Source organism: Chenopodium quinoa, unplaced genomic scaffold (genome assembly GCF_001683475.1).
Source record: "Chenopodium quinoa cultivar QQ74 unplaced genomic scaffold, ASM168347v1, whole genome shotgun sequence".
Lineage (NCBI taxonomy): Eukaryota > Viridiplantae > Streptophyta > Magnoliopsida > Caryophyllales > Amaranthaceae > Chenopodium > Chenopodium quinoa.
The window spans coordinates 207,658-316,175 of record NW_018744790.1 but is presented as its reverse complement, the minus strand read 5'-3'; the positions used below and the strand labels follow the sequence as shown (position 1 = coordinate 316,175).

The 108,518-nt window shown below is 36.6% G+C and overlaps 7 protein-coding genes across 19 annotated transcripts; 4 read left to right on the top strand and 3 right to left on the bottom strand.

The window, feature by feature from the left end:
- Nucleotides 1-4,827: 4,827 nt before the first annotated feature.
- Nucleotides 4,828-9,521, top strand: LOC110703902 (serine carboxypeptidase-like 45). The gene is made up of 10 exons (XM_021881696.1): nt 4,828-5,630; nt 5,802-5,903; nt 6,377-6,472; nt 6,628-6,720; nt 6,833-6,912; nt 7,598-7,882; nt 8,002-8,126; nt 8,233-8,325; nt 8,802-8,919; nt 9,033-9,521. The coding sequence occupies exons 1-10, from the start codon at nt 5,318-5,320 to the stop codon at nt 9,180-9,182; spliced, it is 1,455 nt and encodes a 484-aa protein (XP_021737388.1). The 5' UTR covers nt 4,828-5,317; the 3' UTR covers nt 9,183-9,521.
- Nucleotides 9,522-10,170: 649 nt separating this feature from the next.
- On the top strand, nt 10,171-18,667 carry LOC110703899 (dual specificity protein phosphatase PHS1-like). The gene is made up of 11 exons (XM_021881693.1): nt 10,171-10,548; nt 10,741-10,830; nt 10,963-11,108; nt 12,496-12,700; nt 13,190-13,363; nt 13,445-13,605; nt 13,969-15,022; nt 16,393-16,539; nt 16,646-16,873; nt 17,676-17,833; nt 18,087-18,667. Exons 1-11 carry the CDS (start codon nt 10,498-10,500, stop codon nt 18,442-18,444), a joined length of 2,772 nt encoding a protein of 923 aa, XP_021737385.1. The 5' UTR covers nt 10,171-10,497; the 3' UTR covers nt 18,445-18,667.
- A 447-nt stretch (nt 18,668-19,114) lies between these two features.
- LOC110703900 (phosphoribosylglycinamide formyltransferase, chloroplastic-like) lies at nt 19,115-24,241 on the bottom strand. Of its 2 annotated transcripts, XM_021881695.1 has the most exons (8): nt 24,118-24,241; nt 23,541-23,659; nt 22,499-22,931; nt 22,033-22,144; nt 20,326-20,502; nt 19,709-19,835; nt 19,392-19,505; nt 19,115-19,308 (listed from the first exon to the last, which is right to left on the bottom strand). In XM_021881695.1, the coding sequence occupies exons 3-7, from the start codon at nt 22,875-22,877 to the stop codon at nt 19,392-19,394; spliced, it is 909 nt and encodes a 302-aa protein (XP_021737387.1). In that variant the 5' UTR covers nt 22,878-22,931; nt 23,541-23,659; nt 24,118-24,241; the 3' UTR covers nt 19,115-19,308. The 2 variants fall into 2 exon arrangements, with proteins under 2 accessions (XP_021737387.1, XP_021737386.1); XM_021881694.1 differs by lacking the exon at nt 24,118-24,241 and adding an exon at nt 23,995-24,088 and having other exon boundaries at nt 19,115-19,505.
- A 7,578-nt stretch (nt 24,242-31,819) lies between these two features.
- LOC110703898 (ATP-dependent Clp protease ATP-binding subunit ClpA homolog CD4B, chloroplastic) lies at nt 31,820-38,429 on the bottom strand. The gene is made up of 10 exons (XM_021881692.1): nt 38,245-38,429; nt 36,456-37,030; nt 35,796-35,911; nt 35,580-35,702; nt 35,268-35,453; nt 34,911-35,126; nt 34,583-34,800; nt 34,155-34,230; nt 33,981-34,070; nt 31,820-33,324 (listed from the first exon to the last, which is right to left on the bottom strand). The coding sequence occupies exons 2-10, from the start codon at nt 37,012-37,014 to the stop codon at nt 32,143-32,145; spliced, it is 2,766 nt and encodes a 921-aa protein (XP_021737384.1). The 5' UTR covers nt 37,015-37,030; nt 38,245-38,429; the 3' UTR covers nt 31,820-32,142.
- Nucleotides 38,430-51,741: 13,312 nt separating this feature from the next.
- LOC110703852 lies at nt 51,742-53,067 on the top strand. The gene is made up of 2 exons (XM_021881629.1): nt 51,742-52,436; nt 52,563-53,067. The coding sequence occupies exons 1-2, from the start codon at nt 51,742-51,744 to the stop codon at nt 53,065-53,067; spliced, it is 1,200 nt and encodes a 399-aa protein (XP_021737321.1).
- Nucleotides 53,068-71,156: 18,089 nt separating this feature from the next.
- Nucleotides 71,157-77,886, top strand: LOC110703897 (laccase-7). Its single transcript, XM_021881691.1, has 6 exons — nt 71,157-71,375; nt 73,073-73,224; nt 74,262-74,506; nt 76,183-76,311; nt 76,423-77,373; nt 77,502-77,886. The coding sequence occupies exons 1-6, from the start codon at nt 71,286-71,288 to the stop codon at nt 77,630-77,632; spliced, it is 1,698 nt and encodes a 565-aa protein (XP_021737383.1). The 5' UTR covers nt 71,157-71,285; the 3' UTR covers nt 77,633-77,886.
- Nucleotides 77,887-86,036: 8,150 nt separating this feature from the next.
- LOC110703896 (putative protein TPRXL) lies at nt 86,037-95,787 on the bottom strand. Of its 12 annotated transcripts, none has more exons than XM_021881679.1 (14): nt 95,429-95,734; nt 95,199-95,283; nt 94,297-94,378; nt 91,471-93,162; nt 91,064-91,363; nt 90,868-90,982; nt 89,044-89,950; nt 88,692-88,932; nt 88,376-88,591; nt 88,048-88,140; nt 87,824-87,928; nt 87,294-87,734; nt 86,511-86,604; nt 86,038-86,371 (listed from the first exon to the last, which is right to left on the bottom strand). In XM_021881679.1, exons 7-8 carry the CDS (start codon nt 89,891-89,893, stop codon nt 88,694-88,696), a joined length of 1,089 nt encoding a protein of 362 aa, XP_021737371.1. In that variant the 5' UTR covers nt 89,894-89,950; nt 90,868-90,982; nt 91,064-91,363; nt 91,471-93,162; nt 94,297-94,378; nt 95,199-95,283; nt 95,429-95,734; the 3' UTR covers nt 86,038-86,371; nt 86,511-86,604; nt 87,294-87,734; nt 87,824-87,928; nt 88,048-88,140; nt 88,376-88,591; nt 88,692-88,693. The 12 variants fall into 12 exon arrangements, with proteins under 12 accessions (XP_021737380.1, XP_021737371.1, XP_021737372.1 ...); XM_021881680.1 differs by having other exon boundaries at nt 95,199-95,266; XM_021881684.1 differs by having other exon boundaries at nt 95,241-95,266.
- Nucleotides 95,788-108,518: the final 12,731 nt, after the last annotated feature.

The following is a 108,518-nucleotide window of genomic DNA, read 5'->3' as shown; positions in this document are numbered from 1 at the left end:
GAAAAATTTTCGACAGAATTTCCCTTAGAAAATGTTAAATTTCCAACGAAGAGAGAACTTTCCAACGGAATAGCCTATTTTTCCGACGGAATTTTTCATTGTAAAATTGTTGTTTTATTGTAATGACCTAGATATCATAAATAAAAAAAATAAAGAACGTAATCAACTATTAAAAGTTGTTTAGCCAACAAGAGCTACTCCATGAGATAAGCACACTATTTTCTCACTAAGGGCTTGTTCTAATTGACTGAACTGAATTGAATATTTTATGAGAGAAGGAAATTAAGAACTAAACTGTCAATAATTTGAAGAGAACATGCCTTAACTTTCAAGAAGGATAAAAGAAGTGATAAAATGAATGAGATACAACAATCTCCCCCACATTAACTCTCTCTAAAAATGAAGTTACGTTACATCTTGTCTGAATTGGCTTGACAACTTTTCACTACAAACACGAACTTTGTACTCCAACCAATGGCTTTTGTTACAACATAATGAAGCCCTAAATTATTCTTCAATGAAGAATTTTAAATATCATTAGTAGCACAACTATCGTGAGCAAGCCAAAATAGGAAACAAACACAAAATCAGAATTTAGAAGTGGGCTAGAGTTAGAGCAAACTTCCTAAAACCGTTAAAATTAAATCTTTTTGGCATAAGCTTTCTAATGTGACCAAGACGCTGATATGAACATAATTTTTTAGTTTCTTATTATAAACGGGTTGATGAGTTGATGACTACTTATTAAAAAGCTATTAAAACAAGCTATTACTTCTAACTTGAATTACCTTAAGATCATTTAATTTCTAGATTGAAATATACGTGCTTTGCCATTTCTCGTCGATTTCACGTCCTAAGTACCATATTTTCATTGATGAGCGATTGGGGTTGAGTGATTATTTTCATTTATTTGCTCGTATTGTCGTATTTAGAGCTCGATTCTTTAAACTTGAATGAAAGTTAAGAACTTGTTCTAGTGAACAAAATACACATTAAGTGGGAATGGTATGGACATATGGTAACTTGGTAAGTGCTCCCGATGTGATGAATCTCTAATCAACTACATCAAACATTACTTGAACCAAATTTTTAGCTATTTTCATACAACCAAATAAACTTAAATCCGAATCAAATAATCTCATCACTAGCACACCACAAATTAAATCAATCCAAATCAAATTCAATCCAATCCGAACCAATCTTTAGAACAATCAAATACGGATTACTTCAATTGTAGGACCTGGCTTTCCACCCAGTTTATCCAACTTATGTACTATGATGTATAGTACAAAATGAATTACTTGTATAATATAGAGTATATATACTTTATAGTTGTTCCATCTTGTCCTTATATTTGGCAGTTAATATATTAATATAAAGTGGGTTACAACACCCAAAAAAAACCCAGAAAAGAAAGCCAACTTTTGAAAAAAAGATGAATCCAACAGTTTCATCTACCAAAAATTCTGAATATTTGGAGGGACCATTGTAAGAGAGCTATGATGAAGGTTTGTGGTAGTGTGTAAAATTAACCATTCATAATTGAGGGTGTCTCATAATAATTATTATTATTAGGTCCTACCTTTAATTTTATTTTTCACAAAGGTCAAAGACAACAAACCTTAATCCCACATAAATACATAAAGATAATCTCAACCAAAGCATGCCATATGAACAAGATGATACCCCCCTATATTACCTATACTACGATGTTATCCACTTTCACACTATTTGTATAGTTTTTGGACTATTGAGGCCTTTGAGGGTTTTTTTTAAAAAAAATATACATATTTTTGGAGCGTTTTCTTCGTTACTCGGACTTATTTGAACTTATGTATTATAATATATCCCTTAAACTTTTTTTTAGGTGAACAATAAACGGTCTTAACAACAAATATTGTGGGCCTGTGTAAAATAGCTCACAAGTTTGAATTTATCCTCTATCATTTGCAATTTATAATGCCTTTGTGGTTTATTTGAAAAAATAAAAAATTCTCTAACTTTAATATATTTGTATTAAATGTTAAATTTATGTGTTTCTAATATAATAAGACGCTCCTCTAACTGCTCACTAAAAAGTGCTTACTTAGGCTCTTGCCTCCTTGTTTAGGCATGTGATTTTGCTAATCTCGCTACCAAATTTGATTAAACTAAATTTATTGGATAAAAGATTAATTTCAATCTCCAACGTTTAGGGTTAATCACTTGAGTTTTGGTTTCTTAAAAGGGAAGAATGGACAAGTGAAGGGACTTGTTAATTTTGGATTTATGTCATAATGAAGGGCTTCTAATTAGTGGTTTCATCTCACCGAAAAAAAAAAATGTTATATATGCTCCTTACTATTAAACCTACATGGATGATGTCACAATAATAAACAAAGTATCACTATATCTTATTTGTAATAATATGGAAAAATAACTTGAAAAATAAGTACGGATGCACTCATCACATATTCACATATAGAATCTGCTATAGTGAAAATGAATTCAAATAATACTTCGTATAAATTTAGTTCTTACAAAACCTAACTAAAATCCGCTATTGTATCCAATTATTTTTCCATGCTAGGATTATAGTCGAACGAAAATCATATAAGGGTCTGTTCTCATTGGCTGAATTGAGCTGGACTGAACTGAACTGAACTTATTAGAGCTGAACTGAGCTGAACTGAACTTATTAGAGATGAGTTGAACTGAAATGAATATTTTATAAGAGAAGGAAATTAAAAGCTGAATTGAATTGAACTTATTAGAGTTGAACTGAGCTGAGCTGAACTAAATTGAACTGAAATTAATCGTATCAGAAGAGGACCTAAGTACAAGTAATTAAAAATAACATAATGATAGATTCTTTTTACACCCATAACAAAAAAAGGATTCTTTTTACTTAATAAAAAAGGTTTAAGCTTGAAAGATGGCATAATTTGGGCTGAAATTTAGTACATCATCATAATATAATAACTCCCATGTATTAAGGTTAGGTCTATTGTAAAATTGAGTAGTGGTTAGAAGCTTAATTTCTTTTTGGTAGATTGACTTGACGAAATAGGCTTTTATGATGCATGCATATACCCTACGACAAGAATTGGAGCAGATATATTATGAAATATCCGATTCTGACATACATGAATATTGCAAATCTACAAGGCTCAACCAAGAAGAATAACATCTAAAAGTGAAATTTGACAACTAAAAGTGACTCACTTCTACAAGTCATCATCATCATACATCTTCTCATATAAGCTATCTAAAGCAAATACTCCATTTGCATGCTGTCAAATTATTTACTGTTTTTGTACATCATTTTCTTTGTTCAAAACACGCATATATAAATCATATATATTGACCTAATAATAGATTTTGGGTTAAGGTGGGTGTTTTATACACTCTCTTGGTCTCTTAAATATTATATTGTTTCATTTATATTGTGCCATGAGTAGTAAATAGAGTGGAAAGACTATGGGCCATGCCCCCATGCCTAGGGTGACATCCTTCTAGCCAATCGGGTTGGGTAGTGCAAGGTCATGTGTTGTGCCAGTGAGTTTTGTGCTTTAAGAAAATTAAAAAAAAGTTGTGTCGTGTTGAGCTCATGTCAATCTTCAATTACGTGTTGTGTCAAAAAGTTTCTTTAATAATATCTGATTAGTTCATCATGCTCGTGTCAAGCTCGTGCCAAACTGTAGGCATAACCCATCACCATTTCTCCCTTGTTGTGCTAGACTTACGACAGGCTTCTGCCTTAGTTAGACCAATTTTGTATCAAAGCCTAAACAACTAACCTTCGAACCTACATTGGCTACACATTGGCATGGCCCATGTCAAATTATAAATCCTCCCTAAACAGCAATGAGCATGCCAGTGATTATATGCAAGATCCTTCTTTGGCTAATTGTTTCTCATAATCATAAATTATGCTATTAATTACACAAGAATTAGCCCAAACACAGTAAAAAAAAATGATGACATTTCCAAAGCAACAACAAGCACACTCTCCTTTAGTTTTTATCAAAACAAATAATATGTGACCCCACATGTATGCTTACTCAAAAATCCCAGATAAGCACAAGCCCCACAATTTTTTAGTTTTCTCATCTACCCAATAGTATTTCTTTACTTTAACCACCCCTGCTCATGTAAAAGTAAGACTTGATTTGCTTAGTAAAACTCTTAGGCATCGTTTACTTGATATGAACATTCTATTTCTATAAGAAATTATAATTTTTAAAAGGTATATTTTAATGAAAATTTTAAGAAGTTTCTAAATTTATTTAGTTGGTAATATGAATTTTAATTGACTAAGGGCATTTTCTATCATTTTAATTTCAGTTCAGTTCAGCTCCAATTCAGTTCCTAATTTCCTTCTCTCTTAAAAAATTTACTTCATCTCTAATCAATTCATTTCAGTTCAGTTTCTAAATCCTAATTTATTTCAGTTAAGTTCATTTTAGCTCTAATCAATTTAGTTCGGCCCAGTTCAGTAAATCAGAACATGACCTAAGGGGGTGGATAATTCATTTAGTTCTTTGTTTTTGTTTTTAAAGGTCTATCAGACGACTATCTAATTTATAAATTCCTACGAATTTCTACTTTACACATTTTATGTTGTTAATCAAGTCTATTCTTTATATGTTTGATGTATGGAGTTCAAATCTTACCAATTGAGGTTCTTGGACATCAGGAGTCTTATATCTTTCTTTTATTATTTAACATAAAAATTGAAGCCTTATTTAGTTGACGACATGAAATGGGGGAAGTTAAAATTCATGAAAATCGATAAGTTGGATAATTGTTTGATTTGCACCTAATTGGAAAAATGGAGAAAGTGAGATTTCATGGAAATTTCAACTTTCACAAAAAATGAAAAGTAATTACCAAGTCTCCTAATCAATCAAAATTCATAAGAATTTTAAATTCTATTCTTAATAACCAAACAAATTAAGAAAATTCTAGACAAGTTCTTTCAGAAAATAACTTTTCATAAATTATAACTTCATACTATGTAAAATTGTGAATTTAACTCATGTGTCAACTAAACAAGACCTAAAAGTTAAGATCTATCAGGATCCCTACCTACCATTAAAAATAAAAATAAAAAAAAATTGAAAAAAAAACCTTTTTATTATGTTAGCCCTTTACCACACTCACAAAATAAAAAAGCTAAAAATGTAATCATAACAAAAGACAACCCAACTAGCCTATTTTAACTTCTTTCCCACAACACACCCACATCACACCACAACCCCAAACAAACACAAATCCCACCTCCATTTTCCTCCTTTTCTCTCTCCTAAAAACACCCCCACCAAAAACAAATTCAATGTCTTCTTCTTCTTCTTCTTCTTTTCTTGTTACAAGAATTGCTATTTGTACTACAATTCTTTTTCTTGCACAAATTTGCTTGTTTCACAAGAATGTAAGTGGAAATCAACTTCCACACCATCACCATCATTTTTCAAGCTCAAATTCAAGTGATTTGATAGTAAATTTACCTGGTCAACCCAAAGTCAATTTCAAACAATTTGCTGGGTATGTTACTGTTGATCAAAAGAAGCATAAATCACTGTTTTACTACTTTGTTGAAGCTGAGATTGATCCTTCTTCTAAACCTTTAGTTCTCTGGCTCAATGGAGGTTGGTTTCCTTCAATTTTTATTTTTTTTACTCAAAAGCTGTACAGTTTAATTTATTGAAAAATATAAAATTTTTAAAAGCTGAATTTCAGACAAATATTCCTTTTTGTACATTTTGTGAATTTACCTTTTTTTTTTTTTGTTGTTGTTATTTTAATTGTTGTGGGTGTAGGACCCGGTTGTTCTTCCCTCGGGGTTGGTGCATTTTCTGAAAATGGACCTTTCAGGCCTAAAGGGAATATCCTGGTGAAAAATGAGCACAGCTGGAACAGAGGTAAATTAATTGTCACGTTCTGTTCATAGTGTTATTGTTCGATAACCTGTCCGAAATTAATAGTCACGTAATAGTGTTAGTTAAACTGCCAGTTTCGAATTAATAGTCAAGATGATAGTGTAATGATTGTAGTTTATCAGTTCAGAATTAATAGTCACGTTGATAATTGTTTGTTAAGTTGCCAGTATCAAATTAATAGTCACGGTGACAGTGTAGTGATTGTTAGTTTATCAGTTCAGAACTCGGAAGTAATAGTCGCGTTGATAGTGTTCGCTAAACTGCCAGTTTCAAATTAGTAGTCACGGTGACAGTGTAGTGATTGTAAGTTTATCAGTTCGGAATTAATAGTCACGTTGACAGTTTTTGTTAGACTGACAAGTAATGTAACAACTAAATCCCGAGTAGTGTATTCAAATTATTGTAACAACTAATAGTTTTTTTTTTTTTTTTTTGGGTATAATGTGGTTTTGCAGAAGCTAATATGTTGTATTTGGAGACACCTGTGGGAGTTGGGTATTCCTACTCAGTTGACATTACTGGATACGATGCAGTTAGTGATGCTGTTACAGGTATTTTTGCTGCAGAAAACAGAATTATGTAAATATTTGAACATTTTAATATATACCCATTATATTATAAAGTTTCTATTTTTTAGATGAGATTAAATTTGTATGCTTTCCTTTTATAAATGTTCTAAATTTGTTTATGAATTTTGTGTGTTAAGCCAGGGACAACTTAGTTTTTCTGAGAAGATGGTTTAACAAATTTCCACAGTATAAACACAGGGATCTGTTCATAACAGGAGAAAGTTATGCAGGTATAAATTTTCTTATATTAAAAATAAAATTGTATATGAAATAAAACTTAGATTAAAATTTTGTTTGGTGCATATCACATGGTTTTCTGAGTTATTATATTAAATGATGTAGGCCATTATATTCCTCAACTTGCAAATCTGATGGTCCAATTCAACAAAAAGGAGAAAGTGTTTAACTTGAAAGGAGTTGCGGTATGTGTCAAATTCATGCTTATTTTCATACTATTTGAAAAGGGTTTAATTAAAGTAATATTTTTATAAGAAGAATATTATGATTAATGTCAGGTTTTAGCCAATCATTCTTCTTGTTTATCTAATCTGAACTTTTGATTATCTCACAAAAATAACAATTTTTGGATTATTCTCATAAATGGGTTGTATAACTTATATTGTCTATATTTGTTTATCTAAATCAAAACTTATTTTGTTTGAAAACTTGCTTGTGTATAAAATTGTCGGAAAAAAAATTATTTTGTCTGAAATAGTGTATGAAATATTAAACCAGTCAAAATAAGCTGAATAGATTGGAACCTTAGTCCAAAGTATCTTTCACCTTGTTGTTGGGTAAATATTTTTACCTATGTAAGAGAATTGTGTCACTTCGGCTTTTTGAGAAGACACCCAGAAATTGAGATGGTAATATTTGGGTTTATTTATGTCAAACTATCCTTTTTTTTTTCTTTCATGATTGCTAAAATTAGAATGTGGCCATTGTACACAAACTTCCTAGTTCGCACACTCCCACGACACATCGTAAAGTACTGGTAATAATTGACCTTATTAGCAAAACTACAGGGCAACAAATGATAATCATTTTTATGTCTTTTAAGAGAAAAAAGTTTCCTAAACATGGGTGTTATGGAATGATATAATGCAGCTTGGAAACCCGGTTTTGGAGTTTGCTACGGATTTCAACTCGAGGGCAGAGTATTTCTGGTCACATGGATTAATATCGGATTCAACCTACAAAATTTTTACCAAAGCCTGCAATTATTCAAGATATGTGAGTGAGTATTATCGAGGATATGTTTCGCCAGTATGTTCCAAGGTGATGAGGCAAGTTGGTATGGAAACAAGCAAATTTGTGGACAAGTATGATGTTACCCTCGACGTTTGTATATCTTCTGTGCTATCTCAATCTAAGATCATTAGTCCTCAGGAGGTAACATGATCCTCCAATCTTTTATAATTTCTTCAAACAAAAAAGGGTTCTAATTTTCCAGTAAATTGCACTCATTTGGTACATTAAAGCAATTTGCATTTTGTGGTCATAACTTTCAGTCAAACGGTGAGAGCATAGATGTCTGTATTGAGGATGAGACCGTGAGCTACTTGAACCGGAAAGATGTTCAAAAGGCTCTTCATGCCCGACTAGTTAATGTTCGTCAATGGACTGTGTGCAGCAAGTAAAGTTCTCTTTTCTACAAGTTTTTTTTTTCGGTCTAAGTTGTAGACATTTAAACATGCAATTAAGTAACAGTCTTTTTTTTTTTTTTTTTTTTTTGATGGCAGCATATTGGATTATCAGCTCCTTGATGTAGAGATACCCACAATAACCATTGTAGGATCACTTGTCAAGAATGGAATCCCTGTCTTAGTTTACAGGTATAAAGTTTTTTTAAGCATTTTATGCTCTTTAAAAGTTTAAAAGTTCCATACAAGTTATTAGTGTCAAAAGGGAAATGATGTTAGTACTTGAAAAGTCATACTTTACATTAGAGTGTTCATTATGGGTGGGACCGTGACAAAAAAAAAAAGTCAGCCAAATTTGGCCCTGGCTCCTGGGATCAGGCAGGCCAAAGACCAATCATGGTCTACAATACATTTGGCCCAATCCTGATTAATTACCCGAGCAATCTGGTCTAGCTTATTAGAGTTATTTCAATCCGCCCTACTTTGCATTCCAAATTTGTGAGTCGAGTATCAAACTGTGTTCTAACAAAGAGGATCCTAGAAATTAGAGTACACTACGGTGTTGCAAGTGTAAAACTGATTTCTCATATTTAAGTCTCATGGCTAACATGCGCGGTAGAGAATTGGTGAATACTGACTTTGTTGTTAAACTTGGATGATCATAACAGCGGGGATCAAGATTCAGTTATTCCACTAACTGGAAGCCGCACACTTGTGCATCAACTAGCTGGGAAACTACGGCTGAACACAACCACTCCATACCGAGTTTGGTTTGCTGGTGAACAGGTTAGAATATAAAGCTGTTTATACATATCCTTATGATGTTTTCCATTTCGTAATCCATTCAATTAATGACCAAGTCTGATATCTAATCAACCTAATGTGCATTGATAATGCAGGTGGGTGGATGGACTGAATCATATGGGAATATATTATCATTTGCTACCGTTCGAGGGGCAGCACATGAAGTTCCTTACTCTCAGCCGGCGAGATCACTTGTGTTGTTCAAGTCCTTTCTTGAAAGCAGGCCCCTTCCTCAGATGCTTTAAACTTATCTCATTCTATAAATTTAAAATCTTTAAGATGGCAAAAAGGGATAGTGATTATTTTTTTTTTCAAAATTTAATTAGATTAAGTTGGAAATTGTAAAGTAAAATTGCTTCTTTGTGTTATGTTAGTTGAAACAGAAGGAAAAAAATAAAAATAAAAATGAGTGGCCTTTTCTGACCTAGCAAAAAAGGTCAAATAGGGAAAAGGGAATTTCGAGTATTTAGTTTAAGGAAGTGAGTGCCTGTCTCCTGTGTGTGTGGTTTGAGTGTTGATTGCTCAAGTTTTGTACAAAAGGAATCCAAGAGAAAAGAATGAATAAAACTCCTTTTTTCTACATCTATGACTTCTTTCATTATGTTCACTTTATTTATTTATTTATTTTTTGTTTTAGAATTGTCATATTCTCAATCTCATGTTGACTTACTGTCTTCTATGTCAATTAAGATAATAATTTTATGAGTAAAAGCTAAGTTCATTACTTCATTAGAAATTGTCATTTTGCATTTATTACTATTAGTGCCAAATCCACAATTACAGTTATTAAGCATCTAATATGTGAACTACATATATGAGCATAAAAAATTGGCTAACTTTAACTTTCAAGTGAGTTAAGGATTGTTAGAAGTTTCATGTAAAAATTCCAAGGCTCGAAAATCAGATAAGCTCGGTTTTGAACTAAGGTTATGAGAAGAGAAAATGTTTAATATTTATGGATTTGGGTAACTTTAAAAGGTTAAAGAAAATGATAAAATAAATAATATTGATCAATTATACAATGGGTATCATATATGTTCCATCATTGATTTTATTTTAAGCAGATACATTTTAGTCTCTACAATACTATGGAGTATCAACTTTTAAATTTTATTTACCAACAATTTATTACTCCGTATATTTTAGATAAAACTTGTGTCAAATTTGATTATGTCGTAGGGTCTAATTAAATTTATAAAATGAGATTTTAAGATATTAAGTCAGTTTACGTCCTATTTTTAGCGAGTGAGGTTTAAGTCCAAATCAGATCCAGTTAGATCAAAGTTGGACAAGACCTAAATTTCTGTGAGTGTTCCCCGCCATTTTTGGTAGTATCTATAGAAGATCTGAAAACCTGCAAAACCCCTCTTCCTTAAACTCCCAACTTCAGCAACACCAAAACTTGATCACCATTTTTTCCCAAAAAAAGCGGGAAAATGTTCAAAAACTGCTATCTTTCAAAAACAAACTACCAACACTCAACATCTGTCTGAATATCAGTTGCCCATTTCATTTAGATCCATCAACTCCCAAAAAAATTAAAAAAATAAATAAATAAAAATGACAGATGAAGAACAAAAGCAGGATCCAATCATCATTTCCATGCTCCAGGTTTATTTTTCTCTCTCCTATAAATATTCTCGTACTCTCTGATGAGTATTAGTATGAAAAGTTACAATCTTTCTAGAAATTAAGGTTTGAAATTTCTGAAATTTGATTAGGTTTAAACTAGAATGGAGTTGATTTGATTTGATTTTGATTGGGTATTTTGTATTTTGAATTGTATGTATGTCGAATTTGCAGGATAGAGAAGAGGAAGATCAAAGAAGCAAGGAATTTGAATTTGGATTTGATGAGCCTGAAACCCCTCTACCGCTTACTGTTACTTCTAGGGTTTGTTTCTTGAAATTCTTGATTTGGGTTTTTGTTTTATTTTAAAATTTGATTTTAGTATTGGGTTTGATTTGTTGATCGGTGGAATGGGAGTTTGATGTGATTGAATAAATGGAATGGAATGGAATGCAGGTGTTGTATATGTTGGGTGACTTGACTGCTGGCCCGGCTTATAGGTTCACACAATGGTTGGAATTGGTTCGTAAGCGAACCGCTCAGTATCGGTCTTCCGGCTTCCCTCACCGCCCCCCGAGTTTGGATCTTGATAAGTCCTTGAGGTATTCCCTTTGTCCAATCTCATAACCTTGTTTGTTTTGCTAGTTTTATCAGACATTGTATTACCAAAATAATCAAACATCTTTGTGTTGTCAAAAACTGTTATTTGCTTCCTCATCCTCATCAACGGAGCCAAAATGCCCTTTTTTGTTAAACATAGTTGGCAAAACTATCGTTGACAACATGCCAACATAGTATATCTTGCTGAAATCTGACAAGGGAAATGATAGAGTTAGACAACACACAACATATACAAATCCTTTGAAGTGATCTTGAGAGAATACATATTGCTACTTATTTTGACCTCACTCAATATAACCAAATGTGGGCGGATGGAAAGAGTACAAGTGATCAACATGTTGTAGAAAAATAATAGGCAAATTTTTGATCTCAGAATTTTATCCTGTTAAGGGTACTATAGATAAAAATTTATCACTGTGAATGTAGACAATATCCTTATTGTATACTGGGTATTTTATTACTTGAGAGGTCTTGGGTACAATCTTGACTGATTACAGTAGCAGTTGTGTGTTTTCCCCCCTTTATATTAATTTTGAAATTTCATAAAACAGCCAATTTGATAGCTGTATCATTGTAGTAAAGTTCCTAGATGTATAAGCTTAAGCTCTGCTTTTGTGCTTACTTCTAATCTGTGTTCAGATAAACAATATATCCACAATTATCTCCTTGTAGTGATGAGGGGTTGCTTTGTGAGGCACTTTATATAATTGAAAGCTGAATACTTGGCACAATTTGCCAAGTCGAATAGCTGCTATTCAGAATCCTGGCTTAGTGACCACAAGTCCACAACCCATCTTTTTATAGTTGGTTAAGGCTGTTAGATGCTAGTCATATAATTGTAGCACAGAAGCATCATGTTATTCATCAATGAGAAATAATAATGATCAGAATTTGTATTGATGTGTCCAGGATTGCTGAGCAGATAGCACACCTATGGTGCTAATATTGTTGCTTTACTTTAATACTTTTGTCAACATGAACATGATTTAGGATTAATTATTAGGCAACATTCTTGGAAATTTGATTATCATGATCTATTTTTGCTACATGGTGACTGAAGATTCTATCTGTTGTAAACTATAGTTATAGATCTGAAGCTTCCATTTCACAACTGATGCAGCTACTTGATAAATGAGATTTCTAATCCATTGGCAATGCGTGTCCTTTTCACTGTGTAGTCCTTTTAGTGACCATGTTATGAATAGTGATATTTTGAAGAGAGTTCTTACATTTGGAAAATGTTTCCTTCATTCTTATCAATTGGCATAGAATATTAGGTGAAATCATTTCTAGAGGCAATTTGTGACAAAAATCTTTAACCTTGTATGTTTAATACTTTAATTTAATGTCAATTTTCTATTTTCACAGAGCAGGTGAATCAGCTACTGGCCAAATAGACTCTTCACCCTCCGAACAAGCTACTGAAATCAATCTTTGGGAAAGGCTTGGCAAAGCAGCTATGTTGGACATTGAATCAAGCACCTTTTGTTGGGACAACCTCTCTTCACTTCATCACACAGAGCACAGTGGCAGCACTGACCAATCTGATGATGATATGAGTAAAGCCCTGGAGGTAACAAATCATTTACTTCGTATTTATTTATTTTTATCGAGGAAACATTGGTGACACATATTTTAAAATAGAATCAAGGAGTCATTGAAGTTTAGAAGAGTTTAATAATTTTTTCTTAATGAGCTTCTCGTTGGATGCAACTTTTATTTTTAATCTTTTGTCTACTTTCGTGTGGGATTCAGTTACAAAACCATTTGAAATTGTTCTATGTGTAGTGGCTATCATATGACTTTCATGGACAACTCTGAGTCTCCCTTCTTTTTGTTGGCTAAATTTTATTTAAATGGTTGTGTACAATATTTTGAATGAGTTATTAACACTGCATATCTATCTCTTCTCATTGTTAACATATGGTCCATTTCAGAGTCTGGATTGTTTTGCGACCTAAGTAGCTGGTCTCTTACTTTGGGTGGGGGTTACAGCTTATATGTCTTTGTTAGCTTTTGAATTGAAAATAATCCATAATGTTTCCTAACATCCTCACTATAGGTGACTGTCAACTCTGGTGGAGTTGTCTTCTTTGCTTTGTTTAAAACTGTTAATGATGATTGCAAAGTACGAGAAACTGCTGCTGTGATAAAGTTTTCTTCATCAAGAATGGCCACACAATCAGAACGCTTTGGCTATGAATTAGCAAAGTGGCTTGGAGTTCGAATACCTCAGGTTGTTTTCTCTTACATTTGAATATCTGACTCTATAGCTGGCTGTATGAGATTGCTTCATGATAAGCTTTGTTCATTTTAGGCAAGAGTCATTCATAACACCAGCTCAGAGTGGCTTCGCATAAAAGAGGCTGCTGAAAAAGCCAGAGAAGTAGCTGTTTCAGAGAGAGATGAAGTTGGCGAAGTGACATGCTCTGAGCTTCTTGAAGCTCTTGAACTTAGCCGATGCCTTTTCTTAATGAAGTATGCCCCTCTATGTGTGTGTTTGTGGACATAGTTTGTAATGCTTGAAGCAGGAATTTTATGCAGATCTAAAACTTTACATTTCTTTCTCTTTAGAAGCTTGCTTATGATAATCTTATAAATCCAACAAACAAGAAAAGGGTGGAGAGTTTACCTTGGCTACTGTAGCTATATTAGACTTAGATTTTGGGCTATAATGAGACGGAATCTCTCGAACCACACCTGACATAGTCTGTAGGGACTATAGTGGGAACATTGGGATGGGAATTTCTGAAATTATGTTAACACGCTGCAAATCAATATTTTTTTTAGAGCTTTGAATCCCATCTTCTCAGTGACACACATTTATTTTTGTTTTTGCAGTTATGTACATGGTTCCCCCTTGTTGGAGAATCAAATTGCGTTCAATTCCAGAGATGCTGCAGAGAAGATAGCATCAGCTCTTGGCAGGATATTGATGCTAGACCTTGTTATCAGGAATGAAGATAGATTGCCTTGTAAGCAGCTAGGCTGGCGTGGCAATTTTGCTAATTTGTTGTTTGCTGACAAAAATGTCTCTGCAAATAAGGACTTGTTGGAGGATGCATATGATTCTGCAATGAAACGTTTCAGACCAAGAGTGGTCAGGGCTCTGCAGAAAGAGAGAAGGGCAAATTCTGTTGATAGCAGATTGGACCCTAATAATACTAAAATGAAGTCACAAAAGTCTGATCTTACTGATGTCATGAAATCGCCAATATCCAGCAGAGTACTTGTGGAAGATCAACATTTGGATGAAGTGGGTGATACGGATTTTAATATTGTAGCCATTGACTCTGGTGTTCCTCGAAGACCTCCAGCTGGGAAACGTGCTAATGACCAGGAAAACTATCCAAGGTTAGTGGAGCTGCTTCTGAATAGCTCCACATATTCTTCACATCTGCTATATGAAATATCAGGAGGTAAATTAGGGTATCCTGAAGCTGATAACATAAATGATTGTTCTACTGAGATGAAGTCCATTGTCCAAGCATTCCGGATTGGGTTTCGTGCTGCTCTAAGGGACATGCAGGGTTTTCATATGTTCCTGCTTACTCTGAACCAAAAGCTGGATACAGTTTTACGCACTTTTATGAGTATAGTTAACCGAAATTCTGCTGGGGAATCAGATAAAGAGGATTTTATGGTCCCTGAGTCACCGAAATCTGCCGGAGTCCATTTCTCTTCACCCGCTTCGCATACAAAGGAACACACAGCACACGATAGTACTCCAGTCTCAAATGACAAGCAATCATCTTCAGGACCTAAGGATCATTCCGACTCTATTTCTCCGAGCTCGCGAGAAAGCTCCCAGGGAAAGTATGCAAAATGGAGTGGTGAGGCTGTTCGTTGCTTGCGCTTGACAACAAAGCTCCGAGACTTCCATAAATATGCAAAGGTGTGTTTCACGTTTCTCAAATATCTAGGGTGACAGTTGACAACTTGCATACCAGTCCAAAAAGTTTTGAATAGACCTGTGTGTTTCACGTTTCTCTCAATTATATATTCTGTTAAGAACAGGCAAATTCTGGGTGTAGATGATTTCATTGAGTCTGGCAAGGGTGGTAACATGCCCTTTTGTAGTTTATACTTTATAGGTGGCTAGTTTCTGGAAAGGCATTTATCAATAAAAAAATACGGAGTATAAAAATCTATTTAGAAGAGCTGCAGAGTATACTTTTGTAATGATAAACGGATAGGTTAGTAATTTATACGTGGATGACTCGTTTGAGTTCTAAAGTGTGGGAAGTAACTTTGCAAAAAGGCTTATACAAATGAAAGAAATTCTTGATTTTAGAATTCTTTTTAACTATAGAATGCTACTAGCTGTTAAGCCCGTGCATTGTCCATCTTGTTAGTATTGCATGAGTTTGTAAAATGTTGTTTATAATATGATCGGGAATTATAAACCCTCCTATAGATTTTTCATCTAAAAGTCATACTATAAGTCTTCTTGTTCAACATGAATAAGATTTGTTTAGCTCACATATTCTATCTTATTTCACTAGTCTCTACTATCACACATGAATTAAAATAAATCTAGATTTAATGTTTTAGGTGTCACTTCTTACGCCCCATTATAGTTCCCATTGTGCACAAATTAATTGAATGAAACTGTACTGTTGATACGCACATAATGACATAAGTAGGATCAAACCAAAAGTCTAATTTTTAACTTTTAATTATATAATAATTGGCTCTTGTTTAAAATATTTTCAAGCATTTTCTAATTTGTATAAAACGATGTATTCAATTTACTTTGCTTAATTATTGAAAATTAAACTCTATGTTTCTCTATTTTCAGTTCTTTTTTTTTTTCTAAAATCAAACTCATTTTTTGCCTTATAAATTTACTTTTGTAAATGATAATTTGTGATCTGGCATGGTTGTGTAGCACTCTATATGTTCTTGAAAAGTTCCTGTCTCATGCATTGATTATTTGCAAATGGAAGTCTTCTGAATCTAGGCTATAGGTATTTGAACTTCTAGCTGAAAGAGTTGGATTTAAATATCCATGAAGTGTATAGCTGAATATAAGAAATTTTGCTACCAATGGCTTACTTTTGCTCTGACTTCACTAGTTATCATTATGTTTATATATATATTTTCCTCAATTTTGTGTAGATACTTTATCATATGTATATCTCCAAGAAGTTTCTTTTGCAAGTTGTATGGTTGTACCCAAACCTCTAGCTGTTTAGATTGTAGATTTTTGACGAACAAGCTTCTTATTCATGCAAATTTGAAAGTTCTCTGTAATATTTTCAGGTTGATGCTGAACTGAGTAAGGAACTGGAACTGTGGAATGATACGCTACGCAATGATGTAGTCAAATTATGTTATGAAAATAATTTTAATTCTGGTTTTTTTGAGGGGAGTGATAATAACACGGTGGTTGATGCTTATGAGTTAAAGGTGTGAACCAATTTGTCCACTTGTATATTTATATTATTGGTCACTGAATATTCGTTTTAAAGTTGATGGTATAAATTTTTTGCTGTGAATCTATGTAAACTTGCAGGTTAGGCTGGAGCATATCCTTGAGAGGATCTCACTGATATCTGATGCTGCCAACACAGAAAAGCCATCATTAATTACAGATAATTTGTTCATAAGCGGAGCACTGGCTGCAAGATCTGTGTTCACACTCCAGCATCTAGGAATCACACATGTACTCTGCCTTTGCTCAAATGAAATTGGACAATCAGACTCACAGTTCCTCGACCTGTTTAAATATCAAAACTTTTCAGTAAGTAACATCCCAACCTCCCTCCCGTTATATATACTTCCTCTGTTCCATTTTACTCGCAACAGTCGAACATTTGACATTATTCACATAGTTCTATTTGACTTTCTTTATTGATTGATATGTAAGGCAATAAATAGACATTTAGTCAAGTGTTATCTTATTAGATTTGTCTCAATATATACTGTTATAATGTCAACTTTTGATAATTTTTACTTAATCATAATTGAAGATATCAATGGTCAAGTTATGCATTGGTAAACGTGAAAGTGAAATTATGACACGACACCTAAATACTACTGCAGTACTACCTTATATAAAATTTTATAAAATCTGGAGTGTTGGAGGATCTGGCACCATGTTGGACACGACACCCAAATCCGAGGCTGTGCAACATAGGTTGGAACTTGGAAGTAAATTGGAACAGAGGAGTTATATTACTTTAGCTTAATTGAATAATAACTCAAAAGAGACTGTGATCATAGAGCATATTTACTGTAAAGAATTCTAAGTAGATAAGTCCATATTTTCAGTTCTTAACAAAACCTGCATGATCATTAAATTGAAGATGTGAAGGTATCAGCTTTAGTTTATATATGGTAAAAGAACTTAAACAAGACGTTTACTGCATTGCAAATCATAACTACCTTCTTTGTAAGTTCCCTCTTAGATGAAAATATGTTGATGGTGCATCAATACACCCATTATGAATTACGAAGTATTTGTCAAGTACACTGAAGCTAGTTATTGTTTGGAAATGCTTATTTTTTTTCTGCTTTTCATGCTGTATCACTTAATGGGATAGATTAGTGATGAGGAAGATTCAAACATCAGTATTATTTTCAACGAAGCCTGTGACTTCATAGACAATGTTGAGAAAACAAATGGGAAGGTTTTGGTTCATTGCTTTGAAGGAAGAAGTAGAAGCGCGACAGTGGTTCTTGCCTATCTCATGCAGAAGAAGTAAGTTGAATTGATACTATTGTGTCCTATAAATTTAAGATTTGTAACTGTAATTCCTGTCATGACTCACGAAAGTAGTTACCACCCTTGATTACTTTGTCGCCACTACTTTTCCTGACTGATTGCCTGAAATTCATGTCTATTGCCCTGCTTCGTCCTGCGCACAATTAAAAGGACAAGAAAACTGACGACACTAGTGATTATAAACTTATGTGGGTTTCTGAGAATAACCTACAGGTTTATTTTGATACAGGAACTTGACTTTGTTAGAAGCATGGAATAGGCTGAAGAAAGCTCACCGGCGAGCCCAGCCAAACGATGGGTTTGCTAAGATTTTACAGGATTGGGATAAATCACTGCATGGGAAGGTTTCAATGGAGTGGCAACAGAGGAAACCTTCCATGAAAGTTTGCCCTATATGTGGGAAGAATGTTGGGCTGAGCAGTAGTTCACTAAAACTTCATTTGCAAAAATCACATAAGAAACTGTCATCAGGTAGTGTAGACAGTGCTATGACGATGGAAATACAGAAAGCAATAAGAGCACTCAAGATTAGTCGAGGAGGTAGTGTTAGTCCTACTCAAAGAGAATCACCCTCGATGTTGGAATAGTATATTTAACATTTTGTTGTACTATTACTAGCAACCAGTGTAAGCAATTGTACCACTATTTTAGGTTTAGTATCTGTAGTAAAGATGGAGCAGGATAATGTAAAATTCCCCATTGTAACATCCGCTTTCAAGGTTCCATCAGTTGGGTAACATACAATATATACGGGGTTGCATAAACAGAATATATTTAATTTTGAGTTATGGCAGGGTAACCCAGGCTTCACATACGGTGTATCAGAAGTTTTCGTGCAGTTCATCATAAATTAACATCAGTTTATTATGAAACAACATGGGTAATTTTGCCCAGCTATGGGTAGAGTAAGGGTATAGTTGTAATGTACGAAATGAAAGTAACTATTAGTGACTTTTGTTGTGGATCTTAGTAGTGAAAGAAATTATCTGGAGTATACAAGTAATACAAAGTATCAAGTAGTTTTTTAGAGGAAAGTGTTGAGCTACTTCATTTTTTCCATAGTAGTTCAGTAGCATATGTGATGAGTAATACATTTGTAGAGAAAATGTACCTTTGCATTTGCCATTTGCAATAATATAGCAAGTAAAACCAAAACTCAGCTGCTAATTTATCATTGTAGGAACCTTACAGTGTTCAATGGCTATCTCAAAAATGGTCAGTGTGTTGTCATTCCTCGTTCCACAATCCCAAAATAGATTGGAATAATACAGCTTCAAGATACATTAATGATAGGTGATACCAGGTATACATAATCTTATTGGTACAATTCTCATTTGGTCAGTAATAGAAATTTCTATATCGAATCCTAGAAGCTCTATCCTGATATAGAAGGGCACCAATAGTCCAATACCATAGTCTAGTGCCAAAATTTTGTCAGTCTCTGAATGTGCCTGAAAAAATAAGAAAGGCTCATTTTTATAGAGCAATATGTGATCTGCCCTGAGGTTGATCTCCTACACAGCCAAAAGCTAACCTAATTGTATTGCTGTGGATCTTCTTTACTTTGGATAAGTGGAACACCATCATCCCTCCAAATTATCCGGTCTTCACATACTGCTGCAACTACGTCCACATATAATAGATGCTCCTGTAAATAAAATAAAATAAAAACAGATTTACTTGAGCAGTACATATTTTTCTGGAGAAATCAAGAGACTTGAAAATCGACTATGCAAGTTCATAGATGTAGACACGCAAACTTTGGCAATTTGGATATAATCACTCGCAATTACACAGCATTAACCTTATTGCAGACTTATTTTGTAACAAAGTCCCTCAAGTTAACATTACCTCATGCAGAACCCGAGCTGCCAACTCCTCTGGAGTGTCAAAAGCACACACAGGCACAACTCGTTGGGCAAGGATCCGGCCAGTGTCATATTCCTCGTCAACAAAATGGATAGTGGGACCAGAGTATCTGGACAAGAAAAGAGTATTTAAGAGGATAGTAAGCTTAAACAAATTCCTAAGATAAATAAAACACCTGCACTCCCATTTAGAGCTATGCTAAAAAACAACTGGTTAAAATCAAGCCGCGATGATTCACTATTGCCACATATCTGAGTAATGTATGCCTGTATGGACATATTGTGAACCAAACATAATCAAGGGCAAATTTAATGTAGAAATCAAGGGATAAAAGGTATTGTCTTGACACAACCATTTCACATCACACATCTAATAAAAGGACCATTCTCATAAACTTTTGATATATTTGAGCACCCATCCAAAAAAGCATTGCCGCCGAAAGTTTAGTACAAGATTCCTCTTTCACGATGATCTAATGTGTTATTTGAATGTGCTAAAAGCCAACAAATGCAATCTAATTCTACACTTTTTGCAATATAAGTAATATAAATCACGACTTCACGAGTAACCTACAATATAATTCCGAACGACAACATTACCTTGCTCCAGAAGCAATAACTGCTTTATGAACCGTGAGCCCATAATAGCCTTTGCCACCAAAAGCTGGTAGAAGTGAAGGATGTATATTTAGTATACGCTTAGGAAAATGTTGAACTAATTCAACTGGTATAAGCTTTAAATATCCAGCAAGAAGTATGAAGTCCACTTCAAGTTCCCTACATAAAATTCAAAACTGATTCACTAAGTACGTTCACAAAGAAACAAGATCTTCAAACCAAAATTCTATTGCGGAAATAGCCTCAGAAACGTGGATGGGGCACATCAAGTATTTTACATTCAAAGTCAGAATTAATATGGCATGAACCATTTGGGAAAAGTAACATCAAAAGTTATAGGTGGACTTATAGTGCCCAGATTTATTACATTTTGAAAGCAAATTTGGTGATATTGTCAGAGGTATTCTAGACATTTCCAGAAGACTTAATATAACTAACAACTCTTAAGATAAAATTTTGACCTCAAAGTGGATGATCAAAGTATCAAACACACACACACACACATGGATGGTATTATACTTCATCTTTTCTTGTCTCTTCGGAGACAAGGTCTGATACTACATCTTTTCCTTTTCTTTTTTTAATCAGTTTGCGTTTATGTTCTACACAATTACTTGATTTCATTTTTGGTTCTTTTCCATAGTACCCCTCTTTCCCCATTTATTTGCACATTTCCATACTCTCTCGCTCACTTTATCTTACACCCAACCACTCACCTTTTTACACTCTCACTTACATTTTACAACTTATTTTTTGTGAAAAAAAAATCTATAATTTAGAACTAAACGTGAAGTGTCCAAAAAGACATTTTAGTACTAGTGTAGAAATACATAATGGGGCAATTTACAAAACCCTTGGGAGAGGGGGATGGGTGTAGAGATATTTGGGTTGAGCCGAAACTACAAAGGGGATATAGAAATGTTCGAAAATCAACTAAATAACATAAATGGTAGACATGAGCATTGTTTACCTTTACTTTACTTGTTTACCCCATAGCAAACGACCCCTTATGTCTTTTCCCCCAAAAGACATATTTTAGTACTAGTGCCAGACTAACCAAGCGTTCGAAGTTTTTATTCTTCATGCCAATATCTCATACAATAAATATTTTAAAAAGAAGGATTGACTCAATGTAAAAAACTACATTTTGCAATCACATACTCTGCTGGTGCAAACTCATTCTCCCACTCAATAAAATTTTACACTCAAAATGGATCATGTATTGTCATCACTAAGTATTGATGCCCAAGATGCTAATAATCAAAGCTTCAACAATCAGTTAGAGTTCCCTCTTTTTTAGTTGCTCTAGTTTGATTTTTGCAGTTTTTACATACCCTACTTAAACCATACATTTCACTACTATATAAAATACAAATGTAATTATATATGTGACTCAATATGTACTTTTAAAATATCAACTTTTTACATGTTTCACTAAAATATAGTTGTAAAGTCAAAGTTGTACATTGTCACACTTAAAAGTCAAAGTGGAAGAACTAAAAATATGGAGGAGGTACATATACATGTTTATTAAGCAACCTGAAAAAAAAAAATAACAAGTTTTATGCAACAAGAAATAAACTTTACACGACTCTTGGTTAAGGAATTACTCTAGTCTGCTATTTGGAATTAGGAAGAGAATAATGATCCCGGGTAGTAAAGCAAATAAAGTGTTATCAAGAAACTAACCTAAGAGTAGTTACAAGGTCACTGGATAAGAATTGCTGTGATTCTTCTTTTGTTCTTGGAAACAAAACAACTGGAATACCATTTTCTTTTGCATAGGCTGCACCTCCGCAGCCTGTCATTCACATACGGTGCATCCGACAGCGCAAGTTATTTATAACCAAATCAAATGATGAAATTTTCACAGCTAGTTATTTATAACCAAATGAATGAGTAAGCTAGCAAGTAAGTTAGTGATATATAGCTACACACATAAAGAAAATATGAAACACATCAAATGGAAGCATGAACACTAAAGAATGTTAAACAGAATTCTAAACTTCTTAAGAAGCAGATGATATCTAAATGAAACGCATACATACAAAAAACATAGATCAGAAAAAAGGTGAGAGTGAACTCTAGGGAAAAACGATCTTCTACCGGAGTTCACATTCTTGTCAATGCAAAAATAAAAGATGCTATATTTTACCTTCTTTGTTGGTAACCAACACAACTACATCTCCAAGTACTGATCCATTGAGTGTTGCTTCATGAATTGCCTTGAAATTAGAACCTCCACCGGACACAAAAACTGCCAACCTTTTCCTGCTAGGCTTCGAACTGCATTGTGCTAAATTGTCAGAAGTATCTTCTACTTTACGGGAGCTGACTGAACATAAGAATTGTCTTCTACTAGTCCTAATTCTACAAGTTGATAAACCATATTTTTGATCGGCTGGCATAGAACTCCATTTGGTTGGTAGAAGAAAACAAGGGATTGCTGTATCAGACAACGAGCCTTGAAAGTCCTTGAAAGATGGCACAAAAGCACTTGTTGAAAGTCTTGTAAGCAAACTTTGAGCACCCATCAACTCTTAAAATGCGGAATATATTTCTTGCAACCTTAGAGAGTCAAAAGAGAACTGATGGACAAGAAAAGTTGAATTCATAAGGCACTACGTAGTTAAGCATTCAATGAGACCAAAATGATCTCGTAGATATTTGTATGAAAATGTGTGTATAAATATTGATTACAGCAACCAGTGGCAGATCCAGGAATTGAACCTAGGGGGTTCGAACTTTATCAAACACTCGATATCCAAATACAAGGATATAAATCGGGTATTCAAGTATAAAATAAAGTGTTCATGGTCACACACTAGTACACTACAATAATTTTAAATAAAAATTAATTAGTACTACATCTACTGTCCATCTTTCATAATTCATTTAACAGTAACAAACTAACATGTCTAACAATACAACAAATGAACAAAAGTTACAAAATAATTAACAATCATTCAATCAACATAATAACAATTAAGAAATTGAAAAACTCAAAATTCAAAAACAAATTGAAAAAAACAGATTAACACTTAAATACTTAATAGAAAACAAACTAACAATCTACATTCTACAATAGTACAATTTATAATTATAAACAAGTACAAATAACCCAATTACAAAACAAATTAAACTAACTATTTAAGAAATTGGAAAAAAAAAACAGCGACAGAATTACATAAACTTACCTCGCAGAGTCGCAGGCTGGCAGCAGGCCGTCGGACCCGTCGGTCACAACCACGGAACCACCGCACCCAGTCTACTCACCGACGAGGTCACGAGGCGGCGGCTAGAGCAGTGAGAAGAGCTAGAGATAGAGAAAGAAAGTTAGGGTTTGAGCTTTTTAATTTGTGTATGAAAATTGAGAAAAGAAATTAAGAAATTATTCTTTATCCTCTTTTCATTTCTTTTAACACCCCATTATCATCAATCAAACAAATAATAATTCATCACCAAACACAATAGAAAAATTACAAATATTCTGGCATTATGTTGGAACCAATTTACAGTTGCATTAAGACTTAAATTGAAGAAAAATTCAAATGCTCGTCAACTAACAATGTTATACATAAGAAATTGTGTTGATAGATATACATTAAACCTCTAATTCAAGCTTTAAAAATACAGAAGAGAGTAGATTACTAAGCAAGCAGTGAACCAGATTGGTTGCTTCATTTCATAGAGAGTAGAGAAGAGGGAAAACGATAAACCCTAGATTGTGAAATTAAAATTCGATTAATAAAAAAAAAATAAAAAAAAAATTACCTCAGAAGCCTCTTCAATGAAGGAGAAAAAGCTCAGAACTTCAGAACCGCTTCAATGGAATAATACCAACGGAATTATTGAAACGGAATAATACACTTTTTTCCAGTTTTGTGCATGTGCAATGCCCGGGTTGTTTAATGAATTTAAAGATAAATTTTTAATCTAAATGTCAAATTTTAAAATATACCATTGATAGTAGGCATGTAATGACTAATACTTATATTGGTGGAAATGTTCGATTTAATACATTAAAAAAAATAAACACATAATAAATTAAATAATTTAAATGTTCAAAGCCTGTTGGGTTGACCCGAACCCTAATAAAATTCTATTAGTTGTGAAGTATATTATTTTAACCGATTAGTATATAATATAAATAGATGTTTTACACTTTAAACTAATTCCTTCGCTCCAAAAAATATATTATGACATAAAAAATTAAATTTATATGATGATTTATGAGAATTATAATCTAATTATTTTTTGAATAAAATTATAATTCAATTTGTACCTATGAAATATTGGTACTTTATCAAAAATAAAACTCTAAATTAACAACTTTATCCTAAAATTCTATCCAAATTTGATTGAAAATAAAATTCTAAACTAACTTTTTTATCCTACAAATTGAATTTTATATAACTCTATCCTACGTGGCACGACACTTGGCGAAAAGTTAGAACGCTAAGTGTCACTGTCTCGTCGCCTGGCTAAAAGTTTAGCTATATATATATATATATATATATATATATATATATATATATATATATATATATATATATATATATATATATATATATATATATATTGAGGAGAAACGCTCAAAGAGCGCTAATTTTCATTCATAGGGAAATCAATGTTCAAAGAACTAACAATACAAGACGGAAAATTCGAAAGCCAAATATAGCTACCTTCACTCCATGGCAAGCAATGAGCTAAGCATGAGCTACTTTATTACCCTCCCTACGAATAAAGGACCAAGACACCGACTCAAGCAAACTACTAACATGAAGAATGTCATCCAAAATTAAGAAAAAATCATTTCTTCCTGCTTCTTGAGATACGATCGCATTGATGAGTCCTAGACAGTCACTCTCAACCACCACCCTTCGGAACCCGGAGTTAACTGCTGCTTGTAAGCCAAAGAATAAGGCTTTCGCTTCTGCAATTTGTGGCAGCCACCGATCAGATGACATATGCACCGCTGCCAGTTGCACCTCACCCCTACAATCCCGAACCACCGCCCTAGCACAAGACCACAGCCCATCACACACACCACCATCCACGTTGAGCTTCACCCATCCCTCTCTGGGAGGTTTCCAGCGTGTCTTCACCCCACAACTTGCTGCCCCTTCAACCTCCTTCCCCTTGCTAATCTCGCCCATCAATTTCGACACATACTCCATCGATAGTTGAGGGTTGCAAGCTTCTCCTTCGAAAATCCATTTGTTCCTTGCATTCCAAATTGACCTACATATCGTCATAAAAAGGCCATGCTCCCTTTGTGGCAACCTCTCGAAACACGTCGATGCGAACTCAATAAAGGAGCCAAATCGACCCTGCACATCACCTCCAATCCCACTCGAATCCCACAACAGCCGAGCAATGACACACTCCTTAAGACAATGAATTTCCGACTCTTCCTTTACCCCATACAAAGAGCACAACGAGTCCCTTTCCGGCAGCCGCTTACTCAGTCCCAGCAAGGTTGGTAAAGCACCTTTGCAAGCCCTCCAAAAGAACACCTTTATTCTAGGAAGAGTAGTGGCACTCCACACCTTACTCCAAAAATTAACAGGAGCTGAAGATGAAGCCACATTCTCCACATCCCACTCCCCATATATCGCCCTATAAGCCGAGTGTACCGAGTACTCACCATTCTTCTCAAGGTCCCAACACAACAAGTCTTCCGGAAGCCGCATACTAATGGGAATGCTCAACACACGATCACGTTCAAAAGGAAGAAAAATTCCAGTCACCTTCTCTACATCCCAAGAGGCCGTTGTGAGATGAATTAAATCACATACTTTCATGTCAATCGGAGCATTACCCCTAGGAGAAATCACTTTTCTCGATTGAGTCCCCGGGATCCAAGGACTATGCCAAACCGAGATGTTTAAGCCATCTCCTACTCTCCACCGCATTCCTTTTTGGACCGCCCATTTGGCGCCTTAAATCCCACGCCAAGTATAACTTGGTGTGTTACCAAGCTCGGAACTCAAATAATCACCATCAGAAAAATATTTAGCTTTCAAAACCCGAGCCACCAAACTAGTAGGAAACTGCAAGAGACGCCAAGCTTGCTTACCTAGTAATGCCGAATTAAAAGCCTTCATGTCTCGAAATCCGAGACCTCCCGCCGCTTTAGGATCACACAATTTCTTCCAAGCAACCCAATGAATTTTTCTTTCACCCTTTTTCTGGCCCCACCAAAAGTTAGCAACCAACGATCGTAACTCATCACAAAAAGTAGAGGGAAATCTGAACACACTCATCGCGTAGGTCGGGATAGATTGGGCCACTGCCTTAATCAAAACCTCCCTTCCCGCCTTAGATAAAAATCCCCCCTTCCACCCTTGAAGTCTATTCCACACCTTCTCTCTAACCCCTTTAGTAAGCACCTTTTTTGATCGACCTATCACCGTAGGCAAACCAAGATACTTATCATGCACATCCACCACTCTCACCCCTAGCAAATCCGCCAACTCACCACCCTTCTCCGGTGATACACCCTTACTAAAAGTCACATTAGTCTTCCCAAAATTCACCATTTGACCAGATGCAACTTCATAAATGTGGAGAACATGTCGAATGGTATTCACCTCATCAACATTAGCCTTAGAAAAAATCACATTATCATCCGCAAACAACAAATGTGAAATAGATGGAGCCGATGGGGTTACCCTAATACCATGCAAACTACCAATCTCCACCGCTCTAGCCAACAAACCAGACAAAGCCTCAGCACACAAAATAAAAAGATATGGAGAAAGAGGATCACCTTGCCGTAAACCCCTAGTTGGAGTAAACTCCCCCGAAGGTGCTCCATTTATCAGAACAGAAAAAGAGACCGTTGACACACAATGCATCACACGATCCACCCACTGACCAGCAAACCCCATTCTATCCATCACCGCTCTCAGAAACCCCCACTCCACCCTGCCATATCCAATTTCAACGCCAGAAACCCATTTTCACTATTATAGTTCTTCATATGATGAAATAATTCAAAAGCCACCAAAATATTATTAGTAATTAACCTCCCCGGCACAAACGCACTCTGATTAATAGAGGTAATTTCTGATAAGAATAATTTAAGACGATTGGCAAGAACTTTAGTAATCAGCTTATAAACCACATTACACAAACTTATCGACCTAAATTCAGTCATTTTATCAGGGTCCTTCTTTTTCAGGATCAACACAATAAAAGTATCATTCACCTTCTCAGGAATCACAGCACCATTAAGCACACCAATTACTAAACCACACACCGCAGGACCAACAATATGCCAATAAGTCTGAAAAAATAGAGGACACATACCATCCGGGCCCGGAGCTTTCAATGGGTGCATTTGTTTAAGCGCTGCGAAGACTTCCTCACCAGTATAAGGGGCGCATAGACCCTCATTCATCTCCTCGGAAACTCTATGATCAATCCCAACTAGAGCATCCTCATAACTCGAAGGGGCCGATGAGGTAAATAAATTTTGAAAATACCCCACCACCACCTGTTGAATCTTCTCTAGATCATCATGTCTAGTCCCATCGTCCTCTACCAAGTGAGTAATGCGATTATTAGAACGACGATGTGATGCTTTCCCATGAAAATAGCTTGTGTTCCGATCCCCCGCTTCAAGCCATAATGATCTCGATCTCTGTCTCCAGTATATTTCCTCCTTATGAAGTAAATCATTAATCTCCTTCACTACTCTTTTTCTCTCCTGCACCCGAGCATTAGACCGATCCCCCTTATTAAGCAAGCTCAATTTCTTCCTTTTTTTTTTCGAATTTCTCTAAAATTTTTGCCAAATTCCTTGTCACTCCATCTCCTCAGATCAGCCGCACATAGAGCCAATTTGTTCTCCACCAAACAACCACCTAGCCACGCATTTCCCACCACTCCTTCACACCCCTCGTGCTCAATCCATATTTGCTCGAATCGAAAAAAAATTTCCTTCTCCCTATTCCTCACGCATCCTGTATCCTCCAAAATTAATTTAATTGGTGCATGATCCGAATTCTCACGATCCAAATTAATTACTTTAACATTCGGGTAGACATCAAACCACCTTTGAGTGGCAAGTGCACGATCAAGGAGACACTGAACGTTGTCATCACCACATTGGCCATTATCAAAAGTGAACTCATACCCCGAGAAGGGTACATCTCTCAAGTTATGAACATCAACCACCTCCTTGAAATTGTCCATTTGCCATAAAGCTCTATCACATCCTCCTTTTTTCTCCGAATCGGAGTGAATTTCATTAAAATCACCCATACACACCCATGGAGCATCACTCCCCATGGCTAATTCGGACAATAGCTTCCAAGAAAGATGACGATTATGCACTTCTGGCCACCCATAAAACCCCGTTAACCTCCAACCATCCACCCCTAGACCCTTCATTATCATAACATCAATATGGTGTATCGACATAGACCGAAGCACCACCTCAATACCCTTAGACCAAAACATAGCTACACCTCCCGACCTCCCCCGACTATCCACTGCCATCCCCTCATAACCAACCAATTTCGCACGAATTTTTGTCATCTCACCACTACTCAGTTTCGTCTCCATAAGAAAGACAAGAGACGGGGCCTTTCTCCGTACTAAGTTCCGGAGATTATTAACTGCATCGGTATTGCCCAGACTCTGCAGTTAATACTAAGAATACTCATTGGGCTTGGCGGGGTAGCTCCACTGCTACCTTCACCTCTCGCCATCCACTAGAAAACATCATCAAGCATTAACCTCTTTGCATGAGTTTCCACATCCATCATACTATCATTCCCCTCCCTATTTCTTTTACCAAGAAGAACCTCCCCATCATAGTCCATCCTAATCACATCACCCCTTCCCTTCTCATGCCCACTCTTTTTAATTTTCTTAGGCCCCTTCCCAAGAATCTTCCCTGCTTTCTCCCCCTCCCCTGCCTTAAACATCAAATGCATATCCCCTCCCCTCATTACTCCAGCACTCCCACCCCTTGCCTCCCTCGAATCAATTCCCCTCCCACCCTCCTCTCCTCCTGCCCCGCCAGCTGCGCTCACAAGACCTTGCCCTTGACTACCACCGTCCTCCAAGCTCAGGATAGAGGATTCATGGATGTTTTCTCCTAATGACCCCATTCCACCACTCTGGTCAACCCCTTTCTTCCCCTTCTGACTTTCAGCCCTTGACTTATGAGTAAACACCAACCCCTTCCTAGTAGCAAATTGAATGCAAACAACTTCTTCAATTATTTTTGCTCGGCCCTTGCGAGGCGACGCTCTAAGCCAAAGGCCCCATTGTTTCTCAGCTTGCTCGTCATCCTCTTCCACATTTGAGCAGTCACGTTCCGTGTGCCCAATCACTCCACACATGAAGCAGAATGTCGGCAAATGTTCATATTTAAGTTGAACAATTGTCACTGTCCCCTGTTTATTCCTTATTTTCTGTACACGCCGCAAGGGTTTCGACGTGTCCAGCATAATTCGTACTCTTCGAGATCTGTCCCAACCCAAATCATCACTCTCTACCGCCATGACAACCCTAATCTTCTCTGCAATTACACGAACATCAGCATCCGTTCTACTGTCAAGGGGCAGATTATAAAATCGCACCCAAAAAGGGCAAAATTTCAGTTCAATCGATTCCGGTTGTTCATTCCCAACAATTTCTTTAAGCAATAGCAATTGGTTATCAAAATTCCATGGTGCGCCATCAAGAACTTTCTCCTTATCCCGCCAATGGAAGAATTGAATTATGAATAGGTTATTCTCAATTTTACGAAACACCACATCTCTCCTCAATGTCCAAGTCTGTTTCAATGTTCTTTGCATAGCATCGAAGTTATACGATCTCACAGTCACAAGTTTTCCAACCACCGATAGGGCTATCTTGCTCTCTTGGGAATCCGAATTAGAAATCCCCAAATCCGCAATTTCATCCTCCTCAGCAGTGATTTTCAAGTTCGACCACTTTTCTACAATGTCATCCGCCATTACGCCGCCAGCCAAACCCCAAGAACAGGGTAGCAAACCTTGAACGCGCAAGAGCAACCCCCTCTGACCTCCGCAAAATAGAAGACCTATTCTCCAGAGCTAGACTCGTACTTTTATTGTGTTTAGCTTTATATATTAGTTATATGATATGATAAAATAAATAAAAATAAAATAAAATCCCTTATACTTGTCAAAAAAAATAAAAATAAAAATAAAATCCCTTATACGTAACAGGCTAACAGCTTCTCTGTGTTATCCATCCAAAAAAAAATAGCTTGTGTTATACCAACAACATTGTCTCTTTCATTCAAATAAAAATAACAACATTGTCTATTTTATATACGGAATAAGTATTACAGTTTGACCGGCACATAGCCACATAGTGATAATTTTAGGTAATTTAATAAATAAAAAAGTAGTAGTGAATTTGGGTGATGACTATAAGAGGAGAGAGATATATAATACGAAGTATTTAAATATAGCTTTTTGCCAAAAAATAAATAAAGTGTAACACTTATTAAAACACAGAGGGGTAATAAAGATGACTCTACCTGTCAAAATAACAAAATAACTACTTTAAAAAAAACTAAAAAAAGGCCATGTCAAGTAGTGCCTGCCTGACCCATGGCTCGGTCCACAAGTTTCATATCATGCCGTGATGAGGCGAAATTTTTAAAAGGTTGGCCCGTGTACGGCCTAGGCCACGTGCCATCGCGCTAGGCCATGCCGAGCTTACGTGCTTAATTTTAGCATGCTTTGTCGTGTCGAGTTCGGTCGTGCCGTGCCTTATCGTGCTACTCCCATATAAAGACGACCAAGGCTCAGCCTACACGCACAATACTATGCCTTGTCGTGTTTTTTTTGTGCTTGTCGTGCCATGTTTTTTTCGTGTCGGGCTGTGCCGGGCTTCAGGCTGACCCAGTGCCATATGTACTCTATAATGTAATGATGACTTGATGAGTCAAGAATTCGACACTAAACTCTAGACCTGATCAATGATCATGAGCAAGATTTGGCTAAGGCTAAATATATGGCCCAGGTTTCAAACCATTTTCAGATTAGGTTAAAATTTTAAATAAAAATAATTATTTAAGTTGCCCAAATCCAAAACTTTTTATCATAAAAAGAGGAAAACACTAGTTTAGATACTTCAAAGTTTAAGGGCCTAGACTAAACACATACTTATTCTTTGTGAAAAAAAAAATATATATATCTCCAAGTTTGTACCCTTAAACCCACAAAACTTATGTCTCATAGAGCCATAGGCCCATAGCAAACCTTTTGGTATCAATTATTAAATTAACGATTAACATGAGAAACGATCCTTGACAAAACCCCACACTTGGTGTAAAAACCAAGTTCCTCTAAAAGTTTCATAAAGGATGAACCATTAAATCCAAACTCATACCACCTTATGAAAGACCCCTAGTCACTTACCACCACTCTTGTCAATCAAATCATCGAATCGAAAGGCAACTTTTGGCATGCAAGAGTTTCACAAAGGATGAACCATTAATTACTTGAACAGGATAACAGACTATACTAGAATAAGAATTTCATTATCCTTAAGCTACATCATTCTAACTCCTACAAAAGCCAAAAGTTTACCTACCATCATACTTCTTAGAGAAAAATTGATACAACTTTCTGAATCTGTGTTATGACATGTGATTAATGTCACAAATGGCCACTGCAAACCAATTGGTCCTGCTTTAAAATCTCTACATTCATAACAAAGACCATATGTATACGGAGTTCAGAAGGCAAATCCAAGTACAAATAAACATACGAAGTATCAGTAGGAGTGTTTTGATCTCTACACAGTGATGACCTCTGGTAAACTCTCAGGAGGTGCACCACTGCTACCATTGAGGACCATAACATTTCCGTCAGAATCAACATCTACAATCACTGAATCGCCCTCTTTGATTTCTCTTGAAAGCATCTTCTCAGCCATGCTGTCCTCCAGAAGTCTCATTATGGCTCTTCTCAGTGGCCTAGCACCGTAGCTAGGGTTGTAGCCTTCATCCACCACCCTATCTCTGAATCTCTCTGTTACTTGAAGCTCAATTTCCTTGTTCTTCAACCTCTCAAATACTTCCTTCAACATAATATCGGCAATCTCCTTGACCTCCAGCTTTGTAAGTTGCCTAAACACAATCATCTCATCTAATCTGTTCAAGAACTCAGGCCTGAAGTACTGTTTCAGCTCCTCAGTGACAAGGCTCTTGATTCGGTTGTAACTGCTGTCCTTCTCATCATAGTCTAGGTCAAAACCTATCCTGCGCCCACCTTTTTCGATTACACTGCTTCCAACATTCGATGTCATGATCAGGAGTGTGTTTTTAAAATCGACGGTCCTTCCCTTGCTGTCTGTCAGCCTGCCGTCTTCAAGGATTTGCAACATCATGTTGAAGACGTCAGGATGAGCCTTCTCAATTTCATCAAAAAGCACGACTGTGTAAGGGCGGCGTCTAACAGCCTCAGTTAGCTGGCCACCCTCAGTGTAACCCACATAACCAGGGGGTGAACCAATAAGTTTGGATACAGTGTGCCTTTCCATGAACTCACTCATATCAAGCCGTATCATGGCTTCTTCAGAACCGAAGTAGTAAGCAGCCAAAGCTTTAGCAAGTTCGGACTTTCCAACACCAGTTGGCCCTGAGAAGATGAAGCTTGCAATTGGACGGTTGGGGTTCTTAAGGCCTACACGAGCACGACGGATGGCACGGCTAATGGCTTTAACAGCTTCATCTTGACCAATAACTCTAGTATGAAGTGTTTCCTCCATCTTGAGAAGACGGTCAGATTCATCTGTAGACACTTTCTCAACTGGAATACCAGTCCAGGAAGAGACTATGTGCTGAATATCAGTTTCTGTGACAGTAGGACCAACATCCCCAGCTTCTGTCTCTGCCTTGCTCATTTCCTTGTTCTTTTCTATAAGAGCATTAATTTGGGCCTTGAGGTCCATTTCTCTGTCACGCAACTCACCAGCCTACACATAATCATTGCACATGGTTAATACTTGACATGAGCGTGAAAATGGAAGTGCAAAGAAGGTAAGAACATACAAAATTTTAGTCAGTTGCTAAGTTTCAATTCTGAGCATACTTTGAAAGTGGCAATAAGAAGAAAAATAAAAGAATAAAGAGCTTCCAATAATCTATGAACAAAAAAATTAAAGCAAGAATCTACTTTTTAAGCAAGAATCTACATCTATCATCAACAATATACATGTTTAAAAGACAAGCTTATAAGAAGGGGGTTATAAGCATCCATGCATCTATGAGCACAGAAAGCCCATCAGGTAGATATTACAGCATACTGATCAGGAATTTTTTTTTTAAAAAAAAAGAAGCCAAAAAAGACTATAAAATTGCTTTAGTATAGGAGGTTAACTAGATGAATAATTTTTAAATATTATGCCAATACTGTAGTAGAAACTTCTTAGCTGTTTGCTTTAAAAAAAATTATAACCATATTGTCAATCCTTTATTGAGAGATCTTCTGGTCCCACCTCTGAAATTCATTTCATGCTCTCTTTTTTTTTTTCCCCCATGGGATGCACTAAATTCAAAATCCAAAGGTATAAAATACAAACCTGCTGAATCAGTATAGTACCACATATAAGTTCACAATAAGGCAGCATACCTTTTCAAAGTCTTGGCCTCGAACAGCTTCATTCTTCTCTTTTGTGAGCTGCCTAAGTTCTTTCTCAAGCTCTCTAGCTTCTTCAGGGAGCTGCAGAAATCAGAAATTATTAAACTAGAGGAAATCAGAAAGCATAAAAATTGAAGAATGCAAAACTATATAAAAAAAATTTGCCTGTGCATGGCGCAACCGAACTCGGGAACCAGCTTCATCAATAAGGTCAATAGCTTTATCCGGAAGGAAACGGTCACTGCAACATATTGAGGAATTTGAGAATATCAGAATCGTGGCAGAAGATTCATACATAAAGATGAGATGAACCTACCAAAAATTAAATGGCACAACTACTTATGTGATTATGGTCATCATTTACCAGTTACAACTTATTACTTGGGCTAAACCCATATGATTAGCCCAACATAAAAGAAACAAGTATGCCTTGTATATGATGTTTTACAAACTGGCATTCAAGAACCCAATGCAATGTCCAATGAACAGGGGAAATATGAGACATGCAACTTTAGTAAAAACCGTAAATTTAATTACAAATTAGCACCTCTATGGTTCATGAAAATTTACAGTAGAAACACCAGAAGACAAACCTGATATACTGGTATGACAGTTGTGCTGCAGCCACCAGTGCTTCATCCGTGTAACGAAGTTTGTGATGAATCTCATAGCGTTCACGCAGGCCCTTCAATATCTGTATAGTTTCATCTACAGTTGGCTCGGGCACTTTAACAGGCTGAAACCTTCTTTCCAATGCTGGGTCTTTCTCAATGTGCTTTCTGTATTCGTCAAGGGTGGTAGCTCCAATACACTACAAACAAACACAAAAAAAAACGACCTAAAAATCTCCAACTTTCACATATGGATCAATATATGCGCAAGTACCAGCACATTGACAGCAAAGTGAAAGTCTTAGCTTACCTGTAATTCCCCCCTTGCAAGAGCAGGCTTTAAGATGTTTGCAGCATCAATGGCTCCTTCTGCTGCCCCGGCTCCAATCAAAGTATGTACTTCATCAATAAAAAGAATTATTTCATCACTTTGTTTTATTTCCTCCATCAACTTCTTCAACCTTTCTTCAAACTCTCCACGATATTTAGTTCCAGCAACCAGAAGACCCATATCAAGAGTTATAACCTGGTGTCAATTATATGAAACAAGAAAATATTAATATCAACATAATTTGCAGTAGGGATATGTAGATCATGAGTATATTTTAGCCTTGTAGGGATTTCACAACACATTATAGTAAATATGAGCATACAAATTTTCATATACCTTCTTTCCCTCAATTGTTTCTGGAACATCACCATTAGCAATTCTTTGAGCAAGGCCCTCTGCTATTGCTGTTTTACCAACACCGGGCTCACCAATAAGACAAGGATTGTTTTTTGTTCGCCTACCCAGAATTTGGGTAACACGTTCAATCTGTGGCTGTCTTCCAACAACAGGATCCAATTTTCCCTGTGAAAATAAATTAATTCAGCATAATGCTTCTCAGCTGAAGCTGAACTACTGATGGATGATACATTGTGCATATTCCTTCTCAAAGCATGTTTTAGTGGGTGAAGGATAGAGTATAAGACCTACCTCTTCAGCCAACTTTGTCAAGTTTGTTCCATACTCCTCCAAGGTTGGCATCTTGTTCCCTGTAGTGCCCCCTCCAACACCAGCACCAACAGCTTCTGTGTTTTCACCCACCATACGAATAACCTATTGATTCCCAGGTTAAATTTTACAGCGTTAAATAGGATAATATAGTTAACAGAAAAACATCAACCATCAAAGAAGGGCTTTTATTCTAACCTGAGTACGAATGTTACTAGGATCAGCACCCAGGTTCTCTAAAACACGAGCAGCTACACCCTCACCCTCACGAAGAAGACCCAGAAGCAAGTGCTCAGATCCAATGTAGTTGTGGCCTATCACAGTTTAAAAACCATGTAATAATCAAACACAGAACAATACCATGTGTCTATTGTGCAGAGCTAATCAAAGTAATAAGTTAATTTTAAATTTTCTTTTCAGTGGGTAGCTTAGCTGAACAGCAGGCTTAGGATCCAGCATCCACAAATCACAATCTTTAGGCCAGATATAATGTGGTCATCACAACAAGAAGATATGCACCATTTAACCAATCAAAGACATCTTGCAGGGCTTACATGTTATTACCAAATAGGCAACTGGGCATAGATACATTACACTAAGCAATGATGACTTTAGCAGACATCATGTTTTAATAAGGATGAAAGACCTGCACAAATGTATATCTTACACACAAAAGATGTGAATTCCATGTGATCCACTGATAAAAGTATGAACTTGTTAAGAGGAAGAGAATAAGATTAAAAAGCATGCCTAACAAAAAGATAAGATTCACATGAAAAAATTAGCAATCCATCTTGTACTTAGTACACTACAGAGCAACAGTCTTCAGTTGGAAGCTTAAGGATCCCATTGACTTACCAAGTTGACGGGCTTCCTCCAATGAAAGCTCCAAAACACGCTTGGCACGAGGAGTAAATGGAATTTCAACAGCAACAAATCCACTGCCTCTTCCAATTATCTTCTCAACTTCTACACGAGCATCCTTCAGATTAATTCCCATGGACTTCAGAACCTTAGCAGCAATTCCAGTGCCTTCACCAATAAGACCCAGCAAAATCTGCTCAGTGCCAACAAAGTTGTGACCTAGCCGTCTCGCCTCTTCTTGAGCAAGCATTATAACTTTAATTGCTTTCTCAGTAAAACGTTCAAACATAGCTCTAACTACACCCCGGCTGGCTGTCCCTTTACGTACAGAGAGCACTGCTCTCATCTTGGAATAGAAACATTCACTAGTAGTACCCAAAGTATCCAAAGCATTTCCTCCACGCAACCCTGAGAAACTTCGCACTCTATATCCGGGGGCTTGAAGGCTGGCCATCATCTTTACAGCCTTCTTACCCTTACCAGATCTTTGAAATTGGCCATTTAATGCAAATGAAGCAGGGATGTTAGTTGATTGAATTAATGCCCCAGCCATGATTTCCACAAGAAATCTGCATTTGATGAGAGTAATTGGTAAGCAAAAATTATCAATAGCAAAGCTCGGGATTGTAGAAGATAATTACAATCAAAAACCAAGTTCCAGAAACACATTTTTTTCTACCAAAAAATTATGCAAGGTAAGCTTTATAATACTTAGACCATGATTGCCACTTTTAGCACACATTAACCACCATAACAAATATTACATAAAGAAGACACGAAAGGCTTGCAAAGTGTTTGAAAGAAGATAAAAAGCTTAAAATTCACATTGCAAAGAGTAACCATTTGTCATAACTTCTAAAAGTAAAAGAAAAAAAGTCATTAACAAACAGAAATATACTATATGGAATCATGAAAACCATTCTTAAACGACTGTCACAACAATTGAAAGAGCAATTGAACTTAAAAACTACACACATAACACAAAGATAAGATAACAAAATTTGAAACCAAGAACACGTCATGCAACAAGATAACACAAATCAAAACTCAATCATCACTACCTTGCCAACCATACAAAGATAAGATTCCACAATTCGAAACCACGGAAACATTATGTAATAAGATAACACAGTTCGAAACTCAATCATCACCACTTTCCCAAGCTGAGAAATCCTATATTATTACACAGCCCCTCCTCAGTGCCTAACCCAGGACGAATCATACCCGAACCAAACAAACATCTTAAATTAGATACTGGATAAATATCATAATTCTTACACTAACTCAATCATTCACAGAAGCTTTCACTAACTAAAACTTATCCAAATAACAATAACTTTCAAGATTTACATGTTTAATATGCCTCTCAATCATTCGCCAATAAACTCAAAATCCATGCCCAAAACAACCCCAGATTATAACTTCATTTTGAGAAAATAATTGGCATGAATTATACTACAAAATGGGAATCCACAGAAATAAATTAATAAAAATTAAAAAAAATAAACAAGAAAATGAAAAAATAAGAACCCAGAAAACCGACATCTACAATTGCAATAACACAATTAAACAAAGTAATAAGATAAACCCGTTTCATATTACACACCCAGAAAGAGATCCCAGAAAGGATTAAACAAACAAATGATAACAGAAAGAAATTAAGCAGAAATTCACAAAACCCTAACTTACAAAAACAAAGCTAAAGCACCCCAACAATAAACAATACCAATTAAAGATAATAAAAAAGTAAAAAGAAAAGTGTAGAAGTTGCAGAAAAGTTTACCAGAAGAAAAATGGAGGAGAGAGAAAGTGAGAGAAGAGAAGATGAAATGGTGGGTGAGAGAAAGAGAAGAAGATGAAGAGACTTTTCCTTCCAGCTGAGAGGAAGGAACGGCTGAGATGAGGTTGTGCGCAAGGAAGAGATGTGTAGAGTGAGAAGTGGATAATATATTGTGGTCTATGATAATTGGGGCGGTGTGTACATAATTATACCACGATAATATCTTCGTTTCTCATTACATGTAATAATTCGGTGAAATACGTTTGTTAGAATAATATATTGAGATTAAATCAACAAATTATGTCTTATTTTAGAGGTTAAGACGTATAGCAAAATATCATATGTACATAGTTATACCACGTTATTTTCTTCGTTTCTCAATACATGTAATATTTTGGTGAAATACGTTTGTTAGAATAATACATTGAGATTAAATCAACAAATTATGTCATCTTATTTTAGTGGTTAAGACGTATAGAAAAATATCATATGTACATAGTTATACCACGTTATTTTCTTCGTTTCTCAATACATGTAATATTTTGCAGAAACACGTTAGTCCTTATACTCTATATTACATTAACAACTACGGGTAATGTCTTATCTTAGTAGTTATGATGAATAGATTGTTTACAATAGGTAACGGGGTTCAATTTGAGATGGATGTGATAATTTTTTTTTTAACAGATCAGAATAAAGATTAATGTGATGATAATTACATTAATTAAACTTGTTCTATATTAGACCTGATCAAGTATGGCCCGGCCCGTTGGCCCGCCCCGATTTTGGGCAGAAATTTTCGGCCCGAAATCGGGTTGGGCCCGGCCCAAAATTTTTATTTTTTTGGGCGGGTTTGGGAATGCGTTTTAAAGCATATTTAGTTGATTTTTTAGGCTCGGCCCGAAAATGGCCCGAAAAGCCCGCACGGCCCGACCACTTTGGGCGGGTTTGGGCACAAAAAATTCGACCCGAAGCTTGGCCCGGCCCGGCCCGAGAAGTGGGCAAATTTTTTTAGCTTCGGCCCGCCCAATGATCACCTCTATTCTATATATTAGTAATAAAAGTTGTTAAAATTAGTACAAAAATAATGTAAAAAAAATCAAAATGATGTTTTATTGTGAGGTGGAGTTAGTCTTGTTTATTTTTATTTTGTTAATTATCATTGCTTCTTAACCTTAACTTGTACAACTTCTAGTTGTTTGTACATTATTTATAATGTATACAAGTTTGATTTTGCTTTTTTGATGATTTTTTGTATTTTTGTGATTTTTTCAAGCATGGTCTAGGAATATCTTTGTTGTTTTTTTTTTTTTTTGTTAAAATGGGTCTGCTTGATTGGTGTGAGTTACGTTGGTGTTTTCCAAAGGTTTTGATTACGTTACATACGTCCAACTAACAAAGACGTTTTGCTGATTTCCAATTAATTTGGAAATTGGATGAGTTAGGTTATATATCGACCTTTTATGTACTTAAAGATAAATAACTTACTTTGATGGTTTTTGAAACCAAGTAAAATTTGTACATAAAGATCTTGTTTTATTATTCTATGAAAAATAAACCTTAATTAGGAAATTCGGCTCACATAAGTTTTTAAAAAAAATCTATATCTATACTTAGTATTTAAAAACACAAACCACAAATCTATACTAAGGGCATGTTCTCTTACGTTTCAGTTCAGTTCAGCTCAGTTCAGTTCAGTTCAGCTCAACTCAGTTCAGTTCAGTTCAATTCAGCTCCTAATTTCCTTCTCTTATAAAATATTCAGTTCAGTTCAGTTCAGTTCAGTTCAGTTCAGCTTAGTTCAATTCAGTTCAGTTCAGTTCAACTCAATTCAGTTCAGTTCAGTTCAGTTCAGTCAATGAGAACAGGCCCTAAGCCACATATCACCACAATCACTCATATGCCACATGTCACCACAATCACTCATATGCCACATGTCACCTAACTTTATCCTTTCTTTTAAAATTCCCATCTATACTTATATATTAAAAAGCGTTCCTAAAACAGAATATGTTCCACGTGTCACCTTTTATAAGTTCGACATGTCAGCAATATGTGCCACATGTCACTATAAGCATGACATGTCACCTTCACAACATGTATTAGGTTTGTATTTAAAAAAGTGGATTGCAAAATACCGCCGACGTTTTTTATCAAACCGACAACAAAAGTGATGTAGGGACAAAATTACCCTTACTCATCCACACTTTACTTTCTCTCTCCTAAGTCCATTATCACATTATGTCAAAAACTCAATAGTTAACCACCACAAAGCAACCACCATTGCCACCACTACGGCACTACCCACGCCCCCACAACAACAACGACCACCACCACCCACTGCACCATCAACGCCCACAACTACCACCACCCACTGGGGCCACTGCACCATCACCGCCCACAACTACCACCACCCACTACACCATCACCTCCCACGACAACCCACCACCGTCCCTTGTCTCAAGGGAAGGTGGTTTTTTAAATTCCAGCGACCAGCACAACCGACACTCAAAACCAGACACCTAGGAAGGTAATCGGTTTTCAACGCCGGTTGACCACGGTAATCGGCGTCCAAAACCGGTTACCGTCCCAAGTGACCGGTTTTGCACGTCGATTGACCATGGTTGACCGCGTGCGAAACCGATTACCGTGGTGTTTAATCGATTTTGGGTGAGGCTCTGCTTCAAATCAACACAACTAGATGCGCATATATAAACAGTAGCTCATGAAGACATGTATTGCTTAAAGAAGTGATTGATTAGGTGTATAAATAAGTTCATATGAGAAAGATGTATAAAAAATATGGTTGCTCTTAATAATTTCAATAGTGTATTGTAATTCATCATAATAATAAATATGTTTTTGCTTGTTCATGTTTTGTTAGAATGTTGCTATTGTTCTTCAACAAGGGAATTTTTAGTTGACTTGAACATTTTGAACCCAATCAACGCCCAAGTTGGGTTGCTATCTAATTAAATCAGTAAATAAGGTTTTTGTTGAGAATTTCTACTACAATTGTGTTGTTTATTTCAATTCAATGTTTCAGTCCATAAATAATTATCAATCATTCTATTGTCAACTATGAAAGCCGGATATTTTCTTAAAACAAATTGGAGGTAAACACCACTGTTATTACCTCCGATCACCGCCGCCGCCGGGCCCGGTGCTCTCTTCTTCTCCGACGTACAGTTGCTCTTGTGGTGGGAAGTGTTGGTTGTGGCCCTTGTGGGTGATGATAGAGAAAAAAATAAAAGAGAAAGAGGAAGATGGGTGGGGGTATAAGTAAGGATATTGATGTCCATTCACTTTTAATGTTGGCGATTTTGATAAAAATTGTTGGCGGTATTTAACACCCCCCTTAAAAAATGCTTATAACAAGACTTGAACTCAAGACCAACAAGTCTTAAGTTACAAGTCTTACAATCTTAGCCATTTATTAATTGTGTTTTTTTATCCAACAAAATCATAATTAACTAGATAAATTAATTGGTGTTTTATCATACTATTTGTTTCCATTAGGTAATGATTGAGCTTGGCAACTAAAAAATGTTTATAGCAAGACTTAAACTCGAAACCAACAAGTACAAACTAGCAACCCGGGGCATCGCCCGGGCCACACACTAGTTTTAATATAAAAACAAAAAATATAAATAATGTTTGAGTCTTTAATTTTTATGCATTCTAAAACTTACAAATTTAAGTAAGAAAATTAAGTGTTTCATATACAATTTAATAAATTAAAGTTAAACTAATTAGTGTTCATACATTAACAATAAAATAATTTTTTCATCTCCTAAACTTAAATATAACTTAAAGCAATGTGTCATTTCATGTCCTACAATATCTATGTATATATACCTAACTAAATTCCACAACAACACCGACACATTTTTAGAAAGATAACCTAAGTAACAACATGTGCATCGAACGAGTCAAAATTAAGGCTAGTTATAATGAATAAGGACTACCAAGTTCAACTTACAATTAAAATAATTTCAACTTACAATTAAGATATTATTGATAAAGAGAATGAAGCCTTACATTAAGTGGGCTGTATTGATCCAATCATAATGATATACTTTAAGATCATTCAAACAACTTTAGCATTGGCTCATGTCCAATTTAGATTTGGTAGAATTGGTTCTGGTAAGTAAGATGGTCATTTAACACCAAGAGAACAAACATAAATGGAATGTTAATCGTTGGTCGAATGGACATATGAGCTCTATCATGAGAAAAACACACAAAATAAAAAATATAACTTCCCTTTGGTGTGGATTTCTTGAATCCGACTAATGTGAATGTCCCTTAAAGTTTCTACATGATACAGATTGACAAAATTAAATAATCACGGTAGATTTCAATTAAAAAAAGATGCCATGACAAAGTCCAATTTAAACATAGGCCAATGAGTCTATGCGTAATGCCAAAATCGTTGAATTTTAATCATAGCCACCCTTTCCTTCATCGACTAAAAGTGTGCTTTTCAACAAACACCTCCCCATTTTTCCCTTGATTCCTTGATTTTTTTTTTCCCCTCAAGGTGTATTTGAGAAAAGAATACGCAATACCTCCCCATTTTAATCAAAGACAAAGTATTGAAAGCCCAATGGAGAAGATGAATGAAGTTAATTCTGGAGGGTGAAGAAAAGCTAGGGAATACTCTCTCCCTGAAAAACCGAATGCGAATCTATCTATACTTATATATTTAAATGTGTTCCTAAATACGTTTATGTTCCACGTGACACCCTTGCCACATCATCTTTTAATTATGAGTATATTTTAATGAAAAATGTCATCTACCATGTAACCATGAGATTTGAACACACAACTACAAAATATATGCATTAGAAGTCTTACCATCTCATCTATGGATTAATTATGCTTTTATGCTCAACTAATATATGTATATGTATGTATGTATGTATATGTATATGTATGTATGTATATGTATATGTATGTATATATATGTATATGTATGTATATATATGTATATATATATATGTATATGTATATATATATGTATATATATATATATATATATATTGATTGGAGATCTAAACATTTAAAGACTGTGATTGTTAAAAAAATCAAATCTATTATTTGCTAACAGTGCTCACTAATGAGGTTATGCATACAACAAAAATTAACTATTGTTATAAACTAATTTTAGTTATTTAATTATTTAAATAGTAATTGTGTCTTTATTTTCATTATATTATAAATTATATACGAATGACATGTTTATATAAATAGTCACTAGTTTTCCATAAATAATTTATTCAAAGGTTTAATGAAAAACTATTATAAATAAACAAATAATGAATTAAATAAATAGTAAAAAATGAACATATTTATTCAATTAATTATAAGTTTTTAAAGTAACAACCTGGGACATCATCCAGATCACACACCAGTGTATAAATTAAAAATCGTTCCGAACCATAATCACCTAACTTATATTGCAATTAAGAAGTAAAAAGTGCAAAGAGAAGTATAATTTTTTGTTTGGTGGTGACATAATGGAACACAAGTTTGATGGTCATAATTACACATGAGTTGGGCTTTAGTGAATGCAGGTAGATAGGGGCTTTAGTGAATATAGATAAATGATAATATTTTCCATTTTTCCATTTTAATATAGAAAAAAGTTGCTAAAAATAATCTCAACTTTTACGTATTCGCTTTAAATAATCCCAACTTTGAATTATTATTAAATAATCTCAACTTTGGGGGTCATTCGCTCAAAACAGTCCCATATGACCGGTAACCTGTCAAACAAATAATTTTTTTAAAAAAAAGTTATTTGCCACATGTCGTAGCGCTAAAGGTTGAAAATATATTTGAAAAAATTAAAAATAAAAAAACCCAACCCCAACCCCAAGCGACAGCCACACAACCATCGGCGTCGTTCCTGCCGCCGGCCTAGCCTAAGTCCCCGACCTCAGCCTGCTACGGCCAGACCCCCTCTCCTACGCCGGCCTACACCCTAACCGGCACCCCTTTCCTTCAAACTTGTAGCCCTAAACCCGCTTAAAATCCTGAAACCACCTTCACCACCGTGCTAGGGGTTTTTATGCGGTGGGGGAGGTGATTTTGGGTGGTCGTGGGTGGGATTTCGGGGGTTTTGGGCTGCGGGATTGCTGGTTTTGGAGGAAAAGGAGCTATCGGCGCGGGGGAGGGGGCTAAGGTTCTCGCCGGCTCGTGGTTGGCGAAGGGAGTTTCTGCCGCAACAGGTGTTGTGGGGAATGTGGTTCGTGGGTGGTGGGGAAGGTGGTTCGTGGTGGTGGATGGACAATTGTTTTTTTAAAAGTTTTTCTCTTTTTTTTTCAATTTTTGTATGTTTTTTTAATTGTTTTTTTTTAAATATATCAACTAATCACATGGTGGCACGTGTCACCTTAACCAATTGTAACAGGTTAGTAACCGGTTAGGGCCTGTTTTGAGCGAATATACCCCAAAGTTGGGATTATTCAAAGTGAATACGTGAAAATTGAGATTATTTTTAATAATTTTTCCTTTAATATACCCACCTAGCTATATTATATACCCACGGACCACCTATATAATATACCCACCTATATTATTCTTTTCCATTTTTCCTATTCTTATCAAACGATAGGCTCACGTAACTTCCTTTCTTTATTTTAATATACCCACCTATGAACCTAGCTCAGAAATGAAAATTCTTTTTTTTTTAAATGAAAATTAATGGATTAGATAAAGAAAGTATGACAAGTAGGTTGATGTAAGCAATTATTTACTTTGCTATATTTACTGCAATTATGAAATTATAAAAAGAATTATATTTTGGTAGTACTTGTATTGAAAAGATGTCAAAGCACATCCAACTAACTACATTCCAAACAATTAAGGAGATGTTTGGTTCATTATATTGGAATGTAATCTCATATTAGAGAGGTATGGATTCTAAAACCCATCCATAATTGCATTCTTCATTAATAGAATGGATTGTGAATCTTAGAGGGGAGGTGGGTATGGGATTTCATAGGTACGGGGTGGAATTAGAATCCTTTGGGTATGAGATTCCATTTCTAATATATATATATATATATATATATATATATATATATATATATATATATATATATATATATATATATAAAACTCAACCAAACAAAAAAAAATGATGGAATGGGTACAAATTTCATTCCAATCCATTCCAAATAATCCAATCAAACTACCTCTAACATCATCTTAACACACACACGCAACAAACACGAAGGAAATTTAATTCAACAATAATCAAATGTATAAAAATAAATAAAAAAAAGCCCTAATTGAATTTAACAATTAAGATCATCAACAGAGTTATACCAAAATAATACTCTAATTTTACGTAAAAGACCAATTACCAAAGTTTATAGAAGCCACTTACAAAACTTTGCAACAAAGCTGTAAAATTACAAATGATGGTGAAATTTGTGCTTTTGTGTTCATTAACAATGGTGATTCATGGTTGAAAGAATGTGGAAGATGGAAAAGTTCAAGTGGAGTATAGTGAAACAAAGAAAGAATACCAAAAGTCATGTGGAGTATAATTTTATTTTATTTATTTTTTTTTTACAAAAGAATTAAATTTAAAAAAAAAAGAGAAATATAAAAATGTTAGAAGATAATGTGAATGCCAATTATTTGATTTCATTTTACAATATTCATATAAGTTCAAAGACTTGTGAACTTGTATGGCAATATATGTAGGACTCTGGGCTATATAAGCCATATTGTCGATGCAATACTATACTACAATTTTAACTCATCTCATTTTACTCCTTCTTTTCTTTCCTTTTCACTGATTAAAAAAACTTCCTATCGGTAAAACTTTAACACGTTATCAACACGGGTTTCTAGTCAGGTATATTTATATCTACCGTACTTCTAAAAATTTATAACAAGTAATACTGTCTACTTCTAAATGCTTTGAGGAATATGCTCTATAGTTGCCCATATTTGGGATCCTCTATACCAGAAACTCAAACATTTACTGTATTATTTATACCTCAAAACAACGGTGAAAAACAAAATTCTCTTACTTATGAATTCATTACTATCCTCTTTTGTTTTAGTCTCGTTGATGTTTCTTGTTTTATTCATGTTGATGTTTCTTTGTTTGATTCATGCATGTTGATACTACATGCCCATGTTTTATGTAAAATTTGATCTTAGTTATTACAATAGTTATTACAATTTCTTAGTAGTAACTTTGCAGGCATATTATTAACTAGATTAACAAAAAGATGCAGTCTTTTATACTTATTATTTTTCTTACTTTTACATATTTTTTGTGTTTCTTTCCGTTTTCGAACCCATGATCTTTTATAGATATTAGGGCTCTCGGACCACTATGGCTTGCATTCCTAGTGTGATAGCCTTTTACAATTATATATATAATTTTATGTCAGTACATTAGACTATTATATGATATTTTTTTTACAGTTGTACAGAATAGTAACGGATAAACCTACCTCTCTATAAAAGACGGATTTTTCCCCTGATTTCACCACAAATCCCTTATCCCTTCCCCCTTTTTATTCAAAAATCACCTAAAATTTTTTATCACCCCTTCTTCTCCGATATGTTCCCCGACAACGGCAATCAAAACACCCACAACTTCACTTTTGAGGAAGATTTAATGAAGATAAAACAATATTTCCTTCTAATTACGACGCTTGTAGTTTTATTAGTAGCAATATTAATTTTTGTCATTATGTACAAGTAAAACTCTATTTTGTCGTTTTAGTATATTAAAAGCTTGTTTTTGTTTTATTATATTGGCTTGTTGTTATTAATCATCATTGTATTATATTACCGTTATCATTATAATTATTGTTACTACTGTTATTGTTGTCGTTTTTGCTGTTTTTTTAACAACTAACATGATTGTTTTTTCTAAATTACTCACAAAAATAAACCAAGGAGAGAAAAGACTATATTACTTATGGTTTATTATTGTTAAATTTAATTATTACTTATTTTATTAACATAACTATAATTATGGAAGGACTAAACATATGTGTTATACATAAAATTTATTATTATAAACTAATTATCACTTAATTTGTTTTAGCTAAAATGGGAGACCTTATGAAAAGACAGTTCAGCATCTTAGATTTATCTGGAAAGAAATTTCTTGAATGTAAAGTGGATGCAATGATGAATTTGAAAGCTCAAGGCTTGGAGCACACTGTTAAAGAAAATAAAAGTCTCTTTGGTCAAACAACTGATGTTACCACTTCTGCAATGACGGTTGTAAAACCTATTACTGAACAAGATAAGGCAAAAGCCTTAGTGTTGTTAAGGCATCATTTACATTATATTAAGGCCTTAAAACCGTGTACATGATGGTTAAAGATGCCAAAGAATTATGGGATTACCTTAATGAAAGATTTGGACACCACAAAAGGGTGCTCCTTCCTAAGGCCTTATTTGACTGGAAGAATTGACGGTTCCAGGATTTCAAATCTGTAATTGATTATAATACATTTATACATGAGATAGTATCTATATTGATTTACTGTGATCATCCAGTCACGATTGGACATATGATAGAAAAAACACCCACTACCTTTCATACAAGCAACATACTGTTGCAAGAACAGTATCGTGAAAGAGGCTTCAAAAAGTTTAATGAATTAATGAGTGTATTGCTTGTTGCGGAACAAAATAGTGAAATTTTGTTGAAAAATCATAATTTTAGACCAACTGGGTATTTGGCCACTCATCATGAGACAAATGCAACAAATTTTTATCCACCTGAGTCAAATGCTACACAAAGAGGTGGACGTGGAAATTACAATGGTTGTGGAAGAGGCCGTGGAAATTATCGCGGTCGTGGCTGGGGTCATGGTAGAAACAATTTTCAAAAAAACAGTAATTTTAAAAATTTTAAAAAACAGAAGGGACAATCATCTGGAAGCCACAAACAAACTCCTTCGAAAGGAGAAGACACATGTTACAGATGTGGCATGACAGGGCATTGGGGACATACTTTTCATGTACTTTTCGTACGACCAAACATTTGGTAGAACTTTACTAGGCTTCTGTAAAAGGCAAAGAGAAAAATGCAGAAGCAAATTATGTTAACGAAGAAAATGCTCCTTGTCCTAGCCTTGACGTATCTGATTATTTCATGGATAATGCTGAAATTGGAAATGATTTTATCCTTGGAGAAAATAACAATTCTTAGGTTTCTTATCTACTAATGTAACATATATTATGTTTTAATGTATTTTCTTTATGTCATGTATTTTAAATTTCTAGTCATGTACTTTTAATTCCTATCATCTATAAAAGTTTGTATGATATTATTCTAAACTAATCTCAAATTTATTTTATGAAGATATTGATCTGCCTGAAGTTAGTTCCGAATATCAATGCCTTTTGGACAGTGGAACAACACACACTATCTTGAAGGATAGAAAATATTTTTCAAAACTAAATTTGTTTCAAACAAATGTAAATACTATTTCCGGGTCAGCAAAATTAATTGAAGGATCTGGAAAGGCTTGTATAATGCTTCCAAATGGAAAAAAAATTAATAATCAATAATGCTTTATATTCGAGTAAATCTCGAAGAAATCTCATAAGCTTTAAAGATGTACGCCAAAATGGCTATCATCTAGAAACAATGACAACAGATCAAAAGGAGTATATATGCCTCACGGCAGAAAAACATGACAAGAATTCAAGAAACATATATATGAGAAATTTTCAGCATATTCATCGGGGTTATATCAATAAACATACGACCCGTGGAAATCAATATGGTATCTAACCAGTATAGATGACAAAAATTTGGCTATTTTATGGCATGATCATCTGGGGCATCCAACAACTAGGATGATGCAAAGAATAATAGCACATTTAGTTGGACATTTAATAAGAAATGTCAAATTCCTCAATCAGATGAATTAACATGCTCTGCATGTTCACTTGGCAAATTAATTATAAGGCCATCTATGAACAAAATTGCTACTGAATCTCCAAAATTCTTGGAAATAATTCAGGGAGATATATGTGGGCCAATTAATCCAGCATGTGGACCATTTCGATATTTTATGGCTTTAATTGACGCTTCTACACAATGGTCACATGTCAGTCTGCTTTCAAGTTGAATTCAATTGTCTTTGCAAAACTAGTTAGTAGTTACCCAAATTATCAAATTAAGAGCACAATTCCCAGATCATACAATAAAGAAAATAAGACTTGACAATGTTGGGGAATTTACATCCCAAACATTTAATGATTATTGTATGTCAATTGGAATCGATGTTGAACACCCAGTCGCTCATGTTCATACACAAAATGGTCTAGCTGAATCATTAATTAAGAGATTACAATTTACAATTGATTGCAAGACCATTATTAATGAGGTCAAAATTGCCATCATCTTCTTGGGGACATGCTATAATATATGTAGCAACACTAATTAGATTGAGACCTACAACTTATCATAAATACTCATCATTATAACTTGTTTGTGATCGAGAACCAAGTATCTCACATCTAAAAATATTTGGTTGTGCTGTATATGTTCCCATCGCTCCACCCCAACGAACAAAAATTTGTCCACAAAGAAGGTTGGGAATTTATGTTGGGTTTGAATCCCCCTATATAATTAAATATCTATCTTGAACCATTGACTGGTGACTTATTTACGGCTAGATTTGCCGACTGTCACTTTAATGAAACAATATTCCCAGCCTGGGGGGGGGGGAGAGAAAGTGGACCCACGTAAGAAAGAAATTGAACTTATTTGGAATGCAACACAACTGTTGATGTTAGACCCACGAACAAATATGTGTGAACAAGAAGTTAAGAAAATTGTTCGTTTAGTGTTGCAAATCAGTTGCCTGATGCATTTGTAGACACAAAGAAGGTGACAAAATCACATATACCAGCAGAAATGCCCTTGCACGTATTGAAATCCCAATTGGTAATAAGGCCATAGAAAATGAATCTCAAGCACGCAGAAAACGTGGAAGACCACTTGGTTCAAAAGATTCTAAGCCAAGGAAATTGAAAAGATTGGATGGAATAGAAAATGAGACTAATGATGTTCCCCCGTCAGAAGGTCAAGACAGACCAAATGTGGATGAAAGTAAAGTAAATGATGATAATCCAAAAGGGCACGAACAAGAAGACAACCCTACGGGGAATGAACAAGACGTTCAAAAAATCGATAACAATGAAATTTCAATGAACTACGTCTCTACCAAGACTCAGTGGAATAGGAAAGTGTATAGGGTAGCTCCCGCTGAACTATCGCTCAGCCCCCAGGGTGCGCACTCATCGCCGAGTAAGCAACTAAAGAAGGGCTCATCAGCCCGGCAGAGCCAGCCCGCAGGGCTGACCAGGCTAAACTCTCCACGAAGGAGATAGTACGCCTATAAATAGAGGGTAAAGTAAAACGGAAAGGAGGTTAGACACTCAAATTATTACACTTTCTATATCCCTCTAAGTACACTTTCTCTCTCTAAACACTCTCTGACTTAAGCTTCGGAGGGGGGTTCCTCGAGCCACCCCCGAGGGCAGTTTACGTGTGCTGCCGTGTGTAGGTTGTTGACGGGACCCAGCCTACCCAGCAGAACCCTTGGATCCATACCTGGAACAATTGGCGCTAGAAGGAGGGTATTGGATCACCTAACCTGAGGTTCGCCAACTGAGCTAGGGACTAGTTAACTTACCACCATGGCCGGAGTAGAAACTGTGCAAACACCCACGTCTAAAGCTAATGAGACCAACCAAACACCACAAAAAGCACCCCCAGTAACTAACGATCCAAAAGGATCCACCGGAAACCCCAAATCGACCATCTCACAAAAAGCGAACCCCGTCGGATCAACGTCAGCTACTGCTAAAGCAGTGGCGAAACCAGTAGATCCGGTAGGATCCAGCTCTATTTTCAGGTACGGAATGCCGTTAACTGATGCGAACAATGAACTTATTGTTTCAGCACCTGTAACCCAGAAACCACAAACCGTGAATATGCCAGCCATTCTGCAGAACCTCTCTAAGTGCAGTAAGGAGCAACTAGCTGCAATGACGGCGGTCCTTACCAACATGGGAAAGGGAGCCGGTCCATCATCGGCAACGGCAGCTGTGCAGCCCGCAGCAAAAAAGCCGGAGGCCTCGACTCTCACCCCTGAGCAGAAGGAGCTCATTCAACTGAGAAAAAAAATATTGGAGCTGGAGGCTCGCAACCTGAACCGAGAATGGAGCGTGGAGGAAATAACCCCCACTCAGATCAGCCCGAAGAAACGGGTCCCGCGTAGCAGGTCACCGGCCGCAGAGCGGGGACCCAGCCCGGAGAGAGACAAACGAGCGCGAATCCAGGTTGTTCCAGATGATTCCCCATTTTGCCAGGAGATTCTGGAGGAACCCATGGAGAAGGTGAAGATGTCGAGCTGCAAATAAAATGGGACTACAACACCCAAAAGCCACATATCATCTTTCAAGAATCATATGGTACTCTACACCATGACAGACTCAGTCTGGTGTAAGGCCTTCCCACCAACTCTGGAGGGGCTGGCAGCGAAATGGTACGGCGCCATCCCTAAATGTTTTGTATACTCGTACAACCAGCTGAAGAGGATGTTCATGGAGCACTTCATAACCCTGGTGGACAAGACCAAGAGGATAACCGAGCTGATGTCCTTGGTTCAAGGAAAAGACGAGCCCCTGAGGGATTTTATTACCAGATTCAACAAAGAGGCAACAACCATTCCAAACATGAGCCAGGAGGTAGCACTGTTGGCAATGCAGAGCGGTCTACTGCCAGGGTCACTCTTCAGAGCGTATATGGGGCGTAAGAGCCTCAAAACGCTCGCGGAAGCGCTGGGTAAAGCGCACGAGTTCATCAAGGCAGATGAGACTGACAGGGCAATGCTGGAGAGGAAAGCAGTAGGAGACCCAATCAGGCGAGCCGAGGTCACCCGGGCAGAGAACGCGCCCAGGGTGGACCAACCAAGCAGGGGAGAGCAAATCCGCAGAGAAGCGGACACGGTCGTAGGGCTGAGAAGATCCGATCCGCGGAGAGGGCCAAGGCCTGGGAAGTTTGATCAATACACCCCACTGACCCATTTAAGATCTCACATATTCAGCGTGAACAAAGCTGATGATAAGTGGCAGAGGCCCCCAAGGATGATAAACAGAAGCCGTGATACCAGTAAGTGGTGTGACTTCCATAGGGACCATGGCCACACCACTAAGGAGTGCACACACTTGAAGGACAACATAAAGGACTTAATCAGGAGAGGATACCTGACCCAATTTAAGCAGCGTGATGATCCTCCCTGAAGGAGGGAGGAGGATAGAGCGGGCCGATATGACCGCAGAGGAGGTCATAGGGGTCCAGCAGGAGATAGGGACAGAGATAGCAAGCCAGAGGGCAGGGTGTATGTGATCAGTGGAGGACCAGTACATGGGGGGACAGTCAACAGAGCGCGGGCTGACCTAAGGGCAATGATACATCAGATTAATGACAATGACAAGCGTAGATGGCCACCCCTTCCCCCGCAGCCACGAGCCATGTTTTATGAGTATGACCAGAAGGGCATAATTTACCCTCATGACGACCCGCTGGTGGTAACATTGAGAATTGCAAACTGGGAGGTGGATAGAATACTGATAGATGGAGGCAGCTCAGCCAACATCATCTACATCAGTGCGTTCAACGAGCTGAAGTTGGACAGAAAAGATCTAAAGAGAGTAAACTACGAGGTCACCGGGTTTAATGGCTCGGGGCTTACCCCAGAGGGCATAATCGAGCTAAGTCCGGGTAGGAGAGAGGTCAAGAAGGCGTGATGTCCGAGCAGAATTTCTCGTAATAAACTTTCCCTCACCCTACAATGTAATCATGGGAAGACCGCTCATCCACAAGATAGGCGGGGTGGTATCCACTTACCACCTGGCGATGGCTTACACAACTAATGAGGGGCGATCATCAAAGCTCAGGGGAAGTCAGAAGACAGCCCAACAATGTTACATAACTGCCTTGAAGCATCCCGCCAAAACCAGACAGCAGTCAGCTTCTGATAGAAGACTCCCTGAGCAGCCTGAGAGGAAGTCAAGGAAGAGAAAGCGTGAAGAGTATCACAAGGAGAAGGATAAACAAAAGTTGGCAATGGAAAACTTCGAGCCTGCAAAAGAAGAAGTGGCCAGACCACTTCCCAGCGGGGAGCATGTCACGATCGAGCTCACAGAAGGTGACCCCTCGAGAGTAGTGAAAATCGGAAAAGACATCGATCCAGGAGTGGGGGTCCACCTCATAGAGCTGCTGAGAAAGAATAAAGACATTTTTGCATTTTCTGCAGATGAGATGCCCAAAATTGATCTAGCGGTCATGGTACATAGCCTGAATGTGAAGGAGGACATTAGGCCAGTCAGGCAGAAAAAGCGAAGCTTCTCCACGGAGAAAAACCAGGCAATCTAGGAAGAGGTGGAAAAACTCTTGGAAGCAGGAATTATCGAACCCTGTGACTATCCAGAATGGTTAGCCAACGTGGTCATGGTGAAGAAGACAAATGGTCAATGGAGAATGTGCGTCGATTTCACAGACCTTAACAAGGCCTGCCCGAAGGACTGTTACCCATTGCCACGAATAGATCAACTGGTAGACTCAACGAGCGGGCACGCCCTGCTAAGCTTTATGGACTCCTTCTCAGGGTACCACCTGATCAGCCTGCACGAGCCAGACAGGAAGAAAACTGCATTCATCACTGAAGGGGGAGTATACAATTACATAGCTATGCCCTTCGGGTTGAAGAAAGAAGGCAATGGATCGAGTGTTCCTCCACCAGAAAGGACGAAATGTAGAAGTATACGTTGACGACTCAATTGTCAAGAGCGTCACGCAAGCTGGACATATCATGGATTTAGAGGAAACATTCGCTACCTTGAACAAGTATAAGATCAAGCTCAACCCGAAGAAATGCGTCTTTGGAGTGAGCTCGGGAAAGTTCTTGGGTTTTCTGATCAGCGAGAGAGGAATAGATGCCAACCCGGAAAAGATCGAAGCAGTTCTCAACCTGCCCGAGCCTAAGAGCATTAAGGATGTCATGAGGTTGACAGGCAGAATGGCCGCACTGACCAGGTTCATCAGTAAGTCAGCAGACAAAGCCTTACCATTCTATCAGTTATTGAAAGGAAACAGGGAATTCAAGTGGGGAGCCAAGGAGAAAGAAGCCTTTGAGGGCATCAAGGAGAATCTGACTAAGCTCCCGACAATGATCAACCAGGAGCTGAGGGAAAAGCTGCAGTTATACATCTCAGCATCAATACAAACAATCGCAGCCGTTCTGCTGGTAGAAAGACAGATTCAACAAAGGCCAATATATTTCGTGAGTCACGTGCTGACTGACGCAGAGCAAAGATATCCCCTGGTAGAAAAGCTAGCCTTCGCAGTGGTCACGACAACAAGAAAGCTAAAACCATACTTCGACGCGCATATAATAGAGGTCCTCACAAACCACCCGCTGGAAAAAGCATTACAACAGATGGATGCATCAGGCAGACTCTTGAAATGGGCAATTGAACTTTTCGAGTATGAATTCGAGGTCAAGCCTAAAGCATCCATCAAGGCACAAGCTCTAGCAGACTTCATAGTGGAAGCCTCTTATGAGGAGAAGGAAGACGACATTGGAGTCTGGAAGGTGGAAGTGGATGGGTCCTCAGCCCTAACGGGGAGTGGAGCAGGAGTCATAATGACGTCTCCAAAAGGAAACGTATTCGAGTATGCCATCAAGTTCAAGTTCAAAGCGTCCAACAATGAAGTAGAGTACGAGGCGGCGCTAGCAGGCTTGTGTATGAGCCTCGCAGCCGGAGCTCGCAAAGTACACCTGCAGACTAACTCTCAGCTCGTTGCCAGCCAGCTGCAGGGGGCATACGAGATAAGGGAAGCCACTATGATGAAATATGTGACCAAAGTGAAAGAACTGGCAACCCAGCTAGTCTATTTCCAGATAGACTTAGTCCCCCGAGCAGGAAACACTCAGACTGATGCCTTATCTAAGTTGGCCAGCTCCACCTTGCAAAGCCTCACAAGAACAATGATGGTCGAAGTGTTAGAAGAAAGTAGCATTGCCGAAAAGGAGCAGGTAAACTGCATTGGGAGTCGGAGAGCCTGGTTCTCTGACATCTTGGCATACAAGCTTCATGGCTCGCTGCCCGATGACGAAGTACAGGCTAAAAAGGTGAAGAAAGATGCAAATTGGTATGTGGTGATGAATGGAGAGCTCAACAAGAAAGGCTTTTCAAAGCCACTGCTGCTGTGCATCCCAGAATGGGAGCAAGAGGGTATCATAGAAGAAGCCCACTCCGGGATATGTGCCAATCACATTGGCGGGAAAGCATTGGGAGTGGAGGTCCTTATAAGAGGGGCATATTGGCCAACTCTCACATAGGACACACTGGCGTACGTTAAAAAATGCGACAAGTGTCAGAAATATTCACCAGTCATAAATCAGCCAGCAAACGATCTGACTCCGATCCTCAGCCCGATCCCGTTCGCTCAGTGGGGAATGGACATATTAGGACCCTTCACCACTAGGTCGGCGGGCAGGAAGTATCTTATTGTGGCAGTTGATTACTTTACGAAGTGGATAGAGGCTGAGCCCACCAAATACATAAAGGCAACCCAGGTCAGAACATTTATATGGAAGAACATCATCACCAGATTCGGGGTGCCACAGTGCATAGTCTTCGATCATGGGTGTCAGTTTGACTGCGACACCATAAAGGATTACTTGGGAGACATGGGCACCAAGTATGCAAGTACCTCAGTCTGCCACCCGTAGAGCAACGGCCAAGCAGAAGCATCAAACAAGCTGATCCTGATAGCCCTACAAAAGAAGTTGGAAGAATACAAAGGTTTGTGGGCAGACTTAGTCCCAAAAATCTTATGGGCAAATAGGACCACAGAGAAGGAGGCAACTGGTAAAAGCCCCTTCACTTTGACCTACGGGGTCGATGCAGTTGTCCCTGTGGAAGTAAAAATACCCAGCCTGAGGATACAACACTATGAGCAGCAGGGGAATGAAAAGCGCATGCTGGAGGAGCTAGATTTCCTGCCGGAAGTAAGACTAAAAGCGGCCCTTAAGCTGGCAGCCCAGAAGAGTAGGATCTCAAAAGCTTTCAACAAGAGGGTCAAGCACAGGGAGCTCCTGCCTGGAGACCTAGTCCTCAGGTGGACAACAGCAGTTGGAAGAGGAAATCAGCATGGAAAGCTGTCAGCAAACTGGGAAGGCGTTTTCATCATCCATGAGCAGGTTGGCCCTGGAGCGTTCCTCCTTGCAGATCAAGAAGGTCAGGTCTTAAGAAATAGTTTCAATGCTGATGTGTTAAAGAAATACTTTGTTTAATTAGCTCGAAATATAGCTGCTTTAAGCTTGATGCACTTTTACTCAGTCTATGTCATGTTAACTAAGGCATTTAAGCCATTTCTATTCAATGAAATACAAGCCTCTGCGTGAGGATTATGTTGCATAAATCTGTTTAATATAGTATGCCCAAGCATCATATACTAATATGCAGAAGTCAAACAAGAATAATAGTAAAGCGTTAGAGGCAAGAAGCACCCTAGCACAAAATAACAACACAAAGGCATCCCTCCTTAAAACCTCACCTCACTTGCGAAAAGCAAAATAGGGCACTTCCTCGGGGACGCCTGAGGAGGAGCCTGACACGTTCAGCTTGAGCAGGGGAGAGAGGAGGAAAAGAAGAGATGAGCTACATGGGCAACACTAAGGTCCTCTTAGTCCTATTTAGCACATCTCTTCGAGGGGGAGAGAGTAGGAGAGAACAGCCAATCAATAATCCCTTATAAAAAAAAGTAAGCAGGCAGCGTAAACAAACTGATTGACATAAATAAGTCTCAGCACGAACAAGCTGATTGACATAAATAAGTCCCAGCATGAACAAGCTGATTGACATAAATAAGTCCCAGCACGAACAAGCTGATTAACATAAATAATTCCCAGCACGAACAAGCTGATTGACATAAATAAGTCTCAGCACGAACAAGCTGATTAACATAAATAAGTCTCAGCACGAATAAGCTGATTGACATAAATAAGCCTCAACACAAATAAGTTGAACGACATAAACAAGTCTCGGCATAAGCAAGCCGCAGCATATGCAAGCTAACTGACATAGATAAGTCGCAGCAAAACAAGCCGGTGACACAGGCAAAATAGATAAAAAGCTGATTGACACAAACAAGTCTCAGCAAGGGTAAGCCAAACAACGCTAAACTAAGTGTACCAACCAGCACGCAGACGAAACCTTTGGCCAAAGCCAAATGAAGTATGCAATGCACAAACACTTGAAGCAGACGGAAAAGGGAGGATAAAATATAACAAAACCCCTGCTGAAACGCAGCGGAACGCAAAAGGAACAGGAAAGCGCTAAACAACCAAATCGAAAGGATAGGGAGGCCCAACCTACGAGGCCTCACCAAATATAGCAAAAATGCTGCAACGAGACCTGGATACTGCTAAGAGATATTAGATTGTGGGCAAATGTGCAAACATTCAAAACAAGGCAGCAGGAGAAGATCATAAAGAGCATACATTATAAGGCTGAACCCCTGCCCACCAAGGTAGAGTAAACATTCAGCAAGTCAGATACAAGGTAAATAAAGCTGAGACCTCGTCCACCAGGACAAGGAAACACTCAGCAAACAAAGTTGGTAAATCACAAATTCATGTTAAGCTGGGCAAACCCAGCAACAAAAGACAAAGTATTATGAAAATACACAGAGAAATATAAATCTTTGGCAGCTATACACCCCAAAGATAGTAACAAAAACTACCTAGTTACAACAGATCTGGGTGAGGGAAACTCAGAGGAAACACTGGAGTAGGAGGGTGACAGCCGCCATAACCTTTATTGATCATCGGTCAGAGACTCCACTCCAATAGCTGCAGCAACGTCAGGATAGAGAGGCACCTCTAAGTTCAGCACAGCCTGATTGGGAATCTTGCAGCCCGCAGCGCGAAGGTGATCAGCAGGGAGATCGAACAAACCAGCTTCACCTGCAGCTTCAACCTTGGCCCAAAAGGCGTTAAAGCGAGCCTGCTGCTCTTCACCCTCACCATACAAACTGCTAACGCATCGAGCCGCAACTTCTCACCCTCCATCATGGCGACCAGCAAGGAGTTTGGCAAAAGCAGGAGAAAGCGCAAAAGACTTGAGCGCCTCCCTCCTAGCAACCTCCAGCGCAGTAGCGTGCGCAGCTTGCAAGTCCGCCACCTCCGCCTCTAACGTCTTCACCCTGGCCTGAGAAGTCCCCAACTGCTCTTGGCAGCCCTTCAGCTTGGTCTGAGTGAGCTGAAATTCTCCCAATTGGAGCTGCAAGGCATCCGCTTTCTCTCTTAGAGGAGTCACCTCATTGGCCATAGCGTCTTTCTCAGCCTGAGCCTGCTGAGCCTCCAGAGTCTTCTGGGAAAGGGTTATGCCTTGGTTCTGGTACTCCTTCTCCACTAACAGCAAAGCATTAGACAAATCACCCACAGAAATAACAAGCTGCAGTAAAGGCAGAGAGGAAGAGTTAGCCAAAGTAAGAGCTAACAGAAGAAGTTAACAATGAAAAGTAAAGCATGATAATAAGTAAGACAAGACAACAACTACAACACAAGCAAAGAAAAGCTGAAACAAGAAAAAGAAAAACTAAAAGCAGAGACTAACCCTCTGCAAGTCATGGCAGGCAGTGGCCACTGGAAGGTTGACTGAGCTACGCGTAGAATCCGCAGGGAGACGAACCCCCTGAGTTAGACGGTATCCCAGAGTACCACCCTTCTGAGGGTCGTCTACATATAAAGACTCATCGGCCCTCACATTCATCAAAGGCCGAAAAGGAGTGTTCTCAGCTCTAGAAGGGCAGAGTATAGGGCGCAGATGGATGTCAATTGGGACTTCAGCAAACTCAATGGCCCCAGTAGGGCGAAAAGTCCCTCCAGCAGAAAGAGAGGACGCAGAAAGAGGATTCTCAAAGGCATCACCCAGGAACTGGTGAACGCAACGGTTAAGCTCACTGAAATTCTGAGTGTCTCCCCCACCTACGTTCCCACCTGGGTGCCCAGTGTTGGCAGAAGTGGAAGCAAAAGGGTATGGGCCAGGAGAGGTGCGAGCCTTTTTCGCCTCAGGCTCATCCCTAGCAGGGGGAGAAGACACATGATCATCCTCCAGGTCAATCACTGGACGATCCTGCTGGAGAGAACCCACAGCCCGAGAGAGCCCACCCCGGGTGGCAGTTCGGAGCCGCCCCCTCAGCCCGTAGGGACGCGGCGGGATCCTCGGAAACTCCATGGCAGATTCATCAGGGAGCTGAAAATCAGTAGCTGTAGCAGAAGGGACTGCAACGTCCTTCGCAGCAGTGGTATCAACAGTAGAAGTAGGATAGAGCAGAACATGCTCATCAGAGGAGACGAGTTTTTCACCCGCAGCAGTGGTCTCAATCCCTTCAGAGGGAAATTGGAGAACACTGTCAGCAAAATCATCGGCAGTAGCCTTTGGTTCTTCAGAAGCTTGTTCACATTGCCTCTTGGCAGCAGAAGTCTGAGGTGCCACCCGGCCAGAAGCCGCGACAGACTGCTTCTCAAGGGAAGCAGTAGACGCCACTAACGCCTCAGAATCTGAAGCCACCTTTCGAGGAGCAGGGCGAGTCTCACGCCTGCTCCCAACAGTAGAAGACGAGGGCTTTGGCTCAGCGCGGCTGGACCCAGCACGCTCACCAGTGGCTGCGGTACCAACAATAGCCCGCAGCTCAGCGGGAGCCAAACGCACCTCACCCTTCAGGGAGCCCGCATACACCTCCAGCGTATCAAAGAGCTGAAGAGGGTTCTCAGGAGTGGCAGTCAAGGGGTCCTTCCAGTTATCAGCCAGCCCGAGCATGCTTTTGTCCAACTTGTCATAGCCTAAAAACACAAAATGACAAAAAGTCAAGAATATAAAAAAAGGGGGGTGGGGAGAAAAAAAAGAAAAGAAGGAAATCAGGAGAAAAACAAAAGACAAAAAGATCTTACCAGACTCACATGTACGGCACAAGCGCATGGCACAAAGCTGCTCATTACCCACAATGTAAATGGAGTTAGGCAGCCAGACCTTGGGAAACTTGGAGTCAGCTGTCCCCGCTCCCTGTAGAGCCTCAAATGCCTCCGTCTCACGAGCAGGTTCAGAAGGAGAAGCTGTGACCCCAGCCATGTTGGTGCGAATCTCTCTGAAGTTGCGAGGAGCAGCAAAGTTGGAAGGCACCTTCACCTAGAAAAACTTACCAGTCCAGTCCCTAAAACGCCCAAGTTTTGGGTAGGACAAGACTCTACTCTCTTTGGGAGCAACATAGTACCACCCTGACTCACTCCCAGAGGCTGATCTCTTCAGACTCATGAGAGACTTGAACAAATTGAGAGACTCAGGGTACCTCCGAAACCTCAAGAACCATAGCAAGCAAATTAGAGTGTGTAGGGAGGCAGGATGAATCAGAGATATACAGATGTTAAAAGCACGCAGCAACTTCTCTAAAGTAGGGTCTAAAGGGAACCTCAGACCCAAGTCAAGCTGCGAGGCAAACACAACAATGTGATCTGCAGGGGGGGCGATAACTTAGCACCATTAGCAGGCAAAACCAGCTCGTAGCCCTCCCCAAAACCGTAAATTTCTGCCCTACAGCAGCCAGATCCAGCCTCTCAGCGTCCTTACGCCAACTGGAATCTAGCACACAAATCTTAGGCCCATAGCACTTTTCGTCAAGGAAGAACTCAGTTTTGCCCTCCGCTACGGGCTCAACAACATAAGTAGGCTGGCAGTCGAAGTAGGAGCGATCACCAGGAGATTCAGCCATCCTACTTGATTGAACTGCTAGGGAGGGAGAAGGTGTTGGAGTCCTAGTATTCCCCCCACGCACTACATAATGATCAAACCGATGCATGTCAGCCATGTCATCAAGCCAAGCAAAACTGTTTAAAGGCTGAACATGGGGAATGGGTCTAACAAGAGACACATCAGGGGGATTGGCCTTAACAGCATCGGCCAAAATTTGATGGCACATTGCGCGCATTCTTAGACGAGTAAGATGGGATAAGGGAACCCCATCCAGCGTAAGTACCCGCTCATAGTAAGGATCAAAGAAATCAGGACGGGGTCTATGCCGGAAAGGGTGAAATGCACTACCCTCAGCGGGACGACTACTGCCTGACCCAGACGCAGCAGCAGAGGTCGCAGCAGTACCCATCCCGCTCGCAGTGGGAGAAAGGTTGGAAGGCAAAACAGTTTGCAAAAGGAGTAGGAGAAAAAGAAGAAGCGTGCGCAAGGCGCTCACCTGAAGGAGAAGATCGGGAAGAGGAGGAATCCGACCCCGTGGCCGTTTGAGGCTCACTCATATTCTGACTATCAGAGGCGTCAGACATTATGAAATCTACAAAGGAATGCAGGCCCGCAAAGGAAAGAAAAAGCAATGGGGCACGAGAAAATCAACGAATCAGTTTAGAGGCAATGAAGGAATAAGTAGGAAAAAGCCAAGAATGCGAATACAACAATAAAAGAGAAAAAATGGGAACAACCACAATTGGAAAGAATCAAAAGGCACAATCTTGCAAAGAAAAAGCAAAAAGAAGCAAAATTGGGTAAATACAAACAACAAAAGGTATAAAGTAAGTACCTTTAGGAAAAAAGAAGTTGCAGATGCAACAGAGTACAACAACAATGGCGGAGACAAAAGCCCAAGCAAAACGAAAATTCAAGTCTGCAATTAAGAAGAACAAAGAAGGAAGAAGTCAGCAAAAGAGAAAGAATCAAAGGAGAAAAAAGCAAGTAAAGCGAATATTAAAGCAAAAACAAAGATGAAGAAGCAGGAACTTACCACAACAATGGAGGATCAAGGACACTTGACATAGGAAGAGCAAAGAGCAAAAATTTAAAATGCCGAAATAATGAAGAGGGAAGATGAAAAATTGGAGGCGTGAAAAGAAATAAGTTAAAGAGGGGGACAGTGAAATTAATACGGAGTAAATGGGCAGTTAGACTAAAGGCAAAGCCAAACCGCCATGTCACTTCAGTAAAATCAAACTGATAGCCTGGATTGCCAACACGTGTCCCATTCATGCAAATGTGATCCCCGCCCAAAAAAAAAAAAAAAATTCCTTAAACCCATCTAAGAAGAGAGCACTTCAGAGGGAGTGATCGAAAATCCTCTCTGCAAGCTCGTCATTTCTCAGACTTCAGCGGGAGTGATCGAAAATCCTCTCTACAAGCTCGTCATTTCTCAGACTTCAGCGGGAGTGATTGAAAATCCTCTCTGCAAGCTCGTCATTTCTCAGACTTCAGCGGGAGTGATCGAAAATCCTCTTTGCAACCTCGTCATTTCTCAGACTTCGGCGGGAGTGATCAAAATTCCTCTCTGCGAGCTCTTCACTTCTCAAGCCTGGAGAAAAGGTCACCATACACGCGATAGGGCAGCAGACTCATCAACAACATTTCCTAACCTCCTAAGCCTCCAGGGCGCATCAACACCCTAGAGGCTTGAGGGGCTAGGGGTGTGCAGGTTATTTCAGTCAGACGACCCGTTGAGTTAAGGCTGATAAGGCCACACGCTCAAAACATCTGGCATGAAAAGAGCCTCACGCCATCTCTTGAGGAGCTAGTTGTAGGGGATAGCTCCTGCTGAGCTATTCCTTTCAGCTGGGCTCAGTTGAGAAGAACATTCTTACAGGCAAAGAGTCGGCATGAGTGACCTCATACCACCTCTTGAGGGGCTAGTTGTATAGGGTAGCTCCCGCTGAACTATCGCTCAGCCCCCAGGGTGCGCACTCATCGCCGAGTAAGCAACTAAAGAAGGGCTCATCAGCCCGGTAGAGTCAGCCCGCAGGGCTGACCAGGCTAAACTCTCCGCGAAGGAGATAATACGCCTATAAATAGAGGGTAAAGTACAACGGAAAGGAGGTTAGACACTCAAATTATTACACTTTCTATATCCCTCTAAGTACACTTTCTCTCTCTAAACACTCTCTGACTTAAGCTTCGGAGGGGGGTTCCTCGAGCCACCCCCGAGGGCAGTTTACGTGTGCTTCCGTGTGTAGGTTGTTGACGGGACCCAGCTTACCCAAAAGAACCCTTGGATCCATACTTGGAACAGAAAGATGTTATCGTAGATGAAATATTTGCAAATTCCATCGCAATTGACATTGTGTCTGATGAAAATGATGTTGAACCAAGAACAGCAGAAGAATGTCGACGTAGGAGTGATTGGCCAAAGTGGAAGGAGGCAATGCTGGATGGGTTAAAGTTACTTGAAAAATAAGAAGTTTTCGGAAAAATAACCCTTACACCAGCGGGTGTAAAACCCGTTGGATACAAATGTGTATTTGTGAGGAAACGTAATGAGAAAAATGAGACAATTAGGTACAAGGAAAGACTTGTAGCCCAAGGATTTTCTAAAATTCCAGGGATTGATTATGAAGGAATATATTCTCCAGTGGTTGATGCAACTACATTAAGAATTCTGGTAAGTTTGACAGTCACAAAACGACTACAAATGCGATTAATGGATGTAGTGACTGCGTATTTGTATGGGTCACTCGATACAGACATTTACATGAAAGTCCCCGAAGGAATAAAATTACCAGAAAACCACAAGCCTAGATAATTGCTTTCCATAAAACTAAAAAGGTCACTTTATGGATTGAAACAATCTGGAAGGATGTGGTATAATCGTCTGAGTGAATACCTTATGAGAGAAGGATTCAAGAACAACCAAGTTAGTCCCTGTGCTTTCATAAAGCGATCACAATCAAGATTCTCTATCATTGCAGTTTATGTTGATGATTTAAATATCATCAGAACCCCAAATGAACTTGAGAAAACTGCAAAATACTTGATGAAAGAATTTGAGATGAAAGACCTTGGGAAAACTAAATTTTACCTTGGACTGCAAATTGAGCACTTGAGGCATGGTACTTTTGTCCATCAATCAAACTATACAGAAAGAGTTTTGAAAATATTCTTCATGGACAAAGTAACTCCAACCAACTTCCCAATGGTTGTTCGTTCTTTGAATATGAAAAATGATCCATTCAGACCTTGAGAAGAAAAAAATATTATGGGTCCAAAAGTACCATACTTAAGTGAAATTGGAGCCTTAATGTACTTAGCTAATAACACTAGACCCGACATAGCTTTCTATGTGAACTTGTTAGCCAGGCACATCAATGTACCAACACATAGGCATTGGAAGGGAGTTTGACACTTACTCCGGTACCTACAAGGGACACAAGACCTTGGTTTATATTACCAACCAAAACAAGATGTTGCTCTCAGGTATGCAGATGCTGGTTACTTATCAGATCCTCAAAATGCCAAGTCACAAAATGGATATGTGTGCACTTATGGCGGCACTGCAATATCATGAAAATCAACAAAGCAGACATTCACCGCGACATCATAGAATCATGTAGAGTTGATAGCTCTCTATGAGGCAGGACAAGAATGTGTATGGATGAGGTCGATGATCAGTAATATCCAAAAGGAGTATGGAATGAACGCAATAACAGAATACCAACCATCATATTTGAAGACAATACAACATGCATTGCTTAAGTAACTGAAGGATATTTTAAGGGAGATAAAACAAAACATATTGCCCCAAAACTATTCTTTACACATGATTTGCAAAAGGATGAGGAAATAAATATCCAGCAAATTCAGTCTTGTGACAATCTTGCCGGCCTGTTCACCAAATCACTTCCTTCGAAGAAATTTGAGCAGTTAGTTCACAAAATCGGAATGCGACATATTCGTGAACTATGCTGAAATAAGGGGGAGTATTATATGTACTACAATTTTTTTCCCCTTCAATTCAATCAGGTTTTTATCCCACTGGGTATTTCCTGACAAGGTTTTTAACGAGGCAGTATACCAAAGCATATAGTACAATATCGTTGCACTCTTTTTCCCTAGCTATGGCTTTTATCCCATAGGGTTTTACCTAGCGAGGTTTTTAATGAGGCAACAAATACCTTTTTATGTATAGGTATGGGCATTCAAGGGGGGGGGGTGTTAGAAGATAATGTGAATGTCAATTATTTGATTTGATTTTACAATGTTCATATAAGTCCAAAGACTTGTGAACTTGTATGACAATATATGTAGGACTCTTGGCTATATAAGCCATATTGACGATGCAATACTACACTACAATTTTAACTCATCTCATTTTACTCCTTCTTTGCTTTCCTTTTCACTGGTTAAAAAGACTTCCTATCGGTAAAACTTTAACAAAAAATAAATAAAGAAAAGAGCAAATTTTTAGTTTTCCGTTGGATTCTTCGACCTTCGATGTCAATGATGAATCACATTTATATAGGTTTTATAAGCACGTTTATGCTAAGTTTATTGTTGCTTTTTAGGTCTTTTTGTTGCTTTTTAGGACGCAAATGCATAAGTTGTTTGTTTTGTGCTCTATTATGCTCCGTTTGTGTTTGTCTTAATGTTTCAGGTGATTTTATAGTCATTTGGACGCTTTCGAAGTGTTTGGAGTTGATTCGGATGATATTTGGATGGAAGTTGATTAATTGAGTTTATAAATCAAAGATCCCACATTCTTGGATGTTGATTTTGAGATTTATATGCATGATGAATGAATATAGCATCCACAAAGGTTGTTATGCACTTTTCGGAAATGAATTTGAATTATAAATGAAGTTAAACGATATTTTACAAAGTGGCAAAACTGACCTTTATCCACTCTTTTGATCATAACTTGATTTCTACATATCGGATTGCAGCGATTCAAATTGCGTTGGAAACTAGACTTGAAGATCTTTCCAATTATAGGCCACATGCCCTGAGAAGCCTCCTAGAACAGAAGTTATGGTTGTTTCAATCCGAGCTAGGCTGGCTGCGCCTCTGCCCCGCCGTGCCCACTCGAGGCCACCTGATGCTACTGCCAGACCGCGGCTAGGCCTGCGCCCGCAAGTCTGGTCGAGCAGCCCTTGAAGCCTCGAGTAGCTTCGTCGTCCCACATCGTACTTTGTCTTCATGCCACGTCATCCTTTATTATCCAATAATAGTACTACAACTTGTGTAATTTGTATTTTCTTATTTCTTTTCTTTATTTATTTTTAGATTAGAATTTAGGAAGTTTATAAATACTCTAAGGGATATTATTTTTCCCTCATACCTTTTTATGCTTTTTGTTATTTTACGTTCTTTTGAGTTTTCTCTTGAACCCTAGTTTCTCATGGCATCTCCATGGATTCTTCCATGGATGATTCTTGGGTTTATTATTTCAAGGTTTTTTAGATTTTAACACCTGCTAAAAACACGAAAATGGTTTTTAACACCTCCAAAAAAAGAAATGGGTATTAACACCATACAAATTTTCAAAAAATTGGTATTACCACCACTTAACGGTTTCCGTTAAAAAATTCCGTTAAATGTGGTCCACAGTGGCACGTGTCACTATTTTATTTGTTTAAAAAAAATTTTAAAAAATTAAAAAAAAAAATTAAAAACCTAAAACTACCCCAGCCCCACCCACCGCGCCACCACCGGCGTCCCCAAACCCACCCCCTTCTGGCGTCCGGCATCCCAATGAATCGCCCGGCGCCGGTGACCCCACCCCCACCACCCTTTCCTCCACCTACGCACCCCAACCCTTCCCTTTCCCCATTTTTGTTCCCGACCACAACCCCGAAACCACCCTAAACGGGTTTTAGGGTTTCGTTTGGGGTGGTAGGGAATCGATTAAGGGAGGGGGAAAGAAGAGGGAGGGCGTTTCCGGGGGAGGAGGAAGGGGAGGAGGGGCGTTTTCCGGGGGAGGGGCATTTAGGGTGGTTTCGGGGTGGTGGGTCGGGAAATGAAAATGGGGAAAGGGAAGGGGTGGGGTGCGTAGGTGGAGGAAAGGGTGGTGGGGGTGGAGTCGCCGGCGCCGGGCGATTCTCTGGGACGCCGGACACCGGCAGGGGGTGGGTTTGGGGATGCCGGTGGTGGCGCGGTGGGTGGGGCTGGGGTGGCTGGGGTAGTTTTAGGTTTTTTTAATTTTTTTAAATTTTTTTTTTAAAATTTTTTATTTTTTAATTTTTTATTATTTTATTTTTATTTTTTGGCCAATAACAAAGCGACACGTGTCTATATGGCCCTAATTAACGGATTTGTAAACGGAATCAGTTACGTGGTGGTAATACCCAATTTTTTTGAAATTTGGGTGGTGTTAAAATCAAATTTTTTTTTTTGGAGGTGTTAAAAACCATTTTCGGGTTTTTAGCAGGTGTTAAAATCTAAAATAACCTTATTTCAATTCATTGAGGTATTTTTTTTATATCTCTTATTTATAATTATGTTTTATTCCTTAGATCTAAGCTAGTTTTAATTATTTCTTCCATGTTTGAGTAGTTTATTTTTAGGGTTTGGGAATCCATGTTTATATTATGAATCTTGATTGATTTTTTTTAATATTTTGATTATTAATTTCTCTAATTGATAGTGTTTTATTGTTAATCTTGCAACCTGATCAATTATTTGATTAATTTTTGTTAATAAGAGTTTGAATTGAAAGATCTTACTTTTAGAGGCTTACCTACAATTAGCAATTCTGATTATGTTAGCGACCGAACTACATTTGTTGAATTGAGAGAGTTAAGACCCGACCGTAGGCTTAGCAATTGCTCTAGATAATTGATTGATTGAATTGTTATTGATATTTGATAGATTTAGAACTATAAGCATGGTGAACCGCAACCCTAGGTCTTTTTATCAATTGTTTTATTCCTATTTTAATTTAGACTACTTTCCTATCCCAATTTCGTGACATAGTTTAGTTTCTCCAATTTCTTAGAGGTTAGATTGAATACCATCTCCCTGTGGATTCGACCCTACTTACCCTACTACATTGTTAGTTGGTTTTGTTAGGAATTTATTTTTGACAGGTGTACGACAACCTATCAGTCAATAACGTTATTTCATGCATCCAAGACAATAGGTTGTGCTATAGAGTATTTAACGAATATGTGGTGCTATTCTACGCACATTACATTGTCAATAGGCCAGGTGGCGTCATTGTGGCCAATTTTCCCAATAAAATTTGATGTTAGGGGTTAGTCTTGAGAGAGACTTTCCTAACTTATGTGTACATTCCTTTTACAAAAAATTATTTATTTATAATGTCATCATCACAACAATTTTACTACCTCTGTTAAGGTTTTTTTTTTTTTTTTTTTTTTTTTTTTTTTTTTTTTTTTTTATTTATAAATGATATTTTGTCCAGAAAAATCATTTATAACAACCTTTTTGTTGGAAAAACCTTATAAATGTATTTTGGCATGGAGAAACCAGATTGTAAATTTTTGTTGTTGAAGACAACCAAAAACTCTAATTACCCTAATTATCCTTTAATTTTCCCTAATTAGCCTTTAACTCTCAATTAATTATTTATATTAATTAAAAAAAATAAAACACCCTACCCCGACCTCAGCCACTCCCTCCCATGCAGCAACCACGGCGGCCGCAAGCGGCGCCGCCCCCTACCACCGGTCGTCTATCTCCCCCTTCCCCTACCTCGCGTCGGCACTGATATTGCCCCTACCCCGGTTCACCTGGAAGTTTCATCTTCCAAAAGAAATCGCACAAACAAATCGCAAATTTCACCGGCAAGTTATCAAAACAAATCGCACGAACTTCGGACCCTTTGAATCTCAATTTTGGAAGAGCTTTAAGCAATTCTAATTAATGAATGTCGAGAATCCTAGATAACGAATCCCTATTCCTTAAATGGGTCGTTGTTGATTGCGGCGGTGATGGTGGCCACTATATTGGGTGGATTTTTTGGGTTGTTGTTTATGAGGGTAGTCACAACGAAGGAGGGGGTCGATTCACCGGTGGAGGTTGGTCGGCGGGGGTGGGGGGTTCTAGGCGGAGGCTGGGGATGGGAACGGAGAGGGGGTTGCTTCCATGGGAGGGGGAGAAGGAGAGGGTGGCTCAGGTGCCTAGTGGTGGTGAGGAGTGGTTTTTGGTTTTTATTTATACATTAACTTAATTATTAAATTGATTATGAGAATTACGGACAATTTGAATAATTAAGGGAAAATTAGAGATTAATTGAGTGATTAGAGATCTCAGTTTGTCTTCAACAAAAATATTTTACAATCTAGCTAAAAATATTTTACAATGTGGTTTTTGCGTGCCAAAATTTTTTTTATAAGGTTTTTTTCCAACAAAAAAGTTGTTATAAATGGTTTTTTATAATAAATTTTCCTTTTTTTTTTACATCAGCACCTCCGCTAAGTATTAGTTGTAACTTTTGAATATTTTATGTCTCACAAATAATAACCAAAAACTGCAACTAATAATACTTAACAGGGTTAGGGCCTGTTCTGATTGACTGAACTGAATAGAACTGAACTAAATATTTTATGAGAGAGGGAAATTAAGGCCTGTTCTCATACGTTTATTTTCTGTTTAGTTTAGTTCAGTTCAGCTCAACTCAGCTCAGTTCAGTTCTAGTTTAGTTTAGTTCAGTTCAGCTCCTAATTTCCTTCTCTTATAAAATATTCAATTCAGTTCAGTTCAGCTCCTAATTTTCTTCTCTTATAAAATATTCAGTTCAGTTCAGTTCAGCTTAATTCAGTTCAGTTCAATTCAGTTCATTTCAGTTCAGTTGAGCTGAGTTCAATCTATGAGAACATACCCTTAGTATATCAAATTCAACATGCAATGTACGAGTAGGTAAGATAACATTCAAATTAAATAATAAGTGAAGGTTTTAACATAAACTCAATTATCATAATCTCATCTAGTTATAGGCCCTGTTGCTCTCCTCAACTTATTATTTTTATTGCATGAAGTAAAAGTATTTTTACTGAACTAAAATTAGTTTTGCTGAACTTAATTAATTTAACTAAACTAAAATTATTTTCTTATTAAAACTTATCTTTACAGATTTTCTATTATATTTTTTTCTGTAAAATTACTGATTTTCTATTAGTTAATTTTTTTTATTGAACAATTATTACTTTTTTACTAAATTAAACTAGTCAAGTTATTTTTATTGAACAATAATTATATATGTTTTACTTAATTAAACTATTTTTACATTTTTTTTGTTTATACTAAATTTAATTAAAATATTTGTTCAAACCCATTGTAGCTTACTTGTGAGTGTCCCACATTGGAGAAATAGGAGAGATATTTCACGTTATAAGGTAGATGAGTATTGAGTACCCCCTACTATTGCCAATTGGTATCAGTATGGAAATTCCTAAGCCTTGTATGTGGACCAAACTCTCCTCCTCCTTGTTTGGGTTGCCCAAACACATTTCATATTGTCTCGAAATTTAACAATATTTTTACTGATATTATTATTTAAGGTGAAGAACACGGGATATTATACTTAAAAGCTTACAAGTGTTATAGAAATAAACATAAAACTAGCAAAAACTAGTCAAGTTAAATTATTCTTAAAAGCTTACAAGTGTTATAGAAATAAACATAAAACTAGCAAAAACTAGTCAAATTAAAATACACTCAAATTTAGAACAAAAAAAGTTTGAAAGGCAACAATCATATAGCTAAGTTTCTATATTTCAAAAAAAATAAAAAAATTTAGCTAGGTTTCTAGGAGAAATAATACACGTTAAAAATTGGCCAACCTTTGGAGAATATCAAATAATTATTTAATTAATTAAAATTAATTAATTAAGAGATTCTGACATGAACCAAGTCACTAATGATAAATATTATTCTTTGCCTCTTTCATTAAACATAAAAACTTTCTGATCACGTAACCTTAATAAAAAAATTAAGGTCAACTCAAACCCTACGTATACATTTCTTGGCGTTTATCATTTTACGCTGCATGCTATCTATATTTCTCTATATATACTACCTTCATATAGCTTCTTATTATCCACTATAATTTTTGTTAAAAAAAAAAAAAAGAACTCTTACAAGTGAGTTCTCTTCTTCATTAAAATATTTATTTTACTATTGATCATAGTTATAATTAATTATATCTAAGGATACTAATTAATCTTGCAATTATGATGCGTTTATTGTTCTTGCTTGCTTGGGTTTTGGTGCTACTAGAATCATCACTGGCTTCGGCAAGCGTTGTGGAACACTCATTTTACGTAATTTTTCTTCTCTATTAGCATAATCTTCACTAGCCACTTTGTATAATCTCGTTTCGATAGGTGGTGTTGATTGGTATGATGGTGTTGTTGATGTTTGTTGAAAGTCTGTTTATTAATATTTCTAATTTTAGCCTTTTATACACGTCTACTTAGTAAAATAAAGGTGGATATAATTTAAAATCTATGCACACTTTAATTTTGTATGTACAACTAGAGCTAAGACTTTCATGATGCCATATAATCCTTAATTTGGTTAAAATATTGTCCACTCCCAAATTAAATTTTATTAATTGATAAACTCATATCATTACTATTAATTACTGTCGTATAATACTGCCATTATGAGTTATTCATGGTAAACTACATGTAACATTATTTTTACCAATAAGATCCTGTTCTGTATTCTTTTTTTAGTTTTCAATCTTTGGTTTTAAATTTTTAAAGGTGTATATACTCTGAGTTGGATTCTATTATATGTATGTGAACGTATTAATCATACTTATGTAGTTATACTAATTATGATTAAATTTAAAAATCGATAACAAAAAAAGTAGAAACAATTCTTTCTAAACTAGTTAACCAGTTGATGGTCATATATGGTGGAATGAAGTCAAGTCCATGCATGCAGTTTTATAGTTGCCTTGTCATGCTAATATGCTATTGCTGAAATTATCATTATATTTCTTATGAAATATCATGTTTAATATTATACAAGTATATTATTAACTTTTTTTTTTAAAAAAAGAGGTATTTTGACAATTACATTTACCTTGAAATTATTTTCCATGTCACATCATTTTCTTGTAAAAAGTTTTCCTTTTAAACAAATAATAATGGAGCCAAAAGAGACAAATTGAAGATGCTTCTCAATTATTCTCTCAAGGAAACATACTCCCTCTATCTATTGAATACTTCGTAATCTATGTTCTTAGATGTTTTTAATCATCTAGTGTAATATATGTTTTCCTTAGTTCGTTGTTAAAAAAAAAAAAAAAACTTCGTAATAGAAAATGTTGATCAAAGATAGTACCTATGCCAAATTTGTGAGATACCAATAAATTTAAATGGATGTATGTAATGCCATAAAATAGTTACATATGGAAGATTATGATTTGGTCTTAAGAAATTATATACAAGTATATATATTTGAATATTAGAATAAGATTAGAATTGAAAAATGTAAGTGATCTAACAACTCTTAATTTATTAACCAAATAAAAAAATAAAAAAATACAAATTGATGGGAAGAATTAATTTTTATATTTCAAGTGAGGAGAAGAGCAGTACTAGTCATAAATTGAGTAAAAACATAAGTTAATAAGTTGATCAAAATTAGTTGAAAGTAACCATAAACAGTTAAGTTGGGAAAATTAAATAGTGAATTACAAAGCTTTTATGAAACGAGTAAAAAAAATATAAATTGAAATTGTATCATATCTTCATTACACTTTTAAAATGATTCATTCACTCATTACGTATTAATAGGGTCAATATACACACACTTCTAGATTAAATTATGCTTTGAATTTTTAAAAAAACATGTAGATAGAAACTTGATTTACTTTTATTAGAATTTAGTTGACACATTAATACTTCAACGGGTAAAATGTAAGGTGTAACTTTCAATCGTACTTTTTAATAGAGAAAGTAATATTAATTTTTTTTTTTTTGAATAATATAAATTGTGTTTGTAGGTGAAAAATGCGACACTGAAAATATTGTGTGAGAAACGAGTAATTACAACAGTGAATGGAAGTCTACCAGGCCCTTTGATTTGTGTCCAAGAGGGTGACACCGTCATTGTTCACGTTGTCAATCAGTCACCCTACAATATTTCAATCCATTGGTAATAATTAAATTAAACTTACTAATCATATACTGTATATTGTGAGCTGCCAGCTTTTAAATTTGTTATTTCAATTCATTGGTCATCTCAAAAATTATATACTTTCTCCGTTTTTATTTACTTGCAACACATCTTTGTGGCACACGTTTTGAGGCCGAGTTTATATTGTAAGTGAACATATGATTCAAATTTTTTTTTACACATTATACCTAACTCTACTCTAAACCATGTGATGTGTTGTGTTAAATTATATTGATAAAATCGCTTGTTTACCTTCACTAGTTATTTTCTAAAACTGCGTGCCTAAAATGTGTGTTGCAAGTAAAAAGAAACGGATTAAGTATATGAGCTTGTCAATTAAATTATCTTCATTATTGTTTAATAATGTAATAAAAAAAAAGAAATAAAGAAAGAGGTAAGATTAGTTACTCAACAATTAAACTATTTGTGAAACAAATAATATTACAAAATATATACTCCGTATCGTATATAACAGCAACAGCAATGCAACTTATCATATCATTCAACGAAATATTAACGACTTATTCTTCAAAAGAAAATAATAACGATTTAAGATGATTAGAAATTAAAACAACTACATCTCTGTCAAAATCATGATTGTATCATAAGATGATTTTTCTTTAATTATATCGTTAATTATTATTTTTTCTTTAACTTAGTTTCGGTAGCATTTAATTTATATTCAAAGGATAGCAAATGATGTACATATGTAGAAAAAGATACAAGTCAAATCATATACTTCGTATATCATGTTGAGATTGAAAGATTTTACTCAGTAAATGTTATTTTTAAATTTATTTTTGTTAGGAATATAAGAAAATATACTACTATCATTCATATATTTTCCTATATTCCTAACAATTTTCAAATTCTGCTTTCGTAATAGGTAGTTAAATACTTAAATCAATTTACTTTTTATTGTATACTTGTACATTGTATGACTTAAACCTTAGCATTTTAATTTATTCCAATGATCAAGTTGTCACATATTACTAATGAAGAACTTGTACGTACAGGCATGGTTTGTTTCAGAAGCTAACTCCATGGGCGGATGGACCATCATACATAACTCAATGTCCGATTCAACCAGGACATAATTATACATACAAATTTAACGTAACTGAACAAGAGGGAACACTTTGGTGGCATGCTCATAGTAGATGGCTTCGAGCTACCGTTTATGGAGGATTCATTATACACCCAAGAAACGGCCTATCATACCCCTTTCCTAAACCACATAAAGAATTTCCTATCATCATTGGTACGTACCTTATATATATGCTCCCTTTATGCGGGATTATTTTTCATGTACAACTTAATTATAACAATAATGTCCTGATCGAGTATTATATTGATAACAATTATTGTCATTTATTACATTTTAATTTTGTTCTGAAAGGAATATGTGTAATATGCCAAAGTTTAGTTGTCAAACTAATAAGTCTTGTACAATAATGAATAAATAGAATACAACTTCGGGGGTTCAAGTCTTGTACAAACTTAAATAACGTCAAATAAAACCCTTTGAATTAGAGAAGTACATGGTTAAAATACTCGATTATGTCATGTGAATGCTAATTTTTGTATAAACTAGTATAGATTTCTAAAGAAAATTTATTATCCTTTTACGAGTAAACAACCTAAGGGAAAGACTTTTAGAAAAATGGGAATAAATACTAACAAGGTTGAAAAGTTGAACAAGTAAATTTGATGTTGATGTGATTATAAGGTTGGCAAAAATAGACCAGAAAATTTAGTACGTGAGCCTGCTTTATTTTTCCCCTCTTTTTACGGAGTATTTTGTTTTGGGAGGTCCAAAACAATCCCAGTACGTAACTCAATTCTTCACATTATGCACAATGTTTTAGTTTTTATTTTATTTTTTTTGTAATAAGTTGGACGTGAAAGTTGAAAGTTATGTTCAAACTAATACCTAGCTACTTGGAGTCTTGGACTAACGAAACTAATTATCTAATTCAAAAATTAATAAGTCCAAATTAAAATAGGAACGCTAGAAATAGATCGAATTTCAACGAGATATATTAATTAAAACAATGCAAGTAATCTATACTCTATGATAATAAATTAATAATAGCCCTTAAGATATGTTTTGTCATCGGTATGATAATGATAATGAGTTTGTATGAATTTTGCAAAGATGCTCATTAGGTTTTATATGAATTTTCGCAACGTATTCATTGCCCTCATGGTAAATTAAAGCAAACTGAAGTATTGGAGTTTAATTATTAAAGGGAAATAGTGTGAAATATGTAGTACGAAGTACATACTTTATGTCCATTCTAAATACTACGATATATTTAGGTTTTGTTCACATTTATTGAACTAAATTGAACTGAATTGATTGGAGCAAACTGAACTGAGCTGAAATGAATATTTTATGAAAGAAGGAAATTAGTAGTTGAATTGAATTGATTGGAGCCGAACTCAACTGAACTGAGCTGAAATGAATATTTTATGAGAGAAGGAAATTCGAAGCTGAACTGAACTGATTGGAGCTAAACTGAACTGAACTGAAATTAAGCTGAAGTGAACAGGTCCTTAATCAAGGTTGTCCAAGTTAAATTTTCAATTAAATTGTACTAATAAGGTCTAATAAATTTAGGTGAGTGAAAAGTAAAAACCGATATATAGGGTGCTTATATAAAAATTTAACTTAATAATCCTTTTTATGATAGAAATTTGAACTTTATAATTGAAAACCGTGTAGATAGAGTGCAAACAGAATATGTTCAACTATTTACAGAGTATGAACATTCATACCAATATGTATAATGAGGTGAGGTAACAGAAATTATATCTTAAAGCTATATATTATTTTTGTTCTTTTGAGATTAACTGCTAATATGTAATGTAATTTATAGATTATAGAATTGTTGATCAAAAGCTAATTACAAATTTTTAACATATATGTTACAGGGGAGTGGTGGAATGCTAATGTACTCGAAGTCGAACAGCAAGGCTTGGCCACCGGAGCAGCCCCTAATATATCCGATGCCTACACAATCAATGGTCAACCTGGTGAGCTTTACGCCTGCTCGAAAAACCGTGAGTTTTTGATATTTGATCATTATTGCTACACTTTACAATTACTTAATTCTACAATTTCGAAACACTAATCTAGTAAAATTCAACATCATTCATGTTAATAATCATCAGAAACCACCAAATTTGAGGTTGTCCAAGGAAAAACCTACTTACTCCGCATTATCAATGCTGCACTCAACAACCAACACTTCTTCAAGGTAGCAAACCACAACTTCACAGTGGTAGCAATCGACGCTGTTTACACCGTCCCGTATGAAACAGACGTCGTGGTGACCGGACCAGGCCAAACAGTTGATGTCCTCATGACAGCCAACCAGCCTATTTCCTCATACTACGCGGCAGCCAAACCGTATGCAAGTGCACCCGGTGTACCATTCGATAACACAACAACAACAGCAATTTTTACCTATGTTAACAGCACACATTCAACACCGGTAATGCCTGCATTACCAGCCTTCGATGACACCCCTACGGCTCATAGGTTTTATTCAAATCTAACCGGCCTTACCTCTGCTCGATTCTGGGAGCCAACGATACTAGATGTCGACGAGCATATGTTCATGGCAATTGGGCTAGGCTTAGTTTCGTGTGGAAAAAACACAAGTTGTTTAGGCCTTTTCAATCAAAGTTTTGCTGCTAGTATCAGCAACTTTTCTTTTCAGTTACCAACAAAGATGTCCATATTAGAGGCACATTACTCTAATGTCACGGGTGTGTACAATACCACGTTACCGGACACGCCTCTTGTGCCATTCGATTATACGAACCCCAACAACAGTCTGAACCGGAACTTGTTGATGACCACGAAATCGACGACTGTGAAGCGGGTTAAGTATAACACTACGATTGAGATTGTGTTTCAGGACACTTCTTTGGTGGGTATTGAGAATCATCCTATGCACATTCATTGTTTTAATTTTCAAGTACTTGCTCAAGGGTTTGGTAATTATGATCCTAATGTGGACCGTCAAAAGTTCAATCTTGTTAATCCGCAAATCAGGAATACCATTGCTGTGCCTACTGGTGGTTGGGCCGTAGTTAGATTCCGAGCTAACAATCCAGGTAACTGAAATTATTTTTACTGATTAAAATTTATTTTACTGCACAGTTACTGAGTAAAATTGTTCGTGTTTTACACGTATAGTTGGCATTATAAGTTGTTCTTAACATGGAATTTTGGTTGAATGTAGGTGTATGGATATTGCATTGCCATCTAGATGTTCATCTAACATGGGGTTTAGCTATGGCTTTTATTGTTGACGATGGCGGCACTCCGGAAACAACCTTACCGCCGCCACCTGCGGACTTGCCAAAGTGTTGAAATCAATAATAATGTGCCCAATGTTTATGTAAATATATACCATTTTTTTTTGGTAAATGATTCATGCAAGTCTTCATTCTTCACTGATTGTTTATGTTACGCAGCATCAATTGTATGTTTGGATAGATCCTTATGTTTTGTGTGTTACATTGTATAATAATTTTGTTCTCTATTGTAACTACATACGAGTGTATAAATAACATTTTACAGTCAATATATAATATTTTGTTGGGCTTGGGTCACCCACCTTGTTAGCTAAGCTGCACGCACACTTCACTCCTACAAATTTTTACCTAAACCCCACGGCAGGGAACACTACCTGCACTCCCTACCCTCCGCGCGTGCTCCGCTCCCGCCGGACCCGCCCCTTTTCATTTATGAATTTCCTGCAAATTTTTATAATATGTTCATTTTTGAATTCGTAAGTGTTCATTTATGTATCATTAGATGTTCATTTTTATAACAAGGAGTTTTTGCTCAAATTATATATATTTTCTGAATTGAATTCTAAGAATTTTCTATTAAAAAAAGGAGAGAAAATTTATTTATAAGGATTACTGCGTTCAAATCATTTTTATTGAAAGAAGCATTGCATCATCTAATGTTCATTTTTATTTATTCGTGTTTCAACAAATGTTCATTTTTGTATCATCAAATGTGCATTTTTGTATCATCAAATGTTCATTTCAAGAGCTATGTGTAAGTTTCATAGTAAGATGTATACTATAATAATACATACGTCTTAGAATTCTACTTATTTAAATAAAGCTTTGTTAAAAAATAATTTCCAATATAAAATAAATTTAATTTAATTACAATAATAACACATTTCTATATAACTATACTATTACATGTAATAATTGTTTCATAAACATGAAAGTGAACCAAATGTACATATGTGTCTTGTTAAATGAACATTTTTTCTTACATTTGATATAATAAAGTGTATATATATTTGTGTGTGTGTGTGTTTTCCATGAAATATATAATATGAGCACAATATGTTTATCGCCTTCAACTTCCTTACTTGATTATCCTGTACAATAAGAGATCGATCAAGTATTTTTTTTTTTTTTAAAAAAATAAAAAATTATAGCAACACATTCAAAACAAAAGTACATTATATATAAGGATTCAAAATTGAACTTTAACACAATAATAATAATTACAAATTTAGAAATGAAGACACTATAAATATATAAAAATATTTCAACATGAAAATGAAAACATATAAAATCTAAATGAACATGTATTAAATTATAAATGAACATTTATTAATATGAAAAAGAACATATATAAAAAAAATTCAAAAGAATATCTACAAATGTAAATCACCATTGAAAATAATCCAATATATCAAAATACAATTTAATATGTATTGATATTAAATGTGAATAAAATACCATAAGATTAAATTATATTTTAAAATAGAATCACCAAAGGTTTATGATGAATAAACAATATGTGATTTATTTCTGAACATTTTTTGACATGTGAATGAACATACATTAATATATGTGTGAATATACACATATCCAAATGAAATCTATGTATCAAATTCGAATAATCATCTATCAATATTAGAGCTAAAATGTATATCAATATTAGAGATAAAATGTATGTAATATAATATTCAAATGACGCTCATGAGCATATAATTTAATATGAAGTTAAACATGTATTATTATAGTCTATGTGGATATTTTCAATATGAGAATGAACATGTACATATTTACATTAAATAAACATATGTTTAAATACTAGTAAACATTCATTAATATGTAAAGATCATACACAAAATTAGGGTAATATTCTCTCAAGAATGAACCCTAGTAGATGTAAGGTGAGAATGTAAATGATCATATACTACTATCATAATGAACATCTATCAAGAAAATAAACATTTACCGAAAATGAACATTTATCGAAAAAATGAACATTTACCAAAAATGAACATTTGTTTAGCAACTATCTTCTCCGATGGAACCTTCAAAGTGTTCTTCTCTGTTTCATTTCTACAAAAATACCACCATATATAGTAGATTTTAGTCTATTTTGCACAATAATAAGTGTATTTATAGTAGATTTTGTTTTAGAATATCAAAACGCAAAAAAATATAAAATCTAGGGTTTACACTCAAAATTCTACTTAAATGAACAAATTTTTACTCTTCTATTTCGGAATTTAGTTGCGATTGACGAACTTCATCTCTAATGTCAGACATTTTTAGATGTTTTGATGTAATTTGCAATAATTTTGAAGCAATTTGTAGTGAGTTTCATGCAAAATTTTGGTTTTGATGTGAGAGAATTTCATGAAAATGAGTTTGAAATGAAGGTTTCAATTTTTTTTCTTTTTTGTATATAAATGTGAGGACTGGGCAGTTACTAGCATTTATCATGGTTAGTGGGTGATAACTGTATGGTTAGTGGGGTGTGGGTAAGGGTTTTATTGTAATTTTTTTTTTTGGGGGGGGGGGGTAGGTAGTTATGGCTACAAGGGGGTGTAGCCATTAGGAATTCCTTCACTCCAAAACCAAATAACATATCCATAGACAAACATAAACAAACAAACAAAGCCCATTACACTAGTTAGTCTCTACTCTCTACTTACATGATCCTTCAAGCTTAATGATTGAGGCTACCCCTTAACCACATATTTCAATCCTTCACTAAGATCTAATGTTTTTATAATGATGGTCAATCACACAAACAAAACATTAATTACAAAATCAATCAAATGAATTCATCCCTAGTCAAAATCATACCTCATACCTAAAAATTTACGAACTTTATTTCCTCACTAAAAAAGACTACTCATAAATCCTACTCTTTTTGTCCCTTTTTTACTTTCATGCTTTTCTTTTTGGGTATTCTAAAATTACATTTCCCCCTTCCTTTGTTAGAATTTTTTTTTTCTTCCAAATATCCCAAATTATCCTTCTTTTTCTGTTATGTAATTAATGCTCACTCTTACTTTCCTATTCTCACTCCTAAATTTAGATGAATATGATTGGTTCTCAATTTTCTAATAGTAGCATGTTATTGGTCCTTTTTTTTTGGCAAAAGATTGATGACATGGCATCATTAAATATTAATCTATCTTTGTTTTACTCAAAGACATTATTTAATGTTTTGTACTTTTCATTGTGTTTTGTTTCATTGTTATTTTTTTTTCTTAGTTCTTTAATTCCCGTGTAATTTTACAAACAGGAATGTAAAAAAGGGACGGAGGGAGTAATGAATATGAATTATTGTAAAAGAAAAGATAAGATATTAATTAACAATTAATTACATAAATAAATCAACACTAATTCATGATAAATATTAAATGTCTATTCATGATACTTTTTTTAAAAAGTATGAGTAATCTTACTTATGAATAGTGTTAAGACTATTATGCCCCTACAAAATGTTTATTTACGTATTTACCCCTTTTCAATGTATGACTACACTTTAATACTTTATGAATAGTGTTGAGACGATTATATCCCTTAAATATTTATTTACATATTTACTCTCATTAATGTTAATTGTTTTTTTTTTTGGAACTCTTAAAAATAACATGTTAATTGTTTTATTTGGAACTCTTAAGTAACAACCCAAACACTTGCCATTATAAATACCTTTTAATTACCAATTGGCTGTTGGTGTAATGCGTGGTGATTGAGACTATACTTGGTAGGGAGGACTCGTGTTCGATCTCCCGCAACAACAATCGGGAGGGGATTGGAACCTAACCACCCAGAATTGATTCCCGAATCCGGATTAGCCCAAAGGGTGAACCGGGTAGAACACCAAAAAAAAAAAAACCTTCTAATTCATTTCATCTTTAACTCATAATTTCAATTCAAACATTTTTTTCTTCCGAAAAAAATCGGTCCATCGGCTCATCTCAGCCATTTCCATCTTGATTAATGGACAAACTAAAGAAATTTTATATCATAATTTGAATATAAAATGGGTGTTTAATAAGATTTCTCTCTAATGATTCTGATTAAACAATAAAAATCCTAGTAGAAGTGTTCACCTAAAAATGATTTTTGTTAGTCGTAGTTACTAATCACTTTAAAGAAATAGGATAAGAAATATCTCTTAAATAGAGGGCAAATTAAAAAAAAAATCAAGAAAAGGGTATTTTCTAATTCTTGATTTTGATAACTGACTTAACTAACTACAACAACCGAATATTAATCTGTTTGGATATAAGTAGCAACCCCAAACAATACCCTTTACCATTCTAATTCATTTCATCATCAACCTATTATTTCAAACATTCTGTTTTTGCTCCTAATAATCCAACAAAAAACTCCATCCATCTAGAAATTTAGCTTGATTCCATTACAAATCTTTCTTTAGTTCAATTCTGTTTTGCTGTTCATTGTTATTAACTAGTAATGGCGGGTTCGAGTTCAAGCGGAGGAGACGACGATTATACGGTTATGGAGACAGATTCGACAGGGCATTACACAAGGTACAGTAAGCTGATTGATGAAGGCGATCATAAAGAAGTTTATTTGGGATATGACAACATTAATGGCAGAGAAGTTGCTTGGTGTAAGAAATTTCTTAAAGATAATAATATTGTTACTTTGGTTAGAGAAGCTAAGTTGTTGAAGAATTTTGATCATCAAAACATAATCAAATGCTACCATTATTGGGTTGACGGTGAAACCATAGTTGAGTTCAACATGATTACTGAGCTTTATTCTGGGAATTTGAAGAATTACACTCAGAAACATCATGTTAAAGAAAACAGTCCAGCAATCAAGAATTGGTGTCAACAGATTCTGACAGGGCTTGATTTTCTTCACAGTCAAAATGAACCAATTATTCACAATGATATTAAGTGTGAAAACATCTTTGTTGTTGGAAATTCAGGCACGATTAAGCTAGAAGATTTGAGTGTCGCGAAGATTCTTGCACCCAAGAGTAGTCCTCTGTATAAAGTTGATTATAATCGTAGGATGGAGTGGTCTGAGATGTACTGTGTTGGGTTGTGCACACTGCAGATGGTGAATAAGGATGCTGCAGACAGCACATCGCGGATAATGGATATGAGCCTATTGAAAAAGGTACAAGACCGAGGGCTTAGGAGCTTCATTAAGGCGTGTGTTTTTCCTGATGTTGGAACTACAATAACTGATCTCCAGAAAGACCTGTTTCTTGCTCCGAGGACTGCACCTTCTGGCAGCACATCAGTAGCATCTGCTTGGCCTTGGCCTACTATTCAACTGCAGCCTGGTGATATCGTCGACAGAAACACAGCTGCTGCTTTCAACGTTGTAGAGAGAGACTCTACCAACAGATACCTCAGGTTCAGCAAGCCGATAAGTCCAGGAGTGATGAATAAGACGACTCAGGCTTATTATGGATTCGATATCAACAAGGGCAATATTGTGTCATGGGTGACACAGAGATCATTCGATCACCTGATTCAGAATGCTAATCTGTTGAAGAAGTGCGACAATGAGAATTTACTCAAGGTCCGTGACTTTTGGGTTTCTGATAATACATTAGTGCTGATAACCGACTTGTTCTCAGGCAGTATGATGGAGTACATCGATACATTGGGGTTCGATGAAGCCAATCTCATGTTAAAAAAATGGAGCAGGCAGATTCTGAAGGTATTTGGCTACCTTAACTTTTTAGAGCCTAGGATAGTAGTTACCAAATTGAATTGCAACAGTTTGCTCTTTGACGGGGTATCCGGGTGTGTCAAACTGTCAAATTTGTACGAGGCTGTGACTTTTCCTTACCCGCTTGATATCTCTTCATACGAATTGGCCCTAAACGATCAAACACATGCTTTCGGTGCCTGTCTGTTACATATGTCTACGGCCGGTCTTGGCAATTCTGATGTTAGCGACCAAGTAATCAGATAATGTCTATGGATCAAATAATGGAAGAATTAGGTTGATATGTTTGCGTCTTAAGTCTAGTTTAGGTTCATCAGAAAATTTCTATCAAATCTAGGCATGTTAGTGATACTTAGTGTGTCAAGTTTCTTGATTAATTTTCAATTGTTATATGAACATTGGTTTTGCAAATTGTATTTCTTTCTTTATAATTGGTATGAGTATCTTTTACGTATTCAATCCTCGATCTCATCTCGTTACCATCACTACAACATATAAGATCAAAGAGGTAAATCACCATCTTATGTTAAAACTTCACCCTATTAGGCAAAGAGGGCGATTTTAAAATCACCCCTAAATTGCCCTATTAGCTTCGTCCTATTAGCTTCTAAGGGCAACTATAATCTTTCGCCCTTTTTGTTAAAGATCAAAGAAAGCAAAAATTTCGCCGTCTTTGATCAAAATCAAGGAGGATAAAATTTTTCGCTCACTTTGATCAAAATCGAAGAGGACAAAAATTTTCGCCCTCTTTGTTCATTTTTTAGTTTTTTTTAGAAAATAATTCTAGAAGGGTACATTTAGAAAGAAAAAAAAAAGGGTCTTAATAGGCATAAATTCTAATTTTGTCATTATATATACAAAATTATTAACCAAGTTTTTCTAAATAGCAAATAGCTAAGCCAAAGAGTACTAAAATTAAATAATGTTTTTTCTAGGACATGAACTATCAAGCAATCTTCTCATTCTTGCAGGTTCTAGCATCCCCTTTTTTTCCATCTGTAACGCAACACGCCTTTTGGTATCCTCCATCCACAAAACATCAGCAAATTGACTTGATACTGCAAACTTGACAGAAACAGGACATAAACAGTTTCGAGTCCTGTAGGTTAGAATGTGACTGTTAATCCTCTTTCGGAAGAAAGGGGATTGGCAATTTTAGTGTTACAATTTCGGCTTTGAAAGATCAAGGATATATGACAGGCATAGATCAAATGCTAGAGTCAGGGAATATATGATCAGGAAGTTACAATTCACAAAAGTCAAGTTCAAGAATAAGACACTAAAATGGAGTGTTTAATGGACTACTGCAAAAATAACAGCATGCAGAAAAGCATCATTATGAGTTCAAGATTAATGCATAATATGCAGAGCACTCAACAACAGAACATGCAAACTCAACCCTGAGCACCATGTCTTATACCTATTGAATTATATAAGAAGTTGTCAAAGATTCCTCTAACATAATAAGCTAACATAACCCTGGCATGAAAATGCATCCACATGACAATTTTATGTAAAGAGTAAGCTAGTTAATATTACCTCTATCAAGCATCAAGGCCAATCTTCTGCATGAAATACCGAAGCTTTTGGTCTAGGTTATATTGTTTCTTCTTAGACGATTACAATTCAGCTCGCATCATATTATTTTCATTTTATAGTTGTTCCTAGAAAATCACATGCATACATATTACCAAGAAGATAAAAAACAGAAGGATTTCCATTAGAAAAGATAAATGTAGCTGTATATGAAAATATATAAACTGAAGATAAAATGAATACAAGATATAAAGAACTCTCTTCAGGCTACGAGAAACAAGAAGGTTATGAATTCAGTGCACAACTAGGATGAAAAATTAAGGACAAACAGGAGATTAATTCAACTAGGAGTAAGTGTTGCAATCATTATTTGATCAAACTGGGAGAAATTAAAGCAGTTCTCTTGCGACTAACCTATAAATTTCTGCAAAATTCCAGGTTTTACAAGATCTGTATTCAGCAACAATGGCATGTCCATGAAGCATATTGTTTCGTTCTGGATCCGATTACCCGAAAGCTTGAACCCGAGATCCTGATTCCCCTATCGGCAAGCTAAGAACCTACACAATGAGCAGAAGTTAGCTAACCCGGGGTGATCCGGGGATAACCACTCCGATGGTAAAGTTATAATGTGTTTAAGAAAGAAAGAGAAGATAAGTAAGAGAGAGAGAGAAAGTGTGTAATAAATGCTACTACAAATCCCGTGCTTTTGAGACGTTTTTTGGCTATTTTAACGACGTTATAAAAGCGTCGCAAAATATTTTGTCGACGCTTTGGAAAAGCGTCGCAAAATACTGAGTCGAAAATATTGCGACGCTTTTTGGTGACGCAATTGTCGACACTTATAAACGTCTAGAGATTGTGGACGCTTTTTCTGTCGCCATTGTGGACGCTTTTTTATGTCCATATAATATTATTTTTCGTCCCAATTTAATATTCATGCGCCATCTACAAATACTGCGACGCTTTAAGATGTCTAAGTTGTCGACTTTAATTTTTGTCCCAAAACATACTGCGACGCTTTTTGTTGTCCTCTGATAATGGTGGGAAATTTTTTTTAGTCATAATACTTGACAGGAAAAAGCGTCCAGAATTATTTTGTAGGTTTTTTTTTAAAAAAAAAAAATTATATTATTATATATGTGTTTTTACTTTTTGTAATAATTATATAATATTATTTTTAAGGGATAATATATATATATATATATATATAACACATAAAATTTATATTAATTAAAGTTAAAATCAAACAAAAATATTAGCTACATAACTTTATCCAAAATTCCATCCGATCCTAACAACCCCATAAAAAAATCATATATCCTAACAATCCGAACTGTCAATATATACCGTACCATCCTAATAACAACGTACAATATTGCAGCTAAAAAAAAACCCTTAGATTAAAGCTTTGATATTAAAAGCTATATAACTAGCTAGCTAGGAACGATTTAATTAACTACATATGATGCATCAATCCGTAGGTAGTACTGTAGTAGGCTAGTTTCAAGTACGCAGCTCAAGATTCCTTAGCTTTGTTTTCCTGTAGCATTGCATCCATAACCTGAAAAAAACAATAGTTTGCAATATTCGTCTTTTAATTTATCCTATCAAGTATTATTTCAATACATTATTAAAACCCAATAAATATAAGCTGAACATTTGGAGTGTGCTGAAATTTGGAGTACAACAGCCTAATTTACCTGAGTTAACACCCTGCAAAAATGTTGTCATTGTTGATGGTGCATTTGGAGCAAACCCAGATGGAGACGATTCAGCAAAGCCAGTCACAGGACCCTGAAAGAAGATATTTCATGCATTAACACTCTATGGTGGGAGAAAGGAAAAAGATATTTCAGCATAAAGCACTAATATAAAGAAGAAACAGATTGGCATGCAAAGAGAAACAATACACAGGAAATATAAGGAATAAGAATAAAATCTAACAATAGTTAATTCTCTCACCCTTGCCTGATGACAACAAAGATACAACATCAAATGAGTGGCCAATTTGAATGGGACACGTTTTTTTTTATTCATAAACCACCATATTTATATCATTAGAATACTCAGGTTTGACCAATTTATATTGTGCGGCTATAGGACAACAATCTTCACATAGGCTGGGATGTTTCGCCAATTCGGGGATGACGGGCCACATTGCTTTTATAAGCCTGCTAATTTTACATGGTTGTTCTGGGAGAAGCGACTGCAGATGCTCTATTGCAAGATCACCATGGATCAGCATAATGTCTTTCTCGACATTGACAAGTAGACATTTAAAGCCGGGGCGATCAAGGTGAAGGAAGTCGCACAGCAACTTACGATACTTAGAGTCAAACGGTAAAAACATTCTAAAAATAATAAATTCTTTAGATTTTTTGTTTTTTGACTGGAAATTCTTTAGATTCAAAGGACCATAAATATAAAAAAATCATAATAAGTAGATACCTGTTGGTTTCTTTCAAAAAAAAAAAAAAAGATACCTGTTGGTTTGCCACTCCCAAGATTGATTTAGCACAATCCATAAGTCATGTTGAACTCTTTCCTTCACAAACTGCACCAACAACTTGAGAGAATTGTCCAATAAGTGTTTTGAGAAGATTGTTATTCTCTTGTACTTGGTCTTTTAGCTTTTCATTTTCCTTCTCAAGTACTTCATTTTTTTGTTGCAGAGCAGACACTTCTTATTTTACATTATTATCCATACATACAGTCCTTTGTCGAATTTTTCGAGACCCATCCTTCCTTAGCAAAGCATGCACCCCATAAATGTCATTCTTCCGAACCCCTAGTCCGTAACCTATAGGACGATCAGGGATTTCTCCACCATGCATAGTTTGTTCAAAGGCTTCATCTTCGAGCTCCTGTTGAGACTTAGAAGGGTATAACATCCTCAACTCTTCAACCTTGGCTTTTGCATCATCCTACATAAAATTTAAGATAATAATGTAATAACAGAACATCATTACTACATAAAGTATTTGGCTTAACAAAACTTAGTTAGATATTTTACCACAAAATCTTCAGTGACTGTGCCTGGAAGAAAGCTTCCATCCTTTCCTGTATGAGCTTGTATCCAGAGAGCTAATAAGCTCATTTTTTCTCCATGCTCATCTTCCTATAAGTAATAATGTATCAAGATTTAATTCAAATATGAGGAATAAAGTACCATAATCAATCGATAACAAAAGAGTTTAATACTTATTATGCATGGTAATTAATACTATTATTTCATACATAATCGGCTTGTCGGTTTGCAAAACTTTTACAACCAGATCTATGTAATTGATTTAGGTTGGCTCTTACTGCTTTTCCACATGCTCCTAGTGTCTGCACTCACATTCAAAGAGTTGTAAATAAAATAATTAGATGCATATAATAAATAAGAATCACACATACATAATTAGACAGTGGTATACTAATCATCAGTTTACTTATTATTTTATTCCTGAACAAGACATATGATGCAAGACATAATATTCAAGTAATTAATACAATGTTGATGATCATTAGAAATTAATGCATAAATATAGATTCATGAAATCAAACAGTAAAATTTACTTACTTTTCCTGTCTCTGAATCCCAATACTTAAGTAGCTTTACCCAATTTTGACTACTAATCCCATGCGGTGGTGCAGCGTTACACATCTCTTCTAAACTTTTTTCTTCTGGTTTGTAGTGATCCCTCTTAAGAGTGAATTTGTGTTGCCTCCAAATTTTATTAACATGCTTGAGGGCTGCTTTGTCATATAGTTCACCTTCGGGAATTACAAAGCGATCCTTATGCATGAAAAACAAATAATTCAAGTAAGAATGGTTACAAGTTAATAAATATATGAATCTATCTATTAATAATTCAAGTAAGAATGGTTACACATACTCTTATTCTGTAATTATCTTCTTTTTAAAATGGTTATCAAGAGCATGCCAATTCAACTCTCTTAGCGGACAATATATCTCCATCTTTGCAATACTACCAAGGAATCGGATCAAAATATGTCCACCTTTCCGAATGGGTTGGTATAAATCATTAAATTCAACATAGAATCTGACACCATTATTACTCCAGACATCAATTGGCTGAATATAACCACTCAACAGTACAATATGACCATTTGCATCTGCATAAAGGAATAGGAATTATAATTTGAGTAAATGTATGCTTTTAAGATGACATATGCATGATAAGAATAAAGTGTACAAATAAATAGATAAGAATATAGTGAACATACCTATTGTCATAACCTCTTCCTTGTCATCAAAATCTATAAACGTAGGCCAATCAGGATGAGACTTCGACCGCAAAGATTTCAATGGTTTTGAGCCTTTTTCTGATGCTTCATTATGACCAACATCATGTTGTTCTTCTCTTTTCTCACGTAAATTATGTGAGTTTGAGTTAGCAGCAGGGTATTTAAGGGGCTGGTAAGAATTAGGAGAAGTAGAAGGGTTTGAGTTAGTAGCAGGGTATTTAAGGGGCTGCTCAGAATTAGGAGAAGAAGTAGAAGGCTTTGAGTTAGTAACAGGGTATTTAAGGGGCTGGTTAGAATTAGGAGAAGAAGTAGAAGGCTTTGAGTTAGTAACAGGGTATTTAAGGGGTTGGTCAGAATTAGGAGAAGAATTAGACGGGTATTTCAAAGGTTTTGAAGCCATAGAATATGGGATGTTAGGTGAGCTAACGGATGAAAGAGTGGATGACTTTTTTCCTTCATAACCTGATGGTAAATTAGGTACCTTATGTGAACTAGAAGCTGGTGAGTTGGATGATGATGGTACTTTGGGTGGTAATGCCTCTGGTGCCTTACATGAGCTGGTTGCTAATGATGATACACTTAGTGAGGTTGTTGTTGGTGCCTTTAGTGAGCTTGCTGATGAACCAGTTGGTGGATTTTTCCATACAGGTCCAACTTTGTTTTCATTAGGAGGTTGTTGGGCACTCTTTAATGTGTTAACATAGGGAGCCACAACCTTGGATGTAGTACCGGTTGGTGGAGAAAATGGCCCCCATTTAATAGTCGTGGGAACTTGGGACGTTTGCTCAGTAGCATACTTTTTTGTTGGTTGTGATGCATCTTCACTCATAGATGTAGGGGGTGCAGTAGATGCAACTCTCTCTCTCTTCTTTCAATAAGTCATCTCCTGCATGACAAGTAACACATGATTATGCTCAGTATATAAACTCATGTTATGCATATCTAGGTAACATATAAAAGAAAAAGTATACAGAACAAGATCAAAGTCACATCAATCATTAAATAAGGCAGCATTTATGTACAAGATAAATATTATAAGTTATGTCGCATAAAGACCATCAACATCTCTTCAAAAAATCTTCACAAATCAGAATATATATTTAAATAAAATCCATAATTAAATAATGAATAGATGTTTAAAACAAATCCAAAAGCTAATAATGAACTTATACGATCAACCACAATGTAATATTCTCAAATGAAATATAATGTCATTCTAAGAGAGCTCTTCATCATCGGGTATATCAAACAAGTCTCTAGGTTTAGTTTTAATAACATGAAGCCATCCTTTTTTAATCTGATCTTCAATGTAAAAAACTTGTTTGTTTGGCTTGAGACGAAAAAATAAATGGATCATCTTGCAAATTCCGACCAGTGTGCATTATCTTTGAAAAATTGACACAAACTCCACCATTTGGGTATGTTTTAACACCCTTATGCACATCAACCCAATCACAACGAAACATTATAGCCTTGAAAGACCCATAATAGTCAAATTCCAATATTTCGTTGAGCTTTCCATAATACTCTTGGCCTTCGGCTTCAATCATAACTCCAGAATTTTGTGTCTTTTGAAATCTCTCACGATCCACGGTATCAAATTTGTAGCCATTAATCACCACACTTTTCATCTTTTTTACCCGCTTACTTAAACACCAACTAGGACTTTCTCAATTTCCTTCTGTTGTGCTATCATCTAGGTTATGGACCTAGAATTATGAAAGAATTAAGTTACACATTGATGGGTAATAGATGTTAAGTAATTATATAAGACAAATTTTCAACATTTTAAAAGCATATAACCTGATTTTGCAACCAATCGGCGAATTCTTTGATTATCCACTGGCTTTCGATATATTCATTCGATTGACTTCTTCCGACTTGATTCTCTTGTTGTCGTTTTTGTTGTATGAACTCACTTTTCAGATTGAAAAATTGTGTCAATACCATGAGAATAAGTGAATATACTATAAAATTACCCATAATATATACTACTTACTCAAGAACTGGTTTCATCTCATCTGAATGCAGCAATATGTAGCGATGTGCTTGCATTAAACTTCTGTCATCAAGACGTACATTTTCTTTCTTTCCAATTACACGACCACCGGAATTGAATATATAGTTATTAATATTTGGAACACCATCCTCATTCCTTTTTGGTCTACTGAACACCGTCTCAACACTTTCTAAATATCTTGAGCAAAATGTAATTGTCTCCCATAAAAGGAACCCTTCTGCTATAGATCCTTCAGGTTGTGCTTTATTACTTACATGTGATTTCAGAAAGGCCAAATACCTTAGAAAATACCAAAGAATATGTATGTTAGTGTATACTATAAAAAGATGACTAAGACATGTAAAATATCCTTATATAAGGGTGAAGATTAAGATATATGTATTCACCTTTCAATGGGATACATCCATCTGTAATGAACAGGTCCGCCGAGTTTAACCTCATCCACCAAATGAATAAGCAAATGAACCATGATGGTGAAAAAATTTGGTAGAAACTCTTTTTCCATTTTGCACAGAGTTAATACAAGCTTCGTCTAAATGGAATCTAATTCTTTACTATCAACAGCGGGTGAACAAATCTTCTTGAAAAAGTATGACAACTCCTCAAGCAAGTCAATAACTTTTGTGGCATTCGCTGCTCTTAAGGCAACAGGAAGGATATCTGGCATAAGGATGTGGTTGTCGTGGCTTTTCAAGTTAATAAGTTTTCGCTGCTTCAAATTGACACATTTTTGTAAATTAGACCCATATCCATCGGGAACTCTAAGTCGTTTTTAATACTTTTAGAAATCGTTCTTTCTCTTCATTAGACATGTTGTATGCAGCTGGAGGCATATATTTTTGAACCCGATTAGGATTAGATTGTAGCCAAAGATTAGATTTTATGTTTAGTTTCTCAAGAGCCTTTCTAGCTTCCGCATCATCTCTACTTTTCTCCATATCTAAAAGAGTTCCTAAAATATTGTCACACACATTCTTTTCAATGTGCATGACATCTAAATTATGTCTAAGAAGATTATGTTCCCAATATTCCAATTCAAAAAAAGCACTCTTCTTCTTCCATTGAACATTATCATCTTGATCATCATCATCATCATCATCGTTTTTTCTTTTTTTAGAATCTTTTTTTGAGCTTCCATAAACGTATTTAACCCTTTCATGCTGCTTTAAAATTTCAGTCCCACTTAAGGGAATTGGAGCAACACCATACTCCTTTGTCCCATCAAATAAATGAGCTTCCGAGCGATAAGGATGATTAATTGGCAACCATTTTCGATGTCCAGGATAAACAATTTTACCACCAAATCTATACGCATAAGTAGAATGGGCACAAGAAGGGCAAGCTTTATAACCTCTGGTACTCCATCCCGACAACATAGCATATGCTGGGAAGTCATTTATTGTGGAGTGTAGGGCTGCTTGCAACTTAAAGTTTTCTCTACTATAAGCATCAAAGGCATGTACACCTTTCCACAACAATTTCAACTCATGGATTAATGGTTGCAAGTATACATCAATATCAATACCAGGACTATATTTACCTGGAATAATCAAGGAAAAAATAAAAGACGATGACTTCATGCAAATCCATGGGGGAAGATTGTAAGGAATCAAGACCACCGGCCATGTACTATAATTAGTATTCATTAGACGGTATGGGTTAAAACCATCACTAGCTAAACCCAATCTCACACTACAAGGGTCAGCAAAAAATTCCTTATATTTTTTGATCAAATTTTTTCCAAGCCTCACCATCTGCCGGGTGCCTTAGAATCATATCATCTGCACGACCAAAATGCCATCTCATATCTTCTGCTGTTTTAGAAGACATGTAAAGCCTCTTCAATCTAGGTATGAGAGGAAAATATCGCATCACTTTAGCTGGCTCACCTTTCTTAAATGTTTCTTTCCCTTTCTCAATTGTCTCACCCTCCATCCCATTCACAGTTTTCCACCTTGATGTATTACATTTATGACATTCTGTTTCATCAGCAAACTCACCCCAATATAACATGCAATTATTTGGACATGCATGGATTTTCTCGTATCCTAATCCCAAGTCCTTGATTATCTTCATGCCTTCATAGTAAGACAATGGAAACTCTTTGATTAGAGGAAATGCATCATTTAGAAGTTCAAGCAACTTATTAAATGACTCGGCAGACCAATGAAACATACACTTAAGGTGAAATAAGTGTAATAGAAATGATAACTTTGAGAAAGCAGTACACCCCACATATAAACCCTCATTAGAAGCTTCCATAAGACGTTTGTACTTTGCCACTTCTTAATCGGAGTTAGTTGAAGGAATTTCTTCATCTACCTCATAATTAAAATTAAACTCTTCATGCATCATGTCATCTGATCCTTCGTTTTCAAAATCTGATTCACTTAATGATGGGCCCTGGAATTCAGTAGTGAACTGTGGATTGCGGACCCCAAAAGCTTCTCTTAGTAGCCCATCCATATCATCTTGAGCTACTTCCTTCCCATGATCACTAAGGGGCTTTAAGGTGTTACTCCCTTCACCCTCATAATGGAAAATCCAATCTGTATAATTCCTATAGAAACTGTTACAAAGAATGTGGCCTCCTACTTCATCTATAGGATACCATTTATTTATCTTACACTTATTGCATGGGCATCGAGTTTTTCCTTCTACAAGACTCTTCTTAGCAAGCTCTAAGAATTTCATGCAACCGTTATAATAGTAGAGTTGCCTTTTCGTAAATCAATCCAAAACTAGTATCCAAACTATCCATATCTACAGCGAAATATATAATTTATAATGATTATTAATGAGTATTAGATAATACAAAACACTTAAACCACTTAGATCTATAATAATTCACCTCGTATACTTATTTTAGATTTCACATTAAAAAAACATGGCTTGTATAAACTCAGTAAGGAGATATTTGAAAGATTTCATAAGCTACCAATAATAAGCCATCATTCATCATTTGGTAAAATCTTATCTATATTATTATATTTTATAAATTTTTTAATTAAAAAAGTATAAGTGATAAATTAAACCCTACATATGCAAACAAGTAATTGATTCTAGGAGGGCAATGATGTAATAAAACTTTTATAAAACCAAAAATAGTGTAGTTAAACTATCTAGGAGGGCAATCTATTGTTATATAACACATTAAATGACATATAAAATTATACACAACATATAACATAATAAAGATTTTGAATAATTACCTCTTGAGTGCAGCAAATTAAATACCACAAGCTCTGCTAATTAATTCACGAACTATTTTTTGACAAGCTCCTCCCCTTTCACCTAGAAACCACAATAACGACAATGTGACTTTAATTTCATACTTGGCATAGTCTGCACACTCTTATAGTTGTACAAATGTGCGACAATAACTTATATATACGGAGTATTATACAATATCTTCACATTTAAATATATCTTAGCAAAGGAGGATTAGTCATTCAGATGAAGATGCTATAGAGAAAATTAGTTAAGTAACATGCAACTTGACAGATGCTTCTTAAGGTGACAGATGCTTAACTACTTTAAAATTTACAAACAATACAGTACCAATAGCTAGCTTCTTCAGAAATAGAAATAAAAAAACATGACAAATATACCAAGTAAAATCAAAATTATAATCTTTATTGATATAATCATACATTAATCTAGATTATAATGAGCAAAACACAACAATTATACCTTATAAGTTACAAAACCCAACATCAAATACAAATACAATCAAAAATTTTAATTTTTTTTGGCAGGGGGATCAAGGGGAGAACAAACCTCATATGATAATCAAGTAAATATTGATGAATAATCACTTAAACTCTAAACGTCTTATAATAAAAAGAGTGGTGAACATTATATCTCTATAAACAACTTCCAACCAACAACCCCCAAATAAGTTAAAATTTGCAAAATAAAATACAAAAACTAGAAAAATAAACATAATCTGACTTTCAATGTCAAATCCATCCAAACCCAAAAAATTTCGTAGAGATACATCTTAAATAATCAGATTGAAAGTTAGGTTTAAATTAGATTGAAAGTCTATTAGATACCTCTTAATTAATCAGATAGTATTACGTATCTAATTCAAGTATTGTTAAAAAATTACCCATCAAAATGACCATAAAGAAAGAGGAATTTAATTGATTACAATCTGATTATGATCGTTCGTATCTTCTACACTGTCCAGAAACCTCAATAGCAAACGCAATTCCCAGAACATCGAACATGCAATGAAAAAACAGAGCAATTTTGAATAAGATATCAACATTAAGCAACCAAATTCAATTATAAACTAAATTAAAGCAACGAGATTGTTAACAAGAGCAAGGAGATTACCAAAAAAGGATGAAATCGCTGCGGGGAAGAACGAAATCCAACAATTTCAAGCCAAATTAACAAAATTTCTAGCGGTTTGGGAGATTCGATCGTATGAGGATGATAGTAGATTATGAAAATTAAGGTTTCGTTGTGTGAGAAATTGAGAATTAAAGGGTTTTTTTTTTACTCGGTATCAATTTGCTCTACTAGTAGCCTGTATGAGTGAAAAATGGTTTTTTAATTTTAATTAAACCCTAAGGCAGCTAAAATTGTAGCCCGCTTATTTTTTTTACTAAAAATTTGAAGTCCCGGGCTAGATTAACAAGTCACGTGCAGGGCACGTTATTTCAGGACGCTTTTTTATGTCACAATATACCTACAATGCACAAAAGCGTCTTAAAAACAAGGAACACTAAAATCTACACTAACGCTTGATACCCGGCGTCGACCCAATTGCGTCTCCAAAAGTAAGGGATTTGTAGTAGTCGCTTACCATTTAATGGAGCTTAACCTACTATTTATAATAAATCTCATGATAGGTGGCTCCAAAGCATGCAAAGCTTTTCTTGCCAAGTGTCAAGCTACCGCTGCCACGTGTTAAGTGCCGACAAGCCGATATGTCTACTTTATGAATTATATCAGCCCATCTGTCAGTTATGTTGGATTCATACCCATATTTATGAGGATGTCGGCCCGTTTCACATATCATCCCATACAACTAGCCCCCCAAGTGAGGACGTTTGATTATAGATCGACGTTCTCACTTTGAAGATGTTGAACAAATTTCGTGTTCAGGTTTGTTATTGAAGAACTCGGGCGTAAATATTTCCATCCTTAACTATGATGATAAGTTCAGGATTTCTTTTCTCTAGAATTGAAATACAATCTAGACAGAGTTGTTATAGTAATTATGTTTCTTGCGCTCTGTGGAGCGTTTTGCCTAAATTATGCACTGTAATACTTAGAATGACTTCTTGGAAGTTGCATTTTAATATTGATTTAAATTTCTTGGTTATACGCTTACCGTTGTATTTATCAGATGAGAAAAAACTTCGTTTTCCTCCCAAGTGACCTTGTGTGCCGATAGGACGCAAGGTCTACTTAATAAACGAGCTGGGGGCGAAAAACTCCGTTTTTCCCCCCAAGTGACCTTGTGTACCGATAGGACACAAGGTCTACTTAATAAATGAGCTGGGGGCGAAAAACTCTGTTTTCCCCCCAAGTGACCTTGTGTACCGATAGGACACAAGGTCTACTTAATTAATAATGAGCTGGGGGCAAAAAACTCCGTTTTCCCCCCAAGTGACCTTGTGTACCGATAGGACACAAGCTAAGGTCTACTTAATAAATGAGCTGGGGGCGAAAAACTTCGTTTTCCCCCTAAGTGACCTTGTGTACCGATAGGACACAAGGTCTACTTAATAAATGAGCTGGGGGCGAAAAACTCTGTTTTCCCCCCAAGTGACCTTGTGTACCGATAGGACACAAGGTCTACTTAATTAATAAATGAGCTGGGGGCGAAAAACTCCGTTTTCCCCCCAAGTGACCTTGTGTACCGATAGGACACAAGCTAAGGTCTACTTAATAAATGAGCTGGGGGCGAAAAACTCCGTTTTCCCCCTAAGTGACCTTGTGTACCGATAGGACACAAGGTCTACTTAATAATACGCAGTCGTTTAGGAGATGAAACGTTTATTAGGTTTTTTTTTTATTTTTTTTTATTTTTTTAGAAAGAGAGGGAAACATGGGTTGGGGTAGGACACGTGTTGCTAATCTAACAGTTTCATATTTTAATTTTTAAAATTCCCCTTACCGTTGGAGACTAAATCGTCACATCAATCGTCTCCTTATGTAAATACCCTCCATTTCATTTTTACACTTTACTTTCAAATACAAAATAAGAGAAAAAACGGTTTAAAAGAGGGAATTTCAAGGAGAAGGGGTTTTCATCTTCACTTTCGTTACTACCATATCAGAGCAACCGCTGGTGTTTCAATTTCTTCTTGAGCGTAGTCAAGTTACTGAGGCACTGCACTGTTGGCGAATAGCTTTAAGGTATTTATAAATTTTAATTAATATATATACATACTTTTTTTTTAGAACTTGCATGTTTCGCACTTCGCTTGTTTTTTTTTATATCCCCCAATTTTCTAGGTTAAGGTATTAAATGTCCAATAGTAGTACTGAGGAAGAATTACCTACCCTTAGCACTGTTAGGTAGACCTGGCAATCCTGACCCATGACCCGATGACCCGACCCATGACCCAAAATCGACCCGAAACCAGTGACCCGATATTGACCCAAAACCCGGATTAACCCGACCCGACCCATACCCGACCCGAAGTGGAACTGACCCGACCTTGACCCGAAACCCAAAATGACCCAACCCGAAACGACCCGACCCGAAGTTGACCCGAGACCCGAAACGACCTGACCCGAAGTTGACCCGAGACCCAAAGTTGACCCGACCCGAAAATGACCCGACCTTTAACTTCTTTTAGTAAATAATTTTATAAGTTATAAAAAGTTTATATTAGGAAATTATACATTAAAATAGACCCAACAACATCTTACATGACTACATTGACTTTCATATAATAGCTAAAAAAAGATGGTCAAAAGTGAGACGTGTGAATAGTGTAAAATGTCAAATCGTTAAGAATAATTTGGGACGGAGGGAGGATAAGAATAATTCAAAGAAACTATTACAACAATGACAATGATAATAAGAGTACGTATTAAAACTAAGATCAATAAGAGAGTGAGGTATAACTCAATTAGTTAGAGCATCCCTCTTAGTTTTAGGAGATCCTAAAGTGATTTTCAGTCTAAACACACACCCACAAAAAAAAAAAAAAGGCAAACAATTACTATAATCCATGAAAAATACAGCCTTAATAAATATAGTGAGTTTTTCGTCAAAAAATAAATAAATAAATTTATATACATAGTTGAATTTAACCCAATGAATCACCCCAATATGACTCGACTCGAAGTTGACCCGACCCGAAGTTGACCCGACTCAAAAATTGACCCGACCCAAATTGATCCGACCCGAACTCGACCCGAAATGTTGACCCGATACCCGACCCGACCCGATTATTAGTCGACCCGAAATCAACCCGAAACCCGAAATGACCCGACCCGACCCGAACTTGACCCGATAACCTTCTGACCCGAACTTGACCCGACCCGAATGACCCGACCCATACCCGACCTGAATGACCCATTTTCCAGGTCTACTGTTAGGCGCCGCCTTATTAGACAATCGTTAGGGAAGGATCTTGGCCGATCAGGGGGAACTGCCTCTTCCCTTTCTTACAATATTGACGATCCATTTCAGCCGCTATCCCCATAGGAACAAAAGAAAGCCTTTTACCGTCATAAATTGTTAGCCGACTGTGAGAAGGCTACTCGTCCCACTAACCCTAGCTTGGAACGTGTGTTTAGTTCAGATAACCCCCCAACTATTCGTGCCGTTAGTGCCCTTGTGTGGGTTATGTTATATAGAAATTTCCATTTAACACTTAACGCTTTTCGGAAGCTTATGACCCTGAAGAGAGATGGTCAGTCAGAGGGGTGGTGGTCTTTGTATACTGCTTCTCGTAAATATACAGTTCATCCCAAGTTATCTAGCTGTAAAGGGTGGCAAGAAAAGTTTTTCTTTGTATCTGCTCTTGATGAATTCCCTATTCGAAGAACTTTTTATCAGCCTCACCCTCGATTTGACACAATTCCTGAGAGGGAACTTGGCCGTCATGAACTGAGCGAGGGCTGTCAGCCATTTTGATATTATCGAGTCCGAGGATGATAAGGGTAGGTCCCGCCTTGCTCCAAAAGTGTGGGTACCTAACGTGGGGTACATTCTCGGCAACGCCCCTCTTTCACATGTCGGTCTATGCTGGATTGATCGTTATGGTACTAATCTACCATTATCACTTAATTTTTATATTCTCCGCCGTTTTATATATCAGCATTATTATCTTGAAATTTTTTTTTAAATCAGGATTATTTGTTTTTCCTCACTAGGTGTTGATAAGTTGGACGACAAACAACTAGGGTTGTCTGCTGACGGGAAGAGAGTCATTCGAAGGTGCCCCAGAGCTCCCAGCTCCAGTTACGACACACTTGCTTCTTATTGCAGCCGTGCCTCTCCGGTTAATTCGAAAAGAAAAGCTGAAAAAATGGCCGACGATAAGTAAAAAAAGAGAAAGCTGACTACACTAAGAAATCGCCGGGTTGGGAATGTCGGAGTTGTCAACCCTAGACAGTCTGACACTCGAACTGAAAAGAAATCAAAGGAGGACGACAACCAGGCCAAGCATTCTTCTCCGTCTTCAAAGCCAACTGATGTTGAAGACTGTAGGGAATAATTTCAAGCTTTAATCCCACTAGCTTGAACCCCACTGTGATCATACACTAAAGTACGGTGGCGTCCAAAAGGGAAGAAGATAGAGCAAAAGAGTCGCCAACAAGTTTTTTAGGAACTTGTAAACCGTTCATAGGATGAAGGTTACACCCCTTAACGATCCAAGAGATCGTCAACTCCATAAGGTCTAGAACCAAATAAGGGTTCGGGGATGATGGTACAAATCCATCCTAAAAGAGATTGAACCTGCACTAATAATAGGCCTCTACTTTATTCTGATCGTATTCATGTGCGCTTTCTGACTAACATGCAATCAATAGGATTAACCCTAAACCTGTTTAATCTATGTTGGTTGAATATTAATGCACTAATAAATCTATTATTGGCGATCACTTGAAATATAATCATAGTAACCCTAAACAAGATTAATAATTATCTTATTAAGCGTGATTACAAGTACCAATTCCCTTTAAACATGCATAAAGGCGTGATCAAGCAATAAAATATCAAGCAACATGATAAATTAATTATGATCATGAATAATAATTATAAATAAAATAATCATCATCAAAATAATAATAATATTCATAATCATCATAAATTATAACATTTATAAACATAATCATATTCATGTTAATATTAAAGCATAATAAAAATAGCAAGATCCTAGGCATGATATTAACAAGATTAATAACAAACCCTAGCATGTCACTAAGCATTAAAAATCAAATCTTTAACCCTAACATGATACTAACAATCATAAATATTAGGAAGAACATAGGAAGCATCGCAACAATCATATTTAATATTAAAATTACCCTAGACATGATACTAGGAATATCATAATAACAATCTAAACATGATTTCTACATCATAACATCAATAAAAACCATTAAAGTACTTACTTTGATGCCTCGTACCTCTTTCTAATAACAAAATACACACGTTAGTAACTTCAAGAAAAATAATAAACAAAACAATCAAATTAAATAATTGAAAGAGAGATTTGGGACCAAACACTCAGAAATTAAACCTTTCACGTCTAGGGCGAAGGCAACTTCGAATATGGCTAGGTGTTTCTAGATCTTGCGAATGCGGAATTTTGTATTTGAGAAAAGGCTAGTTTAGAAAAGAGAGAGAGAGAGAATAATCAAGAAAATCTTGATGAGAGTTGGTGAGAATTGAGAGAATAAGAGAGAATTGAAAACTGGTTTTTAAAAATAAGAATCGATGAAATCTGGTTATCGAAAACGGAGTTTTAATACGTTATTTATAGAGAAAATCAGCCAAAAAGATAAAATTAACAAAACAGAGTCTGGCGCACGAAAAACTAGGTTGGCGTCAGGCATTGGCCATTGACGCCAGGCGCCAATGGCTGGCGCCAGGCCTGGTTCCAGGCGCCAATGCCTGGAGTCAGGCGCCAAGCCTGTTTTTAACGCGTTTTTTGTTTTTATCATATCTTTTGATCCAGAAGTCCAAATAAGGCATATAATATGTCTTTGGAAAGATCTTAAAGTCTAATTTCCAACCCAATTAAAATCAGATTAAAATATTTTGTAGATAAAAATATATGGCCAAAAAAGTGGAAGGGTGTCAGTTTTGGATAAAGTTTCATGTCTCATTCATATCTTTTTCGTTATAACTCGGATTTAATATTATAATATATCATTGGAAAGATAATTTCAAGATCTATCCAACCATATAAAATTTGGATAAATATTATGAGGCACGAAAATAAAATCTGAATATATTCCACTTCGTACAAAACAAGGATTCTTAAAAGGAGTAGTTATATTCAATTTCAAACTCTTTAAAACATAATTATCAATCATAACTCCATTAGGATTTAAAAGAACCTTCTAGAGTATTCTAAAAGACTATAATCAATCCTAATAGCTTTAGGAATGATAATTAATAATAGGCCCTCCTCTAGATCATTGGGCCTCATATAAAAACCAAATCAGACCCAGTTTAGTAAATTGGCCATAACTTCCTCAATATTCATCAGAATTGGGCTTATAATATATCGTTGGAAAGGTCTTGTCAAGACCCATCCAATTACACTACTATTGGACCCATATCATGGACCAACCAAATTGGATTGGCTGTTTTCTTAAAATAAGTTTTCAAAAACAGAGAGAAGAGAAAAGAAATTAAAACTTTCCGCAACACTAGACTTTCCACACTTTCACTTCATTCGATTATGATTTGACGTGAAAGGTACTCATCACTGGGTTTGGTTTTGGGGAGACACAAATGGGTGTCTACAAAGACAAAACTGTGGTTCAGAGTTCTGAGCCAATTACTAAAAAGATGACTAAAGGTGCGGAGATAGAAGATCTCACCCATATTCCTGAATCTCTTAGACCTCAACCCAATGTGACCGGGCAACCGATTGGTCGAAGTGGACCTACGACCGTCGGTGGCTTTGACACTAGCATCCCCGGGATCATATATTGGTCAACTAATGGATTGAGCATCCTGAAGGGAGGTTTCCTGATGTAGTGTTGAGAGGGTTCTCTGTTCCTCCTGGCCATTCTAGAGATAGATGGCGGCCTGACCTTGATGTCTACCGAAATGAATCTCTATTCACTAACGATCCTACACAAGGTGGGAATCTTGGTTATCGCCTTTTGTGTAAACTGGCTCCCCCCATGGACAGGCCTGCAGGTGAAATCGGCCCTCTTGCTGCCATTCACATGCACAACATGATGAAGGTGTTTGTTCTGAACTTTAACCTTTTTTATTTTAAAAAAAAATATTGTCAACACATCTCTTTAACTGCTATCTTTATACATTTTTTACAAGCGCGTTATATTTTACTTTTGTTATTGTTTATGTTCTCATAATTCTTTTATGCAGGCTGTCATGTCTGGTACAGAGCTTGTTGAAATGTACCGTTATTATCAGGAGCAACACTATCAAGCTTCTGCCAGCCAAAATGCTTTGTAGACAGCCTTAGACAATGCTGATAGGGGTCTCAATTTATTGAAAGAGGCCAAAAAGAGAGATGACCTTGAAATGGCAACTCTCAAAGATAAAGCCACCAACTTGAGGGACTTGAGAGGGAAGTTCAGCAATTGAAGGGTCAAATTGCTGAGAAGAATCTTTTCCTTGAGCGCCTTCCCCCCCTTGAGAAGGATCTCAGTGATGCCAATATCAAGATTCAAAATCTTGAAGAGAAAGTTCAGAAGATGGAGGCTGATAAGCCTAGTATTCGGCATAGGGATGTTGACCGTTACTTGGCTTCCAAAGAATTTTGTACACGACTCCAGGATTGTTTTGACGGAGGTTGGACTGCCTAGAGATGTATTGCCCATGCTGCCGGCTGGAAAAAAGAAGACTGGGCTAAGGTTGAGAAAGCTTTTAATGATGAAGCTTACAAGATACCTTCCGACTTTGAGCAACAGCAATTTGCTGAAGAAGATCTGTTCAACTATGAGCCAAGTGTTGACGACGGCCCCAAAGATCCCAGCATCCTAAATTCTCTTGTGTCTGAGAATAAACAAGCTTGAAGGGGCGGGCAGTCATCACCGACATCTTCCTGTGGGTCTTGTATGGTTGGGCCTTATCAGCTTTAATTTGAAATGCTTTATCATTTGTTTTTGTTAAACTGTTTTATGACAATGCTGTTTTATCGGCATATACCCCTTTTTGCGGTGGTGCCTGTCGATTGTTATCTTTAAATATTGTAAACATGTAGTGTTTTTTTTTTTAAATTTTAATCTCATGATGCCTCAGTCTCATAACTGTCATGTGCCTTAGTTACCTATAAATCTTAGCTTCTATCACATAAAAATTTTAACCTTTGTAGTTAAATTTTAGTGCACTAACTTTCCAGTTAAATTTATCAGCATACACTTAATGAAAGCATCGCTTAACTTTATCACAAACTTAGTTGCTTTTTTCAGTTCTAACTTTTCAAATAAAATAAGGATAACATCAAACTAACCCTATCTCCTGCCCCCTTAGTGCATATATTTGTTAGACAACTATGTGTACTTAGGTCGGAATTTCTTTTGCTCGTTCAAAGTACAATACTGGTCACCTTCTGCACTGAATTTTAAGTCCATAAGTCACCCTCTCGGCAATCAATATCAAATCTATGCCTCTTGTTTGCATGTATTCGAAATGATTCTACCGGAATTATATTTTGAACCAGCAGCCTCGCGAGTTAATGATTACAGCTGATCAGGTTGTAAGTGCATTAACTTTGCGGAAGCGGTTTTTAGCTGTCCGTCCCATTTAACGGTGTTCTGTTAAATGGAGGATGCCTTTTTCAACAAAATTTGTAGCTTATAATTTTTATATATTCATCATTGATATTGCTCTTACTAATATCAGTTTCATTGTTTTACAAAACAATTTTACACTGTTTACATATAATACTTTTTAGTACCGTTGTATTCCAAACATTTTTCAACGGCTTTCCATCCATGTTTTCCAAGTAATAGGAGCCTTGCATTACTATATCTCTTATCCGGTATGGTCCTTCCCAATTTGTCGTCAACTTTCCATCTTCATTACCCTTCCCTATCGCCGCTGTTCTTCGTAGTACTAGATCTCCTCTACACAAGGGCCGATATGCAACTTGTTTGTTATATGCCCTTGACATTCTGTCCCTGTAAGCAGCTAATTTGATTGCGGCCTTTTCCCGTACTTCAGGCAGGAAATCCAGTTGTTGCCGTAACAATAAATCATTATGATCTTCACAGTAGTGGTGAATCCTAAATGTCGGCAACCTTACTTCAGCTGGCACTATCGCTTCTGTTCCAAATACCAATGTGAATGGTGATTCCCCTTTTGCTTCTCTTAATGTTGTTCTATTTGCCCATAGAATTTCTGGTATCAAATCAGCTTACAAACCCTTTGCATCCTCGATTTTCTTCTTGATTGCCGTTATAATTTGCTTGTTTGCTGATTCTGCCTGCCCGTTTGACTGTGGGTGGCATACCGCTGCATATGCGAACTTCACCTTGTACATGGACAATAAATCCTTCACCGGTTTGCAGTCAAATTGAGACCCATGGTCAAAGACCATTTCCATTGGTAACCCAAATCTTGTGAAAATACTTTTCCAATTAAATTTTTTCACCTCCGATGCTATTATCTTTGCTACTGGTTCGCCTCTATCCATTTTGTAAAATAATCTACCCCCACTATGAGAAACTTCCTTCCGCCTGTTGCTGAGGGAAACGGCCCTACTATATCCATTCCCCATTGTGCAAAAGGGATTGGATTGAGTATTGGCGTTAAATCATTTGGCGGCAAATTGATAACGGGTGCAAATTTCTGACACTTCTCACATTTTTTCACATACTTAACAGCATCTTCATTCATTGTCGGCCAGTAGTATCCCCTTCTCTTTGCCTCTCGTGACAGAACTCTTGCTCCAAGATGATTTCCGCAAGTACCTTCATGTATCTCTTCAATCAACTTGACAGATTCTAGATCTGTTATGCACCTCTACAGTGGTAATGAAAATCCTCTTTTGTACAGTTGGCCTTGATGCATTATAAACCACACGCTATTCTTGCGCAATTTTCTTGATTCTTCCTTATCAAGGGGTAAAGCCCCATATAGTAAATATGCCAGTATTTTGTCAAACCACTGCGTGCCGTTATTGATACAGAGCACTTGTTTTGATATTTCGTCAATACTTCTTTGCTTTAATATCTCCACCATAACTGTTCTTTCCAAGTCATTAAAGCTTGAGCTGGCCAACCTTGCCAAGGCGTCAGCTTGTGCATTCTGTGCTCTCGGCACTAACTTGATTTCAAAGTATTGCAACTGCACCGTTAATTGCTTCATCTTTTCAATATATTTTATCATTGTTGGTTCTCTTGTTTCATACTCCCCGGTATACTGGCTGGACACTAACCAAGAATTGGTGGTCAGAATTAATCGCTTTGCCTCGGCCGCCATGGATAGCTGGATTCCAGCTATGACTTCTTCGTACTCAGCTTCATTGTTAGTGGCCTTGAACTTAAATTTGATTGCATATTTAATTTTTTTTTCATCTGGGGCCGTTATCACTATCCCTGCCCCTGATCCAGTTGATGTTGCGGATCCATCTACTGATACCTGCCACATTATAAGCTAATAGTAAGTATTTTACGCGTTAAATATTTTTATATCATAAATGTTAAACTTTAAAACTTTTAATTCATCTTTATATCATAGGTATTAGATTATAAACCACTAAAACTTGCCAAGTTCCCAATTCCTCTTCTTCATCATTGTATGAAGTTTCCACAATGAAGTCAGACAAGGCTTGTGCTTTTATCGATACTATAGGCTTATAATTTATCTCATACTCTGACAGCTCCACATCCCACTTTAGCAGCCGACCCGATGTGTCCATCTTGTGCAAAGACTTTTCAAACGGATGGTTCTTCAAAACATCTACCGGATGTGCATCAAAATACGGCCTCAACTTTCTTGCCGCTATGACCACTGCCAATGCCATATTTTCTATTATCGGATATCTGCATTCAGTCGCACTTAGGACATGACTGACAAAATATACCGGCATTTGTTGCTTTTTCCTTTCTATTAACAACACTGCAGCTATCGTTTTTGGAGAAGCCGAGATATATAGTTGCAACAATTCTCCCCTTCTGGCCTTGCCACCGTTAAAAGAGACCTCAAATGATTCCTTACCACTTCTAACGCATCCCTTTGCTCCTTTCCCCACTCAAATGCTTTGTTCTACCTCAAAGTCACAAAGAATGGAAGTGCTTTGTTAGCAGATTTGCTGATGAACCGAGTTAACCCTGCCACCCTTCTAGTTAACCTTTGTATATCTCGAATAGTTTTTGGTTGTTTCATCTCAAGCACTGCATTCACTTTATCAGGATTTGCATCTATTCCATGTTCACTAACCATAAAACCCAAGAATTTCCCTGATCAAACTCCAAACACACATTTCTCTAGGTTCAACTTCATCTGATATTTCCGTAATGTGTCAAATGTTTCCTTCAAGTCACCTATGTGATCCTTCTTTTCTCTACTCTTAACAATTGTATCATCTACATATAACTCCACATTTCGGCCTTTTTGCTTCTCAAAAATTTTATCAACTAACTTTTGATAAGTTGCTCCATCATTCTTCAACCCAAATGGCATTGCCTTATAACAATACACGCCCGCATCTGTTATGAAGGTTGTTTTTGGCCTATCTGCCTTATGAAGACTGACTTGATGATACCCCGAGAAAGCATCCAAGAAACTGAACATTGCATGGCCAGAGGTAGAGTCCACCAATCTATCTATCTAAGGCAACGGATAAAAGCCCTATTCAAATTGGTAAAGTCCACACACATGCGCCACTTCCCCGTTGGCTTCCGTACCATGACAACATTTGCTAACCACTTTGGGTATGTGCACGGCTCTATAAACCCTGCTGCTAAGAGCTTATTAACCTCTGCTTCTATGGCCTCTATCTTCTCAGTAGAAAAAATTCGCTTTTTCTGCCTTATGGGCCTGAACCCTCTGTTAACATTCAACTTGTGCTCCATTACTCCATCACTTGCCGAGAAGGAAAATACATATGTGTTCTCACGCAACAGACTTATTAGATGACACCTCATATCTACATCCATATCTGCCTCAACTTTTACTGTCCGACTGGAATCTCCTGGCTGTGACTCTATTTGCACCGTCTCACCTCCTGGCAACGGCCTTGGAGTTGCTTCCGGCCTTGTATCGAAATTGCTCATGGCCAAATCCCGTACTGTTGGCTCTAACTCTTTCTTAGGATTACTTGTCACCGCATCATCCCCAGACAGATTTTTCAAAGCCGTTACATAGCAAGACTTCACCATTACCTTCCCTCCATGAACTTTTTCAGTAGCTCCCAGATTCGACACATAGGCTATCGTCAGATGGTATGTCGACACAACTGCTTGGATATCATGAATTATCGGCCTACCGATAATTGCATTATAAGTTGATGGAACATTGACTACTAAAAATTCCGCCATCACATCTCTCACAGTCGGCCCATCACCCAACCGTACTGGCAAAACTATGCTTCCTTCTGGTCTCACCGTTGATCCGTTGAACCCAATGATTGGATAAGACACCTGTGTCAAATACTGCCTCCCAATCATCATTTCATTAAAAGCTTTCATAAACAAGACATTCGCAGAGCTTCCCCCATCCACCAAAACTCTTTTGATGTCAGCTCCATTTATCTTTGTTATCAGCACTAGTGGGTCATCATGTGGGAAGACAATACCCCTTGCATCCTCTTCAGTAAATACAACATATGGGATTGAAGCTGGCCGAGGGCGGTTATTGGTATCCAGGGCATTGATTATGTGGCGGTGTTCAGATAGATGTTTCTTGGCCCCACTAACTATTCCTCCATGAACCGCCCCCCCAGTTATCGCATCTACCCCTCTTCCTGTTAACAGGGGCGGCATTACACCACCCCCTTGTCGGACCACTCCACTTTGTGGTCTTTCTGGTCTTGCTTCCAACTGTTATCTTTCTATCTGCCAGGGCTGTGGTTGAGCTGAAAGGAATGGTGTCCTTCAAACAAGTGTACTATTTTGTTAGTGGGTTCAGAATTATTAGAAAGCTAATATATTCAGTGAGGTCAAGTGATCGGAATGCCTGGGTGGAGGCCGCTTCCGATCAATAATATTAATGAATAATTAATATTACAGCTTAATCTTGACTGAACCCTTCGGGTCACACCCAAGCATTCAACAAACCGAACCGACAAATTAA

Coding starts and splice junctions, on each gene's coding strand:
- LOC110703902 (XM_021881696.1), top strand. CDS start 5,318: ATGTCTTCTTCTTCTTCTTCTTCTTTTCTTGTTACAAGAATTGCTATT. Junction 6,721..6,832: donor AACAGGAGAAAGTTATGCAG/GTATAAATTTTC, acceptor TAAATGATGTAG/GCCATTATATTCCTCAACTT. Junction 6,913..7,597: donor TTAACTTGAAAGGAGTTGCG/GTATGTGTCAAA, acceptor GATATAATGCAG/CTTGGAAACCCGGTTTTGGA.
- LOC110703899 (XM_021881693.1), top strand. CDS start 10,498: ATGACAGATGAAGAACAAAAGCAGGATCCAATCATCATTTCCATGCTC. Junction 16,874..17,675: donor TTAAATATCAAAACTTTTCA/GTAAGTAACATC, acceptor TTAATGGGATAG/ATTAGTGATGAGGAAGATTC. Junction 17,834..18,086: donor GCCTATCTCATGCAGAAGAA/GTAAGTTGAATT, acceptor ATTTTGATACAG/GAACTTGACTTTGTTAGAAG.
- LOC110703900 (XM_021881695.1), bottom strand. CDS start 22,877: ATGGGTGCTCAAAGTTTGCTTACAAGACTTTCAACAAGTGCTTTTGTG. Junction 22,145..22,498: donor GTTGGTTACCAACAAAGAAG/GTAAAATATAGC, acceptor TGTGAATGACAG/GCTGCGGAGGTGCAGCCTAT. Junction 19,836..20,325: donor GTTATTGCTTCTGGAGCAAG/GTAATGTTGTCG, acceptor TTTCTTGTCCAG/ATACTCTGGTCCCACTATCC.
- LOC110703898 (XM_021881692.1), bottom strand. CDS start 37,014: ATGGCTGGGGCATTAATTCAATCAACTAACATCCCTGCTTCATTTGCA. Junction 35,912..36,455: donor GGAGGAAGCCCGTCAACTTG/GTAAGTCAATGG, acceptor AAACTGTGATAG/GCCACAACTACATTGGATCT. Junction 35,127..35,267: donor AAACAATTGAGGGAAAGAAG/GTATATGAAAAT, acceptor AATTGACACCAG/GTTATAACTCTTGATATGGG.
- LOC110703852 (XM_021881629.1), top strand. CDS start 51,742: ATGACAGACTCAGTCTGGTGTAAGGCCTTCCCACCAACTCTGGAGGGG. Junction 52,437..52,562: donor AGCCGTGATACCAGTAAGTG/GTGTGACTTCCA, acceptor TCCTCCCTGAAG/GAGGGAGGAGGATAGAGCGG.
- LOC110703897 (XM_021881691.1), top strand. CDS start 71,286: ATGATGCGTTTATTGTTCTTGCTTGCTTGGGTTTTGGTGCTACTAGAA. Junction 71,376..73,072: donor TTGTGGAACACTCATTTTAC/GTAATTTTTCTT, acceptor TTGTGTTTGTAG/GTGAAAAATGCGACACTGAA. Junction 77,374..77,501: donor ATTCCGAGCTAACAATCCAG/GTAACTGAAATT, acceptor GGTTGAATGTAG/GTGTATGGATATTGCATTGC.
- LOC110703896 (XM_021881688.1), bottom strand. CDS start 89,893: ATGAGTGAAGATGCATCACAACCAACAAAAAAGTATGCTACTGAGCAA. Junction 88,933..89,043: donor GGAAGAGGTTATGACAATAG/GTATGTTCACTA, acceptor TCCTTTATGCAG/ATGCAAATGGTCATATTGTA.